General features: G+C 41.2%; 1 protein-coding gene across 1 annotated transcript; it reads right to left on the reverse strand.

Annotated features, from left to right (window-relative positions):
* Positions 1 to 10,422: 10,422 nt before the first annotated feature.
* On the reverse strand, positions 10,423 to 103,599 carry epas1b (endothelial PAS domain protein 1b; the record flags this gene model as incomplete). Its single annotated transcript, XM_083897939.1, has 16 exons — positions 10,423 to 10,741; positions 12,511 to 12,669; positions 12,771 to 12,864; positions 13,468 to 13,555; positions 13,652 to 14,223; positions 14,788 to 14,904; positions 15,738 to 15,946; positions 16,072 to 16,280; positions 16,690 to 16,837; positions 24,224 to 24,330; positions 32,160 to 32,362; positions 40,986 to 41,100; positions 42,171 to 42,262; positions 45,837 to 45,988; positions 53,418 to 53,608; positions 103,574 to 103,599. The coding sequence occupies 16 exons, from the start codon at positions 103,597 to 103,599 to the stop codon at positions 10,590 to 10,592; spliced, it is 2,634 nt and encodes an 877-aa protein (XP_083754065.1). The 3' UTR covers positions 10,423 to 10,589.
* Between the last annotated feature and the right edge of the window lie 40,580 nt (positions 103,600 to 144,179).

Consider the following 144,179-nt stretch of genomic DNA (forward strand, 5'->3'; position numbering starts at 1 on the left):
TTGCACCAAGTCACCAGATGATCAACCTCCCACCTGTAGGCGGACTCGTCACCATCAGAGATGAGTACGATGAGAGTGGTGTCGTCTGCGAACTTCAGAAGCTTGACGGACTGGTGACTGGAAGTGCTGCTGTTTGTGTACAGGGAGAAGAGCAGAGGAGATAGAACGCAGCCCTGGGGGGTTCCGGTGCTGATGATCTGTGAGACGTGTTTTCCCAGCTTCACGTACTGCTAATACAATGAGATATAACTACTTGTATAGGTAGTTTATTTAAGTATAAACATATTTCACAACAAATTACCTACCGACACAAAAATAAGTAAATGAACTAATGGCCAAGACCACAGACCTCATTCGCTTGCACTCGCTCACTCGCTCTCTCACGCTCTCTGAGCATACAGGTTTAAATGAACAACAAACAAATGCTGAGTGCTGATTGGAATATTAATTTTCACCTCTAAATATCTGATAAAGATCTATTTTAAAGAGATATTTTCTCATAATTACAAGATCTTTATGTCATAATTTTTTTTCATTATGTGAATGCAATGCGCCACCATAGTGAACAGCAAGTGTTTCTTTTTAAAGTAAACAGTATTCATGAGGACAACGTAGCCTGGAGATGGAAGGATTAGGGCCACCAGTTGTTTATCTTCACAAACAAACTCCAAACAGCAAAATCATTGTGTTTCCTCCTGTGGGGATTGTTAATATCGTTCTCTGGGTTGTGTTGGACGAACGCCTGGTAAAGTAATTTTTAACTTCTTTACGGGATGATGGTTGGTTGCGCGCATGACTCACTGATTTCCATGTCCATCAAGTAAAAAACACAGTAAATTTATTACCCTAAGATTAAACTGTGTCCCTGACCCAAACATGGGAAACTTGGTGGTGTGTTTACAGTGAGGTATCAGCTGCCTTGGGGGGGGGGGGGGGCTCAGCATCTTGGGATTGGTCATGAAGCTAAATAAACTGTCCCTGGATCAGTTTATTGGACAACTGTCTTGAGAGATGCTCAGGTCCCACAGGATGGGCAGAAGGATGCATGGGTGAACAGACCAGACTTTTGTTTTTTGTTGTTGATTCTGTGTCTCAGAAGGGCGGTTGTTCTGAAAAATATAAAGTAAGTTATAAATAAGTAATAAACTGACAATTTAGAAAGTGGAAGCTGGAGAAAAAGAGAAAGCTGTTCAACCTGAGACGCTGGTTCCTTCCATTTATCCCCCACCCCCTCACATGTTTTCCTGACTCCCGACATGAAGGAAACAAAAGGCTCTGAATCAGTCGGAAAATGAGAGATGCAAGATGTGTGTTTTAAAGTTTTGGGTTCCTGTCTTCCTATAAAGGAAGGAAGACAAACAAATAAGTTTAAAGTTTAATTTGTTGGCAAAACATTCTCCAGCATCCTCAGTCAGCCATTTCAAAGAGTTGCCTTCTCCCACACACATTCTTCTACATGCTGCTTTTCCTCCTTCACTCATGCACAAATACAAAAACAGTTGTCAGGAGATCAAATATGAACTCTTAATAAAGCCAAATACATACCATACAATACAATACAATACAATACAAATATTCGGTGACTAATGTACATGATAATAATAATATGGTTTATTTTTATAGCAGTAACACCATTTAAAGCAAGGTTAAAATAACGAATAATTGTTTCTTTAGGCCATAACCTAAAACTTATATATATATGCAGAAAACTTCAAAATTTTGCTAGGATTTTTTGAGTTATTTTTCTCACAGTCAGATTCTAGACTGTATTTAAAAAATTGTTGTAGTCTTCTGGTTTCCTCACTGAAGCCAACCTGGAGGTCACAGCATATTGAAGAACCACTAGGGGTCTACTTCACAGGTTGCAAAAATAACTCTGTTTAAATGGAAATCTACTGCTTTATCCTCCACAGAAGGGTTGCGGGGGAGCTGGAGCCAATTCCAGTTGACATGCAGTAAAAGGTGGTGACCAACCTGTCCTGGTATACTATACACCCCACCAAATACACCACAATCAACACATGAGTGAGAGGTCTAAGACCCCGATTGTCCACCTTTTGTCTTGTTGTGTGTGCCACGTTTGACCTGTTTTTCTGGTCAAAATGTGCAAGGATGTGCGTCACAATTTTAAGTATCAAACACAAAAACAAAGGTGGAGTTCAGGCTTTGAAACATGACGCAGAGTAATAAATCATCAAAAAGCTACTTAGTCACAGAGTTAAAAAAACAAAAACACATTTCTTTGTCTATTCCTAAAAAACAATGCCCCAACTCCTCCACTCCCGTTGTCACGTTTCCCCCAATAGAAAACATAAAAAATGCTGAAAATGTCCTCTTTAAGGACACCATGAGAAACTCATGAATTAAAGCTCACATAGAGTGGTCCTGTTGCACATATATATTAGTTATGGAGGTCTACTTACATACATTAACTTGTTTTATGGTCAAAAACCTCCTAGTTGCTGTAAACCAGCCGATAGAAATCCTCTTTTCCGACAGTGTTTCCCAGCCGCGAGATTTGAGACTCAAATCTCTCACCCAGAAGACAGAGTCTTGTGATTGGCCAGTACCTGGAAGTACACCCGCTCTCAGAAGTGCAGCTCCCCCTCTGGAACGGTGGATGCACTGCTACTCATTATCAAAACATTGTTTTAACAATGTTTAAAAATAGCTTCTTCACGACTCCCAGCCGCAGTCCCTTTTATGACTTTGACCCAGAGTCAGACCCAGAGTCAGAAGAAACTGTTGCTCGTGAAACACCTCCTTACAAGGTAAGGACGCAGATACACACTAAAAAACAGCGTTAATTGGAACTTCCGGTCTAGGTCCACTTTAATGAAATCTGCGTTAAATTGAGTTCTGTTTCCTGATGTCATGCAATCCTGCTGTGCAATATTCAGACTCAAAACCAAGGCCATTTTGGCAGAAAAGCATATTTATATGTTCACCAGCTATATTATCACATTAAAATTAGGGGAACAGGGTTTTAAACCAACAGCAGTAATTAAAACCACCACTTAACAAAGGAGTTCTACAGGGCTTTGTAATAGTTCCACTGTTATTTGTTTCTAATGAGTGACCTACATAATTGAAATTGCATATTGCAAATCTTCATCTTATGCTGAAGGTTTATTTAATGTATTTGTATTAGAGCTGGTTGAGTCCTGAGTCAATCGGATCTTTCACCCATGTCTTTAAATTAACCCATGAGTCGCAAGTCTCTATCATTAACCCGGATCAGATGAGTCATACTACAATTTAATTTATAATGATAAACAGCCACACGCAAACATCGTGCAACATTAGCTACTAGTCATAGCCATCTTAGCTGCCAAAAGTTGTATAACTTACAATTTCGAAGGCAACCACAACTCCACAAGTCAACTCAAGTCCGAGATAGGAACTTCCTGCAGAGCCGGAAAGAGCGCTTTTCAGTCATTTGAGTCACGTGAATCAGCCGGCTACGTTGTCACGATTGGATCTGTAGCTGAATCAGCCGGCTACGTTGTCATGAGTGGATCTGTTTCCTAGCAGACCAGAGTAGTAGGCTATTTCTCCACGAGTCAGTTTGAACAGAAAATCCACAACAAAAGCCATACTTTCACTTCTGAAATAGCATGCTTATAGGTTATAAGGTTATAGGTTTGGTGTATACAAAGTCATAAAAGGGACTGCGAGGGCAGTCGTGAAGAAGCTATTTTTAAACATTGTTAAATCAATGTTTTGATAATGAGTAGCAGTGCATCCACCGTTCCAGAGGGGGGAGCTGCACTTCTGAGAGTGGGTGTGCTGAATATGTCACTTCCGGGTATTGGCCAATCACAAGACAGTTGGGAAGGCTCTACACTGGCTGGCCAATCACAACACACTCTGTCTTCTGGATGTGAGATTTATGTCTGAAATAGCGCGGCTCAGCACAGCGTCAGAAAAGACAGATTTCCATCGTCTCGTTTACAGCATCTAGGAGGTTTTTGACCATAAAAATAAGTTAATGTATGTATGTAGACCTCCATAACTAACATATATGTGCAACAGGACCACTCTATGTGAGCTTTAAATAGCCTAATAATAATAATAATAATAGGCTTATAATAATAATCATAATAATAATAATAGCTGGTTCGATCCCCGACCAATCCGTGGCTGAAGTGCCCCTTAGCAAGGCACCTAACCCCCTCACTGCTCTCCGAGCGCCGCTGAATGCAGGCAGCTCACTGCTCCGGGTTAGCGTGTACTTCACCTCACTGTGTGCTGTGTGTGTTCACTAATTCGCGGTTAAATGCAGTAATTGGAAATTTCTCCACTGCGGGACTAATAAGGGACTAATCTTAATCTTAATAATAGGTCATTAATAATAATAATAATAATAATAATAATAATAGGCTAATAATAATAGCCTAATAATTTATTTACTCTGGGCAGTTCTCCGTTCCTGTTTCTATGTCTACAATGAAAGCCTATACATTGTTCATGCTAGTGTTCTTGGCGATTTAGCAATACTGACTCAAGTGACTCGCATAACCCGGATCAGTTGAGTGAGTGACTCAGAATAACCCGAATCCTTAAAAATAATCGAGTTTGCCAGGCCTAATTTGTATAGCTTTAAAGATTTTTTTTTTATCAATAATGAGCATTTAAAAGGATACAAAAGATTATTTCACTGGTATTTTATTTTATACCAAAAAGTAGGAAAGACTTTGAATAATTTCTCTGGAATAATGTGAGTATATATTTTATCACGTAAATGACCAAAAAAGAAAGAAAAAGAAAAATGATTTGCTACTTGTGCCTACTTTTGATCTATCTAGAAACATGTTTCTACAATATTTCTACGTTTCTACATGTTTTTCTACTGTTTTTACAATAATGTAAAATTGGCAATAATTAATCAATTCCACCACACTTCTGTTTTTTCATATCACATACAAATGTTAACATGATCATAAAAAGGAAAATAGGCTACAACAAACATGAAGCTGACAATGGATGTAAGATCGGTATGCTTTAATAAGATATCAGTGCAGAAACACAAAACATTTTATTGGGTCAAATTACCCTGTAATAACAATAATGACAATATATGATAATAATAATAGGAATACAAATAAGATCAATAGAATTTATTTTAGCACATTACAAAATGTAGAATCAGCTAATATAACTGTACTGTATGACAAAAACAAGTAGTAGTAGCTCAACATGGATCCCAGAAAAACAACAACAACAAAATGTACACAAGAAGACAGAAGATGCTGAAATTGTCTTTAAAGAGGACCTTCAGTTATGAACGAGTGAATTCAGTCACACCTTATGTTTTACTTGGGGAAACTCCAAAATTCCAAAACCCTTCAAACAGTACAAAGTGATTTGCACCGGGACCAGTTAGCATGTAGCATTCACTAGTGATTTACTTCCCTTTGAGATACGTGTTGTTATTTCTGCACCTTTTCTTTGTTTTTTCTAGAAACAGTTGTTTCAATACAAGGCACTCATGTTTGACATAAAAGTGAACAAAATGTTTTAAAACATAATAGTTTCAATTTAGCTCATGTCTTGTTCAAGCTAGCATGCTAACATATACAATGTAAGCAGAACTTCTCTGTTTATATTAATTTGAAATTCCACTTTCATTAAAAAAATTACTTTCTGCATACATTAACACTATTTAGGTCAAATCTCTCTCTCTGGTTAAACTCTCACTCACTCTTACGATGATTGTGTGCTCATACCAAACACAACAGAGATATTTTTAGACATTAAAATTGCATAAAGTCAATGCAAAGATCTGTGTAGGCAAGGATTTCCAGTTATGTCTTGTGCAATTCCTTGAAGGAGCTTGATTTTAAATATATGAATTCAAACAAATATGATTGGAGAATGTTGTGAAAATAGCCGCTCAGATTCTTCCAACATCCCTGAAATATTATTTTTGCAATAATCCCCCTCCCCCATTGTTGACAGATGGTTGCAGAAAACAAACTGTGCCTCTGAAGGGTGAAAACACGTTTTATATTTAGACAACCACAGGTTCATAATAAGGCACATTACACATATTAAAATCTAAACTTTTAAAGAAGATTTCAGCATAAACAGAACATTAAGCATAATATAGAGTTTGTGGATCCATGTGGTAAAAGTTCTACAAATGACATATTTGGACTATGAAGCACGATACTTGTAAATATAGACTATGTGTATGCATATGTATGTATATATATGTGTGTGTGTGTATATATATCATATATATACACATACATACATATTTATGTTTGTGTGTGTGTATATATATATGTATATATATACATACACATACATACATATGTATATATATACATAAACATACATGTAAATGTATATGCACCTGGAAAAGTATGATTTAATTATGTGGCCTAACCTCCTTAAATATTCAAAATGCTACATATCTGAAAAGTGGAAAAAAACACCTTTAAATCTGATTTTTTTCTTTGAATCTTCTTAAAGCAGAACACAAAGAGTACTGGCCAGCAAACAGATTCAATAGATATTATTTTACGATAAAACTCTCAGCAGGGGTATAATAATAATAATAATAATAATAATAATAATAAACAGCACTGTGAGGGATCTACATCTAGGGCAAGTCGAGGACAAAGTACCAGGACAAATAAATCATCTTCAACGTTAGTTTTAGCTTCTTTTCTTTTTAAAATACATATGGTAAATGTGTACAAAGCTCAATAATTCATAGTCATAAGTGGTCACCACAAAAGGACAGTTCAGAAAAACTACACGACGAGAGAGAGAGAGAGAGAGAGAGAGAGAGAGAGAGAGAGAGAGAGAGAGAGAGAGAGAGAGAGAGAGAAACTGGTGAGAACTTTTTCACTAAAGACAGAACTCAATGCTGTGACTTTTTATTTCTATAACGAAGCTGTCTGGTAACGGCAGCCACTCATGAACATGTCATGAATTCAAAGGGGAAAAAAATAAAACTGGCTTTGTCCTAATCGTGAAGAATAACACATACACTCCATTTCACAGGCTGCTGCTGCTAACGCTGCTGCTACTACATACTGTATATACAGAGTGTACAAGTAAGTGATAATGCTGCTGTAATACGACTTCACACCTCCGTCTACTGTGCAGCCATTCACACAGAAGTGACCTCTCCTCAAGTGGCCTTTTATTTAATACCAAACTGGAGCACTTCAAACTCTGATTGACTCTAGTGTCTCCATCAGTGGCTTTAATGCCTGAAGAAAATCCTCCGGCTGATTCAGCACATTATTTTTTCTATAAATCTCACACACAGAGCCAAAACTACTCCACAAACGCAGCAGGCAGACATTTGTTTAGACTCATTTCTGTGGAAATCAGAGAGTTACATGATCATTTTTATAATTTATTATAATAATTATAATAATAACAACAACAATTATAATAATAATACTAATAACAATAATAATAATAATGATAAACTATAAATAGGTTTCCCAGTAATTTGTAGCTGTAAAATGTAAATTAAACTGAATTGATGCTGTACATCTTTAAATTGTTGGACTATCAGCAAGTTTAGTCTGACATTTTATTTCAAATTATTAAATTCCAGTTAGAAAAAGTCTAATTTTTTTTAATTAAAAGGTAATAACTTTTGCATTTTTGTACTTGGTGCGCTCAGTGGTTACATAATCAGCAAATATTATGTCGTCCTTGCTCATTTGTTCACGTTTAACGGATCAAAACATGCACACACACAAGCATCTGAACTTGAGTCCAACTGCAAATCATCTCAGACTTTGAAAATCCAATTCATTTAGCACGAAAAGGTAAAATATAATGAATAAATCAATACAATTTAGCAGTTAAAATGGTATTAGCACACAGGCTATGCAATTTTGTTAAATTATATTTTATTAATTAGATGTAATAATTTCCAGACACATAATTTAATATTAAAAAAAAAATGTCTGCCTGGATCAGTGGAGGGAGAAAAAGGTTAAAAGGAAACGGCTAAAATGAAGTGAGGCTCTTCCCCCTTTCTGTGCAAACACCTATTGTGTTGTTGATGATGATGATGATGATGATGATAATGGCTGCTGCCTGCAACATTTCCTCACATAAACTCACAGTGTATTATAGGCCACATTGCTTTTGTACAAGCATTCAGTTTGGTGAATGAGGCCATATAGCTTTGCTGCTGACTGCGTATACTGAAGGTGTGAGAATATATATCTATATATCTACATATATATATCTGTAATCTCAATGTAATAACTGCACAATAATAAACAAAAAAAAACAACAACCCTGTAGTTGTGAGCTACTTACCCAACGGTTAAGAGTGAGAGAAACAATATAGGAGAAAAAATACAAATATTCAGGAGAAGAAAAAATACAAATATTCAAATTACAGTCAGACTACACGCTAAGAAATCACAGTACAAGACTGTACCTAAAAAGGTACAAATGCTTTGTCGCTCTAGTTGTACCCTATCAGGGTACAAGCAATGTACCTTTAAAATTAGTACATGCTTGTTTGTACCTCTTAAGAAACATTTCTACACCCGTAGTGACAAAAATGTTCCTTTATGTCCTGGTACAAAAATTTACTGATTGGTACACACTGAGAAAGGTACAGTGCTTGTACCCTGAAAGGGTACAACTGGAGTGACAGCATTTGTACCTTTTTAGGTACAGTCTCATACTTTGATTTCTTGGTGTGTACATGTATTGCAATATAGGCTTATTAGTGTATCATTCAACTTGACACAGACAATAAAATGCTCTGATAGGTCGAGTAAGAAAGTGGAAAAAAGATGAGTGGAGGAAACAGCGCTGTGTTAATGTGGTCAAGTGTCCCGTCGACATGGATTAAATAATGTGGGTGGCTGATGGGATCAAAGTCAAAAACGACCACACAGACTGATTAAAATAATATAATGTCTTTAAAACTGACCCAAACTATTGCAAAAGAGTCGTCAAAATATTTTTTTTTGTTTTTTTTAAAACAGATGATAATGTTGAGATGATTCAGTCTGTTTGTAAATGTGACAACGCAGCCATTTTGATTGTGCTTATTGATTCCAGCTTCGAGTAAGATTCTTTATAATAGTCTTTAAAGTGTAATTCAACCCCTAAACCACCAACCACCAGTGAATCTGCTTATCTCGTTCATATTATTTGCTGATCCAGGCACAAATCTCCACAGTTTAGTGGAAATTTTACATGGTGTGTCTACTGCCCTCCCTGGTCAAACACCAGCTAATGCACTCCTCCCCTTTTTATAAACACCGGAGCTGTCGCTTCATCGTCTCTCTCTGCACCGCTTGAAAAGTGACGTAAGAGATTGTGAGGCTGAAATCACGGAGCTGCAGGAGTTAGCCTCAGAAGAGTCACCCTTTAATTTGATTTTTTTTTTACCCCAAACATTTTTCTGCCCGCATGATGTACGTGCACCAAACCTAACAGTTTATGGTCCATTGATGTTTCATGGTTTAGACCTTGAAGATGTCGCTGCTTAAGATTCTGAGGTTCTTCAGATAGAGGGTGAAAAACTACTAACAATGAAAAGGTGGATCATAAAATGAGACTTCAAACTGTAGAAAAGGTCAGTTTAGACATTTTAACATAGCTTTTTATACATTCTACACATTTAATTTGAAAATGTTAACATGATAACTACTTGTGTGTAGAAAAAAGTTCATAAATAAAATAAGTTCAATCTTATGCTACAGTTACGGTAACTGCTGTTACAACTGTCAAAAACGGCACCTCCCTTTGAATAGCTATTGATCGATCGCAATCAAGAAGCAGAATCAAAAAGCATTATTTGTCAAGAATCATTGGTTCATTAGAACCAGTTCATGATACCATACTGTTTGACTGCTGGTCAGACACTGAGCGTTATAGAACACAGTGCTTCTGTTAATGTGTCTGTAGAGTAAGAGCATCTTCTCATTAGAGCAGAGCTGATGAAGAGAAGGTAAGGATGGGACTGAGCTGCATAGAGTTCACATCACAGGAGACAGGCTCTGGATAAGACACAAGTTTGCATCCCTCGTCTTTGAGATTGTAGAGATTGTGTCTGAATCCCACACCTCTAAAATACCCTGTTCAAACCAAAGACCCAAGTTCAGCCTTGCGTGTCTGAATGTATAACCAGTGATCAGAGAGATCCCAGTATCCAGACTGAACACAGGACCTGGGTCGGGCTCATTAAACTGTCTCACATTTATCTTTTCTTACCAAGTGACTGGGGTTTTCATTTGTGTAGGTCCTCGATGGGTTTGGCTCAATGCAGGGACACTTTTGTACACTGGTCAACCTGCACATGATCTGAGAAGAAAGAGGGGGTTCTAAAGAGGCTTGACTCCGACATCTCAGCTAGTAGAAAGCATCAGGGTACAGAACTACAGAGAAGGCAGAGTGTAGGGTGGAGTCAGATAAGCCAAATAAAGTAGAAGCTGTGGTGAATACTACTCCCTAAAAATAGCTTAGCCTCTGGGCTGTCGAAGGCTCAGAGGCATGAAGGTGATAAACAGATCTCAGGCTGCAGGTTGAGGTTCGGGGCTGGGGTTAGGTCCGGGTCTTTGGTGGGGTTTGAACTTGGGGGACTAGGTGGCCTGGTCCAGGGCTCTCAGCAGGTCACAGCCCTGGAGGAGGTGCAGGTTTCCCTGCAGTGGGACGTTGACCTCGCAGTCGTAACGGGTCAACTCCGGCAGAAAGGAGGGCTCAAATGAGGGGCCCAGCAAACGACTAGCTATACCTGCAAAACCACAGAGAATCTGCATGTCAGTAATTCCACTAACAATTTGCTATGAAAAAGAAAACGCATCCAAAATGTAACCATCCATGAGTAAAATGGACAATGCTGATGACATTAATATTTTCACATTTTGTTATTTGACAATCACCAAGTTGATTTCCATTGGCGACAAGATTTCTCATACAAATTTAATGACTAAATTACAGACTAAATTTATTTGATATGGAGGTATTTTTCAGAAAAAAGTAGCCCCTTTTCCACAGACAGGAATGCCGTGCATTTGTTCTGCCTTGCTGTGTTGTATTAATCAAGGTAACAACAGGTACTTAAGTTTGGTGAAAAGTTTCAGTGTAAAGGCTTGAACAAATGGACTAATGGTTAGTGTAGGTGGGCCTCATTGCGTCCTGCACATTGGCCCTTTTTGCTTGACCATCGACAGCTTTTTAGCCAAGCCAATTCAGCCCATGGCAGAGGTGTTCAATGACAGAAATGCCTCTGACTGACTGTCCACTGAGAGAATAAGTGCCTACAAAGATAAGCTACTGTCACCTGCTTGCCAGGACAGTTACTGTATCTCACACTTTACATTAGTCCGCAGGAAGTTTTCTCATTTACTAGGGATTCTGAAAAACTTTGGTGCATTTCCACCAAAACAACCCAGTGGGGAAAAAAAACCAAACTTTCCATGAAAGTAGTACCTCCATTCAACTAGGGACTCTTTTGCAACACTCTGATTGTGGCAAGAAGTTTCCCCACTAGGGATGCGATAACTGTACTGTTTCGATATCTTAATATAAAACTGCTCAGACTAGCAAAGGCAATAATATTGCAATATTATATAGATATAGATATAATCAAACCACAACATTTATAATAGTGCACTATCAGATCAAATTAAACGGCAAACATAAAACCATTCAAATTAAAAATATACAAAGTTTAGTGATATCCAATAAAAATAAAGAACATTTTAACCCACTCACAGAAACTACAAACTGCACCATGCTGCTCCAAGTGAAAGAGACGGGTGATGACGCTGTAAATGAGAGGCTTGCTCTGGGTGGCGCTGTAGAGCGAGTGTTTGTTGAATATCCAACTTCAAACCAACTTCACTGCGCTGCATAACAGATGCTTGCACACCATGGTTTGTTTGTTGATATTAATTTTCTCATTCTCATCGTAGTCTACGCTGAATCCTACATGATCTCACACAGCGGACTTAAATGAAGACGGTGCCGCTTCAAACTTCCTTTTTTCAGAGTCTCGTTCACTTGCCATTGTTTCTGCACAATTCAGACAGCAGCGCTCAACATCTGCATGCGTAGTGCTGATTGGCTATGAAGGTGGAAAGAGTAGAGCAGTGCTGAGTGCGCAGCGCTCATGTCTCTGCTCCTGAGTGGATCTAATCACACAGCACTGTGTATTTTAATACATTTTGATGGGCTGTAACGTACCAAAATACCGTTGTTTGCCGTTGCACATTGAACCGAACAGGGTGTAATGAACGGTTCGGTAAAATACAGAATATTGTTGTATCCCTACAAACCACACAGATTACCGGAAGTTATTTTCCCCGGCTAATTAATTTCCTGGTCATAAAAGTTCCCTGAATTGTTGGTGGAAAGGGGGCTACAGAGGGGCTCAAGTTTGCTTGGTTTCATCTGGATAGTAATTTTTGAGTTGTTGGTTTAATTTCTTTGGTTGGTTAACTGTAGTTTATTCAGTGGGTTTTATTGGTGTTGTTTTAGTTAAGTATATTTGCAGCTCACCCTCCATCCTGTGAGATGGTGCAATGTTATAATCAAAGTAGTTGCAGGTCTTCAGTGGAAAGCCTTTCTCACTTGCAGCGTGTGTCCCGTTTCCTGGGTATTGAGACTTCCTGTGTTGTTGCAGGGAGCTGAGGTGTGATATTCTGCTCACTGCAGTCTCTGAGAGAGGACAGCGAGATGACACAGGTATATCTGTCAAACATGTGTGTGTGTGTTTATTACATATAACTTAATAATATAAGCATAAAAAATACAGCTACCTGTCAGTGATCCAGCACTGAGGGAGCGATCCATGGCCATGAAGCTCTCTCTCCTCATCTTCTTCCACATGATATCTGACAGCTTATTTTCACCCTGAAGACATTGTTGGGTAATACACCAATATAGGATTTTACTTTATTTTCACATGCATTCATCTTCTCATGACTTTGTGTATGAAAATGATTGTTATTTCTATGGGAACCTCTGTCATCTCTGATGTGTTGCCACACCTGTTGTATTTGTACATGTAGATTAAGAGAAATAGACCTTTGCAGTGGATTCCGGACACCATAATTCGTGTCACAGAAAGTTTAATCACAGGGTTTAATTGTCCATCATCAAACTATGTTAATGTATGATTATAAAAATTGGTCAGGTGATGGGTTGGAACAGGTGAGGGGTTGGGCAGGTGAGGGGTTGGAACAGGTGAGGGGGTTGATAAGGACAGGGGTTCATACAGGTGAGGCGTTGAACCAGGTGAGGGGTTGGACCAGGTGAGGGGTTGGAACAGGTGAGGTATTGGAACAAGTGAGAGGTTTCAACAGGTGAGGGGTTGGAACAGGTGAGGGGTTGGACCAGGTGAGGGGAGTCACCCACTCATTCAAACCCATGCAAAATAGAGTAGGAAGCGGACAGGAGAATCTCCAGAGAACCTTAGCTTCACTTAGACTTGGTCTTCAATGAGATAAAACTCACCATGGCCATCTGGTTGAAGGAGCGCTTGATACTGTTGTTCATGGCTGGACTCATTTCTCTGTAGACTTGTGCAAAGTTGTCAACAGACCTGCACGCACATGAACACATTTAACATTCACACTGTTTACATTTGTTGTTGGATGTAATGATCAACCCTCTTAACTTCTGCATCATGTAACATCACCTCTGCTTCTGCATGACATGCGCCATGTCCTGTTGGCAGGATGGATGCATCTCTCTTGACAAAGTGTCCATCAGGTAAGATTTGGTTACTGGTTGCTGTTGTTGGTAGGTTAACAGAGGGTCCGGGGGCCACTGCAAATTCTGCCTGCCACCCATAGAGGAGAGGGGAGTGCTTTCTGGGGCCCGGTATGGTGAGTTCTGCATGTGCCCCATCATGTAAGAAGCTGTATGGGGATTTGTGGGCCCCTGGTTGGAGCCTCTCTTCTCCCCTGTGGCCCAGGATGAAGATGCAGCTGGCTGGGGCTGGTAGTGACCCTGGGGTTGAGGAGGGGAGGACAAGGGCTGGAAGAGGCTGGTGATATTGCTGAGGGTCTGCTGGGAAGCCTGGTTTGTTTGTGGAGGGCTGCTGTTACTGCTGCTGCTGTTGATACTGCTGCTGCTTCCCCTAAATGATCCTGCTGGACTCCCCTCCAGAGACTCAGACTCTGGGATGATGGGGTTCAGCTGGAAGTCCTCTCCGTCCATGGGGATGTAAGGAGCTAAAGTCTCCAGGTCCAAGTCACTAAAGTCCATCTAGAAAGTAAAGGACAACAGTTAAAATAAAACAAATGATTCGGTCAGGAACACTTGTATTAAGTTAGACTGCATGCAATGGCTATGCTGTTCAGATGGTCCCAGGACTGGCCAGTCAGGAAAGTGTGAACCACACCCCCACAATACACTGGTTGTGGAAAGGTTGCATTGCATCTCCAATCCAGTGTGGGAGCTGATACATATCTAGCAAAATGCACACGTCTGTGTGTCGGGCCAGTTTCAGAAGGTCAGAGTGGATACACAGCAAATTCAGCAGAATTCAGCACGAGCAGAGAGGAAGTAGGAAAATAAAACATCCAGTTTACTTTTTCAGGACAAAACATCCCATGTTGACACCACATCGTATTTCACTGAAATACATCAAAGAAAATAAGAAAATATGACCTACTTTGGTAAAAATACAAACAATACTAAAAGGACAGTAACAGATGAGGAAAAGTAAGTTTTCAATCAAATCCCCAAAATAAGTCAGATAAATGAACTGACAGCATAAAAAAGATTTTTGACAAACTTGATGTTGATGCTAGGAGGAACAAGACATACCTCAGTATTTGCAGAAGTGCTGTTGCCCTCTGTTGTGTCCAGAGCAAACAGCTTCTCAGTCAGTTCCACCCTCAGGTCACCCTCATCTGTGCGGTAGTAATCGTCTGGGCTGCTGGGCTGCAGGAGGAAGATATAGACAGAGGAGAGAATAAAAATGAGAGAAAATGTAGTTTTGACAAAGGAACCATTCACTCTCTGGGAGCCTTTTCCTTCCAAACATCCATCTCTGTTATTCCCATGCACAATACCCACTGTTAGTGACCTCTGAACTCTCACTGAAACACTGAAAGTGTGAACAAATAATGAAAAGAGCAGCAGCAGTTGCCCAATCGCGAAAACTTCTTTCACAATCCATACCAAAGATATTGAAACACATGTTATTCACAGTAGGGCTGCAACTTACAAATATTTTCATAGTAAATTAATCTGTCAATTATTTTTGTTGATTAATCAGTTAGTTCATAAAATCTCAAAAAATATATATAACAGTTCCCAAACCTTAATGTTCCCAAATGCTTTGTTTTGCCCACAAACCAAAATTATGCAGTTTTAATGTTTTTATTATATCGAGCAAAGAAACCAGAAAATAAAAGTAAATAGTAATAATTAAAAAAATAAAAATAAAAAAAATAAAAATGTGACTCATGAGCACGTTACAAATGGAACAAGTTTACCTCCTCCATCCCTTATTCAGACTCGTCCCCAGGTGAATGATTTAAAGTTTTTCATAAAATGAAGTAAGATGAAATAAAAAACTGTTCCAGACTGTAAGAAATAAGGTTTGCTAGCGTGTTCATCTGGGTTTTGTGTTCACACAAGTGAAGCTGATAAAAAACACAAATGCATTGAAGAGTGAATTACTCTAACCAAAACCAAGGGTGTATTGTGTTTTTTGACCAGTGGGATTGGGTTTTAACTAATAACTCTTATAAATCTAAGTGCGTTCTCACCGTGGAGCAGCTGCTGAGGCTTGGAATAGCACTGGCTGGTGGTGGATTCTGCTGTACTGTTGTGAAAGCAGTCATGTTGGATCTGTCTGCTGAAGTCAGAGCTGAGGATTTGCCCGACGTGAGATTGACAGGTTTGAGGCACTCATTGGCCCAGGATGGGGGTCCTAGTGGGAGCTTAGCTTCCGCAGACACATCACACTGAGAGCGGCCTGAACAAAGAAATGGAAATCAGTGCTGAACTGTTCCTGAAGCTGTCACAGAAAATGTGGATCCTTAAGGATTTTCACTGACATTAAATGTATGTAACAAAGTAATAACAGTGGTGACTACAGACCAAAGTCGAGGGAGATGATCGTGTCTCCAGGTGTTGGAGCCAGCTGTGTCAAGTCCTCTGGCTCCTCCTTCAGTTTGGTGAAAAGGGCATCTCCTGGCTCTTCGGTCACACCTGCACCTCCAGCAGTGAAGAAGTTGCTCATGTGTCGTGGCTTGAACAGAGACTCGGTCTGCTTCAGGGAGAAAATCATCGACTTCTCCTCAACGTCACTGCAGGAGTAGAGGACAAAAAGAAAAGTTCACTCCCAAACCCTCATCCACTTAATCTGAAAGAGCATTTTGGAGCTAGTCATGGCAAAGGTATACTAACAGAGTTGGATTAGGCACCAAAATGTAATGAAAAATCATAAGGAGACAAAAACGTCACAAAAAATATTAACTTAGTAAGGTGTCAAACACTGTGCACATGGGTTTACTAGGGTGACACAGCAATCTGTGGACCCTACATTGATTCAGTACAGTAAGCCTACCGAGTGAAGGTACTGTTCACAGTCGAAACGCAAGCCTGGTCCAGGGCTTTACCGTTCCAAACTGTACTGTACTGTACCAAACCGAACTGTACCATGAAGAAAACAGGATTGATGTCTAAAAATCCACAGAGTTGGAGGTGAGGACTTACCTGAGGACATAGTTGATGCACACGATGCACTGAGGCTGCGAGTTGCGGCTGTTATAGATCACAGTTCCCTGGGTTTCCACCCAGATGTAGCCTCCAGTCTTGGCGAGCATACGGTACTGACCACTCACTGCCTGACCCTTGGTACACACTGTAGAGAGGGAGAGGGAGACAAACTATGAACTGGGCCAGTTGACAAGATGATATTGAGGTTGGAGGCCCACCAGAAAATACAGTGTATTGTTGTATTATTGACAAAGACAGTTAATGTTATGGCTATGGCAGATTAAATAGACTGATGATAGATGTGTTTTATGGCTGTAATAAGGGCCAAACTTCTTGTACCAGTGGTGGTGACTAAGCACAAACCTTATCACATCATATTGCATCATATCTACCCTAGCTTCAGCGCCAATTAGGTTTTGTGACATCACGATACAAATAATTTAATCAGGTTGAAATATTTGAATTACAAACATGCAAATTACACATCTTTACGTCATTCATGTTTCCTGGCAGCAGATAGTCTACGGGTATTAACTTTGTATAGTATGTCATTTGAATTGTGTTCCAACCACTGACCCCTTTTATGCTTTTGAACTGTTGACGATACAAGCTCCTTTGACTGTTTGAACAAACAGATTCATGGGAGCTGTAGTTTTTCCAACAGGAAGAGAACTAACCTTGTGTGACCTGGTGTAAATTTAGAGGATAATTATTTTACTGTAGATTGCTGCAGTACTTAAGCTCATAAATTCAGTCATTAATGTCAGCAACTAAATCACCTCAAGACAGTTGTGTGTTGTGTCTGTGGTTAAATGTCTATTTAGTTTTAATTATTAAATAAACTGCCATGCATTTTATTTATGGATGTAAATTTAACTAAGCAGAAAAAAGTGGGATATTTGACTTCGAGCAGAGAAGGATATGAGCTGGCTTGAGTCCAAAGTTCAGTGCTGCCGTGGGAAAGGAGCAGGACTGTGGTGAGCGAGTGCACATAGTGTTGCATAAGCTGATGTCACGTTACATGTTACACAGAAAGCTGTTGCATGTGTGGATTGAGAGGCGCTGATGAGCAGAGTTCTGCTCAAAAAATATTTATTTAATGTAGAAGTTACTCCTAAATAATGTTGCTGGCACAACAATCAGACATTAAAATCAAATCGTCTTTTTTTTTTATTATTCAGGAAAATACAAGGAAAACTAATTTGAAACCAATATTCTGAGAGAAAAAATACAGAAAACATAAGGTCTTAACACTTTTAAAATATTTAAATAAACTTGCCAATGCATAGTGTGTGTGTGAATGTAATGTTAAGATAGAGGTCAGAGGAAGCAAGGGAAATAACTTGAAAAAATGACTTGTGTGTCATCCAGCATAGAGAAGTCAGCGACTGAGTCCAAAGAGGTCACAGAGGAACCAGCTTCTGTCAGCAAATAAACAATAACAATACAAATGATACTAATAATAATAGGAAGAGGAAGAAGAAGAGTACATTTTATTTGTAAGCTCCTTTCAAACACTTCAAACAGACAAAAGTTAAGACACACAAACGGTCAAATTAAAGTTAGAGTTAAAGGGACACTGTGTAGTATTTATGGGTTTATATGACCCAAAATCCACTTTTTTATACATATTATGTGCTCCTGCATTGTCTAGTCGCTGTATAATAGTTTTTGTTTCATTTTCGTAGTGTTTCAAAAAGTCATGTAAAATAATATGGTCACGGGCCACTGTTGCATTGCCACTGTTAGCAGCGAGACTCCATGTTTCTACTGGAGCCTGTAAGGACAAACGCGAGAGAACAAATCAAGCGTCGCTTTACTTGTAGCGGAAGTCCCGCCTCCACTCTCCCCCCTTCGTCAGCCACGGCCGCGGTAGCTCGCCCTCTCCCTCTCCTCACAAACCTCATCTGCTGACACGGAGAAAGACGACGAGGACGACATTTGACTTTCTGAGGATACCGTAGAGCTCAGGGAAGAGAGGGGGTGAGCAGAGGAGCAGTTCTTTGTTGTAAATTTCAGCCTCTCCTCTAGATGTCACTATAAACTACTTACTTCACCTTTAAAGATAGAAAAGTTAAGATAAAATAAAACAGAGTTTAAAAATTAATACCAGAGTTTTAATTGCAGAATACCAAAAAAGATGGCTGAGATGATCGTGGCAGAATGGCCATGTTGGGTAAGCTAGTCTGAATAACTGAGTTTTGAGTTGGGATTTGAAGGTGGACAGTGACGTTTGCTGTGTTGTGGGAGTGTGTTCCAGAGTGTGTGTGTGTGTGTGTGGGGGGGGGGTAGGATGGCTGAATGACCTGAGTTTCATTGTGGACAGACGGGTAGATGGTATGGAGAGGAGGGAGGCTGAGGAGGAACGGAGAAGGGCAGGTCAGTGAGATATGGAGGAGCTCAGTTATGGAGGGCTTTGAACGTTAAAAGAAGAATTTGGAATTCGTGTGGAAACGGATGGGGAGCCAGTAAAGTTGTTTCAAGAGCAGAATGTGTTCTTGTGATGATACGAACGGCTGAGTTCTGAACCAGATGAAGTTTATGGAGGGGTTTGTGAGGTAAACCATTTAGGAGTGCATTGCAGTAGTCGAGACGTGATGTGACATGAGCATTGACCAGGATGGCGGTGGTATTTTTTCTTTAGTGTCTAGGTTTCCAGGCCATAATAACACTCAATTTACTTTGCAGTTTTTTTCTTAGTCACTCCAAAAACTTAATTATTTCCACATGTATTTTTTCTAAATGAATCTTAACTTTTTTGTTTTTCTGATTTCACTTCCTGCTCAGGTAAAAAAAAATCAGATGCAGATGCACTTCTTTGAGATGCATTGGTACCAGAACAGACCAAACTGCTTTGAAATTGTCAGGATCAAGACTGATCTTTTCCAGAGACAATGAGTCTGATTTCCTTTGGGCAGAATTTCTTGAGATTGAATGTCAGATTGGGTTTATGCAGTCTTACCATGACAGTCAACAGCCACTCAAAATGTTGAGTTGACGATGACGAGTAAACTATTATGTCATTGATATAGACTAGACAGATGTGAAGGCTAGGGATGTAACGATGCATCGTGACATGATTAAAAATCGGTAAAAATGCGTGACAATTCGCACCGGTTGACAGAAAAATTAATCGTGAATGCGAGAGAAGTAGGATATGTTCTTTTTCTTCTTTCTTTTTTTTATAAATAGGTTACGTTATCTTTTAAAAAGTCACTGGTTGGTGACTTACGTCACTATGTAGGTACGGGGCACAGAACGAGGGAAGACATGGCGACGGTAGGCGACGACTTTGAGATAGAAGATGCACCGAGCTGTTTAAAATAACCTGTGTGGCGGCATTTTGGATTCCCTATATACACAACTACAACCAGTGAGAAATGGACAGACAAAACCAAAACAGCATGTATATATTGCAAGAGACTGCTCACATATATCGGCAACACAAGCAACATGCAGCAGCATATTAACCGCCACCACAGTGAGAAGCAAAGTAACGTTACGCCACCTTGTGAGCTGCCAAACTATAATACGTCATATCTTAACACACACAGCACATGTTTAGACTCTAAATGACCGATTTCTCGCCTCAAATTATCTTAAAACTGCGTTCCGTGACACAGAAAAGTGAGAAACGGCCACCGTTTCAATGTTATTCCGCTTCCACAGTCTTTCTCTCTCGGACGCCATTGCTCACTGTAGCTAAAAGCACAACAACCTTGCGTAGCGACCCCTACTGATGGGGTCTCCGTGGTTACGCAGTCGGATAACGCATTACGCATTCGGAGAAGTATAATGTGGCCTTTACTTGTGTGAGTGTTTCTAAAGAAAGGCGATATTTTTCATACTATTTTGTTGTTTAAGATGACCATGTAAGTTGCACATTTTTACTGCAATTTGTCTGTAGCTCATTTTGATGAAAAAAAAAAAAAAGTGAGAAAATCGTATCGTGAACAAAAAATCGTGAACTGTATCGAGTCGTGAGTTGAGTGTATCGTTACATCCCTAGTGAAGGCCAATCAGGATGCTATCCAGGGGTTCTCAAAGTTTTGATAACTGAGGGCCAGTTTAGGAACCCAACGTTGGACTGAGGGCTGCCAAAGGAAAAAAAACAGAACGAAATCCCATTTGTAATCATTTTAATGACCAGATTGCACTTGTACAGTTGGTCTGTATCCAGTAATGTCAAATAAACATTTCACAAGCTTAGTACCTCCTGGATTAAAACTATCAACTGTAATTCATTGCGGGCCGCCAGAAATGTTTCTGCGGGCCACCATTGGCTCCCAGGCCGCACTTTGAGAACCAATGCCTTCAAAGGTTGCAGGCACATTCTTGGAACGAAAGACTCGGACAATGAACTGGTACAATCAGTCAATTGCAGTTTTTCCTTTGCCGTCAGGGTCAATGAGCACTTGCCAGTATCCACTGTTTGAATGGAGAAAAGGAAGGCTCCAGAAAGCTACTCAATGTCATTGATGTTTTACAGCAGTGGAATTCCAGTCCTCAGTCTTTCATTGGCAGTAGCATTACAGGAGACACCTACTCAGAGTTTGACTCCACAAGCAGCTTCTTTTCTTCATCTTGTAAGTGATCAGTGACAGCAATGTTGATTTAATCTTTCACTTCCATTTGCACTGGCTCCATAGAATAGAAGGTGGAATGGAGCTTATTAGTGAGAGATTCCTAATTGAATTGTGTTTAGTCAGTAGCATTTTATTTTTTTTGGCCGATTCGAATAGTAACTTTTCCAGAAATGTGTTGCCTAGGCCAGCTTTAAACCAGTTTAGTTTCTTGTTGTGTATTTAGTCAGTTGCATGTTTTTTGGCTGATTCCTGTTTTGTAGGAGATGTGTACTGCCTGGCTGAAGTGAATAAGTTACGGAGGAAATGGGTACAAGAAGTTGCTAGGGACTAGCGTTGTTACCATGTGGATTATTATATTTGAATTGCCAGGTGAACTTTAAAGTGGGCAAGAACCAGGAGGATGGTCTTCTCTCTATCTCTGAGGTTGCAAGGTTTCCCATGGGGACACAACGAACCCTGATGATTGATTAACAAGGGGAGGAAAATATGTGCCAAATGTCCCTGCTTGAAATTGATTTGATGTTGGGAAATAAGTCTGTTAGTGTGCACTAAATGTGCATTATCAGTGACTGCAGGGAAGAGATGTTAATGAATGTATTTTCTTACTGAACCCTTTTTGATGTATTAAACTGAATTGAATGTTAATTTGCCATTTGTGAATGAACAGACAGTCCGAGCACATTCTTGTCAGTGATTTGTAAGACAACAAGAACAAGGCAATAATGATCTGGGTGGAAATCACCATACAAAATATAAGTGTATGTGTATGAAAAAACATAAGTACAGTATACAAAACCTATGACGTTCAATATGCAGTCTCAAAGGAAACTATTTACTGCTCGGATATTATACTTTACTATAACTATACATTGTCCAAAGGAATATTGCACTGTTTTCACTTTTATTGACCAAATGTGACACAAGGAAAATAAATATTGAGAACATTAAATACGATAATGTTTACGACCTAATTACAATGACAGATTTATGTAAATTTCTGTGTTGATTTATTTTATCAAAATTTCTTTTAGACTCTATTGAATTTTTCTAGTTGTTTTGGAGCATAGGCAGTTCAAATAGTGACTTTTCCAGAAATGTGTTGCCTAGGTCAGCTTTAAACCAATTTAGTTATTGTGTGTGAGTCGTGATTGATCTCGTTATCAATCCAGTTTTACTGATTATTCTGGTTAAGAGACAAAGTTGATCAGACCGACTTGGTAGAGTCACACACACACACACACACACACACACACACACACACACACACACACACACACACACACACACACACACACACACACACACACACACACACACACACACACACACACACACACACACTCACTCTATGTCACTGGCCCTTTTTTGTGAAAATAAATGACCACGTTTTTTCTTGTTATGTCACTGTTCATAGCTTCTAATGATCAGTTGCTGTCAGTGGAGATTAAAGCCTTGAGACACACAAACACACACGCACGCACACACACACACAGTGTCATTAGATATATTAGTAATAGAGGCCACCTGGTTCCCTGTCCACTGTGCAAACCTTATCAGACCATCAGTGGCTGGGCTTAATTTAATGAGTCATCTTTTTACTATGATCCTGCTACATACACTCACGCACGCACGCACGCTATCAGGGGCATTTTATGCAAGCACACTACACTAAAATGCTTTAACCACGTGGCTTACTTCTGCATAAAGACTGAAAAACGCATGTGATACACATGCATACAGGCACGCGTACAGCGAGTACACCAAATAATGAAGGGTGACATGTGATAAGTGTTATGCCACGTAGGAATGCAGCGGACACCTGTGTGTAAATTCTTCTTAGTGTACTGACACCCAACTTTTATTTAAATGATAATTGTACATGCACACTGTCCTGAAAAACAAAAATAAAATAAAAAAGGTGGTAGTATCAAGACAGCTTCAGCTGCTTATGCTTCAAATTCAACCACCTTAACTAACCCTTTCAAGATTGATGACGTGGTATTCATTTATGATCATCTACTACCTCTGCAATTCTGGAAAATAGGACGAGTTCAGGAAATATTTTCCAGACAAGACAGGAGAGTCCTCTCATGGCGCTATTCAGCTGCCAAACCATTCTTTGACAAGAAGACCCATACAGTTTACTTTATATGTCATTATAATTATATAACCTTGAACTGAATTGTTCTGCTGAAGTTTATTTCAGGCCCAAGGCCCGTTTTGAGGATCCAGCACTCTACCTGCACCGCACCCCATTCCACGCCGTCTGCTGCTGTGGAAAGCGTCTGTGGAAGTAGTTGCGCTCATACCTCCATGCGCTCTTAAATTTGTTTCTCCTCTTTTTCATAGCTCATGAAATCATGGTTTCAAATTTTTTTTAAATGACACGGAACGGGATGAACAGGGGAATCCCGAGTGACGTCATGTGCTCCCAGGAAATCCTTCCGCCCGACTGCCCCCATCCACTCACATACCTTTTTGATTAAATGTTCTAGTTATGACATTTAGACATTGTTGGCTTTGATTCTTGTGATGGACGATGTGCTCATGACTCTTCAGTGACAACACTCTCTGACCAATCAGAGGCCAGCAGTCTGTCAACGTCACATTTTAGTATCGGCTCAGCTGAACCTTGTCAGAGCAGGAACTTAAAAAAACCAGCAGGTACCAGGTTCTATCACTGATGGAGAAGCTAAGAAAACCAGTAGAGATGTGTTGTGCTATAAAAAGAAAAGCACCCACAATTTTGATCTGTTGAACTGTTAATCTCAGCAATTTAAGAGAGAGAGAGAGAGGGGGAGCGAGAGAGAGAGGTACAACATACGCGCTGTTGATGTTTCAGCTGTAAAATATTGTAACAGAGCAGATTTTTACATGGAATCATAGCATGTGTGTGTGTGTGTGTGTGTGTGTGTGTGTGTGTGTGTGTGTGTGTGTGTGCTTACAGTTGTGGTGGCTCTTGGTGATGCTGTCAGAGTCCAGGGCATGGTAAAAGTCGTAGATAGAACGACCAAGAAGATCCTCAGGAGTATAACCCATCAGGTCTGTTACCCTGCAAAATGCACACACATCACACACACACACATTTAGCAACACAAGACAGAATGTTTTTATTCCAAACTCCTTGCAGCCAACCTTGTTAGGCTTGCTCTGCACCTTGAAGAGACTTTTGCATGTGATTTGGAAAGCAAACAGAGAAGTGCAGCCGTCGTCCAAAAATAAGAAGCATTTTCATTCTCCACATGTTTTCTGGGAATGGTTAATCTCTTTCTCTCTCTCTAATTGCAAGCCCACTATGTTGCTTGCTTCAGTTACCTCGTTAAAATACCCCACTTGTTTCAGTGGGTTAAATACAGGATCCTAGTCATGTGAAATTCAGGTCCAGATTTAGTTACATGTACGTAAACACCAAACACACAAGGTTTGTTCATGCTCTATGCTTGGTGTTAATTATAACTGTGAGGGAGAGTCTCATCTCTGTTGTCAGAACATGTTACAAAACCAACCGACAGGAAATTACTATTGTAAACAGCTGTAAAGTTTACAGAGTCTAGCTCTTCTGAAATACCAACAATAATGGAACCAACAAGTTATTTTATTTTAAATATGATTTAAAGTGAAATTAGATCAAATCAAAAACACAGCATAGACCAGAGGTCTCAAATGCTGTAGTTTCCAGTTTAGCTGACAGCTAGGTGTAGCATGTCAATCACCGTTCTGAGTCTTCCTATCATGGATCTTCTTCTGTGTACTGGATTTCTCCACTCTTTAAGGGTCAGAGGCCGGAAGCATGAACTGCTGAACTGTGGAATAGTAATTTGTAATTCAACTCCCGATTGCATTATCCTGGTGTGCTGGTCCAATTTTGAGGAATTTTGTGTGTGTGTGTGAGAGAGAGAGACCTCAGCACAGGTCGTGTGCCTCACCCATGTTTGCAGGTCATGTTTTACTGATTTCTATTGTTTTTTGTATTGTTGTTGTTTATGCAAAATGTTTGTCGTTATAATCAAGAACTTGTTCTTTCCCTGTATAACGAATACGGCTGGCTAATAATTCATTAACTGCTTTCTGACTATTGTGATTATCAATAGCAATTGGTTTAAGAGCTTTTTTTCAAATCAAAATATTGTTTTTGGTCCTATTGGTGTCAAATGTCATATGTCTTGCTCTTATTTTGAAAGGCTCTGGCTGAATTGTTTTTTTTTCCACGCACACAAAAACTCTGTGGCTCTGTGCTGTACAGATTGTTTCAGATCATCTGTCACTGATGACGAGAGTTCACATTCCCACACCAGAATTCCTAGAATTCGATATTTTCATGAACCCATGTAAAATGAAGAAAAAACAGAAGTCACAGTAGGTTTAAGATTAATAATCTGCACATGATGAGTGCATGAGGGGGAGAGGGAGGCCTGGAAGTGTAAAGACCTGAGATCACACAACTGTCAGCTGCAGGCCCAAGACAGAGCGAGGGAGGGATAACAAAGATCAAGGAGAGGTACCTGTTAATGAAAACTGGAAAGACTTGGATGGAAACGCAGAAATTAAAATGAGACACTGAGGGAGAACTTGACTTAAGGAAAGGAAAAGTGGCAAAATGGAAAACAGAATAAAAGAAAGACAAGGGAGGGATTAAAGAAAAAAAATCTCAAAATACAGTTTTTCTCAGTCGCTTTGGTGCTTTTCTCAGATCAGAATGAAATTCTTCATAACAATTCATTCAACCTCCAAGTAGTATTATAACCAATCAGAGGTAGAAAAAGTACTAAAATATTGTACTCAAGTAAGAAGACCAATACTTTGATGAAATATTACTCAAGTAGAAGTAAAAGTAGTCATCTGAAAATGTACTCTGGTAGAAGTAAAAAGTAGTTCATTTGAAATGTACTTTAAGTAAAAGTTACTTAGTTACTTTGCGTGGGGTGTGAGGGTAGTAGAAATATGACAACGGGTCAGAAATCCAAAACTATTTTGGAGCTCACGCCCGGCGCGACACGGGATATGACGTCTCTTTTGGCCACGCCCTCTATGTTCACGCGCCAGTGCTGGTGCTAATCACATCATCATTTGTCTGGTTCTGGTGTATATTTTCCCCCTGTAGGTCTTCATTGTGCTGAATTTTTTATTTTTACTCTATTATAATCTATAATTTAGAAAGTAACTAAGTACAATACTTGAGTCAATACGTACTCAAGTAAAATACAAAATCCTAATTTTAAATTGTATTTAAAAAAATACAAAATACACAAAAAAAGTATTCAATACAATAACTTGAGTAAATGTATTTAGTTACTTTCCACCTCTGTAAACAATGACAAGCCACTAGTTCACAGTCACTCAGGAATGAATCCCATGAACCCTCACTTGGCAAGCATATGTGAACCAAGCAGGACATAGTGTGTACCATTTCTACAATTATGTGACACAGAATTGGAAGGTCAGCATCGTGGAAGAGGGGTGAGGATGCGTGGAGGAAGGGGAAAGGGGATAAAACAGGGGAAGAAGGAGAAGATACCAAACACATAGGCAGATTCCTAATGAAATTAGAGCTACAGTTGTGGACCATGTTGTCAATCATGGCCTCACAATGGCTGAGGCTGGTCGGAGGGTGCAACCAAATGTTGAAAGAACCACTGTGAATTCAAGCATTCAAACATTTCGTAGGGGGAGAACAGGTATGTATAGTATTGGACAGTAATCTGACATCTCATAATATATCACTTACTCCCCAACAGCAATGTGAAACTTTACTGTAGTTTTAAATGGCTGTACAAGTAGTGTATAGTGGTGTCTTAAGCATGTCTTGAGGTAGTGTTTCCAAATTCTGACCTTATATGTTGCATTGGAAAACACTGAGAGAATAAACTGTCATAATGAAAACATGACAAAGCCATTTGATCTTGTTGATAAACGATGGTGTCAAGACTTCTCATTTTGATGACACTGGCAGTTTCATTGACATGAATACTTGCTTTTGACGAATGGACAATACATTTTGAGTAAGTGACATGCTTTTGCAGGTTATCCACTAGGTTTTGCAGTTTGCACTAATTGTTTTGAGAAATGCACTAACTGCCGTGCAAATGTTAATAGTGGTGTGAGAAAAGCACCAAAGCGACTGAGAAAATCTGTAACATCACAAGGATGATGATAATGATTTTTTGTTGAAGACCTGCAATAAAACACACTGTCCTCCACTGCTTTGTTATTCATTGCATCACTAAAAAATAATCTAAAAACAAAACAAAAATATTTTTGATTGTGATTTATACACATTAATTAGTGACAGAATTAAATATATTATTTGTGGTCAATATTGACAGCTATTTGGGAGAATACTGTCTGGGCCCGGTTTACTTTTGAAAAACCGGGCACAGGGGTTTGGTGAGTTGCTGTGTTCTCAGCACTGGGAGCAATCACAGCATATTTCTTTTTAAGTTAAACACAGATCCATATAAATATGCAGTTCATACAGTATGTTAACTAGTGTGTATGTATGTGGGTACAAAGTACCATATCCTCACTACTGCAGTCAGTTCATAAATCTAACTAAACCCACTGATAAACTTTAATTTTTACTTGTCTTTATAGTTTTATTACATGTTATTCCAAAAGTTTATGATGGTAGTACAGGCTTTTATCATACCTCACTAACACAATGTCCATGTGGTAAAACGTAACGTAAAGGATGGTTGTCAATGATATTTTGTAAAAACCCCACTATCATTTTCTTTAATTATTTTCATTTGATATTTGGCAAGAAAATTGTTCTTTTAAATGCATCTTATCTTTGACTTATAGAAAATAATAATTAACTATAAATAACTGCAAATAAATTCAGTTTATGCCTTTAAAATACTTAATATGTCAGATTTATATTTTATGAAGGTCACTTAAGGTTAGAAAAAGTTATAATACTATATAATATTCACATTTGCTGACGGAGTTGTCCATTCTTTCATAATCCTTCCTTTCCTCCCTTCAGCAGCTCACACTGCCCAACATGAGCTCAATGGAACTTTCTGTCCCGTCGCTAATGAGTCTAAGTCCCAGCTGAGCCGTGCGGGCAACCCACCTATACTAAACTCATTTGCGTAATTGGAGAGAAGATTTTTTTTGCTTGGTTTTTACATTTTACATGGGACCTTGTTTGTAGCACGGCTCTCACATAAAGCACACTTTATCCAGGGGGAACCTTTGTTTTCCATGAGCAGCTTGATACGATTACAGCTATGCGTGCATGTGCTTGTGAAATTCAAATCTATGTGTGTGTGAGTGTGTGTGTGTGGTCGTCAATACCTTTTTGTGCAAGTGAGCTTGAAATCTTAGGTGCAAAGATGGACAATTTACTTGGACATGTGTGTGTGTGTGTGTGTGTGTGTGTGTGTGTGTGGCTTTGGCCCGATGGGTCAGTGTTGTGACAGCCTCTTATTTAAGTATTAATGTTTCATCCTTGGCTTCCATGTTCCACTGGTGTTTCTGCCAAATCAAACTGATTTCACTCTGCACACTGCAATCAGTGAAAAACACTCCTCTTTGTGTGTGTGTGTGTCTACAGAGTGCACACACCATCTTACTTTATTTTGAATGTTAGTTCTGAGGCTTCAGTGAGTGATTATTTGTTTATTAAGAATTAAGAATTAAGAACCCTTTAAGTCCCGCAAGGGGAAATTTAATTCTGCAGTGAGTTAGTGAACACACACAGCACACAGTGAGGTGGAGAACATGCTAACCCAGCGCAGTGAGCTGCCATGCCAGTGAGCGGGGTTAGGTGCCTTGCTCAACAGCACTTCAGCTGTGATTGACAAGCTCGAAGCCCTAACCACTAGGCCACAGCTGCCCTTATATTATTTGTATTGTTAAATTGATTGAGTACTTGTTTGTAATGAAATGTACAGTATGTAAGTATTAGTGACATCTAAAAGTGAGACTGCAGACTGCAACAAATGATGACTTTTCACTGCTCACTCCTTTCTATTCCAAGTGGGTCAGGGAACCACGGTGGCCTTCACAGTCCACAAAGGATGTAAACACGCTTCTGCTTGAATCCTCTTTTGATACTGTTGGGGGAACTAACGTGATTGGTTGTTAAGAAATTCAGTCAAACTCGGAGCAGGGAACCACCACATTTTTTTTTTTTTAATGAAGTGAAAAAAAGTTTTTAAGTCGTTTTTTTATTGAATCATTTTGACACAAATATCCCCTAGTGGGCGGGTGCTTCCCCATTGGTCAGATATGTTTGAGTGACAAGTGTCTGCACCAACGTCTTTCTGACAAGCAAGTCATGGTCAGAGTCTGACGCCTCCATCTGCGCAATATCATAGCTTGTGATATCCGAAAATGATGTACTGTCAACTAGTAATATCAGCACAATAACTGTTGAGGAATACAGAGCGAGACTGGACATACGAGCTCAGCTTCGCGGCTGAGACACAAATAGACCGTGGGACGCTGTATAAAACCAATCAACGATTATTAGACTAAAATATTGAAATATGCTAATAATTCTGATATGTTCATACTCAAAATGGACAGAGCAACTTTAGCTTAGTGTTTTTTGGTGATATGCCATGTTTGTAGTAGAGCTATGAAAAGTAAACTATTGCTTGCAAAGTTTGCATTCCACTTTTTTACCGTCATCTGCTTTAGAAAAATGCTGCCACACTGCTGATGTCTTTGACATGGATGCGACAGGAGGACTGACTGTAGCCTAACATGAAAAGCTCAAAATTCACGTGTAATTAATGGCAATGCTAATCTGTCTGTCTCTCATTAGCCACAGAGCGACAACAACCCACTGGGCTGGACTAAACCAAAATAGTGGAAAGCAAGAGGGGTGTTCTCTGAAGTAGGGATCGACCGATATGGATTTTTCAGGGCCGATACCGATTATTAATAACCAAGCGAAACCGATAGCTGATATGTAGAACCGATATTTATTTGCAGTAAAAATTTACATGTTGGTGTCAAAATTTAGAGAAACACACCTGGGATTAAATTGAATACAGTAAACGGTTTGTTTACACTGACAAAATGGCCTTAACTTTTTGTAAAATAACATGAATACATAATTAACATAATAACATAATCACATAATCATTAATGTCTTTGCAGGTATTACACACTGGCCTTCCTGGGGTTGGCTGTGTGAAATACTGCCATAGTGTACTTTTCACCCGCTTCTTGGATCCATCCATCTGTAATGAGGATTTAGATAAAGAGAGACAAAAAGAAAGAGTGAGAATTAAAAGAGAAAATATATATTCATTTATTAGAGCAAAACTGTCTGTAAAACTTCCACTACATAATATTCTTATGATAGCCAACATGAAAAAACATTTAATAAATGATGTCTTATGTTCTCTCAGGTAGGCTACATCTGATTCTGCCTGATTAAGAGCAAACCAATAAAGAGGGTGGCCAGAACCTTGGCTACATTGGTTTTATAGATTTAATAGTTATTTATGAACAAATTTACATCAAACAGCATAATGAGTAAATAAAGACACAACTTTCAGTGCTTAACAGAGTTTTTCACTTATAGTTCCTTATTTATTATTATATTTATTTATATATTTAGAGAAATTAAGTCATATTTGGAATCTCAGAACATTAAATGTACACTCTTGTACTTAGAACTGTATGTCATATTACACAAATAAGAATAAGGCACTTGGCAATTGGAAATTAAAACAACAAAGTCTACTTTACACACGTGAGCTGTAGATGCGACGGTTAATTTATTGATTGAAAAAAGAGAGCGCTGAGGGAGAGGCGATTGAAAACAAACAAGGACACGTTAGCGTGTGCTGTTAAACTTATAGGCTATAATCACCGCGGGTGTTTATTGACACACGTTAGGAAATAAATTATTCCCACAAAGTAATGATAACTGTAAGGGTCTCCTATTATTATTGTGCGTCTGTCCCCAGCTCTAAATCGGTCGCGGCAATTATAATGTAGCAGTACACTGTGTTGAAGTAGTTTAATCTCCAGAGCCAAAGCTCAGGTTTTCCTCCCTTATACTAGAGGATAAGGCTGTGGTATTTTTTAAAACTTCCAACATCCTAGAGGGCTTTGAAACATGGACTCTCACTGCCTTACCTTTTCTTCTGGCTCAGCGGAGCAGTCCTCCGCTTCTCCTCCGTGTCTGTGGCGCTGCATGTAGAGGCTCCAGTGTGGACTGATTGGCTGTCACTGACTCACTTGCGCCAAGTAGCCAATCAGTGAGGGTTGTGGGCGGGACATTGTTACACAACCAAGAGAGTGGTGACTTCAGGCAGAGACGGTGCATCAGAGCCAAAGGAGCGCGTTTTAAAATACATGAATTAATTATATCGGTTATCGGTGAAAAAAACGGCCGATTATCGCAAAAATGCCGAATATCGGCCGATATTATCGGCCAGGCCGATAATTGGTCGATCCCTACTCTGAAGACACGCTGTTACCTGTGAAACATGGGTGCTCTAATACACCCCCATTCCTCCTAATGAAATTCACCATGAAAAATAATAATAATAATAATTAAAAACCGACCAATCACAATTTTGGTCGAGCCAGAGCGTGTCGACCAATTAGTCGACTTTACAGCCCTAAATATTTAACACAGTAGTCTGGACCGCGACTGGCATCACACTGTCACATTTTAGTGTGTGCTAAGGTCATGGAGGACGTATTTGAAATATTTTGATTAACTGACACTGAAACACTGTGTATGTGTGTAAAATGTCATGCATTTACACATAGTTCATCATATGAATATTTTTTTTGTCTTAAATTAAAAAAAAAAATCGATTTTTTTGTAAATAAATCAGGGATTTTATTTTCAGGCCATATCGCCCAGCCCTAATTGTGTGTGTGTATGAGTTTGTTGCAGCGCACCTCTCGTCACAGTAGGTGAACTTCATGTCCATGCTGTGTCTGCTCATGAAGGTCTTGCTGTCCAGAGGTGTCTCGATGTTGGACGGGTGTGGGATTGGCTCGCACATCAGAACAGCGCAGGTCAGCGGAGGCTCTTTGAAGCCGCACAGCACTCTGGGAGGACAGCTGTTGTAAATCCTCAGGTGTCCAGTGCAGTGTAGCACCTAGAGGAAAACACAGTGATTAAAAGTCCAAAGAATGGGTGGTCTTTTCTGTGTCACAGCCATATTCACCACTTTTGAACGGTGGAGAGAGTTGAAAGCTGAGAGGAATTTCAAAACGGACACAGAATTGGCTACTCTTCTCCTAGACAGGTAAGTTAAGCTGGGCTAATTAAATCAGCATCATAGCTCGACGGGGATTTATTTTATTTTGAACTGTTGAGTTCTATTTTGAACTATGTTGATTACAGTGGTAATTCTCCATCTTCTGTCACTTTCAAAAACTTCAACCTCATCGTCGACCTCGTAGTCTTCAAACATAATTATGTCTTAACCATAAATCCTGGTCGATTGGTTCAGCGCGTTCAAAGTCATCAAAGTCCTCAGCAATAATGCCATTGAAGCCGAGAAACTCCTCAAAATCACTGCCTTCGGAAGTCCTCCATATTTGCTCGGAGAAATGTGACCCGCCACGGACCAAGCAGGAACAAGTCGGCAAATCGCAAAACGAGAAAAAACAGGAAAAAGTTTTTTTTTTCAAAATTAGGGATTTCCGTTTTTTTCAAAATTACACAAGTTGAAGTTTTGAAGAAGCCACTACCTGCTTCAAATCACAGTATTGTGGGTCTTAAAACCATAAACTTTGTGTTTGAATTAAGGTTGTTTTATCGCTGTGAATCGCTCCTAGTTTGGGTGTGGCGATCTCACATTCCAGAGCCTTTGTTGCTTTTTCAGCCAATCAGCTGACGATCACGGAGAATACACATGGCTAATTAATATGCACGCTCTCACTCAGAGAGAGCGAGGGAGGGGAGGGGGAGAGATAGGCCTGGAACTTTCCAGCTTATGTGTGCAGTGTGTGTGTGTGTGCAAAATGAAAGCGTGATTATCATCAAAGCAGTCATCATCAAAGCTTTGTTTGACAAAGGAAGGCAAAGAGAACAGGACAATAAGTCAGCTGTGGCTGAGCTTCTTCACAAGGACAGCGAAAGCACAGCGTCTGCTGGTGTATGGACTGTTAGCATTTTAAGCTAGCGATCTTTATTCTAACGTGTTAGCAGACTTTTATCGTCACAAAAACAACAAACAGATGGATTATTCAGCGGCTGAAAGAGAGCAGGAAACACACGGTAGTTGTCTGAGATGATGACATGATGCCAGCACCGCTCTATCGCCTATCTAATTGGACATTTGGAGGCGAACAGACTTAAAACTGCGACGAAAAGGAAGCACGCCCGGACCTCTTATCTGATCGGAGGCACTGAAGTCTGCTGGAATACCTTTCAGTTTCTTATGGGGTGAGTTTTCATTAACGTTGTTAATCTATGTTAGGTTAGTGTTCATTCAAAGTCACATACAGACAAACATAGGGACGCTGTCTTTTAATAATCCACTGTGCGTTTCATAACGCCGTTTGGCTACATTGTTATTAGCTATGCTTGCTAGCTCGCTTGCTCGGCACTGTATTATTACAATGAGAATGATGCGCACATCGAAATTTTGTTCGGTCAGATGAGCATATTATAAGTCGTAAGAGGAGCATGTCACCACCCACTTTGAGATTTTGTACACCCGCAGGTTCAGTTTGATAATTCAAATGCTTTGAGATGAAACTCCCGTGTTCGAAACCTAACATTGCATTGAATGATGTGTGAATGCCACACCTTTGCATGCATGAATCACACATGTGATTAACAGACGTGATTAACACAATGTGTGATGAACGTGTTAATTACACGTGCGATTCATGCACATAAAGGTGTGGCATTCACACATAATTCAAGCAATACTACTGTATTAAATACTACTGTGTAAATGTGATTTTTTGGTAAAAGTAAAATAATTATTTGTCATTGTGGTTCTTGCTGTCAACAGGTAGTGGAACAAAGCTCTCCTGAAAGTCGCCTCAATATTCCGCAGCTTGTTGGAACGGCAGATGGCAGAGTGATAGTAAAGACTATCGACTGGCAGACACATCTGAGTCCCTACTTTCGAAAGCTCCCACAGATCAAGAGTTATCAGCAATTTAGGTATTTATATTCAAAATTCTGCATTTTATGAATAAAAAAATCACGAATGGACATAATAGTGTTCCATGTGAACAGTGAGCCATGTTTTAAATATCCTGTTGTGTGCTTCTATTCTGTCACAGCTTTGTTGCCAACAGACCAGATGTGGTGCTTGCTCAAACTCACAGTGACGCAGAGCCTATCGAGTTTCAGCAACTGCGCAACCCAGGAGTTCTGCCCCCTGTTGACAGTCTTCCTGTCCTGGCCCCACCTGGACTGACCATGGACAGGCAGACGTATCTTTTTGAAAAAATCAGGCCTATCTGTTCTGATGAGGCAAAAGACTTCACATGCCCAGAACCAAAGGTTACAGCACAGAAGAGTAAGCAGAAGAGGGTGCGCTTGTGATGTCACCATTTAGCCCGCATATCAACTGTGATGGACAGAGTTGGTACAGTCACATTGTGGGGGAGGAACTGGTATTGAAGATGATAATATAGTCCATGGTCCTTCACACACTTAGATATATTTTATTTGATATTTGAAGTATGTATCTATCTGTCACCTTTCTTGTTTCTCATTTTTATTCAAGTGCTTTTTGTAACAGAAGAATTTCCCTCTGGGGATCAATAAAGTAAATTCTGATTCTTATCAGTCCACTGAAGTACTTACAGCAAATAACACTACATTGACATGAACTACATTAATTCCTTTGTTTTCAAACTGCTACACTGTTTCTGTCCTGTGGGCTAACAGAAATCAGATGTCACTGACAGCTAGACTGGGTGCGGGGTTGTGACCATGTTAATGTGATGCAAATGAGCAGCTATTGGCCTGGCTCCTCATGTTGGTCAAGATCTTTCAGGCTGAATTTCTCCCTAAAGCAGTTTGAGGAGTGCCTACATTCAAATGGCCACATCTTCTTCAGAAATTATCAGATGGACATGTGTTTGACATTGTTGGAAAGCTTAGAAATCACACTTTCGGAATCTGTAACTGTAACAAATGTCCCTAAGTAGACTTGTGAACGCTTTTGCCATGGCTGGACACAAATGTCAAAACAAGATGAAAATTCGCTAACACGAGGAGGGACGCTGCTCTTGGCAGTTCCAGGGTTTCCGTTCCCTCGTCTCTGCCTCGGGAACCTTTCATCCCCATCCCGGAACGATTCCCTGGGGAAATAGGTAGATGTACGGGCTTCTTATTTCAGTGTTCCCTGGTTTTTGACTTACAGCCACTTACGTACCCCACAGATAGCGCTAAAATCGCTTTTATTGTCAACTTGCTGTCAGGACGGGCAGCTCAATGGGCGAAAGCCACGCTCTGTAGCGCTGCTCCGTCATCCGTCACCTATGCCTCTTTCACCTCCGAGCTCCGTAAGGTTTTCGATCATTCTCTTCAGGACTCCGACATAGCCACACGCTTAATTAACACCACCCAGGGTAACTCATCGGTCGCTGATTTTTCCATTAGTTTCCGGATTCATGCCGCCGAGAGCGGTTGGAATGATTCTGCTCTTAGAGCAATGTTCATTAGAAATTTTAACGGGGAACTCAGGGACGAGCTAGCTACACAAAATAATTCCTCTGATCTCGACTCTCTCGTCGCTTTAACTATTCAGATAGATAATAGCCTACATGAGAGACGCTGCGAGAAAGCTAACCTTTCACGCTACGTAACTAGCGCGGTACCTTTAACCCCAACCACTTCGTCGACTCCTCCTCTCTCTCCCTCGTCTCTCTCTTTACCTCTCTCTGTCCCTCATGAGCCCATGCAGCTGGGTCGGGCACGACTCACTTCCACCGAGAGGACCAGAAGATTAAAGAGCGGAGCATGCTTGTACTGTGGGGGGCCGAATCATCAGCGGGTTTCCTGTCCACTTCGACCAAAAGATTGAGTCCGTCAGCACACGCAGGAGTGTTGGCGGGCGGAGCTAGTTCCTGCCCAGCGCCAAGACGAGTCTCTCTCTCTGGCAAGTTCTGGTGGTCACAGCAGTCCGTCTCCCTCTCCTGTCTGGTCGATTCTGGTGCCAATGACTGCGTCATCGACCTGCAAGTCACGAACCAGGCCGGGATTCCTACTGTTCCTCTCCACAAACCTAAGGAGATCCTCGACCTCGACGGAAGTTGCCTGGCTACAGTGACTCACCACACTCAACCCATCACCCTCATCCTTTCCGGCAACCACCATGAACTCATCCAACTCTTCCTCATCCCTTCGTCTTCTTCACCTGTCGTACTGGGTCTCCCGTGGCTGGCTCTCCACAATCCCCAATTTGATTGGTCTACGGGTCAACTCTCTGGCTGGAGCGTCACCTGTCATTCCTGCTGTCTCCACTCTGCCATGCCCTCCTCTACCACGGTTACTCCCAACCCACCGAAACCTCTTCCATCCCGATGAACTACCACGATCTCGGTGAGGTCTTTTCAAAAGAACTGGCTCTGTCTCTTCCACCTCACCGGCCGTACGACTGTGGAATTGACCTTCTTCCTGGTGCTTCGCTTCCCGCCAGTCGGATGTACAATCTGTCCCGAACTGAACGTAGCAGCATGGAGGAATAAGTGAACCAGTCGCTGGCTGCGGGCCTCATCCGTCCTTCCTCCTCCCCCATCGATGCAGGGTACAGAAGAAAGATGGAACTCTGAGACCCTGCATCGACTACCGCGGCCTCAACGACATCACCATACACAACAAGTACGCTCTTCCCCTCCTGGACGCTGCATTCAGTCCACTCTGCAAGGCCCAGATCTTCACCAAGCTCGACCTTCGCAACACCTATCACCTGGTTCGCATAAAAGAAGGCGACGAGTGGAAGACTGCTTTCAACACCCCGTTGGGACACTTCGAGTACTTGGTGATGCCCTTCGGACTGACCAACGCCCCCGCAGTCTTCCAACACCTGGTTAACGACGTGCTTCGAGACATGCTGGACAAGTTCCTCTTCGTCTACCTCGATGACATCCTGATCTTTTCAGAGTCCGAAGAGGAGCATGTCCAGCATGTCCGTCTTGTTCTGCAGAGACTGCTGGAAAATAAACTCTACGCTAAAGCAGAGAAATGTACTTTTCACGCCTCTTTCGTTCCCTTCTTGGGATTTATTGTGGACCAGGGGAAACTATCACCAGACCCAGCCAAGATCAGCGCGGAGAAGGACTGGCCCACACCTTCCACAAGAAAGCAGCTACAGCGGTTCCTGGGACTCTCCAACCTTTACAGGCGCTTTATCAGGAACTATAGCAAGGTGGCTGAACCCCTCACTCGACTCACCTCGCCCCTACGAACATTCTCCTGGTCTGATGAAGCCGATGCAGCATTCAACCACCTCAAAAAACTGTTCACCTCTGCTCCCATCCTCTCCCACCCTGATCCCAGCCTCCAGTTCATTGTGGAGGTGGACGCATCCGATACTGGGGTAGGGGCTGTCCTTTCTCAGCGCTCCCCTTCTGACCAGAAATTACACTCCTGCGCCTTCTTCAGCCGTCGACTGTCTCCAGCAGAAATCAATTACGACGTGGGCAATCGAGAACTTTTGGCCATCATCATGGCGTTGCAGGAGTGGAGGCACTGGTTGGAGGTGGCCTCCCATCTGTTCATCGTCTGGACTGACCACAAAGACCTCTCTTACCTCCGTAACGCCAAAAGACTCAACTCCTGACAAGCACGCTGGGCTCTCTTCCTGGGCCGTTTCTCCTTCACTCTCTCCTTCCGTCCTGGTTCCCGTAACGTAAAACCCGACACATTATCACGCCAGTTCTCAACTGACCCACCTACCACTTCCTCCAACCCTATTGTGTCCGCCTCCTGCATCGTTGGAGCAGCATCATGGCCGGTGGAGGAGGCGGTCCGACGAGCGCAGCAGGAGGAACCTGATCCTGGGAATGGACCTCCCAATCGCCTATTCGTTCCCAACTCGGCTCGGTAGGAGGTTGTGCAGTGGGCACACAGTTCCAAGCTCACATGTCATCCCGGAACGGCTCGTACCCTCCGCTTCCTTCGACAACGGTTTTGGTGGCCCTCCATGCTGCAAGACACAACCACTTTCATCTACGCCTGTCCCACCTGTGACATCCAATCGACCACCTGCTGTACTCCTGAACCCCCTTTCCATTCCTCGTCGTCAATGGTCGCATATCGCTGTGGACTTACCGGCCTTCCTCCCTCCTGTGTCAACACTACGGTCCTGACGGTGGTAGAATGTTTTTCCAAGGCAGTTCACTACATCCCCCTTCTTAAGCTGCCAACCGCCACCGAGACTGGAGACCTGCTGGTCAATCACGTGTTTCGCCTCCACGGCTTCCCCATTGACATTGTTTCCAAACGAGGTCCCCAATTCACCTCCCAAGTCTGGAAGGCGTTCTGTTCTGCTCTGGGCGCATCCGTCAGTCTCTCCTTCGGATACCAGCCCCAATCGAACGGCCAGACGGAGCGGGCTAACCAGAGCATGGAGAGCGCTCTTCGCTGTGTAGCTGCATGTCACCCAGCCTCTTGGAGTTCTATGCTCCCCTGGGTCGAATACGCCCACAACTCCCTCACATCCGCTTCTACAGGCATCTCCCCTTTCATGGCGTCTCTCGGATAACAACCTTCCCTCTTCGAGTTCCAGGAGGAAGATATTGCCGTCCCCTCTGTCCAGGCCAACCTTCGTCGCTGCCACGCAGTCTGGAGACAGGTCCGTTCATCCCTGGAACGATCTTCCCTACAGTCCCAGAAGCAAGCTAACCGCTACCGAATCCCGGCCCCAGACTACCAACCTGGCCAGAAGGTCTGGCTCTCCTCCAAGGCCCTTCCCCTACAGGTCGAATCCAAGAAGTTGGCTCCTCGCTTCATCCGTCCCTTCCCCATCGATCGCATAATCAACCAATCCTCTGTTCGCCTCAAACTCCCCAGCTCCTTAAAGATACACCCGACCTTCCATGTGTCACTCCTGAAGCCCGTGGTGGAGTCAGAGTTGGTCCCTCCCTCCAACCCTCCTCCTCCAGGCGTATCTTGGACTGTCGTCGTCGGGGCAGGGGTCACCAATACCTGGTCAACTGGGATGGGTACGGCCCAGAGGAGAGGTCATGGGTTCCTCGCCATTTCATCCTGGACAAGGACTTGCTGCGGGACTTCCACCGGGACCATCCCGATAAGCCTGGCATCACCTGCACCTTCCACATTATTTTTATTATTATTGTTATTTTTGTCTGTCGCTGCTGCTGCTGCTGTGTGCTCACTCCTTCTCTCTCAGGGGGCGTGGTTGACCTACTTTCTCTCAAGACGCCAGTGATCGACTACACCTGCGCGGCCCCGCCTCACCTGCCCCTGATCTGCAATCAGGAGGACTTATAGGCGGAGCCGTTCCTCTTCACCGGCGTCAGATCGTTGTTCACAGTCAGTTGGTAAAGTCATGCTCCTAGTTGTCTCTTTAAAGTTACCTGCTCGCTGGATACTTACCCGTCTCTCCTCGCTCCAGGTCGCCACGTCTCCTGCACCTTTGAGAGCCTCTGGTCCTTGCCTGCATTCCCTATGCTCCTGGGAATCTCTCCTACTCACACCAACTACTCCGTGAGTCTGTTCCTTAAAGGAACGCCACCAAATCGCCGAGCCAAACCTGTCACAGCTGCACTTCTCTCTCTCCCTCTCCCTCTATCTTTCGTTCGCTTCCGCTTTTGTGAAGTCGCTTTATGTTATTGTTTTATGTAAATAAATATTATTGTTTATCATTTTACAACCATCTCAGTCTGCTTTCGGGTCCACCGCCATTGTATTCATAACATTTCCGGCCTAAAAGGGTTTATTCAGTAGTTAAAATTTGGTTGTGAAGAGGATTTTAAGCAATACAGTCAAAAATGATCTCCCACCCACCACAACCGCTCTTGACCTTTCACTTTCAAACACCAAAGCCTGATTGAGTCCAAATGAATGTATAAAGTAGCAAATTTTACTATTCTGCATTAAAAGGTTTACAACACATTTGTAAGGTTTTGATGACCTTGACCATGTCAGGATGGTCCCAATCAAGGCAAGGATCCAAATGCAATGAAACGGAGTCAGAGGCATAAAATAAATAGAGTATTTATTCCTCTCAAAAAACATGAACAAAAAAGAATGCGCAAGGCAAGAGCAAAAGGCACCAAACTAAACTGACAAAAAAAAATCTTAATCTTCTAGAGTGACAATCTAGGCATGAAAACAGGACATATAAAATTTGTGAAGCCATACATCGCACTGACAAAGAACACGAGGAGAAGGGAAGAGGGAACCTGGACCAGGTGCTGACAATCAGGGAAATTAGACAGGACCAAGGTAAAGACAGCGACAGTGCAGACAACTTGGAAGGGGAACCCTGACCAAAATAAAACAGGAAATGACAAAAACATGACACCCAAAACACAACTAACAAATTTGCCGATGTGCGACAGACCATCAAATTCTAACCCGTTCATTTTTTAGTCCAGTTGTATTACATTGTATTGCATAGTCTTGACATATTGTGTTTATAATTAATTATAGGAGGAACATGAAAACCAGGTGGGCAGGCATAAAAATTTATAAATTTATAGTTAAATAATAGTTAATAGTTAATAGTTAAATAATATATTTATATATATATATATATATAAAAGTGGCTCTCTCACCTTCCAGCTGGCCGACTTGAGATTGACAGTGCGTCCCCTGTTGGTCACAGTGCATTTCATCCTCATGAAGAAATCTCGCTCGGTGGTGAGCTCTTTGCCTTTTTTGCCAAAGCCACTGCCTGAAAAACACAGGTGTAAAAACATGACGTGGTTTAATGTGTTCATTTATGGATGTTTGTGTTATTTATGATGTCAGGTTGTTGGACATAAAACAAAAGTTTTCAATATTTATTTAAATTGCAGTTTAACTCATTAGTTTCCCAACTTTACACTTAAATGACTGACTAACCAGTTAATGTCTAACCTTAAACCTTAACCTAACTTAGGACCAGGTTTCGGTCAGTATGTAGACTACTGGTCCTGACAAGGTCAGTGTTTGTGACAGAAAACACATACAGACAGGCACACACAAACGACAGACATGTGATGATGTGTGTCTTTTGTCAAATGTCCACACTCACATTCGGAAAGGATTAGTAACTGCAATTTGTGTGTTTGTGTTGAGAACAGTGTGTCCAACTAGGGAAAAAAAGTGTCCTCATTTGGGAACAGTCTGTTTCTTGGGATATGTGGAAACAGGTTAGGTTAAAGGGGCAGTTCAATGATTTAGGAACTGAAAAATAACACAGTCACTGCTGACTGCAATGTACTCACCATGCGCTTCATTTATTTTACATTGCTGCTGTCAGACAGCCTTTTTCAACAGGCAACTGAAGTGTGTACTGCTTGGTATACCAAACATACATCACTGCGTGCACCAAAGTTCATAGAGAAAACCACTGATTTTACACAATGGCACACAAATGTTGTGGATCCTCTGCCTCCTCCAACAAGTAGTGAAAATGTGACTTTTTTTACAGAGCCTTCGACATCAGAAACGTTATATTTGGATTTACCCAAGTGATGCAAATCCACAGCTGTCAGCTCTGACTCATTACTACAACCACAGTTCAAAACCTAAAGCTACGTTATAGCTAGGTCTGTGATTTGTTTTTTGGACACCCTTTTTATCTTCTTTGTTGAAATGTTCTTCATAGCTCATAACACGACTAATCAGAGATCATTTTATTCAGACATTCAAGTCTGAAGCTCATTTTCCCATAGACCCAGACCATAGCCCCCCCCCCCCCCAGTGGCAGATCAAATGTCTTTGTAAGTGAGATGCATGTGGATGAGGCTGTGGACTGACCAGCTGTCTTCAGGCAGAGATTTTCTCTGATCTCCTCGTGGTCACATGGATGTGTGAAATCAAAGATGCTGTGACCAGTGAGCTCCACCTGAAAAATAGTAAAGTGTCATTATTAAATCTGGAATGGGCAAGTTTTTGTCTTATAGGCCCAGATATTGATCAGATATTGATCAGATAGCGATTCACCACATACATGTCTCCGGTGTCCATATCAAGAACTGACTGCTAGCCAAACACAGTCATGCCCCCCTTATGTGACCTCCCCCTCTGTGCACTGCCATATCAACAATGTTAGCCACACGTGAAGTCCCAATATACTATAGACTGCTCTTTGAACACTGATGAAAGCAGAGACTGCAGTTTCATTCGTTAGCTGTGCACGGACCAACCAACGTATTTTCGCTGACGGACTTGTTGTGTGTGTTGTGACTCGTTGCAGTCACAATTCTGTTCAATGAGTTCACAATGATTCTCTCACCATCTACTGAAGTGGTTTGGCATATCAGATAACAATCTGCCCTCAGGTGTATTTACACCTGTTCTTACAAATGATCATGCGCTATCTGATTGCAATCTGATCAGAAAATAAACGTTCTAATGCCAGGTGTAAAATCATGATTTTAAAGTGCTCACATGTAATGGTGTTAAACAATTGTGAAGAGGACCCTGATTATAAAGATCAGGGTTTACCCTGCCTGTCTAAGGCATAGGCGGGCCGTCTGGGTGATTGTCGCCACCGCCTTAGTTGAAAAAAGGATAGAAAAAGATGTATCCAATGATCTTGACACAATAGAAATATGAGCATTGTAATGCCTCTATAGCAGTGGAACTAGGCAAACTAGTTAGAAAGAGGGATCGAAACTGTACAAAAGGTCATCCCTCTGTGCATGTTTCTTTCATTGTTTATAATTGCCACACAATTCCCGCCCTGTATATATACAGTATACCACTCAGCTCAGAGCTAACATCGGTTCCTACAGTCACTCCTGAACGGTGGACGGACCCCCGCTACTTTGAGGGTTTATGTGGCGGCCATTTCCTCAAGTTGATGACAACACTGTGGGGTGCCACAGATTTGTGTCACTTTTCCTAAAGGGAGCCTTGAGGCTACAACCCCAAGTAAGGATGAAATAGAAAGTTATGTACGTAACTATGGTTCTATGAATCCTGGATGACCGCCAGAGCGTTCCGTCACTCAGAATCCTTGTGGTTTCACAAGAAGATTCTGCAGGAACAGATCCTCTGATGTCACTGGAAGATATAAGCTAGCCCGTATCATCAGGGGTCACAGGTGACTTTGTTAGTATAAACACTCGACCTGCGCATGCGCAAGATGGAGACATTCAGTGCTAAAGAATCCAGGATTCATAGAACTGTAGTTACATAGGTAACTTTCATTTACCAGTTTTTTTAAGGAAGTAATTTTTCTGTTGCCCTGTACCCAAGGGAAACAGAAAAATAAACTGTTTCTCTGAAATTCCATTGCCCCCAGCTGTTTCTTGGCAGACTGATTATGTACATAACTAATTTTTCATGCCAAACTAGACTGAAATTTAAATGTCAAGTATGTAAAAATAAAGGTTTCTTGAAGAAAAAAAAAGAAATTCAATAAACGACCCAGGATTATGTTTATATGATTGCTTTAAAATAAAAATGATTTGGTTTTAATAGCTAGTCATTAAGCCTTTTATATGTATGTTTGGTAAGAGCCATGCTTTAACAAAGTCCACCATTTTGTGCCGCCGTGTTTCTAGGCTACAACATCCTTTTTTGGAACGCAAAGGCCACCATACTTGTACTTGGGGGGAGGTGAAGGCTCATAAAATCATGTATTTGAGCTCTGTTACCAAATACTTACTGTTGCTGTACCTTAACTCTGCTTTGTGGCAAACTTGTCATCTTACTGCTGCCCCACACTGGAGCTGCACTTTTAAACCCTCTTCCCTTCAACCCAGGAGAGCCAGAGGCGGTTTAATGAACTGTGTCCTGTTTGGGCCATCTACATCTATTTGAACAGAACTAAGAAGTTTAGAGGGAACAAGCAGCTCTTTGTATCCTGAGCCTCTTTGCCTAACAGAGGGAAGCCTTTTTCTCTTGTAATAGTGGCAAACATAATCTGACATGCTAGAGTTGTGAACGACAGCCTTTAGAGAACATGTGGGCTGTAGGCCACACACCTCATAACTAGGGCTGTCAAAATTAATGTGTTAACGCAGGATGATTTATTTGTGGAATGAACGCATTCATTTTTTTAACGCATTAACGCACTTTCTCACTTTCATTGCGCTACGGGCAGACGTGCAGTTTATGAACAGGCAAGGAAAAAGAAAGAAAGAAACAGTTGTAAGTGGCGCTGCTGGCGCAGATAATGATATAATCATAACATTAACAGTCACCGTCTAACTAACGGGGACACAGACAGCAGCTAACATTAGCGTCAGAATGCTAGCTAACGCTAACCCTGGATTTCCACTGGACGCGGAACGGCCACGGAACAGCAGCGGCGCGGTTCTGCCTGGCGTCAATCCCCACCGGGCGCGTTACGGCAGCGGCGCGGTGCCTTGGGAGCCAGCGGTAATCGCGCGATAATCTTGAACGGATGCGAGTTCGCAAACTATTTAACTTCTATACTTTATATTTTGTTTATAATGTGAGTTATTTACAGTGCAATGTTTAACTTTATTATTTGTAATTATTTACAGTATTTTATTTTTTCTATTTATTTATATTGTCTTATAATGTGGGTTCTTTACAATGTAATGTTTATTTTTTTACTAAGTTTGTATAGGTTTTTAAAAAAAAGTTATTTACAGTATTTTATTGTTCTTTACATTTATATTTTCACATACTTTATTTATCTCTCCGTTCCTACAACAATATAAAGAGAAAATTCTAATTTTTCTGGCATATTTACGAATGGTAATTAATCATGATTAATCGTAATCCACAGCTACACTGTGATTAATCTGATAAAAATTTTTTATCTTTTGACAGCCCTACTCATAACACTTAAAATGGTCCAGTGAGTAAGTGAGTGAGTGAGTTTAGGGTTGATCCTCTGTGTCTGAGCTGGACAAGTATTTCACACCAGCCGACTGACTGTTTACACCCAAGTCTCTCTAAGTCTGTCTAAAATAATGCGTTTTCAAAATATATCACTTTAAAATGATAAAAAAAACAACTAAAAATAAGTGAGTTCTACCATCTTGATTTGTAAACGGTCATTTAGAACGTTTGAAGTTTTGTCCAGCAAAATATTGCTGCTATGGTGCAAATGACAGTGGACCTGTCAGTCGCACCATAGCTTAACGTTGTTGTCACGGCAACACTAACAAGACCGAGCTAAGTGTGTACCAAAAGGAACTAAGGAGTGAAACACAGTCAAGGCCCGACCTTGGTCTTGTTTATGTTTCACAAACATTGGGTCAGGACCCACAGATGAGTCATCTTTTTGTTCCCCAAACAAATTAGCTAAAACTACTATAATTTCTTGTCTTGATTAATGTTAAATGTGACTCATAAGGTGAAGCACTGTGACTATGCCACTGCACTGCAGTCAGATCATCAATCCAGATTGGAGACTTGTGTTTCATCGCCTTTATTAAAAAAGCCTCTCACGTTGTAGTTCAGACTTGATGTCCATGTGGTGTGTGGTTGTGTACCTGTGTGAGCCCCATGAATTTGTTGATGTTCTCAGACAGGAATATCATGTCGCCATCTGATGTTACCACGGTGATAAAGCCCTCCAGTGACTTCAGGTACAGACTGTCCATCTGTCCGTCCTCATTGCTGTCACTGCTCCTGCTTCTGCGCCCTGAGGGAGACATTGGAAAACACTGGAATCATTTATCTTATTCAGTGATTAGAAATGAATACCACTTTAAATGTGTGTGTGTGTGTGTGTGTGTGTGTGTGTGTGTGTGTGTGTGTGTGTGTGTGTGTGTGTGTGTGTGGGTGTGTGTGTGTGTGTGTGTGTGTGTGTGCAGATCTGTGCTTATGCTCAGACATGTTTTCCTTCTAGGAGCTTTGGCTCTGGGCCAAAACAAACCAGTGCAGCTTCTTCCTGTGTCTCAGGCTGCTCCTGATCCACAGCACTGACAAATTACACCCAAACTACACAACATAGCATTATGCAATTACGGTCAAACTCCACACACAGCCTCCAAACATGTATACACAGAGACTCCAGTGCGTCCACCAAGTCTGAAAAACTGATACAAGAAACAGTCGCAAAGTGCCTAACGTGTGTGTGTGTGCGTGTGTGTGTGTCTGTGTGTGTGTGCGTGTGTGTGTGGTGGCTTCACGCTGAACAAAGCCCAGTCATCGATGGGGGTGGAGGGTGGGCCTCCAATTCCTCCAGTGTGCTTCCCTGAGATAAGAAATGTCAGTTTCTCAAGGCTCTGGATGAGGCTGAGGGCTCGAGTTTGAAGCCAGGCCCAGATTGTGTTCACCCCCGGTGGGGTCTGGAGCTTTCTCATGGGCCTCAGGGAGCTGGGGAGGACTCTAGGGGCCTACTCCAAAAGCCAGCATCACCTTTGGCCTAAATACTTAGCTGTGATTACCGGTCATTTGGAGCAAGTTGTACTTTTCTTCTCTCTCTCTTGTTCTCTTGGTTGTGTAACTGTCACCAGGACAGCAGCAACGGCACCCCATTATTTTTGTAACCAGTACAAAAATAATGGGGTGCCGGAAAGACAGCTGCTGTTCTGATAATCGTTTCCTCTCTGTTTTTTTTTCCTAATGGTTGTTCTGTTGAACTGCACTGAATGCAGTGAGAGCAGGGTCATATGAGATGGTATGTGACTAATTCTGATGGGATTTTTTTTCTTGTTTGTTTTCCCTGTATTTATTTGAAACAAATACATATCAGGGTGTGTAACATGAAACAGGAGCAACAGAGGAAACCTGGCTAACGTCATGTAGCCTCTGATCTGGGAGCTACAATCAACGAGGTCCCAGTTTCATGTTTTTATTTCACATCTTAGAATTTCAAAACAATGGATGAGGAAAATGAAAAGGCAGATTTAGACAAAACAATGTGGGGAAAAACTGTGAGCTACTAAAATTAAATTTAAGTGCTGAACTGGGAGGTTAATAAGGCACTGATTCTTGAAACTTTGGCAAAAACATGTCCCACTAAAAAAAGTGCTAATTCTGTTGGAAATTAATAACATTTTCATGAATAAAAAGAATCAACATCATAATCAGGCAGTCCTTTGCACATATGTAAGGTTCTTTTATAGGTTTATTTAAATTTTTTATTAATTTAATGATTATATGCTAGCCCACTGCCTGCATAATCAGTTGTCCTCATAATCCTCATAATCATTTCAACTTGATTAAAAAATACAAAAAGTAATAATTGAGTTGAATAATATCTTTACAACATTAAAGAGTCCATTGTAATATGTATAAAAACAACAAACAGTGAGTTTTGAACGATATTGACTATTATTTTGTGGTTGCTCAAAATGTGTCCCTCATATTCGACCTAAAAGGTCAACTACATTCCTGAGGACCCCATTTTCAAACCTTCAGCTCTACTGCATTCTTCAAGGTCACTCAAGCTCCTGTAGGTTTGCTATTTTCTCTTAAACTTGTTCATATTTTTGGACACTGCTACTGTCACAACCATAACATGTCAACACCGTCTCTGTTGTATAAAAATGTTAAATTAGATAATGACATAAATGTAAACTTTTTAAAAAGAGGTCTGAAGTATCTAGCAACATAGGGGAAACAAGATGGCTAATGTGAACAACTCATGCTAATAATGTGAAAGAGTAGGTTTTTGTCACCACCGTCAGGTTTTCTTAACCTGACGGTGGTGACAAAAACCAAATGGTCCTCAAAGGAGGCTAGAACATAATTGTTAAATGAAGAGGTTGCACTGGTACATTGCTGAACAGCCAAGACCTTGGTCTATAATGAGATACCTCCACATTTTGAAATATAAGTAAAACATTTTTTTCAAAATTAAAACCTGTTTTAGCTAAATTCCCAAGAATCAGTGAAGGAATCACAAAATACGATATTTTCTACAATAAAGTGAAAAAGCACATGGCATTATCTCACTTACTTACTCACGTACCTCTGTAAATTTATCTAGAATGCAAGTTTGATCCTATAAACTTCAAAATACTTGTGTTTGTCTTTTGAGAAGTTTCCTAAGGTACTTTTTCTTCCCACGTCATGGAAAACCACTCATTTTGTGCTTATATGATCTATATAACATGACCTTAAAATACACTTATGATTACCTTTCATTTCAGATAAAACCTGCTCCATTTCTTTAAATGATGGGCATTTTCATGCGTTGCAAACAATGAAATAGTCCAATTCTGGTATAACACAAATAATTAGGCTTAAAATAAAAGAAATGTTATTATAGGGCCATCCCCTCCATACAGTATACGAAACAGCCCATAATAAGAACATGTTAAGGTTGGCTAACAACATCGTCTCTAACAGTAGCCACGTCTTAAACAAAGAATATGAACTATTACCATCACAGTGCAGATTCAGAGTACCAAGGTTTAACAAGAACAAACTGAAACAATCTTTTGTGCATCAATCAATCCTCATGCTTAACACCGAAGCAAGTTTTAGATCAAGGAGAAGGTCTATCTATTACATCGTGATTCCATATATTTTCAATCACTATACAGTACATATAATATTGAGTGTATTTCAATTTATTAAAAATAATAAATATGATGCTTATTAATGCAACAGTCTTTAAATCCAGGAAAAGTCATCACAGATACTATACTAATATACTAATAATATATATACACTAATACACCATATGCAAACATAATATCCATATATTGCCCTGTCCACGCTGCATTTGAAGTATTTTGTTTTTGATTGTTGTTTAATTCCAATTTAAAATGCAATAATTGAAATACTTTAACTTGTAATCCTTGCATTATATACCAGTGTTTCCCAAACTTTCTCTATGGGAACATCTTTTTGAAGATGGCAAACTATCGTCGCCCAAATCCCAATACAGTCATATCTGTACGACCTGTAAAACCTAATATAATTTTAAATGAGCAATTTTAATTGTTCATTATTTTTTTCTATATTTTTCATTATTCAACACACAATTTCCAATATATATAGTCATATAGTATACACACAATATTTCATGTTCTGATGGTATCTCCATTGATCTTGCACCATCTTTGAAATTATATGCAGCACATATTGTTTATGATTTAAACAATTTAAAAATGTTTCTTTATGTTCAGAAAATTGTAATGAGATATTTTACCAAAATCATTCTGTGGACTCTGCTCGTCTACATGCCAGCAACTGTGTCCTGTGAATGTGTGTATGTGAGCTCACACTATAGATGCACTATATTAATATGCGAGTGAATGTGCATGGATGGCAAAAACACTAGTGGTCATCATGACTAGAAAAGCATAATATTAATACACAACATTTAATATTTATTTTACAGCAAGCATCTAGAAACAGACGTGGGATGAAAAGCAATAAAATAATATACTATTATTTGGGGCTGGGCAATATATATATGGATATTATATCTATATGGTGACATACATATTTATTATTTTGAATACATTTGTGAAATACACTAAATACTATACATGAATACTGATTAAAAACACATGGAAGTTTCAAAATTATATTTTAAAAGTTACTTAATCAAAGTCATTGTCTCTAACACGTAAATATATTATATATCTAATAATAAAAAGATGAAAGGTAATAAGTGTATTTTGAGATCATGTAATACAGACCATAACAAATAGATTGTATTTTCGAGTGTATTTACAGTGTATTGAATCTATGTATCTGAAACTTTTTCCAGTCCAATATCCACATATACTGTATATCATATGTATGATATGATAAAGCCTCAAAATATCCAGATATTATTCATAATTCATATCACCCAGACTTACAGAAATATTGATTTGATCTATACTGTGACATTTAAATGAATGCTCAGGCTTTGACAGAGGCTGTTATGAGTTGATGTAACATCATTATTTGAAATCCTACAAGCTCCCCAAAACATATTGAGACATTATTTTTGGTCCATATTGCTCACTCCCCTGAGGGACCTCAAACAAGTCAAACTCGGATGGAATCTGACGTCACTAATAACAGTGAAGCAGTGAAGTAATCAGTGAGGGAAAAAAAAGAAAAGTGCAGCACAATCACAGCCTCCTAATCTGCACATCAGCGTTCAAGAGCTGCTGTTGTATAACTGAGGTGGTTCCCTACAGCGGCTTGCATACTCTGTGTGACCTCTGGTGCATATGCGGCGTGTTTGTGTGTGCGACGCCGGCATGTGTGGCGCCACGGCAGCCGTGTGTTATGGCTAGTGGGGGTAATGCCAGCACCCGTCCAATGATGGGCAGAGCTCTTTGCTTCCTCTCCAATCACTGCTGCCATCGTAGAGCAATCAGACCAGGCCTGATAACACTATCTGCTGTTGCATCACACGGATCTCCCCTCCTCCTCCCCTCCTCCTCCCTCACCCACTGCTTTCCTACCCTCATTAGATTTACCCCTCTTCCTCCTCCTCCTGAAGCATTCTCTCTTCCTCGTGTTTTCTCCTCCTTCCTTCCCTAGTCTGCTCCTCTTTTATCTTTGTGCAGTAATCTTTGATTACTGTAACGGAATCTTGAGGACCTCCGCACTTTCCAATATAGACTTTTTTTTTAAAGGCCCACTTCTCGCAAAATACAACATCAGGGCAGAGGGAAGAGTGATTTTTGTTTAAATACCTTAACTACCAAAAACACTTTAATTTACCTTTACGCTGGTTGGAGGTAGCAGCTGAGGCTTTCAAGGTTTTCATATCTCAAAGATCTTGAGCTGAACTGAAACTATCTCCATAACCTGAATACCACAAGGTTTCAACATGAATCTGAACATGTTTTTAACCCATTCATTTCCTATATAAAAACAGTAACAGCTGATAGCACACACTGATTTATCTATTTAGATACAAACATGAAACATAACCATCTTTGTGAAATGCAATGCAAAGTTAACATCTAGCCACACTCGATGATATTCAAATCTGATTTTATTTTAAAAACCTTGGAGACAATGAACTTTGTAACTGATTGTCAATGTTTTAATCCTGAGCACAGACTACATGATCCAGTCCAGCTGTTGCGTATGCAATGTTTTGTGCTGAGAAACCTAAAAAGTGGGTTCTAAACAAAAGTACACAACATCCCTTTCCCAGCAAACTTGCTCTCATTGGTTAGAGTTCTGAGTTCACGCCCCAAATCACTGTCCAGTAATAAATATCATAGATAATACCTTGTCTATATTTTATACTTACAATTTGAAATTTTGACGACTCTCTTAAAATCAGAGCCGGACAGTAACCAAGTACATTTACTTGAGTTCTGTACTTAAGAAAATTTTGAGGGATCTGCACTTACTCGAGTATCATTTTTGGGGAGCACTCATGACTTAACTCAAGTATATTTGAGAGGCAAATATTGTACTCTTTACTCCACTACGTTTCTATCCATAACCGTGAGTACCCGTTACTTCTTCTAAAAACAAAACAAACAAAAAAAACAACTCCATGGTCAGATTTAGTTGAGAGACAAAACCATGATAGTGTTTGCTGTGTTAACCAAAACAAAACTTCACCGCAAGTGTTATTACACATTTATGTAAGCTGAGCATTTGTTTTTATGTTCTTGAGTATGCTGTGTGTTTAACACAGTCAGGTTCAAATGTGGGTGCAAAAAATCCATTTAAACTCTAGCAGAGGTCTGTCAGTGCATTGCCATTGTGCTATTGTGAGAAATGTTAAATAAAGCAACATGGTAAAAAGATGAAAATTACTTGATTTTACTTTCAATTCCTTTTACATTCTTTAATGTATTAACATTAAAATTTTTCATAACTCCATGTCGGACGTTTTTATACATAAATGTAAGCACTGTGGCAGTAGTAATGCAATGTTTAGAAAATGTACTCTTGTACTCTTAAAAACAAGTACTTCAGTACTTTTACTTAAGTAGACATCTGACTGTAGTACTTTTACTTGTAAAATTTTATCAAGCGGTATCTGTACTATTACTCAAGTACATAACCCTTGCTCAACTTACTCAACTATAATCCAAGTGATTTATAATGTTACATTTGTATCAATAAAAGTCAAAGTAGTGGTGGTGGGGGGGGGGGGGGGGGACAGCAGAAGTGAAAAAGTAATGTCAATCATTTCTTTGTTCAGGTGCCGCATTTCATGAGCTTCCATCCACAAAAGTTGAACAACAACATTTCATATTTGAAAGCATTATAATTATAAGCTGTGATATTTGATGACTAGTTTTGCTCGGGCTGTTTAATTTGATTGCGCTCTGATCTCATGTTGGAACACTGAAGGATTTCCAGAACAATAGGTAGGTCTGCGTCTTTGTCAAACTTCCTTAGCTTCTAAATTTAAAGACCAAGACAGAGAGGAAGGGGGGAGACAGGGAAAATAAAATAAAAAAAAGGTCTGACAAATATTTTCCCACACACACACACGCACACACACACACACACAAACACACACACACACACACCATCATCACACACGTACACTAATCTGCCCAGATTTCAGGTCAGTGGGTTCCCTGCAGCGTCATCTCATTGTTTGCCTTTTTTGAAGCCTCAAATCAATTTTTGTATTTGTTTGTTTTTTTAAACAAAAGGATGCTTTGGAAACGGTGTGTTGAGTTTTAACCAAAGACACTTTCTCTAGACTCTAGTGAGGGAACAATATACCATATCATCACTCATCGTTATAAAGGCACAAGTTTATCATGGTGAATTTCTATTATGTTGTGAAAGTACACGCTTAGAAATAAAGGGTTTTAAAAGGGTTCCAGGTGGAACCTTAATAAAAAGGTTCTACCTGGAGCCAAAAAGGGTTCTCCTATGAGGACAAGCCGAAGGTTCTACTTAGCAGTTTTATTTCTAAGAGTGTATGTTCATTATGTCTCCTGATTGAATTTAGTTTTTTGGTTTGTGGTCAAGGAAAACGTCCTAAAACTAAGTGAATTTCTATTATGGTGATAAAAGATAATAGCCCTTGTCATTTATTTTTAATGTGCCACACCCTCCTCATGACTTATCTGCAATGTTTGTAACCACCAACAGAAGGCTGCGCCCATTTCATTTTAAGAATCTAAAAAAAAAATGTGTGCGTGCGTGTGCATGCGTTCATGTATCTGTGTCCATACCTGTGGCGAGCAGATTGCGTGTGCGCAGGAAGCTGATAGTTAGCCTCATTATCGAGGCCTTGTCAAGGTGAGCGCTGATGCTGTGGGGGAGGGGCAGTTGGTGAGCCAGCTCATAGAAAACCTCCGTCTCTTTGCTGCGTCTACAACGGGCAGCGTCCCGGGACTTCTCCTTCCGACGCTCTGAGCTGCTCCTGCAACAAGACGATCGCACATTAGCTTTGTTCCATTAAATTCCACTCTGTTCTCATAGAAAACATTTTGATATGAACCAGATTAAGACATTAATCTGAAGACAACACTGCCATGGAAACAGATTAACAACCAAGCATTCACCAAACCGACCAATCACTCAAGTACCTTCCTTAGAGCATCCAATTAGAAGTTTTCAAAACAGTGTCATGGAATAATCTGTTAGCATTCCCTCTGTCTTCAGATTTTATTCTGCAGAGATTTTTACACAAGGTGCAATCCTCCTATTTTTTCCAGGATTGTGAGAATTTAGAGTTTCTAATCAACCAAATCAATTGTGAGCAATGGGGATCCCAGACCTGTCCACAAGACAAGTTCCCTTTCTACCAGACCATGGAGGCCCCAGATGAACTAAATTCTATAGATAATGATTGATTATTAAACTTCATTTAACTATATCAGAGAAACTGATATTAATTATCATGAAACGTTTTTCATGGACTTTTTACTTATATGTTTAGGTAACATGGAGGACACCTTCATTTTTAGTTTTTTCCGACTTGGCATATGGCTGTTTATTGTAATGCTATCTATATTTCACACACAGAAGTGATGATTATCTTTTAACAAATCACTGAATTGATGTGTGTCCAGCTCCATCCTTGGTGCAAGATGTGTGTTTATAAAAAAAAAAAAAAACTCAACAAAGGTTTTTCCTGAGCGTATTTTACACAGATACACAAAAGCAGAGGCATGTGAACATAATTACACAGCCTTATTGATGCAAAGCACACATGCCTGTTCAGTGTTCTAAGCCCAGATAGATAGATATACATATACATATATATAAATATATACACCTGCATATATTTTCATACCATTTTTATGTGGTGTCATGCCTGAAGGCAAAAATTTAATCCTGACTTTCAGGGGACACAAAGTGTCTCAGAGAACTCTTAAAACTGTAACATGCAATCAACTACTATTGTGAAAATAAAAACACAAAACCAAAAGATTTAGCTAAAGCTCGTCCTAAGGAGGATCTTCCTGTATTGATGCCTGTGTTATTAAGGTAAATTTCAATAAAAAAACAAACAATGCAAAGATGAAGATTCAGATCTGCTAAGATCTACTTCTATGTTTTCTTAGACCTCCACAAACAAAAGGAGGATGTGATGCAAAATGTGTGGACATATATCAATAACACCAGATGTAAATGTAATCAGTTTAAAATATGTATTAAAAAGCCAATATTAAACCCTATTACCCCAAGTTAAACTAGTTCCTGGTGCCCTAATGAACATGTCTGTGACATGCTTTAGTCAAAATATCCTAAGGCTGAAGCACAATAGCAGTTCAATCATCATAAAAACATTCGAATCAAAGAAAAACGATTAATGCGCAGCACGGCGTGGCGTGTATGTAAATTCCTATGCTAAAAAAACACCTTGAATGCACCTGTGTTACTGCAGCTGCAAGTGACGTATGTGGATCAATAATGAGGAGAGAACGTGGAAACAAGACAGAAAGGCACCCTTTGGTTGAGAAGAAATGTAGGACAACATCTACATCTTTCTGCAGTGCCTTCAAACGCGTGCTCTTCATATTATTGATCCACACATGTCACTCGCTAACTGCAGGCGCGTAACTGGTGCGTTCAAGGTGTTTTTCTAGTATAGGAATTTACATACACGATCAACAACAAAGGGCTTGTGAAGCTTGTGAACATTTTTTTCATAAATAAAATATATCCACTGGACACACAAGTCCTCTGAGGCTAGAAGTTTGTGTAAAACACTGTGCTCCGCTGTGCAGCCACTCTTCCTCCCTCGCCTGCACTCTCGTATTTCACAGGGACAAGGAGGAGCGGTGGAGCTCTGAAGTACTCTGCATGGCGGGGTGCCAACATTCACGGTGAAATGCTCGCTATGTCGTAATTCCGTGGGAGGTTGAAACATTGTGTGTTTTATCGCCTATACTTACACTAAGTGGAACCACTAAAACATGACTGAGTCTTGTTTTTTCACATTTGTGTCCAGCCATGGCAAAAGGGTTCACAAGTCTACTTTGGGACATTTGGAGTTATTTACATATTCTGAAAGTGTGATTTCTAAGCTTTCCAACAATGTCAAACACATGTCCATCTGATCATTTTTGAAGAAGATGTGGCCATTTGAATGTAGGCACTCCTCAAACTGCTTTAGGGAGAAATTCAGCCTGAAAGATTTCGACCTTCTTGAGGACCCAGGCCAATAGCTGCTCATTTGCATCACATTAACATGGTCACAACCCCCCACCCAGTCTAGCTGTCAGTGACATCTGATGTCTGTTAGCCCACAGGACAGAAACAGTGTAGCAGTTTGAAAACAAAGGAATGAATGTAGTTCATGTCAATGTAGTGTTATTTGCTGTAAGTACTTCAGTGGACTGATAAGAATCGGAATTTACTTTATTGATCCCCAGAGGGAAATTCTTCTGTTACAAAAAGCACTTGAACAAAAATGAGAAACAAGAAAGGTGAAAGATAGATACATAATTCAAATATCAAATAAAATATATCTAAGTGTGTGAAGGAGATTTCAATATTTTCCAGTAGTGACTGTACCCACTCTGTCCATCACAGTTGATATGCGGGCTAAATGATGACATCACAAACGCACCCTCTTCTGCTTACTCTTCTGTGCTGTAACCTTTGGTGCTGGGCATGTGAAGTCTTTTGCCTCATCAGAACAAAGGCCTGATTTTTTCAAAAAGATACGTCTGCCTGTCCATGGTCAGTCCAGGTGGGGCCAGGACGGGAAGACTGTCAACAGGGGGCAGAACTCCTGGGTTGCGCAGTAGCTAAAACTCGATAGGCTCTGCATCACTGTGAGTTTGAGCAAGCACCACACCTGGTCTGTTGGCATCAAAGCTGTGACAGAATAGAAGCACACAACAGGATATTTAAAACATGGCTCACTGTTCACATGGAACACTATCATGTCCATTCGTGATTGTTTTATTCATAAAATGCAGAATTTTGAATATAAATACCTAAAGTTCTGATAACTCTTGATCTGTGGGAGCTTTCGAAAGTAAGGACTCAGATGTGTCTGCCAGTCGATGGTCTTTACTATCACTCTGCCATCTGCCGTTCCAACAAGCTGCGGAATATTGAGGCGACTTTCAGGAGAGCTGTGTTCCACTACCTGTTGACAGCAAGAACCACAATGAAAATAATTATTTTACTTTTCCAAAAAAATCACATTTTACACATTACATATTGCAGTCTATATAAGCATTTGGCTATTGTATAGAAATCAATTTATACACATACCAAGAGCCTTAGCCGAACTCATGTATTGACGCTACACTGAGGCCTTGGACACATGGGTTGGCAGCAACTTCACATGCCAATCCTTATGCCCAGGATTCTGAAAAAAAATTAAAAAATACTTGTTTCAGATCATGGTTCATGTTAACAGGCACTTTATCACTGAATCAGTATAGATTGATCAGTAGTATTGCTTGCATTATGTGTGAATGCCACACCTTTATGTGCATGAATTGCACGTGTAATTAACACGTTCATCACACATTGTGTTAATCATGTGTGATTCATGCATGCAAAGGTGTGGCATTCACACATCATTCAATGCAATGTTAGGTTTCGAACACGGGAGTTTCGTCTCAAAGCATTTGAATCATCAAACTGAACCTGCGGGTGTACAAAATCTCAAAGAGGGCCGTGACATGCTCCCCTTACGACTTATAATACGCTCATCTGACCGAACAAAAGTTTCGATGTGCACGTCATTCTCATTGTAATAATACAGTACCGAGCTAGCGAGCTAAGCAAGCATAGCTAATAACAATGTAGCCAAACGGCGTTATGAAACGCACAGTGGATTATTAAAGACAGCGTCCCTATGTGCGTCTGTATGTGACTTTGAATGAACACTAACATAACATAGATTAACAACGTTAATGAAAACTCACCCCATAAGAAACTGAAAGGTATTCCGGCAGACTTCAGTGCCTCCGATCAGATAAGAGGTCCGGGAGTGCTTCCTTTTCGTCGCAGTTTTACGTCTGTTCGCCTCCAAAAGTCCAATTAGATAGGAGATAGGGCGGTGCTGGCGTCATGTCATCATCTCAGACAACTACCGTGTGTGTCCTGCTCTCTTTCAGCAGCGGTATAATCCATCTGTTTGTTGTTTTGTGACGATGAAGTCTGCTAACACGTTAGCATAAAGATCGCTAGCTTAAAATGCTAACAGTCCACACACAGCCGTCTCTCTGCTTTCGCTGTCCTGTGAAGAAGCTGCTCGGCCAGGCGAGGGGCATAATGGACTGTCTGAGGGGGGGAAAGAGGGGAAAGGAAGGGGGAAGGAGGGGGAAAGAGGAAGAAGGGAAAAAAGGAGGAAAAAAATGGGAAAAAGTCCACGTTTTCTCTCCTTTGAATGTTTTTGCATAAACTAAGTCATATAAAAGAGTTTAATCTATATTATTATTCACATTTATCTAGTTTATTCCTATGTCAATTAAAAATAATGGGGAAAAAAACCATGTTTTCTTCCCTATGGTTGTATTTACATCAGCTAAATCAAATAAAATAGTATAATTTGACTATTTATCTAGTTTATTCCTATGTCCATTAAAAATAAAGGGGAAAAAATCCATGCTTTCTTCCCTATGGTTGTATTTACATCAGCTAAGTCATATAAAAGAGTGTAATGAACTAATTAATTAATCGTGTTATATCATAATGTTATATCACAATAGATGTTTTTTTGTTTGTTTTTAAAAGAGAACACAAACGCCTCAAATTATTTACAAATGAATTTTTTTACTGTTTTTTTAGAAAAGTACAAAAAAATCCAAACAGCAAAAACAAAAATTATATACAAAAAACACAATTTAAACCTAAATTACACATCAAACCACACACTGCAAACTATTTGACTAAATAAATAAACGAACATTCACTATACTATATATTTTTAAAGAGTTTTTGTCCACTCTTCAATGGTCTGTCCAGATGCTGGACAGTACCATTTCCCACGCACCTGGGAATGGCCAGTGCTTTTGTTTTTCCCTTGGCCACAGGTTTTGCATAAATATTGGTAGGGTTGGGCTTTGCGTCGCTTTTTGGGGGGCTGCCCTTGTGCAAGCCTCTCTGCATCCTCATCAGCTGCTCTTCTTAAGCGCCAGTCACGGTAGCGGTTTGGAGTAAGTGGTGGTGTCACCGCTGGTGGTGGTGTCACCGCTGGTGGTGGTGCCACCGCTGGTGGAGGTAGTCGTGGTGGTGGTGTCACCGCTGGTGGTGTCCCTGCTGGTGGTGTCACCGCTGGTGGTGTCACAGCTGCTGGCGGCACCGCTGCTGGCGGAGGTAGTCGTGGTGGTGGTGTCACCGCTGGTAGTGGTGTCACCGCTGGTGGAGGTAATCGTGGTGGTGGTGTCACAGTTGGTGGTGGAGTCACTGCTGGTGGTGTCACCACTGGTGGAGGTAGTCGTGGTCGTGGTGTCACCGCTGGTGGAGGTAGTCGTGGTGGTGGTGTTACAGTTGGTGGAGGTAGTCGTGGTGGTGGTGTCACCGCTGGTGGAGGTAGTCGTGGTGGTGGTGTCACAGTTGGTGGTGTCACAGTTTGTGGTGGTGTCACTGCTGGTGGTGGAGCTGTTGATGGCTGGTGAGGAGCACCCTGAGAGTGAGTCACTTCAGTCACTCTGGCACAGCGACGTTGGCGAATCACTGCCTCACCCTCACGGTTTTCAGGGTCCAGGAACTCCATAACCTCATGCCCGTGTGTCACTGGTGTGGTTGGAAGGTCCCTGGCCTCCAGGAGGGGATCCTCTGCTAGGTGGATCTGCTGAGGTAGCTGCACCCCCTGAAGAAGCGTATCTCGGTCAGCTCTCTTCTGTCGATGGAGCAGCCTTGAGAAAAATATCAGAAGAGCACATTGATTGTCAGTCATTATCTGTTTGGATTTATTGCATTAATGCATCTAAATAAATGAATAAAGCCAGTAACTATAAATTAACTCACCAGGTGGACACTGTGGTATTATTAATAGTTACCAGTACAAGGTTACTATTTTGCAGTATCCTTGTGCAATCCTCAATCAACTGTTTAATATGACTGTATGTCATAACAATTGACTGAAGAATGGCAAAGGTTTTGCCTCTGTTGTCCTTGGGCCGATTCCTGGCTTCCCTGTACTCTTTGTGGAGTAGCAGGGCAACACACTCTGACACCCTGTTCACATCTGGCCGGTGGGCAGCCTGGCCGTGAACCATGAACAGTCTGCAAATTGATAATATGATAGATATATAAATTGTTTTATACATTACATCTTACACACACCAATGCATATACATCCATAGACAAACATTAATATTACATGCATAAATTACCTTTCAGCAGCTTGCTGACCAGGTGCAGAGCCGCTACGCTTCCGAGAGGCTCTCCATGGCCCTGGCAAGGTCTTCTTTTTACTTTTTTGGGAGTATTTTGTTTTGGCCTTGTCGGTGGCATCCAGACGGGCGTACAGTCTCAATATTTCCGTTATTTCAGAGTTTGAGAGCGCTGTAATTGTGCGGTTGAGCTTGACCAGGTACTCTGCCAAGTCCTCAACCGCCCCCCACCCGGTAACTCCTCGCACATCACACCGAGTTTCCTGTCAAATGAAATGCAAAAAAAACAACAAATCAGCACAAACAAAACTGTTTGTAGAATATAAAAAAATAAATGTAATTACACTGTTAACACATTACCTGGGCTGTAAAACCAAATGCGATGTCAGTCGCCTGAGATACTGTGACATCATGGCATTCTTCCTCCTGGACATCTTGCATCTCTGGCAAAGGGTCACAAATCCCACCCTGTGGGGTCAGCAGGTCTCCTCTGTTAGACTGTGCCAGCAAGTATTCCACAGCTATGCGCTCACCTGCAAAAAACAGTAAACGGGGAAAAATAAAGATAGAGGTAGAATTAGAGGCAAATAAGAAGTGTTATCACTGAATGTAATGTCACATTCAAATGTGTATTGACGAGCACAGGCTCTTTTTTCTTGAGAATCTTACCAGTAGGTTTCCCAGGTGGTACAAACTCTGGCAAGAGAGAACATCCCAGAACTCTGGTGCCAAGGGCATTCAGAGAGGACATCAAATGTACATCATACAATTTTGTTTGTGATTTTCCACTGCCAAGACTTTGTTGTGTGCGGTTGATGTTCCACCTGGATGCCCCCTCCAGCATATACATCTGCGTATGCAGAGCATTGCATCTCCATCCTTGAAAGACAAAAGCAATTATGTTTTTTTTATATAATTTTTCTACAATGACTAGACTGTATTCATAAAAGAAATGCCCCAATCTTTCAACTTACCTGGGATGAAACAACACTGGTGACCATGGAAACTCTCCAGTGATGAGGATCCCCTGCCACACCTCAGCACATTGAGTGTTCTGCCACCCTTTTCAAGCCCCGGCCCTACATTTGTGTACAGCTGTACACCTGGTGGATCTTGTATGCAGGGCAAGTGCTTCTGCTGCACCTCCCACACATGAGTCATACTTTCCTGGTTGAAAAAATGCAGACCAGTGGTGTCTGTAAGTTCCCACATGGAGTCCAGCAGCTGCTGTATCAAAGTGCGAGTCTCTTCGACCCCCCTGGTTCTCCTGCGGCAGTGCTTGGCCAGCTCAGCAGAGGTGATGCTGGACAGAACCTGAGCATCTGTGGGAACATGACCCGGTTTCTTCAGCTCTGCTCTCTTGGCCTCTTTAAGTTCCGCAAAGTCATCTTTGTCCCATTCGAATATGCAGCTGGACAACTTTGAACAGAACGTCCCATATAGTGGATGGTGCTCTGTTGTGAGGCCTTTGGTGAAGCGCCTCATGAAATGGAAAATGTCCAGTCTCACTGTTGACGTCCACGGCCGAAACCAAGTGAGAACTGGGCTCTCTCCTGTAAAAAAAAACCAAAACAAAGATAAATGCATTTGCCTTTGTTTCTCATTAGGACATTATGAACAGCATAGCTTTCTTGTCAAAACAGTGGATAAAATGTGTCAAATCAACAACAATAACACACCTGCCTCATTGCAGCAGTCCCTGTCCACATAAATGGCATCTGGCTGTTCCTCCCCAGCATCCGCATAGCGCTTGACAATGCCATGACACAGCTCATCAAGGCCAGCCCCCTCTCCAGTGGTCAGAACACAGTTCAGAACATGGCCATGTTCATTGCCAATGTTCGTCATCCACGTGGATGTGTGCTCAATGCCCCCAGCGAGCTTTTTTGTGACCTGTAAAAAGAGAAATGAGAATGAGAATTAATGAAATAATGACATAATAAACAAATTATTATATGATCATATATTTAGAAGTTCACATTTACCCTCTTAGTGGAATCCAACTTCAAGATCCTGCCAAATGTTGAAGTGACAACACCCTTGAGTTCATCAAGATGACCGAGAATGTCATTGGCATGAACAGTTTCAAACCACTGTGCAAGAGGAAGGGGGCTAAAGGGTGGTGGCTGTTGGTAAACAACTTCAGACCCTGTGAAGACGGAGGACTTTTTGTGGACTTCACAATCAGTCAGGTATTCAATTGTGCACCTTGCCCACTCCTCACTGTGTATTTCCTGCAGGGCTTGCTGTGTTTGACTTGAGCTGTTCCCTGCAGTTCTGGGCTTCAACAGCGTTATACACTTTCTGTCCAGTGCCAGACGGGTTGTCAGTACAGCCGGAAATGTGTTTCTGTGGGAGGGATCCAACTGCTGTAGGATGTCTGTGCTCCAAGGGCAGACAGGAAGCTTGCATTTACTGCACTTGGGATAGTCCCCTCCCACCAGGTAATACCTAGTGTCAATGTCAATGACCTCCCTGACTTTTGGGTATATCCCTGAATGGTGCATTTTCACGTTGCACTGGGTGCATTTCAATGGGATGCCCCACATTCTCATGGGAGCCCAGACAAACATTCGCTGCCTGAAGTAATTTAGTGGATCCGGAGGTGATGACACTGGTCTGCAAGGGCTTGGTGGATAAAACCAGTTTTGTTTCAGGTTTTGTTTAAATTGTCCTGTTCTGTCATAGAGACACTGAGCAATCCAGTCTTGGTCACCTGGTTTGATTATTTTGCTGAACTGCTTTGGAAGGAAATTCCGCCAGTTCACTGCAGGAGGCTGTAGATGAATGTGTGGTTCTTGTGCTGGTAATGTGGCTGTAGAAGGAGCAGGGTGGGAGGAAGATGCATGAGGAGTAATAGGAGGATCCAAGTGGACAGCAGACGCCAAACTGCTTTTGTCTGCGACCGGCAAATGGACAGCCTCAATGTGCTGAAGCAGACCGATAGTCCCCCAAGCTTCTGCACCACACTGCTCACAATGTTCTTTAGTATGAAAGTCAGACAAATGCTGAGTATACTCATCAGTGCTAATCTCCTTGTTGCAAAGAGAGCATGTCATTTTTGAAACAACGCTGGGACATGGGACATGGCGAAAAGTGTGGGGTGCTGGCTGGATGCTGGGAGCAGTGCTGGGACCCGGCTGGATGCTCGTCCTCTGGAAAATGCGGGGAGCTGGCTGGATGCTCGTCCGAGGGAAAGTGCGGCGCGCTGCCAGGATGCGGTGGGCAGTGCTGGGCCATGGCCGGATGCTCGTCCGAGGGAAAGTGCGTTGCGCTGTCTGGATGCTGTGGGCAGTGCTGGGACCTGGCTGGATGCTCGTCCTAGGGAAAGTGCGGCGCGCTGGCTGGATGCTGTGGGCACTGCTGGGACCTGGCTGGGTGCTTGCACTGGTGCTTGCACAGGTGCTTGGCCAGGTGCTTGCACTGGTACTTGCACTGGTGCTTGGCCGGGTGCTTGCACTGGTGCTTGGCTGACTAGCTGCTGGTGACTCCGGCTGGTGAAATGAAAAAGGGGTTTTATTAACATTTTATCAAAACTATCCAATTAATATTATACACAGATTTAATGATTCAGTGAAATCACTTACCCCATGGTATCCACATTTGCATTCAATCCTTCGGCCAAAGAGATCTACATTTGTGGCAGTCCGGTTTGGCAGTGGCGTCAAAGGACATGCTTCTATCCTCTGGAGTACAGCCCTCCATCTCCTAGACCCAGGCCTCTGGCCTGTTTTAAACGTGTACTGCCCCTTGGCATACAGGGCCATAACCCCAGACCAATGTTGATCAGACTGACCTTTCTTTGGCATTCCTGTGGATATTAGGGATACGATATGAGAAACAAATGTGATTTTTGTATATAAAAAAAACTGACTGTTATAACTGGCTTGGGTTCTCTCCAGGTACTCTGTTATGGTGCAAGTAAATATTAAGTTACCGTCGAGTAGTAGAAAAGCCAAAAACAGCAGAAATAGTAACAGTAAGTAAGAGAAATGTTTGTCTTTATGTCTTTTAAGTCTTTAAAGTCTTTTGGCACCAGGGCTTTTGTAGGTATTCAAAGCATGGCGTAAAAGCTACAAATCCAAATGTATTTATAAAGCACATTATAAAACACATTTAAAAACTTAAAAAATGACCAAAGTGCTCTACAGACAACATATAAACACACAAAAAAACACAAAATACAAAAAAAGGAAGGTGTACTTACTGAAAACAAGCCGTTCATTTGGTAGCAGAGTCGGATTGTACTGTGGCAGGCGTAGTTGGAGTCTGTTGCAACTGTAGAACTCGCTGAAAACTCTCGTCCATATGATAACAGGTCAATCAATGAGCGTGACCTTTTATTATGCATTGTGGTGTGGGCGTGGCTGGGTGGTCGGTCATTTGAATGAGGACGTGTTTGAATGAATGAGGACGTGTTTGAACAAACGCGGACGTGTTTGAATGAATGATTGGCGATCGAGAGAGAAAAAATGCTAATGCAGCACTCTGGTGTGCACGAAGCACTGTTGTTATTGCAAACGAGCACACACAACGGCTCAGAGAGGTGTTTGTCGCGCCGGCGACATCTTACGTTCCCCATAACGATGGACGGGAGGACAGATTTGTACCGTCTCATCCCGGTACGGCGTCGAGGGTCCGCCGTCTCCTCCGCCTCAGTTTACAGGGGACACCGGGTGTCTCTTGGGGTAACACAGCTGTGTTACGGAGCGCGAACAGCTGATCCCGAATGTAAACAAAAGAGCCGCGGCTGCTCGCGGGGTCCGCGGACACAGAAAGTGAAAAAAACGAGAGGAAATGCAAACGCGGCGACTCCGGTCTCCGTAAAGCACTGTTATTAATTCAAAAAGTACATAAAAACACATTAAATGGTAAAATAAGGTACTCGTTTTCGCGCCGGCACGGCGGAGCGGTAAACAAAGATGGCGGTGCCGGCATCGGCACACCGCGATGTGATTGGACGGCCGGCCCCGGGCCGTCTCGCGATCCGATTGGCTGTTTTACACCTTGGGCGGGACTTGTTAGGATTGCTGTTAGGATATGTTAGGATTACGGTTAGGACTTGTTAGGATTAAAAGAAGGCGGGCGCCGATTGGACGTTGGTCCCAGCGTCCCACGCTGCGATTGGCCGACGGGCGGACCTGTTAGGATTGTTAGGACAGTGTTAGGACTTGTTTACCGTCCGATCGGCGGCGGGTGCGGCCACAGCTGACTTATTGTCCTGTTCTCTTTGTCTTCCTTTATCAAAAAAAGCTTTGATGATGACTGCTTTGATGATAATCATGCTTTAATTTCGCACTGCACACACACACACACTGCACACACACACACAGCCATACAGCTGCTGGAACTTTCCAGACTCCCTCTCTCTCTCCCCTCCTCGCTCGCTCTCTGAGTGAGAGCTGCATATTAATTAGCCATGTGTATTCTCCGTGATCATCAGCTGATTGGCTGAAAAAGCAACAAAGGCTCTGGAATGTGAGATCGCCACACCCAAACTAGGAGCGATTCACAGCGATAAAACTACCTTAATTCAAACACAAAGTTTATGGTTTTAAGACCCACAATACTGTGATTTGAAGCAGGTAGTGGCTTCTTCAAAACTTCAACTTGTGTAATTTTGGAAAAAACGGAAATCCATTATTTTGAAAAAAAAAAAGTTTTCCTGTTTTTCTCGTTTTGCGCTCGGCCGACTTGTTCCCGCTTGGTCCGTGGCGGGTCACTTTTTGGGGACTGGTATGGCCCCCTGAGTCCCAAATATAAGTACTAAAATGATTAAAAAGTTGATTTTGCACAATATGGGCCCTTTAAATCATATATTAAAATGAGATGTCACAGTTGCACACATGGAGTCTAAATTACCAGTTTTAAAACATATAATAAAACCTGATGATGCTAAAATGTTTCTTTCATAAAGTCACATGAAACACTTTTATATTATTATTATTATTATTATCATTCATAGTGCTGCAACTAACAATTCATTCCATTCTCGATTAATATCTTGAATATTTTATTGACTTATATTTAGTTATTTGGTCCATGAAAGGTCACAAATGGCAATATCATCAACTTTTTTTGTAGAGAAGAGATTCCGTTTTTCTGGTTAAAACAGAAAATATTCACATTTAAATGGCTGAAAAAAATCCTTAGTGATTAACGTAGTAATCAATTAGATGATAAATACACACGTGTTTATTTAAAGTCCACTTTCATGTGTTTGTTCAGCATGTTTATTTTGATTGAAAAGGGCTTATTCAGTGTGAACTTTGGAATCGGTTTATTAATGAGACACGAGACTGTCTTTGACGTCTCGGCAGCTCCCAAGGCGAGTGACAGCAGCTGGATAACCTGTGTTACCAAAGCCAAGCGAATTAGGTCATTATGATAACCACAACGATTGTAGGACTCCGTCTGTAGTGAACATGGCACTTTATTTGGTTCTGCAGGTGATGCACAGCCTACTGGGTGCAATGTGACTCTCGTAACGAGGGGATAAACATAGCCGAGGAACCGTATTCAACATGACATGCTCTCTCTGCTGCTCTTCAACATTAACCACTTCTTCCCTGACCCTCTTTTTGGAGTCCCTGCTCGAAAATGACATGCCTAAATTAAATAGAGTAAACCTCTGCAGTTACAAGCTCTATGTGGATTATCTTCGTATCAAAATGAAGATAACACTTGTGAGATTCCCCCAGAGGTGTAAGTTTCACTGTAGATGCCACTGTGTCAAGAGTAAATGCACTTGGAACACAGCATAACTTAAGGATTCTTTTCTCTCGCCTAAAAAATATTGCATTTTTTCTTCTTTTTTTTATTAAACTTTTTATTGTTTAAAGAAGAAAAGCCATACATGCCACTCTCAAATGTGTATACATGCCATCCTTCAAGAGTAAAAAAATAAAAAAGCAGGAAAAGAAACCTGTTCACATCATTGCAAAATCACCCACACTCCTTCCCATCACCTTACTCCTATACAATTTTTGATGCCAATTAAGGAAAAGGAAGTGATACTAACGGATGTAAAATGAAAAACATGTCTGCTCCAAATGAACCTGTTCTCATACACAATTTTTCCTGCAGACTGCATCTTATAATAGGATTATAATAACCGCAATGGCAAAAACAACACATATGACAAGTTACAGAATATGTAAGATAATTTACAGTATGCATATATAACTCTGAAAAAAGAAAAGAAAAGAAAGAAAAACCAGGTGAGTGGAGTCAGAAACAGGAGGGATTTAGCACATTACCCAGTATCTTGTCCTAACATTGTCATAAAGTTAACCCAGGTTTTCCAGTATCTCCCAAATGTATCTTGTTCAAGCCTGAGACTGAATGTTAGCTTCTCCATTATAAAAATATCCTGAACCACTTTGATTCAGTCACATTTCCATCTGGATCACGATGTTACTCTCCTTCTCCCATTACTTCTTTATATATACAGTGTCATTCCCTTCTACCTCTTGTAATACCTTATATATCTTTGATATGTTTCCACGTCCAGGGTCTGTATCCGAGTAGAAATATCTTCACTATAACTAAATTAGCTTGTTGCAATTCTCCCTTTCTTATTATTTTCTCTTGGTAATGTATAATAAATATAAAATAAAGTTGCAAGAATCTATCAAAATCCTGATTGGTTAAACCAAATCTGTCCTTAAGATCCTGGAAGTGTCACAGCGTGCCCCCCTCATAGAGATCACAATGTCTTATTAACCCTTTATCTGCCCACTGTTTAAATCTTGCATCCATCCTGTTTGGTAAAAAGTCATATCCTATCCATCTTAAGATCCAGTATGGTTCTTTGGCCTTGTGTTCGTTAACTACCTTGTGCCAAACTTTGATTGACATTTTTATCAACGGATTCATGTCTTTTAGAGAGGCAACCAACCCGCTGTCCCCGATAATTGCTTGTAATGGGATATCACTAGATATCAGACATTCCATGTCTTTCCACTTCGCTTTGAAAGAGGGGTTACACATATTTACTAAAAGTTTTATCTGCACCGCTTAGAAGTACATTTTAATATTTGGGAGAGAGAGGCGTCCTTTGTCTTTTGGTAGTTGAAAAGTCTTATAGCGAATTCTTGGCCTCTTCCCCTGCCAGATAAATTGGGATATTAATTTGTCTAATTCCTGAAATTTCAAAATATTGCATTTTAAAGCAAATATCACCTTTAAAATATGGAGCTTGAAAACACATGGAGGTCATGTAACAACATGTGGATATTAAACCTCTAAACCGGTAGAATCAGACCCGGTCTCCAAATGCGTGTGAATCACTTCATTCGCGAGTCAAAAGGACATGAATGCATATGACGAATTTGTGCGGACATTCGCCTTTCTCTAATCAGAACGATCTAATGTTGCTCTGTAATGAGAAATCAGACCGGGATTTGTTCCCAAAGCATGCTGGAAGGTGTAGTTCTTCATTAGAAGTGGTTTTGTTTTGGTGGACATAACTTGTTTTGATAAACAGCAAAGGTAAGACGACATTTCTGCTTGTATTTCTTGAAAGTCAGTTGTTGTTTTGCTCTTATTTTGGGGCTGGATCTGTGAATCTTGGTCGTAGAGTGATAAAAATGGTACCACTAGAATCTGTAGATTCTCCGTTGTCCAGCCGACACATGTTTTTTTGTTTACATAATCAAGCTGACGCTCCTGTGCCGCTTTTCTACGTGTGAGCTCTATCGTTTTTTTTTCGCTCCTGCTGGTTTGATCCGTCGGTGTTTTAACTGTGTTTCCTGAACATAAGAATGGTTTATATGAGCTTTTAGCTGAGTTCCTGACCTTTCTGCGTCTGACGCTGCAACCGTGAAGAAGAGGTTAAACAACACGGCAACCACACTACCTGATTCACTCTCTGATGTCACACGCATGCACACACAGTACACTAACTTCCACACACCCTACACCACACACACATACACAGCTCCGCACACACCAGGCTTAGCCTGTAACAGCTGCCTACAGCAGCTGACTGACAGACGTTTACTAAACCATGTATAAAACACATAAACAGCGGGAGGATTTGTGTACACATGAGTCACAAAATGCAGCTCCATTTTGAAAATGAAGAAGCATTTCTGTTAATGCATTTTAATTTGGATAATGGCACACCCACACACACGCGCGCACAAACACACACACTGAGAGATCTATCAGGAGTAATTGTGTAATTAAGTGTGTTAAAGGACACATTGGTAAAAAGTCTGATAGGGGGATCAAATCATGAAGTACATTTACATGGTATTATTCAGTCATTTGAATATTGTCACTCTGTTAAAATGATTGCCTCACTAATTTTTGAAAGTTTTTCAGGAAACAAAAAACTTCACAGCTCAAGTCACACACTTAACACCGGCCATTATCTTAAAGGGGTAAAATCACATGATCTTATCAACCGAGGATGTAGGCGAAAGACAGTGGCCAATTTAATTAATGACTGAAAATGTTTTTTAATGATTTGCTTATCTTTACAAAAATGACAAATCCATGCAGAATTCAGCATCTTTTATTTAAAGAGCGGTTTAAGGACTTTAAGATTTTCATAGATGTGACATTTGTATACAAGATTATTAAGGTTAATGGTCTAGTTTAGAAGAAAGAGGGTTAGTAAAAAAGAAATGGCCCTGAGCTAAATATACTAATCTGTTAATTTAATGTGAATATGTTTACCTTCTTAAATTATGAATATTTTTCTGGCTCATATCTTTGTAAACTGCATCTACATTTTAATTTGTGGTCAAAGTTGGTTGCAACCCTAATATCTATGTCCACTAAATAAAAACATCTAAACATGATTTATTTATTGTTTTATTATTATCTTTAAAAGAAAATCTTAAACAATATTATTTTCCCTTCTTGATAAAAACAGCAATGTCTCAATTGTACTATTTCTGACAACTTTATATTCTTACTTAATCTACGTCCTATAGGATCATACACCTGTATAACACACAATACAGTAGCATCTCATAATTTCATGTATTCAGATATTTCTTCATTTAATGCTTGTTAATTCAAAGTAGGATATATTTAATGCCAATAACTTATAGCACGTTTTTCTATTATAGAGTAGCAATACAATTAATAATTGAAAAAAAAATAAAAAAAAATTAACAGAAGAGACCGTCACACACACACAAACAAACGCACACAAGCTCGGTCCAGGTCCAGTTTCTGGTATTTATTTATTTATTCCTGCATCTAAAAGCAAACTGCTTTTAAGCATTTTATCTGAAATTCAAGCACTTTCAAACCTTCAAAATCTCGAAAAAGTCCCATCACAGGGACAGGGAACACGATCAAAGCTTCAGTCACACTATTGGGGCTTTTCCATTTTACAGTTCTGGACTGGACTTGGAGTGATATAAAGTAGAACTGCTGGCCACTGATTGGTCAGAGTGTTGTCACTGGAAGAGTCATGAGTGCGACGACCCACACAATTAGCCTTTTTTTAAAACTGACAGCGAGTGTTACAGCGAGAAAACACTTTAATTACATAACGATACCTTCTTTTAAAATCTTTTCTCAAGTTTTCAAAGGTGAAGTGTAGTTTATAGTGCCATCTAGAGGAGAGGCTGAAATTTACAACAAAGAACTGCTGCTCTGCTCACCCCCTCCCTTCCCTGAGCGCTACGGTATCCGCAGCTGGTCAAATGTCATCCTCGTCGTCTTTCTCTGTGTCAGCAGATGAGGTTCGTGAGGCGAGGGAGAGGGCGAGCTACCGCGGCCGTAGCAGACGAAGCGGAGAGAGTGGAGGTGGGACTTCCGCTACAAGTAAAGAGACGCTTGATTTGATGTCCTTACAGGCTCCGGTAGAAACATGGCGTCTTGCTGCTAACAGTGGCTATGCAACCGCGGCCCGCGACCATGTTATTTTACATGACTTTTTGAAACACTACGAAAATGAAACAATAACTATTATACAGTGACTAGACAATGCAGGAGCACATAATATGTATGAAAAAGTGGATTTTGGGTTATATAAACCCATAAATACTACACATTGTCCCTTTAAGTTACTTTGCAGCACAGGAAATGTCAAAAATGCTGGAATTGTGACCTTTATGATATGGACTGTAAGGACAGGCAGGAGCACATATGCAACTTTTTCCTCTTTCATTTTTTTCACTCAAAAAGACACAAATAAATTGTTTTTATTTGGTTTTAACTGTATGGATTATGCAAATTTATGTGTCATTAAATTCAAGCTAATAAAAACTAAATACAAAGCATAAGCTTATTAAATTATTCAATATTATTAAATGCATAAATTTGTATAATTATTCAAATGAAGAGAAGATGACTTACTACATAGATAGACATAGATTTTAAAGTTTACAAATTGGTGAATAGGTCCAGAATACATGAATGACATGTTAGTAGAATATAAACCCAGTAGGCTCTGAGATCTCCTGACTCAGGTCAGATAGTGGAGCCCAGAGTTCACACTTATGGTGAGGCAGCTTTCAGCTGTTACACTGCACACAATTGGAACAAGCAGCAGAACTGAAATCAGCCCCAACTGTGAACATGTTTAAATCCAGGATAAAAAACACTTCTCTTCTCCTGTGCTTACGATTGAGCTATTTCAAAGCACTTTAAAATGTAATCTTTAATTTTCATTTGCACTGTATATCCTTTTAATGATTTTGAAGCAAATCATTATTTTATGCTCTATTTCTATTTTTATGTACTTTGCTTTTATTATTATTATTATTATTATTATTATTATTTATTTATTTATTTGTGTGTGAGGGGCTGTCACCTTGACAGCAAGGTGTATTTTCATTGATTATAAAAAATTGAATACAGTAAAATTCATGTTTTACTGTACTCCACTTAATATCGAAACAGGTGACACTCACTCTCTTTACCTATAAAGAAAAGTGTTCCCTAAATTAAAACTGAATAATGAATGAACTCCATGAATTCTCTGAACTCTGTGTCTCTGTGACAAGCCTTTATCAAAATCTCAATCAGACATGGGAAAGTTTAAAGCTGCCAAAAATAAAACATCCCCTGAATCGCAGCGCTGATTTCTGGTCTCACCGCAAGAACAGATAACATTTTTGGTTTTGCTCCGCATCTAGATTGGCACAATCTAGATGCTGCTTTTAGAGCGACCTCAGACTGAGGACAATGCGGGTTTCCATCGGCCTGCACTTACGCAAACACTGCATGTGCACAAGTCCTATCAGTCCCTGTCGTCTTTGTTATTGTCCGCACTTTCTTATACATTAAGGCTTTTTTTGCCCTCTTCTAAAATGACACTTACTTTAGAAAAAGAAACAACTTAATTGAGCCTTTCTTTCCATTAGTAACAGCAAAACTGATGCATAAAAAAAAAAGTTTGATGATTCATTTGATTCCTTTAAACTACAGGGGAGCAGTTATACACATATGATTGTTCTGTGAATTACACACTGACAAATTGAAAACAATCAAAAGATTATTCAATATTAAAACATAACAATTGCATAAATAGTTGCAGTTATGTAAAATTAACTTTTAGCACACACTTAGTCAAATTTTAACCCTGCATCAAATTACATACAACTACTACTACTACTAATAACAATAGTAATAATAATAATAATAATAATAATGGAAAGAAAACAAATATAATACTAAAAATAATAAATAAAATAATAAAAGTGTTTTTATATCTTGATCAATCAATCATCAATATGTTTTTAATACTTTTTTAATGTATTACAGTAACTGATAATCAAACAACTGAATACTCATGACCAACCCTAACACTAATGCCAGTCATTTATATGCTCAACCAACAAGGCTGTCTCTTAAGGCTTTTCACAATCTTCAACAGCACATCGGCTGTACAGAGCATGGAACTATATCAATGCGGTAAATAAACATAAACCTAAACAGCAGATGATGTGTTAACTAACATGAGATACATCAGACAACAGGAGCTGTCCAATGGTACTGAATGACTGTAATAAAGGCAAAAAGCGCAGACTCAGCCTTTTACAGTCACATACATTGGCAGGGTTTATGCAGCTTGCCCTTATCCCCTAAACACACCAGACTCCTCAGTTAAATATTGAGATTTTAGACATTTCCCTGGTAGTTGTTGGAGATTAACCCACGATGTTTGGATTGTAAAGTAGTTCTATTTCATCCTTACTGACCGCCAGAGGCGGTGCTTAAAGCACTGGATATCTCCAACTCGCGCATGCGCATTTCGTGTACCTAATATCAACATTGTCACTTGTGACCCTCCCCGTGACACCGGGAAGGCTATAACTTCTGGTGTCATCGGAGGCTCGGTTCCTTTCATCTTCTCGCTGCGCATGTACCGTCTTGCACTTTGTGCTGAGAGAAAAGAATAACTTCGTTTACAGCTGGCTTTCGTGCAGCTTCGTGACGACAGTCGGAGCCGCGGGGAACCCGTCCTCCAGAGGCTGTGGCCAGCTGATCATCTGAAACCAGACGACAGAAGAGAGTAGCAGGTCTGTGTCGGTGTTTGTTGGCGAAGGCAGCGTGTTCGCTCCCTCTCCCAGCGTTCGCTGTCCTCCTTGCTCTCAATGTTTGGTGTGTTTATCGTTAGTGTGTTAGCCGTTAGCTTTGCTCGGTTCTAAAACACCGCTCTGTGTATCTTACTGGGACGGTAGTGTTCTCGCTCCCGCCTCCAGTAACGCTATCATTTATTGTTTCTATTGGCAGCAGCGCTTACGCTCGGCCTGATTGATATGCTTTATCGCCGTAGTTATTGGTGACGGCGGTGTATTCGCTAGCCCGCTCCCAGCGCTCATAGCATTTTGATTTTGGTTTAATACTACCGCTTCAATTATTTAATTGGTCTTTACCTTACCGGTGATAGTAGTGTTTTCGCTCCCGCTCCCGGTAACGCTATAATTTGTTATTTCTGCTGGCGACAGCGTTTGCGCTCCGCCTGGTTTCTATACTTTGTCACCTCCGATTGCTGGTGAAGGCAGTGTTTTCGCTCCCGCTCCCAGCGCTCGTAGCGTTATTGATTTTGCAGAAGATTAGCGGTTTAAGACTACCGCTTTGATTATTTATTTGTTCTGTACCTTACCGGTGATAGTAGTGTTTTCGCTCCCGCTCCCGGTAACGCTATAATCTGTCATTTCTGTTTGCGGCAGCGTGTGCGCTCCGCCTGGTTACTGTACTTGTCACCTCCGATTGCTGGTGAAGGCAGTGTGTTCGCTCCCGCTCCCAGTGCTCGTTGCAGATATTGATTTGCGTTAGCGGTGCAAGGCTACCGCGTTATTTATTTATTTGACCTTACCGGTGACGGTAGTGTTTTCGTTCCCGCTCCCGGTAACGCTATAATCTAGTTATATTCTGTTGGCGACAGCGTTTGCGTGTCTCCTCCGATTGCTGGTGAAGGCAGTGTTTTCGCTCCCGCTCCCAGCGCTCGCTGCCTCATTGCCGTTGTTAAAAAAAACAAAAAAAAAAAACAACGCAGGCTTCCTTATATCTGTTCATTGTTGCTAGGCAGTGTGTTCGCTCCCATTCCCAGCAACGCTGCTTCGGCTGCCTTCTTGATGGCCCATCCTTGTGTCGCCTGTGCGGCTCCTCTTGTTCCCGAGGACGGTCATGACCACTGCCCTCCTTGCCTCGGTCTCGAGCATTTGAGGGAGGGCCTCACTGAAAGCGCCTGCATGAACTGTGGCCTCCTGCCCTGGGGGCTCAGGGTGGCGGAGATGGAGCGGGCGATGGCTGACGACCCTTCCACCTTAACCCGTCTCCCCGCACATCAGCCCGACCGTTCTCGGCGTCGGCGTGAGGGAGCTGCGGTGGTAGGTGCCCCCCCCAAGAAAAAGGGGAGGGGCGGGCTGTCCTCCAAGGTGGACGGTTTGGCAGCTGAGATGGAGCAGATGAAGTCGCTCCTCCTGGCCCTTCAGCCTGGGACTACTGGGGTGCTGGCTGGGCTACAGCCTGGCCCTCCCTCGGAGAATGTGCCTATGCTTGATGATGCCTTATCACTGGCCGCTTCATCCGGTCTCTTCCATGAGGCTGTTACCGAGGACGATGCCTCCCGCACATTGGGGGAGGCCTCTTGCTCTTCTGTTCAGAGCTCTCTGCAGGGGACAGCAGACACTTCCATGGGGGCCATCATGCGTAAGGCTCTTGCTCGCCTACAGCTTGACGTTCCGCAGACTGACTCGACGCAGGCTAGCGCCTTCTTCAGGCGCAACCCTGCCCCGACCACTTTCACTGTTCCTCCTTCAGGGGAATACCTGAAGGAGCTTCATGCCTGTTGGAGGGACACGAGGGCACTTTCTCATTTAACCTCAGATGCCCGAACCTTAGCCACCATGCAGGATGCAGCACAGGTTGGGCTGGGGCTTATGCCATCCGTTGAGCCAGCCATTGCCTCCCTCATTTTGGCTCCTGATGAGGCCTTGAGGCCGGATGCCAGATGTCCCCGACCACAGTGCAGGGTCACAGACGACCTTCTTTCGAAGGCCTATGATGCGGCAGCACGTATGGGTCGTATTGGGAACTCCCTCTCCCATCTACTGCTGAGCCTGTCAACCTCTCTGCAGCAGGCTCAAGTGGATCCTTCACTGCAGAGTCTAAGCGATGCCTCTTTACAGGCATTCGCTTTCATGTCGAGATAGTTAGGACGGACAATGTCCACTCTTGTCCAGACTCGCCGCCAGGTTTGGCTTGCTCAGTCGCCCCTGTCTGAGTCATGTAGGAAGGTTCTCCGTGCTGTGCCAGTGGAACCAGGGGAGCTTTTTGGTCCAGCTGCTTTGGAAGCACTGGAGAGGGCGGCCCAGGCCACGCAGACCAGGCAGCGGCTTTCTGGCCTTCGCAGAAGAGTCTCCACTCCTAGCAGGTCTAGGGGCCCCGCTGCTGTTCCCCGGCAGCACTCTCGGCCACCTGCTGGTGGCCTACGGAGGTCTGCTCAGCGGCCTGCTCAGCAACCGGCTGACGGGTTTCGGGCCCCTGAGCGCCTGCCGTCTTGGCAGCCTCGTGCGCCGCAGCCTATCCGCCGTCCCCCCAGAGCCTCCGGATGCCGGGGGGGCAGGCGCTAGGGGTGCGGGGCCGGCCGTCGGATGTTTTTCCCATCAACAGCTCAGTTACTGGGCTGCCTGTACTTCAGACCCGTGGGTGGTTTCCACCTTGACCCGGGGGTACGAATTGCAGTTCCGACGCCGGCCCCTATTGACCATATTGAGTCATATTGACCCTTCGGCCGGGTCAATATGACTGTCGTCAGCGACCCGGCGAAGGCCTTAGCTCTAAGTCAAGAGATGTCTGCCCTCCTGGCCAAGGGCGCAATCGAACCAGTGGACCCTCTGCTACGTCCGGGGGGGTTCTACTCGAGGTACTTTCTTGTGTATTCCGTCCCATTCTCGACCTGAGGGGACTCAACAGGTTCCTGAAGGTTCTGCCTTTTCATATGCTGACTGTGTCAGACACGCTTCGTGTGGTTGCCAGGGGAGAGTGGTTCACCACTGTCGACCTGATGCATACTTCCATGTCCCAATTGCATTGCACCACCGGCACTTCCTCAGGTTTGCCTTCCGCGGACAGCATTTTCAGTTCAGGGTACTTCCCTTTGGTCTCTCCCTTTCCCCGAGAGTTTTCACCAGGGTTGTAGCAGCAGCTCTGGCACCCCTGCAGAAGCAGGGCATGAAGGTCCTGCCGTATTTGGACGACTGGCTGGTATGCGCACCGTCCCGACCCCAGGTGGCCCAGGATACAGCCCGGCTAGTTATGCAACGTGGGCCGGCTGGGCCTGAACGTGAATTTTCAAAAAAGCGGCCTGGACCCATCCCAACGGGTCATATACTTGGGGATGGTTCTGGACTCGGTAGCCATGATGGCCTCTCTGGCACCTCGGCGTGTGGACGATATCCTCCTCCGCTTCCCCTCTTCAGGATTGGCAGGATGGTGCCATTTATTCAGTTCCTCCGGCTCTTGGGAAAGCTGACCGCTGCTTCGTCTGTCGTTCCCTTGGGCTTGCCGTCTCTGCGCCCTCTTCAAATGTGGCTGAACAACCTCCACTTGGACCCCAAGTGGCACGGTTACCGGAAGGTCAGGGTGTCTTGCCGCTGCCTTCCCAGCGTACCGATGGGAACTATTCCATCCCGCGGGGAGGTGGTCACAACCGACGCCTGCCTCTCGGGTTGGGGCGCGGTGTGGCAGTGCAGGATTGTCCAGGGTCGGTGGCCGGCCCAGCACCACGTGCACATCAATGCGCTGGAGCTCCAAGCTGTGCAACTGGCACTCGCTCACTTTCTGCCTCAACTGGAAGGCAAACATGTGCTTGTTCGATCGGACAACAGGTCCACAGTTGCCCAGATCAACCACCAGGGGGGCACCCGGTCTGCACAACTACTCCGGCTATCTCGGAGCCTGTTGACTTGGGCATATCCCCGCCTGGCCAGTTTGCGAGCAGTCTTCATTCCGGGGGAACAGAACCAGGTCGCAGATTTTCTGTCGCGACAAAAGCTCCCCCCGGGGGAGTGGCAGCTCCACCCGGAGGTGGTGGAGATGATATGGGGTCTTTTCGGCAGGGCGGAAGTGGACCTCTTCGCCTCGGCGGAGTCGGCACATTGCCCCCTCTGGTTCTCCTGGATGGAGGTGACCAGCCCCCTCGGCCAGGACGCTTTGGCTCACGATTGGCCGCAGAGACCTCTGTATGCCCCTGATTCTTCCTACGCTCCAGCGGGTGCTTTTGCAGGGCCACAGACTCCTTCTGGTGGCCCCCTTTTGGCCAGGGAGACTCTGGTTTCCACTGCTACGCAGCCTCTGCTGCAGCTCCCCATGGCGCCTCCCCTGCAGGAAGGACCTCCTTTCGCAGCGGCGGGGTCAGGTTTGGCATCCGGATCCCGGTCGCCTCCAGCTCTGGGTTTGGCCGCTTCAGGGCCCGACCCTCTACTGAGGGAATGTACTGCGGGAGTCAGGGGTACTATTCTGAACGCCAGGGCCCCATCTACCCGGGTTCAGTATGAAAACAGGTGGAAGCTGTTCTCTGACTGGTGCAGGGATAAGACAGAAGACCCAGTGCGTTGCTCTGTGGCGACTGTTCTTGAGTTTCTGCAGTCTCTGCTGGATCGTGGTCGTTCTCATTCCACTTTGAGAGTCTATACAGCTGCTATTTCTTCCAGACATGAAATGGTCGAGGGTTCTACAGTAGGGTGCCACAGATTGGTGTCCCTCTTCCTTAAGGGGACACTGAGGCTGCGTCCTCCAAGGACCCTGAGGGCTCCAGCATGGGACTTGCCCGTGGTGCTGGAGGCCATGGGGTCACCTCCCTTTGAGCCTCTGACCCAAGTGGAGCTGAAATGGCTTTCTATGAAGGCTGCTTTTCTGCTCGCCATTACCTCCGCGAAGAGGGTCGGGGAGTTACATGCCCTGTCAGTGGCTGATACCTGCCTGCGATGGAACCCTGATGGCTCAGGTGTGGTCCTGTGGCCGAATGTGGCATTCCTGCCCAAGGTGCTTTCACGTACGCATCTCAACCAGCCTATTCAGCTCGCACGCTTTGGCTCCCTGTCTGAGGAGGGTAGGTCGGAGCTGCTATGCCCGGTCCGGGCACTAGAAGCTTATGTTGCTGCTACGGCCGGTATACGGCGGTCGGAGCAGCTGTTTGTGTGTCATAGTGGCCCTAACAGAGGTTGTGCACTTTCCAAACAGAGGCTGTCCCACTGGGTTGTCGATGCCATCATGCAAGCCTATAAGGCCAGTGGCTGCCCCCCGCCATCCGGGGTGAGGTGCCACTCCACCAGAAGTGTCTCTACATCATGGGCGGCGCTGAGAGGGGTGCCCTTGGAGTCAATCTGTGCTGCGGCATCATGGACGTCGCCTGGCACATTTGCACGGTTTTATCATGTCAACGTCGCTGCTCCCCATCCGATGGATGTGATCCTACGTCCGAGCTCTACTGTCTCTGATGAGTGAGGTGGGTGTCAGATTCTTTGTGACCTTGTTGGTATGAGTCATCCAGTGCTTTAAGCACCGCCTCTGGCGGTCAGTAAGGATGAAATAGAACGAAAGTTACGAATGTAACTACGGTTCTATGAATCCTGGATGACCGCCAGAGCGTCCAGTCACTCAGAATCCTTGTGTTCTCGCGAGAAGATTCTGGGAACTGAGCCTCCGGGAGGGTCACAAGTGACTATGTTGATATTAGGTACTCGAAATGCGCATGCGCGAGGTGGAGATATCCAGTGCTTTAAGCACCGCCTCTGGCGGTCATCCAGGATTCATAGAACCGTAGTTACATTCGTAACTTTCGTTTTAACTGATCTACAGTTCGGCACTGTTCGGCTTGATCCTTGTGTCTTGTGTTGATATTATCAGATAACCAAATGTGGGGGGGAATGGAGCGGCGGGGACCGGAGCTGAGAGAGAGCAGTAGACTACCGTTCCGAAAATGTATTTTAATCGTCCAAACAAATAAATCCGATTTCGATTTAAAACCAATTAATCGCCCAGCCCTACTCTAAAGCCAGGTGTCCGACCACTCATTTTAATTAAGTTAATAAATCATGCTTATATTTATCTCTTTCAAACATTTCATTTTTGTAACTAAATATTTCTTTGTCTAGAGAGAGCTGGGTGGCCCATTGGCAAATGGCTATGTTGACCTGAGTCACTTGACCGGGGAAAGAATGCCAATTTAATACATTCACATTCACACATTCATACTGGTCATAAATCTGTCAAAACGCACTTAAACTGAGGAACTGGGGACTGAGGAAAAACTGTGTGTTTCACACTTCTTCGTTTACACTTCTTCATTTACACTTCTTCGTTTACACTGTCTTGGTGAATGATTCGATTGTCAAATGACCACTGACGGACGGCCAGAGAAAGACGGGGAGTGTCAGACAAAGGCCGACAGCACATACTGAAGCCTCTGTGGCAGAAGTAACAGTGTCACTCTAAACCACAGACGCATGCACGCACACACAGACTGAATATGGAGTAGTGAATATGGAGCAGCGGTGACAGCTGCACTAACCTGGGCTGATGAATTATTCTGTAGCATGTTCAAACCTCCAAATAATAGCAATAGCAAAAATAATAAATGTTAATTAAAGGTGCCTTTCAGGACACTCAAGGTCACAGAACAAAGTATAAAAAAACAGCACAAAATGTCAAATAAAATACAAATAAAAACAACACAAATTGCTACAGTTTTTGTCTTGAAGTGTCACAAAGTGATGGCACCGCCACTAGATCGCAGTGTATCATATGCATCATGCGACTAGTGAAATTGAATAAGTAATAAATGCAGAAAGTTATTTAGTAATATGTTACGGAGAAGTTACCTTTAGTTTACATTATATTTGGTTACATTTAGTTACATTTATTCTGTATGACAGTTACATCTGGCCCTTTGAGGGTAACCATTATGCTGATGTGGAGTTTGACACCCCTGTTCTATGTGCTTCATTCACTTGCACTTTGAACAACTCAGTTTCATGAAGAGTGCAGTAGCTTTCTTTTTTCCTTCTTTTTGTCGTGTGTAGTGATAGATAGATAGATAGATAGATAGATAGATAGATAGATAGATAGATAGATAGATAGATAGATAGATAGATAGATAGATAGATAGAACAAAAAACCACAGCGCAAAGAACAAGTGAGAGAAAAGTGTTGTTTGCAAATACTGACACAAATCTCCAGATGACCTGATCAAAGTGGACAGTAGATTTCAAGGTATCACTTCATGCTGTATAATATATTCCAATAAAGGTTTAAACAGATTTCACCAACTTAAAGAAACTTTCAACTTGGAGAAAATAGACTTTTTCAGATATCTTCAATTTAGGGACTATTTTGACAAAACCTAGAACCACTACAGAGGAGGGACTGAATCCAGTAAAAAACTAATTTCCAGGATCTATTCACCCCTGCAACGGGAAAGGGGCTTTTCTAAGATGTGCGTTAAATCAAGATGGGAAAAAGAAGTGAACATACAATTATCTGTAGATGATCAGTTGAATATATTAAGTTGAATATATGCATATAATATATGCAAGAGGCAAGCTACCACTTCAAGCTCAGATATTTGGAGGGATTTTGCCACACAAAGTCACAAACCAACAAACCTGAACATGGTCAGTGCTGGAGATTTTCATATATTTTGGGAATGTGCTAATATATATTCTTTCTGGATAAATGTTGGAACTGCCATTGGATCAGTAATCAAACCAAAGCTTGATTTTAATTTCTGTGTCATGCACCTGTGGAATTTGCCAATTGGTCTGGAAAAGCGGGATAGATATTTGTTACAAATATTAACAGCAATCAGCAAAAAAGCCATAACTAGAAAATGGCTGAACAAGGAGCCTCCAACAATCCTTGATTGGATAGAAATAGTACAGGAAATTTACACAACGGAAAGATTGACCTTTTTCCCTGAGACATGCAGCTAAGAAGTGGGAATTGTCTTTTCATGTTGTAAAACAATACTAATAAAGTATAAAAGTTTCAGAATACTGTAGAAGAAAAACACCAGTAGATACAGTGTGTATGTCCTGAAAGAATAGAAGACCAAAACCTTCATCCCTGAGCTACAAGCAAGGACCGTGAAGAGGATTAAACACTGGAGTGAGGACACACATGGACCAGGTGACCACCATTTATGTGAGAGTATTGAAATGAATACAGCACATACATCTGTTCATCTTTTATTATTTATTTCCTCTACAGTTTGAACCAGAGAAAATAAAACAAGTACATATATAATATTATAAATAGAAGTAAATGAGTGTAAAATTATTTTTAAATACAGAACAATTGTAAACATGCAAGAATATTTAAAACTGAAGTGTATTGCCCTGATATGAATATTCTGATGTTTGAATACTTTTTTGTGAAACTGTCAGGGACTTGGAAGGAAACTCAGAGGTCAGATATGAAACCAGTGTGAAAAGTCAGTCCAAAGTCAGTTTTTAAAGTGTATTGATAATGTATGTTATGAATTGGTGCTATATAAATAAAATTGAACTGAAATAAAATTATGAAATATCTACAGGCAGGATAAGATCCTCTCAGTGTCTGTGAATGTACACAAACCTTTAAGTCAGTACTGGGAGCAGTGTGGTTGTAGTTTTACATGGTTGGAATCTGGCCTCAGATTTTCCTCTCCTGGTCCATAGGCATGTCATTACAGTTGGCACAAAAGCACCATCCCTGCAACGATGCATCATAAAAGCACCAACAACTAGACCTGGTTTTTCTTCATAGATCTCTGTGCTCCTCCAGAGTTGTCTTCACCACAAGTCTATGAACATGGAGAGAAAAATAAAGTGCTTGTTTGAATGATGTTTGACCAATAAAATGGCAGTGAACCAGAATAACAATAACAAAGTATTGAACATAATTTAGTCTATGCATAAATATTGGTCATAATTCTCCCTCCTGGATTTCATATGATCAACAAATATGTAAATAATATAATAAATTTTTCATTTAAACAACACATCAAATTTATTTCATTAGATTACAGTCATTTACAGCATAATGTGACATACAGAGATGCTAACATTATATGAATACATATTGTATTTCTGTTGTTGTTACTGAACAGATCAGGTAAGGAAATCAAACAATATTATCAGTACAAACCTTTGTCTTCAGTGTGTGAGGAGCTTCTCTTCTTCAATGTTTTTATGATTACTTTGATGTATTATTATTATTATTATTATTATTATTATAATAACAGCTAGCAGGCAGTTAGTGATTAAATGCACATCAGTTGTCAACATGTCTTCATGTGGGAAATTCATCTGTCGTAGAGACGACAGCGTTGACATGGGTGAGGTGAGCAGAGGAGCATTAGTTTGTTGAAATTTTAAGCTTATCCTATAGATGTCGTAGAATTCACAAACTTCACCCTTAAAAAAACGAGTTAATTCAAAGTTGACAAATCATGCAACATAATTGAGATGCTTGAATGAACTTAAATCATTTGCATTGCCCGAGGACATCGTTTGTGATTTGAAAATAGGTTTAAAAAGTTATTTGTCTCCATTTCGTAATTTCAGAATTTAGATGGCGTGACAGCAACTCTCACCTCTGCCATCACCACATGTTCATTCCGACTTTCTCTGCTCACCCTCTCAGCTTTTTTACAATCACTTGTGTTTCGCTGTCTGTGATTAACTTGTCAGTCAGTGCTTAAACACAGAAGCCTGAGGGGATTTGAGACAAAATGCAAACACTCAGAGAGGACAGAGCCGCTGCTGCTTCTGCTGCCACCGCCGCTGGAGATCTTGTGTCCGCTCATCTTGTGTCCTTCTGTTTATCTGCTGGCAGTAACGGTTAAGAGATGGTTAATAACCCTTTTTACCCCTGCAGCCTCTGTCTCCATCTGCACGGCACAATGCTTCATCTGTTTGTGTCCGCCTGCAGACATGAGGAGATCGAGATGTGTGTTGTTCGGAATTATCACAAACTGCATCAGGGCTGGTGTAATGAAAGAAAATGAGCTACATGTGCTTCCATATAACTGTGAGGTGGCCCTTTAAAAGTGCTTTTAGTAGTAGAGTGCTTTTACTCCGGGTGCAAACAAACTCCTGATTTTATATTTGGAACATTACGACAAAAGCATGAAAAGCTAAATCAATTATTGTTGACTCACATTATATAAAGGTGCATGCACTAAAAAAGGAGGAACACTATCAAAGTAAAATCATTATAAGATGTTGTAACAAACTGAGTTAAAAACGTTTACAGCTAAATTTTATTAAATTTCGACTCATTATAGAGAAAATACAATCTGTAAACTGCTGATCTTGATGTTTTCAGTAGATTAGTCTCATTTAATATATTCTAATTAAAATTAGACCATGAACAAAAATAGACTAAAAAATGGGTTCTATATTGTGAAAAGCAAAGAGTTGTATATTTTTTTCAAATAAATTGACAACTGAAATGCTAGCATTACATTTACAAACACACGAGATTCCAATGTTCTAAAGTCCAGCACATGAGAACTAGTGACAGTAGTGTTGTCCACATGTTAAACTAACATTAGCAGCTAACCTGCTAGATGTAATCAAAGACATTGGGAAATGTCATCCCACCTCTGTGGGATCTACAGTGTGTTAAGATGAGAGGAACAGCTTCAAGATGCATTCAAGAAACCTCAAAGTGGACTTTTCAGAATTAGAGGAATAATTGAATATTCAATCCCATGTCTAGTGGCAGTTACAAGTTAACAGACACCTTTTTTTCTGTGCAAATTATTCACACGTTGGAAGTGTCAACACAGCATTCATCGACTGCATAATTTACCATTCCAAACTGCCACTCTTATTATATTGGCTCATGGATGATTTCCCCTGAGCTTCCTCTTCCAACAAATTCACAGCTAACCAATCAGTCTGAGTGTTGTCGATGGCGTACAGTCCAAACATTAAAACCTTATATTCCCAAGGCACCCGATGAGCAAAGACCTTTAGTTGGAAAAAAACCAATGAGAATTACCTTTTTCAAAAGTTTTGATTGGGCAGTGTTTGAGTTAAAATCAATGCATGTTTTATTTTCTACATTGTAAACCTAACTAGGGCTGGAAAGATTATCAATCAACTCATTATTCAATCACTAAATTAATTGACAACTATTTTCATGATCAATTGATGGATATTGTGAAAAAAACAAAGACATCATTATTGTTGAGCTGTTTTCTGCATTTCATGGCCAAAAAAAAAACAATCAATTCATGGGAAAACAGTGACAGTGAATGAATGACACTGCTCTGGAGAAGCTCTCTTCCATTGGTAGTGCAGTCAACATGTTGACACTTAAAACTTCAAAAGTGCAGGTGTCAATGAATCAGTAAGAGACAACCAAAACGCTCTCAGAGCTCTCGCCGTCTCCAGTCTGGGTACAAGTGTGTGTGCTGAACCTCTGTGTACACACAGAGAGAGAGACTCCTAGAGTGTGTGTGATGGTTGTGATAACAAGCCAAGAGGTGCTTATAGGAAACAGGTCAGGCAACAAGAGCAGGTGTCACACTGACTGAGTGTGTATAAGTACATGAGCTCTCCATGGATCACTTGCTTGTTTTTTTTTTTTCTTCTCCTTCGGTAACATGTTCCACTTGGCTTCTCTTCTGATTTTCATTTTCATCGCAATCTCAATGAGGACAGATGTTGAGCCTGAACATCTGACCGCACATTCACCTTCACCTGAAGGAAACTACCCGAACTACTATTGTTTGAATATCAGTATCTCTACTGTCTCATAAAGAGAGAGCAAGAGAGAAGACATGTTTTGGCTATTGTAGCACAAAAACTGGAACTCCAGATTACTTCCACTAATCATCCACAGAAGATGAAATGGGAATAAAGTTGTGGCTCATCTGTTATGAAAAGAGCTCATTGTGAACTGTCAATCATGTGATTTTAACCTCATGTTTAGTTACTATTCATATCTTTGTGGTTGGGGAATTAAATAATAATAATAACAATAATAATGATGATTATTTTAGGTACCTTTCGAAGTCACTCAATGTCACCTTACAGAGTTTCAGAAATGTAAAAGGTATTGTAACTGTACAGTAAAATGAACTCCAAAAACAAGGAGAAAATAATATGTGAATTTGTCTGCAGAAGAAGCTGAAGCTACGCCGCATTTAAATTTTGTATGGATATATTGAAATGTATATGCATTTGTATGAACAAAAGGTGGAATGAAGATGTTGACATGGACATGAATTTTAAAAGGTAATAAGTAGTTAAAAAGTAGTTAAACGAGTATTAATACACTAACACGTACATGAAGTAGAGTAACAGTGAATCAATACTTTGAGTGCTTAGTATTTTTGTGGAATCAACATTTAAAACTATAAGTACTGAGACAAAGTAATATTTGGGTGGAATGCACCTTTAAAATGTTTTGTGCCTTGCTCCTTTATCTAGTTGACTTTATTCTTTAATCTTTCATTTTCACTCTGAATAAAATATATAAGATTTTTCAATATAAAGATGTTTAGGGTCAAAAGAGGCCAAACAGTTGGCCCACACCCTAAACACACACACACCCTAAACATACACATACACACAGACATAGACACACACACAACTTTCCTTGCTTACAGTGCGTCTTCCTGTAGTTGTGGCGCCTGGCCGAACACAAACACAGAGCAACAATACAGCGCTGGCTAATCTGTGATCCTGCGGAACATGGAGTTCTGGAAACACAGCCAACCCCCCCCCCCCCCCCCCCACACACACACAGCAGAACAAACAGCTAGCCCAGTATCCCAGACAGGGGCCCCGACTTCAGCTTAATCAAGGGAAGAACGATGTTGGAGATTGCTGATGATCCTGATAGTCCATGAAAGCGAGGCACACACACACACACACACACACACACACACACACACACACACACACACACACACACACACACACACACACACACACACACACACACACACACACACACACACACACACACACACACAAACTAATTCTGGCACAAACAAACGAAACCCGCCCACACAACGCTGATGGTCGGGATAGACAGACTGATTCAAAGAGGCACTGAGAGAGAGAGAGAGAGAGAAAGAGAGAGAGAGAGCACAGGTAGTGTGACTCAAACCTCCATCAGTAAAGTGAATGAACTCTGTGGCCCAAGTTTAAAGTGGCTCAGATCAGATGTACGCAGCAGTGAGTCACTATCAGTGTTGCGTGTCACATTATATAGTAACACAGTAACAAAACTAGTTTTTTCGGGTAAAAAGTACTGTACCCAAACAGGATTATTACGCAACCAATAAATACAGTTGTCTGAATTTTGAAAATTTGTCAGCAGCCTCACAACACATTTTATTTGGACCACATAGAATGAGTGAGTACTTTGTACAGTCCAATAAAGTGCAGCCAAAAAAAATCACAGTTCAAGTACAGACTATGAGTTCCTGTGTTTTGAGGGCGGAGCTTTGAAGACATGGCAGAATGTAACGGTTGCTAATGATCATTTATATGGCTTCCTCTTCTTGTTTTCATCCAGATTCTTCAAGTTTAATTCATGTCACAACCTGATGAAAAGCGTTATTAAAGCTGTACTTCAAGAGAGGTTTGATCAAATAGCCGTGCTTTTGTGTTTTATGGACCGTGATAACAGAGGTGATAACCTCTGGACATGAGAAAACCATGTCCTGAAATGCAAAGTGAACACAGGACTGGCTGTGTGTAATATCTAGAAAAGGATTACTGAGACTTAAGAAGAAAGGAATGCAATTTTTTGTCCCACTTATTCTTCTCATTTACCAGTTTACATAGCAGTACTCACTCTTTAGTGTGTGTGTGTGTGTGTGTGTGTGTGTGTGTGTGTGTGTGTGTGTGTGTGTGTGTGTGTGTGTGTGCAACATTTACTGATCTGTTTTTACAATCAATGTCAGTGTTTATCTGCAAGAATCTTTGGAGACATTCATTATCTGAAGGTTTAAAACTTGTTTTTCATAGAGGGAGGGTGGGGGAGGGAAGGGAAGCTCATCTGAAGGTAGAAAACAAGCCCAAATGCACGGTTGTGGAGTATCTGTGCTTCAGCTGAGCACTGCGCCATTTTCACATTGTGTTAGAACCAAACAAAAATCTTTTCACAACTTTCCATGACCACAATTCAGTTGTTTCTTTACTGTACAGTCTTACAAGCAGAATGTTGCATTTGTGTGAATAGATGGACAACCACATTACAGCTCAGCTTAAAAACACACATATATAACAGCAGCAAAGCATGACTTTGACCCACAACCACAACCAACACCAAGAACTTTTCTTGGCTGTTGAGACAGAGGAGACCCAAAAATTAGAGCTGCACGAAAATTCGGCCACCATAAATCATCGGCCGAAAATTGCCAAAAAAAGCAATTTTTGGTTTTGTCCAAAAGACTTTTATCCCTAAACCAAAACGATGTTGTAATGATTTGTGCTCTACAATATAATATACTATCATTGCAATGCCTTGACTTTAGTGAGGTAAGTGCACACAGTCCCAGCAATATCAACAAAATGAGATTAAGAAAAAAAAAAAAAAAAAACGGTACAAAATTGGCATAATAATATCTTTCGGATGTAGCCAGGTGTTAACTGATTTTCGGTTTCAATCAACAATTTTCATTTTGGTGCATCCCTAATTTAAATTAACTAGCGCTGCAATGAGTATTCGATTATTAATCAATGACCAATTTTCAACTATTTTGATCTATTAATCAGTTTGACTCTTTTTTCTTGTTACTTTGACTTTTAAGCTTCTTAAATGTGAATATTCTCTGGTTTATTTTCTCCATAATACAAAGAAATTATTAAAATTCAATCATTTTGGACATTTGAGACAAACACTGATCAACATTGTCTGACATTTTCTGATGGACGAAACAAACAAACTCAATGAATCGAGAAAATAATAAAACAGATTAGATTATAAGAATAATCATTATTTGCAGACCTAAAAGGAACCATGTTGAACCAGCCTCAATTAGATCAGTGATTCCCAAACTGGACCCACGTTGTATAGGTGGGAAACTGTCGTAATCCAAATCACAATATAAATCCTGACAAAAGCAAATGTGTGCATAATGTAGAGACAAGGGCTGCACAATAAATTGTTGAAAAAACGTGATCTCAATTCACAATTACATGTGATCTCATTTCTAAATTAGGGCCCTATGATTTCCGTGTTAACGGAATCGCGGACGGAATCGTGGAATTGGCCAATAAAAACGGAATCTAATGTTAAACGCGGAATATCGCGGAAATTGACATAATGTGACTGAAATGCTGTCTTAGTGAGCAGAAGGAACGTTTGTCTGGAGAAATGTTCCGGGGAACGCTCATTCGTGGCACCACCCGTGCATCTCCTCACAAACACTCACCCGGCCAGGGTTTCCCCCAGTGCGTGTTGCTTGTTTATTTACTTTATATACTCTTTTTTTTCTAAACCGCGGCACAAGTGCGCTGCAAACCGGTAATGTAACCGGCGAGCGTCCCCTTGTCCAGGTGCCGATTGAAACTCAAGTCACACCATCAAATACGCGATTATTACGGTTATATTTTTATTGTCAATAAAGATGTTATATTTAGGAATGCGCCGATAATTCGGCGGCCGAACCACGGCGAGTAAACTGTGGAACATTGCCTGTTAAATGCTGGAAAGTCTCTGCGCAAAAGTGAAACTTATGAACTCCCCGCGACTTTCACTTCACAGCAGAGAACATTCTCTCTCTTTGAACAGTTAACTAAAGTCATCTGCTCATCTGATGCATCTGTTATTCCCTTAATTGCAGAGTTGTAGGGGTAATATTGCGTGTAGAGAAATGATCCAGTCGGATACGGAGAAGCGGACGGCGCAGGAGAGGGAGAAGAGTACAGCGCAGGGGCGGTGCGCAGAAATCCGTCTGCACCAGATGAGGGGGCTCTACCACTTTTTTATTTATGTTAATTATTTTACTTTTAAATGTGACCAGCATTGCATGGCTTGTTTTAAGATTCACTGGCATTTACTAAATTAGGATTTAACTTAAGTGAAAACAATTGATCAATTGAGAAGTCAGTGGATTCAAGAAGAATTTCAGTGGACATTTTATTCACTGACACAAAAAGCACACATTCTATGGTGGTAAAGTAAGTATAAAAGGTAAAAAATTGAATAAAAAAAATTTTAGACGAAAAAAATGGAATTCTAAAAAATTAAAACGGAAAAAACGGAATTTGGAAAAAAATAAAACGGATTTCATAGGGCCCTACTAAATGTCAAAAATTCTTCTGCCTTTTACTACTTTACAAGATGCATCACAGATAAAAAAACAACAGAGCTGGTGGTGCCTGAAACTTCTGCACAGTACTGTATATACAGTACATACTGTATATTTACTAGGGATGAGAATTTCACACATTTTTAGAGTCGATTGTCGAGGTCCACGTGCCGAAATTTTTTTTTTTTTACAGCAGCAGCAACAGCAGCAACGCGGGAGTGTAAACTATTCTACACTGTACTACTTCATTTTAGGCTAAAAACATGGCTGTAATGTCCATTATTGACCATCAGAACAGCGATAATTAAAATGAGGGGCAAAAGAAATGAAAAAAAGCGGACTCTCCGCTGGAACGCGCGTCGCCACTCGCCAGACGGCTCAGGTTTTTGAACCTGCGCTCGTTAGGTGTCCACCAGAGTGAAGTACAGTGATCCTGACTGGGTGAGATGCAGTCTTCATTTGTGTAGCGCTTGTGTTATGTCCCACACCTCACCACATATTACCCCACCCCCGTCCTAAACTTAAGTGCAATCTCGTTCGCACTGCACGCACACACACACGCTTGGACGGGCACAGCCACTCGAGAGAACGAGCCGGTGACGCTGGTGCGCTCCAGGGAGCCTGGCCAGCAGGATCACCTTTTCGTGCACAGCTTATTTAACCTCCATGGTCGTGAACTTTACGTGTTTGTGACACTTCGACTTTTTTTACTTTTCAATTTTTTGTCGAGGTGCGCGCGTGTCGATTGTCGATCGATTTGTCGACAAAAAATCCCATCCCTAATATTTACATTTTTGTTTCTGACTTCTCAACTGGAAGGCGGTGTACTCGGGGGTGACGTCACTCCCAGTTTCGACTTCCGAGGTAAAAGGAAAACAGTATGCCCGGGATAAAGCACAATTTTTATTTCTACGAGATCAATAGGTACCAGAACTTGACATCAACAGATGTTTCACTTAGTTTTTGAGGTCAGAGTTTCTGGATGGAAGTGAGATTTTTGCAGTTGCTTATAAAACTGCAACTGAGCCTTTTTGATTCATAGGTAAAAGACCTCCTTGGTCAACCTGAGCGTCAGAGGAGGGGAGTCTGGTGGGTCCTGGACCTGAGCCAGGTGAAACACAGTGGATTGAGGAGCCTGCCCATTTTGGTAGCAGAGGAAGAGGAAGAGTGGGAGCTGGTGGACAGGAAATAGGAAATGGCAGGGAGACAGAGTTCTGAAGACGCAGAGAGGGGAACATATAGGTTTGGTCGGATGACCTCAAACATGGAGGAACGCAACAGGGGGCAACAACAACAAAATGAGCAGGGAAGAGGCAAAGCCCACAGCTGGGAGTCTGGGATAAATATGAGAGAAAATGGTGCAAGCAAAAAGATACGGGGGTGGGGGGCTGAGAATTGAAAGAGATAAAAATAACAGGGGGAAGATGCTGAAAGGTTTCCCAGACCACCCCCTCCCCCCCGTGCTGAGCTGCAACTGATCAGAGACCTCCAGGTTTCACGGTTCTTCACTGTGATGTTTTTCTTTCCTTTAGTTCCACCAAATAAAACTTCACGGTGCTGCCACACCTCGTCCACCAACACGCCCATCTCCTCCGCGGTAAACGACGGTGCCCGCTTGGTTTTTTTGCTGCCGATTTCTTACATTCTCACGTGTGTGCCAATATTCACGGGGGTATATATGCGCTAATGGGCTTGATTACTACTTGGATACACCTGATGGCACACACACACGTTATCAAAATGAACTTAATGCTATATCCACGTGCAAACACTTTGTTTGAGCGGGAGAGATGCGAGTAGACGCGCAACTAGGCTACTTGTTGTTTTCTTTTTTATTATTTTTTCTTTTCTTTTCTTTTCTTTTTATTTTATATATATATATATGGTTATAAGCACATAATGTGAAGCTAATCCACTAACTCAGTACTCATCATGGATATCGCAAGTTCTTATAAACAACGACAATAGAAAGGATGGAGGATGGACACAGTAAAGCTAGAGGAGTTATTCCAGATGGGCAATAACAAGGTAGACTACTGGTGTACTTGTCAAAACGCCATACGTTAACGGCACGCTAGAGCAAATCTAAAGGTAACTTAGCCTTTATAGGGCTGTGTAACGTTGATGGGCGTGCGTACCATAGCATTAATTCCTGCAGGCGCCCCTGAGCCTAATTGCACCTGTGTGGGGGGACCACGGGGCGATGTGTGTGACTTATGCGCTGATAAATCGGTGGGTGATCAATTTGCCTGGCATCGATTGATTCAGTTTCAGCACCACCGTGGTGAACAGCTCTCGTTAAGAGCTTCTTAAGAAGCTTCTTTGGCTTGATCTTACGGTTCTCCTAAGAAGGCAATTAAGAACGCGTCTGGGAAACACCCGTATCTTAGCGCTCCTTCTTAGCCATTCCTTCTTAAGAGCCTTCTTAAGTCCTTAAGAAAGATCGTATCTGGGAAACGCGGCCAATGTCAGTTACTTTGCTTAGTAACTAATTAGTTTTACAATGTGGTAACTGAGTTACTAACTCAATTACTTTTTGGGAGAAGTAATTTGTAACTATTACTAACTAGCCTACGCTGTCGAGGGCCGACAGCAAGGGGTATACCTGCGAACTTGTCCAATCCTCAACTTTCCAATATACCCAAAGTATACGCACTCGCACCTGCCACTAACTGTTTTAATTAATTATTAATAAATTCAACAAAATAACTTAAATATTATGATATAATGCTGACTACACTTTATACATGTTCAAAGTATCCATATAAACTCGATATTTAACACAGAATACCTGAACTCATAAATTTCTCTCTAGTTTTTAATAAAACGAGTTAACCTATTATACCTTGTTAAATATTATGAATATTAAAATGCTAACCACACCTTCAAAGTGTCCAAATTTCATGAAAAAGAATACACTATGTTTATTAAATTTCATGAAAAAGCATACAATATGTTCAAACTTTCCATTCAATGCATTAATAAAGAAATTGAGGCTTAACTATTTTTTATATGATAATTAATATATTTATATTATAATGTAATAAATATTATGAATAAGTGCTAAATAAACCCATGATATCCTCAATGTGTCCAAATGAGCTCAATAATAAAGAAAAAATGCCTTAACAATTTTTTCTGTGTTCACTAATAAGTTAACCAGTTAACTTATTATGTAACTATTACCAATCATAGCCAAAGTAATAATGATTGTACTTGTAGATAGTTGTTACATGAATCATTGTACAAAATTTGATGGCAATATCTCCATCAGTCTGGAAGATAAAGCCGAAAACGTGTTTTTAGCATAATAAATTAATTAATTTGCTAATTAATAATAAAGCTACAAAGATAGGGATAATTCTCAGGTGGTATGTGATGCCCATGCAAAATTTGAAGCCAATACCTGCAATACTTTGGAAGATACAGGCGAAAATATGTTTTTTATATCATTAATTAATTCATTAATTAACTAATTAATAATAATGGTAGACAGCTCAAAATCAATAGGGATCATCTACAGGGGGTATGTGACCCATAAAAAAATAAGAAAATTTAATCTCAAACGCCTTTCCAGTTATCGCGTTAACAGCTAAAATCTGCGGACACGGACGACGACGCGCAAGACCGATTCCATAATATTTGCGCGCGTTTCTCGCGGATATAATTACTTTTTTAAAGTAAGATGCCCACAACCGTTCAGAACCCGATTGTTCTCCTTTGATTGAGAGGAGTGGTGCCCCGATTCAAGACTCAATTTCTTAATAAGCAATAAATTATTCCATAAATAATTAATTAAATAATTCAAAATTCTTAATCTTGGTCCCCCCAACACTAGTAAGTCACATTACCAAAACTGTTCAGCAGTAGGGCTGTAATGATATGCGTATCGAAATCAAATCGAGCACCCCCCACAGAATGCCACGAGGGACACAGTCAAAAGCCTTCTCCAAGTCCACAAAACACGTGTGGACTGGTTGAGCAAACTCCCATGAACACTCGAACACCCTGCGAAGGGTATAGAGCTGGTCCAGTGTTCCACGGCCAGTACGAAAACCGCATTGTTCCTCTTGAATCCGAGGTTCGACTATCGGCCGAACTCTCCTCTCCAGTACCCTGGAATAGACTTTCCCCGGGAGGCTGAGGAGTGTGATCCCCCGATAGTTGGAACACACTCTCCAGTCCCCCTTTTTAAAAAGAAGGACCACCACCCCGGTCATGTGGCCATCTTAAATGCTCCAAATGCAAAAAGTTTTCAGTGATGAGGCTGAAGTTATGAAGTTTTACTCGAAATGTCAACTCTGGTCAGTATAATAGGGGATCTTTTTTGATCTAACACCATAGATATATTTAAAAATATACAATTTAGTTATGTTATCTAGTCATTAACATATGTACAGCCAAGTGTACTGCCATCTACTGGCTGTGTGTAGGTTCACAGCGCCTTGAAATTAGTTGAAAATAACAATAACATTAAACTCAAGTTTCCACAGAAACTCAAAGGATAATAACAATGGCTAACATGAGTGCCACAGCCATGTTTGCTAACTAGCAATAATCTATTGTTAATTGTTAAGCTAATCTAGTCTATTTAAAAAAAAAAAAAAAAAAAAAAATAAAGTGGGCAATATTGTGTGAAAAAATTATTGAATTGTAAAGTTCGTGTATGAGGAATTTGAATTGAAATTTCTGAGTACAAAGAGGAGGTTTCACAAAGATAGTTTCACAACAAAACACATTTCTCTGAAAAACTCAACTTTAGCACAACAGAAGACGCGTCAAAAGAACTTTAACACCATTAAGACATAACTACATATATTCCAGAATTTACATTTTAACAGAATTTTTTAAAGGTCACATAGAGTGGTCCTGTTGCACATATATGTTAGTTATGGAGGTCTACTTACATATATTAAGTTGTTTTTATGGTCAAAATCCTCCTAGTTGATGTAAACGAGCCGATTGAAATCTGTCCTTTTCGAAGCGCTTGTCAGTCGGGCTATTTTTAGCCATAAATCTCGCCCGAGAAGACAGAGTGTGTTGTGATTGGCCAGCCAGCGTAGAGCCTTCCCACCTATGTTGTGATTGGCCAGGTATCTGGAAGTGACGTAATCTATCACGTCAGCTCTCAGAAGCGCAGCTCCCTCTCTGGAGCGGTGGATGCATTGCTACTCATTATCAAAACATTGTTTTAACAGTGTTTAAAAATAGCTTTGTCACGACTCCCCGTCGCAGTCCCTTTATGACTTTAAACCGGAGTCAGACCCAGAGTCAGAAGACACTGTTGCTCGTGAAACACCTCCACAACGGACGTTATTCTTCTTCTGCGGTTCAATGTACGCAACCGGATGTGCCCGGACTACCGCCCGGAGCAGGACGATCGGTTGTTCAGGAGAACCGCTGCTTACGTAACGTTTACGGGATTTTCAGTGATCTCGTTGAGCCCCGAGGTTACAATAAAACACAACGTTCTCAGCAATGGCTGAACTGTTTGTTTCGAACCGTCAGGCTTCATAAACAAGGTAATGACGCAGATACACACCAAAAAAAACAGCGATAATAGGAACTTCCGGTCTAGTTCCGCTTTAACGCCTAAAATGTATTATGGCTGAGTTAAAGAACTATCAAAACTCTGGGATGCGCACATTTAAGATAAATTAAATGTGTCTAAAAAAGAAAAAAGAAAAGCTTCCATGTAAGAAATTATTACTTAATTGAGTCTTCCCTGATTTGACTGAGCAGACTTTCAAAAACTCATAGCCTAGAATGTCCTGTACTTGCACACGCACGCATGCACGCACAAATTCTGTATTTAACACATATTCTTAATACACACAACCCAGGAGCTATTGAGTCAAAGTTGAATATTTTTTCTTAAAATTTGATATTATTTCTAGTGCAGACATTTCCCAGAAACAATTATTTTACTTTATTGAAAATCCGTTGCTGCAGTGTATTTTTGCACTGATGCAGGACAATGGATGTGGACTTAACTGTAAGAGTTTTAATGACGGGGAAATGAGGACTACTTAATCTGCACAATAACAATTTATATCTTTGCTTAAGTTTAAATTAGGGGTCTATTTGTTGTTGCCAGTTTCTGACCACATAATGTAGCAGAATAAACTGTTAAACACCTGCTATGATAATTGTGAGTCGTCCCAAGACACAGAATACATCACATTGGATCAATCTCTCCACACCGCTGTAATTTATATGTGCCTGGCAGCTGCCCTGGACTCTGACCTTTGAACATTGTTTCCAGTGGAATCACATGTTGAAAGGAACGAGTGGATTTCCACACTGGCCCCCGCAACTTATTTCTGGTGAGGTTCAGGCCAGAATTTAAATTATTCAATACAGTCACATGGACATTTACAGACGTGTTACAGCGCCGACAGGAGGTGTGTGTTTTCACAGGGTTTGACTGTGTAAACTATAAAACAAAACCAAAAACTTTAAAATTTAAACTAAAGCAGATAACATCTAAATAAGGTATTCATCCCACACACTGTGACCATTCATTGTTCAGGCTCTGTATTTACCATGATTGTTATTATGAATGTATCAAGTCAGTCTTCAGTTCATTTCAAACATGGCTCAGATGATTTCATATCGACAAACATCACTGGTAAAGACCAAATTCAAGGTATCACCGTCTTGATCCGTGTCTGACGTTTGTGACAGCTGCGAGAGTTCACACGTTCAGTAGGGCACCCCTGTAAATGTTCATGATTTGAGAAGTGAAATGAAGTGTATATGATTTAAAGAAAGTGTGCAATAATTATTTAAACAAAATTAGGCATTTGCTAAGTTTAGGCACCACAAAAGAAACATTGTGTGCATCCTCCTTTTGCAGAAATAACAGCCTCTAAACGCTTCCTATAGCTTCCAATTAGAGTCTGGATTCTGGCGGTATTTTGGACCATTCTTCTTTACAATACATTTCCAGTTCAGTCAGGTTTGATGGTTTCTGAGCATGGACAGCCGGCTTTAAATCACACCAGAAATGTTCAATAATATTCAGGTCTGGGGACTGAGATGGTCATTCCAGAATGTTGTATTTGTTCCTCTGCATGAATGCCTTAATATATTTTGAGCAGTGTTTAGGTTCGTTGTCTTATTGAAAGATCCAGCCCCGGCACAACTTCAACTTTGTCACTGATTCCTGGACATTGTTCTCCAGAATCTGCTGATATTGAGTGGAATCCATGTGATCATGATAATCATTGATTTCACTGGACATTTTGGCCAGCCAAATTCACGTGACAACAGCCAAAAACCAGCATATCGTGAACCCTGGCTTGGAGGAGTGTGATTTTGTTTTTATGCCGCTGTCAGTACTGTTCTCCTCAGCGAGCAGGCGTTTTAAAACAGTGACGGCTGGGATAACATCGGCTGCAGGTTGCGGAGCTGAACTTCCTGGTTAACTCCTGGTCAATCATGCTCACCTACTAGCTGGCTGTAAACTGTGGAATGGATTTCCTGAAGGAGTCGTGCATCATTACTCCGCGTCTCACAGAGACACGCGTCAGTTCAGGAAACCCATTCCACTTTTTGCAGCCAGCTAGCAGAGCAGTCAGGGAATCACTTGTAGAGACATTTCAGCAGACACACACACACAGATGGATCGGAAATCTCCGATCCGTCAATTACGTCTGTATTGGAACCCGATACCGATACTGGATCGGATAGGCCCCATCCCTAGCTAGAGGTATTGAAATCTTAAAATGTCAAGGTGCCTACATTTATGCACATGCCTAAGTTTGTTTGATCTGTTTGTTTCCCAAACATTTAGGATGGCTAATTGACAGGGTAGCTCGTTTCAAACTTCACAGAGAGGACAGGTGTGTGTCTACAGTAAACATAGGAGTCTCTCTCTGTGTGTGTGTGTGTGTGTGTGTGTGTGTGTGTGTGTGTGTGTGTGTGTGTGTGTGTGTGTGTGTGTGTGTGTGCGTGCGTGTGTCAAAGCACATACTTTGTAGTATGATTGGATTTAACATTAATTTAAACTACCACCAAATACAGTAGTAGCTGATAAACACACACACACACATTCTCTATAACACAAGTTCAACCTCTTTTTTAAACTCAAATTCACTTTAATGAATCCTGAAGGTATTTTATTAAGACAGAAGTACTGAGCTCAAATTTAATTGTTTATGCTTAAAATAAGCAACTTAATATACTTGAAGTCAACATTAGATTCATTTTTATAACAGGTTTGTCCTTAAAAAAAACTTATATGAATATGATAATGAGCCATTTTTTGAATAAAAGACCAAAAATATACTGAAGGTTTTAGTCAATTTAAACTATTCTACACTGTACTACTTCATTTTAGGCTCAAAAACATGGCTGTAATGTCCATTATTGACCATCAGAACAGCGATAATAAAAATGAGGGGCAAAAAAAAGTGGACTCTCCGCTGGAACGCGTGTGTCGCCACTCGCCAGACGGCTCAGGTTTTTGAACCTGTGCTCGTTAGGTGTCCACCAGAGTGAAGTACAGTGATCCTGACTGGGTGAGATGCCGTCTTCATTTGTGTAGCGCTTGCGTTATGTCCCCCACATCACCACATATTACCCCACCCCCGTCCTAAACTTAAGCGCAATCTCGTTCGCACTGCACGCACACACACACGCTTGGACGCGCACAGCCACTCAAAAGAACGAGCCGTTGACGCTGGTGCGCGCCAGGGAGCCTGGACAGCAGGATCGCCTTTTCGTGCACAGCTTCTTTAACCTCCGTGGTTGTGAACTTTACGTGTTTGTGACACTGACTTTTTTTACTTTTCATTTTTTTGTTGAGGTGCGCAGTCCCTCGACTCCCCGCCGCAGTCCCTTTTATGACTTTGACCCGGAGTCAGACCCAGAGTCAGAAGACACTGTCGCTCATGAAACACCTCCACAACGGACGTTATTCTTCTTCTGCAGTTCAATGTACGCAACCGGATGTGCCCGGACTAGTGCCCGGACCAGGAGGATCTGCTGTTCAGGAGAACTGCTGTTTACGTAACCAGGAGGGTTTTTTTCAGAAATCTCACGAGATTACCCGAGATTACAATACAACACAGCGTTCTCAGCAATGGCTGAACTGTTTATTTCGAAACTTCAGGGCTTCATAAACGAGGTGGTTAGGGCTTCAAGCTTGAGACCGGAGGGTAGCCGGTTCGAACCCCGACCTGTCCGCAACTGAAGTGCCCTTGAGCAAGGCACCTGACCCCCTCACTGCTCCCCGAGCGCCGCTGAATGCAGGCAGCATTCTGGGTTAGCATGTACTTCACTTCACTGTGTGGGTGTTCACTAACTCACAGATGGGTTAAAATGCAGAGATTGGAAATTTCCCCACTGCGGGACTAATAAGGGAATCTTAATCTTAAAATGACTATAAACAGTAAAGGTTATATACAAATCAATAAATGCAAGAAAAGGATGAATGAATGAATGAAATAAATAGTCCAGTTCATGTGCAGTGAACTGTCCTGTTTCTAATTCCTGGCTGTAATGGACATTACAGCCATGTTTTTGAGCCTAAAATGAAGTAGTACAGTGTAGAATTGTTTACAGATGTCGAAAAACTGAGTGTGGTAAAGCCACATATTTTTTATAAATATGTATGTATATATATGTATATATGTATATATATATATATATATATATATGTATCTGCAATCTGCACTTTGTGTGACTTGTGACTGAATTTCATTTTAATGTTTACACCAGGGTTCCTTGTCAGCACTTTATGTTCAGATGTTTGTAAGTTCCAAATATACTATTGTGATTGAAGTAGTTAAATAAAAATATAAATTATTAATTAATGCATCACCTCATGTCATCATAACAGAGGTCTGTCTTCCAGGAAAGAACAGTTTATTTTTAATGTAATATAGTATTGGCCATACTTGTGATGTATTGCATGTCTTTGTTTAATAATACAGAAGATTAAGACCTTAAAAAAATAATCGCATCGCAATCGCAATATTGGCACGAAAAATCGCAATTAGATTTTTTCCATAATCGTTCAGCCCTAATAATGAGTCGACCAAACTGATACTGTACAATTAACATAACATTTCTGAAAAATAGTATTGTTTCATTGTAAAAGTAAAGTGCTTTAAGTAAAATTTAGATTTTTTATGCACCTTTGTTTGTCGTGTATTCCAGGAAATGTCAAAACTGAAAGCAAAAAAGCTGAGAAAGTCGAGTTTCACATTTGTTTTCTGGGCGGCAGCGGTGACAGTAAGTGGACACTTACATGTAAACATTCCGGCAAGTACATCCTCTCGTGTCAGCATGAGTTATATTCATGAAGTATAATCCAAAAATAAATAGAATATAAATAAACACGGCATGTGTGTGCCACGCAAGATCCACCTAATGAATCATGCTACTTTATCAGCACGGTTATGACTTCCCGACTGCAACAGCAGCAGTGACATAACAGCAGCAGCAGTAGCAGTGACGACAGCAGCAGTTTGCGCTACTGGATAACATACACACGCAACACATTAACAAGGGGAGCAAAAAAACACGAGTGACCTCTCACATACTTTCAGGACACGTTCTCTAAAATGGCTGATGGAGACTCTTAATGTGAAAACCTGCTCTGCCCATGTTAATGCCTGAGCTACCTACCACTCCTTTAAAAAGAAACTATATAATACTGTACGTATTACTTGGTATCAAACAAGTTGCCTGATCTATGACTGAATTTCATTTTAAATACAAATACAATACTTGTACAATAACTTATTTTTTAATCTGATTTGTTGGATTAAAAATTACCATGAAAATGCGGAATTGCAAAAATGAAAAATCTGTCTCTCTTCCAAATGTCACCGTTTATTTTCATTATGGCAACACCAACTAAACTTAATGATGTCACAAAGCATTTACATCAAAAATAATAGTAATAATAATAAAGCAGTCTGTACACACTTTTTAGCACATGTTCCTTCCTGAAGCCAAACACTTACAAGGAGATAATGCACCTTTAATGTATACTTCATTATGTAATAAATCTAAAGCAACTGGTCATAAAATCCTCCTAATATGTCACAGAGACTCAGGAATAATGTTCATATAACAAACTGAACTCACCAACAACAATAGTACAGCCAAAATATTTGCATTAAAAAAAATATTTTGCAGACTGCAAATCATGTTTATGTTTTGAAATCATGTTTTGGCATGTGGCGCTACCTACCGCCATCTACTAATTATTGCAGTCACTAGAGTCTCAGCTGCCGAGCAACCACGGGTTGCCAGTTACATCAGAAAATGAAACATAAAAGACCTCGGTATTTTGAATTTGAATGTAGTAACCGTTTTTGGCCACATTCTTACATATGGCACCTTTAATTTAAGTAATATTTTCAGCATATTCCTTATGAGCGCAATAAGGACCATCATATATTGGTGGTTATTACTCTGTTGTAAATGTTACACTATTAGGCATCATATTACAGTAATATATTAGTGAGTAGTGCATTCCTGCCCAACAATGAGGATGGAGTCACCAGGGTTGACAGGATAAATAAGGAGGCTTCAGAGAAAGAAAATGTATCCCTGCTGATTAAAACAATTTTGTCCTCCTGCTGCTGCTGCCACTGTAAAGGTCACCAAAAGCTTTGTTTAAATGGTTTTAGCTGATTTTAATGTCTCACACTAAACATTTGTCTGTGATGTGACTGTAAAAAGAAACGAGAGGAAATGTTGTTCCACAGCAGAGCAGTCACTTAGTTAAAGGTGAAGTAAGTAGTTTATAGTGACATCTAGGGGAGAGTCTGAAATTTACAACAAAGAACTGCTCCTCTGCTCACCCCCTCCCTTCCCTGAGCGCTACGGTATCCGCAGCCGGTCAAATGTCGTCCTCGTCGTCTTTTTCTGTGTCAGCAGATGAGGTTCGTGAGGCGAGGGAGAGGGCGAGCTACCGCGGCCGTAGCAGACGAAGCGGAGAGAGAGGAGGCGGGACTTCTGCTACAAGTAAAGAAGCAGGATTTGTTCTCTCGCGTTTGTCCTTACAGGCTAGAAACATGGCGCTTCGCTGATAACAGTGGCAATGCAACCACGGCCCGTGACCATGTTATTTTACATGACTTTTTGAAACACTACGAAAATGAAACAAAAACTATTATACAGCGACTAGACAATGCAGGAGCACATAATATGTATAAAAAAGTGGATTTTGGGTCATATAAACACATAAATACTACACCATGTCCCTTTAAAGCTATACTTACCCTTCTTGCACGTCTCACAGCACTTAATAAAAATTTGAACATGAACACCTCAGCCTCCGAATATTTTAATTGGTCATACTTTTATCATAATTATATGAGAATTAAATAATGATGAGTTTCAAAACCTGGTGGGTTTATCTTAGTTTTAGAGTGCCATACGCTTATTAGGAGCTATTTAAGATTACAAAAGAAAAGTGTAAAAATGCAAGAAAGGTAAGTATAGCTTTAAATAACCCTCAGTAATAGAGACAAAAAGCGGGACAAACTGGAAACTGGTACAAGCGTCATTATGCAAGATTGGGCCCATGACCTCATCACCACTCATGGACATTTAACAGCAGAACACTACATACATTTTAAATATACTAATCCATTCATTCATAAACATATATATACACATGTGTGTGTACACTGTATGCATATAGAAGAGGAATGCAAAGTGGTCAAAAGTACTCTCCACTACAGGAATGCAGAGTTACAGGTCAAACAAGATATTTTTTTCAAATGTCTCTGATAGGAAGCTGGAGACCTTCAGCACTGATTGATTATTGATTGTTGCCTTGGAGACACATGTCTTTCCACAAGTTTCTGTCTTCAGTGACTTAAAGAAAAAATATGTTTTCTTGTTCTGAACTGCATTAAAACTGCACTGTGGTTTTACTAAAATATATCATGATTTTATTTATCATGTTCAATATGATGAACAATCACCACATGAGTCATGTTACCAGGATGACCACTTGAACATAAAGCACCAAATATAAAGTACAATCTGAGACATGAAGTGTCTGCAAAGCATCCTGTTTGCAGAAGCAGGAGTTCCACTGAGGCCAATAAATCAACAACAATGTCTTTCACAATGTAACGTTGTTCAATAGAAATATTGTACATTGATATGTTTATAATGTTTATGTACAGACACACTGAGACACAACACATGTTTCTCTGTGGAAGAGTTAACTGCTTTGACTTAACTGGTTTCCTCAATTTTCACTCAGGAGTAAACATTAATGTTTAATAATTTTCCAAATTAATTAATTACCACCATTATGACCATTTAAAAATATTATTGTTGTTCATTTGTTGGCTGTATAATGCAGTTGTGTGTAGAAGCATAACTACCAGTGAAAAAAGTGAAAAAGTCAGTGTTTTTTGCTTAAAGCCATCTACATTGTGAAGAAACACACGTAAAAGTGGAGTAACTTCGAGATGGTTGGTTGTTTTTGTCAATGATAAGCTAATTTATAGGCCTTTTAAATGCTGCGTTATATTTAAAAATGACGCGATTTTTAGCGCTGCTGGAAACCCCCGCACTTACCTATGATGAGGCGAATTGCAGCCACTCTGTCATCATAGGTGCTTTTAAGAACTCATTTACATTATCACAAAGCTTTTCTTCTTCTTAAGCCAAATTAAACACACACTCTCTCTCTCTCTCTCACACACACACACAAACACACACAGAGTCACATGCTGCTCTGCTGCAGAAGCAACAGGTCTCCCTCTGTATCTCTAACACACACACGCGCGCGCTGAAGAAACTGAATAAATCAATAAAACACTGAGATAAAAACGTTTCTTACCTCTTCTTCTCCTTTTCTGCTGTCATTTTTGATCTTCTAACGATATAATTCCCCGACAGTCAAAGTCAAGCCCAGGTTTAAAGAGGGAAAAAATATAAAACTGAGAAGGAAAAAAATATGCGTGTTTGTCACATGAAATGGCCAGAGTTCAGCGACAGATAATGTCGTTAATAAACCTGCAAGTTAGTCCACGAAGCGCTGATGGTGCTGGTTCTGGTGGTGGGGCCGCACAGTCTCAGAACACTGCCGAGGATTGTACAGCCTCTCACCCGCACAGAGAAGAAGGTAAAAAACAACACCTCCACACACACACACACACACACACAGGCCGAGGCTTGGACGCTTGTTAAACCCGCTGAATCGCTGCTGTGCCGCCGCCTGACGCCGCCGCAGGTCCTGCTGCTTGCTCCGTGGCTTTTCTCCCGCTGCCGTCACAGATGCAACAAACTCACAGAGTCGCCGCTACTCGGTCTTTGACCTGCGGTTCAGCTGGCACAGTGACAGTCACCGCCCTCTGCCATTGGTTTGAGGCTCAGAGCCCGGAACCGCGCCTCCCTTCACGGCAACTTAGCGAGCCCCGCCCCCTTCGGTCAGCCCTTCACGTCTACCTGATCTGCAACAGGTGAAGGGAGAGTAGAAGATGTATGAGGCGCCGATTGTAAAGTTGCGCATTGTAAAATAAACAGCAACTTTTTGCCACATTTAGCATCAAAAGACATATATAAAAAAACATGGTGTTTTTTTTATGTTTTAACCAGATTTACAGCAATATTTGAGAACTTTGTGATATTTACTTCTCTTGTGAAAATATAATTTCAATGTTTAGTCTGAATAAAACATTTAAATCTAAATGTTAAATGTTGGCCCTGCGATGGACTGGCGAGCTGTCCAGGGAATACCCCGTCTATCGCCTATGTCAGCTGAGATGGGCACAGCAAAACATTGTTTCAAAGAACACAGCAGTTTATTTTTAATAAACTTGTAAATGTGTGAACTCAGCAGAACTGAAAACTGTGCAACAGTTGCATGTACATACTTTCAAAAGTACTCTTAAATGTTGCAAAACAAAAAATGAAGTTTTATCATGCTACTTAAGGACTGCAACAGTTAAAAAGTGAAGCCTCTTGCCAACATGTATGTTTGAAAATTACATAACAGCACATATTAAAAAGGCTACACATTTCAAAAGTTATCCACCAAACTTGCTGAAGTGAAATACAAGAGAAGTCCCATTTCTAGAAAGAACAGTTTAGATACGTTTTAGGGCTCTATTGTGCTATTCAGTTACACAGGTACAACATTTTGAATATTATTGTCTAATACCGTATTCTGCTTTAACCATATAACAAGTTGGGGTTAAGGGTATGGAACTTGAACATTTTCTTTTCTTTTCACATGACTAATATTTGAAGAAAATTAAATATAAAGTTGTAGTCTGATTAATTTCATAAGATGCAAATATGCCATCTTTAACAGGCACACTGCAAATGTACTGTACATGTGTGCAATGGGAAGACGTTTGTTTTCATCATGAATAAATGCTAATCTAGCAGACACGCAAACTGAAGTTCTCTCTCAGGAGCGATAAAACCTGGATGGAAATTCAACACCATTAAAATTAGCAGCTTTGGTGTAATATTGCAATGTGACAAACAGTTTTTCTCAAACGTTCCATAAAAACTGAGGACTGTAAATGCGGTTTATTAGTTATATGTATGTAGTCCTTGAATTGCATTTGTAATGTTATAATTAGATAATAAGAAGCAGTAGAACTGATGTAAATCTTACTCCATAGCAGGACAAGCCATCAGTTAGTTGATCAAGAGAGCTCTGGCATTGAAGAATGGCATGTTATAGAGCTGTATTTTTCACAAACACATCTCTCTCTTCTGCAAATCATCCTGAGTGGTTGCATGTTTAACCTAAAAATTATAGATCAAATCTTTGATCAAACATTTTTCTCTTCAATGTACTGCACATGCACACACTATATTAAATTTAAGTAAATAGTGAATTTTTGTTACCTTTTTGTTACCTAAATTAATTTGATAATGCATTCCACCATTTTATGTACAGTCAGGACCATAAACATTGGGACATCTACAATTCTCTTCTTTTTGGCTCTATATGCAACTCTGTTACAATATAAAGGTGACACAGAAAGAGGTATTCCAGTTGACTGGGCAATGTTTATTAAATAATCAATTAAATCAAAAGAACATTCAATAAAACACATTTTATTATAATGAAGCGCGGTTAAAATAACACATATCAGCCATGCGGGGTACCAGCTGTCCTGTAGATCCCTTGGCAACCTACGTCACGCGCGTGTCACCTTTTCTCTACTGTACATGTCGGTTGCAGAAAGCGCCATTGTGAGCAACACAACATGTCTTATTGTGCTGTCGGTTGCACTAATCTTGGGGTGTCCAAACTTTTTGCAAAGAGGGCCAGATTTGGTAAGGTGAAAACGTGTGGGGGCCAACCATTCAGCCTGACATTCTTTGAACCAATAACATTAAATACAAATGATCTATTTTATGAAATTTTTATTGCAAATGACAGCCTTCATTTTTTTCTATTTTTCAAGCTTTTACCAAAATCACTCTGCCTTTTGTATTTGAAGAACACATAAAATGAAGAAAAATCTGTCTGGAAAGAAACACTTAAGGGAATATTAAACATATCGCAGTTCATTTTAAAAATGACATATTATTATTCACTATTAATTGCTCACTGTAAACTTCTACATTCAAAACGGTGGTTTTGATCATCAATCAATTAATTAAGATTTTAGAAATGATTCACCTCAAAGGACTAAACAAATCATGTCTGCACTAATGTGAAGCGTGATACTGAGATCTTGATCGCAATATTTAGTCCAGTTCTGGCTCAAAAACAGTGGTTTTAATGCAAAGACGTCACACGGGAGAGTCACTTAGGGCGCTTTCACACCTATAGTTTGATTGCTTTGGTCCGCACCGGTCTGAAAATGTTACAATGTAGCAAACAGACGTGGGTACGGTTTGCTTTTTGCAAATTGACCGCGAAGACCATCGGCACCGGAACCAGACTAATACTGGATTTCCACAGGACGCGTTACAGCCGCGGCACGTCAGCGGCACGGTCAGCGTTGCAAATAGCTTCCATTCTAATCAATGAGAGCATTTCGACTGCCCGTGCTGCGGCACGTCTCAGCAGCGTCCCAGAAGCGGCTCGCCACGCCACAGTGCTATTGATAGGTAGCAGTTCTATATTTGCCGGTGTCGCTGCTGAGTCGCGTCAAGCTCAACAGAGCAGATCGCACCAGACAGCAAGTCCGACACAGACACAAAGTAAAACACTTCCGCCCCCCTTTCAAAAGAAAACACAATACGCAGGGCATATAGCCTGTCACAACTACACATCAACATTACGTCGTGACCGGTGCTACCAGGTCAACAGTCAATTAATCAGAGCGTCTCGGAGAGTCATAATGTTATGGAAGCAAATTTGTGCCATTATCCAAATTAAAATGCATTTACAGAAATGCTTTTTCATTTTCAAAATGGAGCTGCATTTTGTGACTCATAAATAAAATGAATAATCAATCTTTCAAAATCCATTTTCATTTTCAAATTCAAGACTGCTCATTCTGTGACTTAATTAAAATGATAAAGAAAATTACATTTAAGATTTAATTTTCAAAACATCCTCCAGCAAAAAGGTAACAAAATTCAATTTGAAATGTCAATTTTGAAAATTAAAATGCATTAACAGAAAAGCTTTTTCATTTTCAAAATGTAGCTGCATTTTTTGACTCATAAATAAAATTAATAATCAATATTCCAAACTGGAATTTCCGTGGCATTTCTGTTAATGCATTTTAATTTTCAAATTTGAAAATTACAAGCTTTTCAAAGTATTGAAACAAAGAATTGACAAAGTCAATAGTAAATATAATCTCAGGCCCCTGACTCATTTAGCTACGGCCCTGCATCAAACGTGCAGTGCTCTGTTCACAGTCTGCCTCACACACAGCGAGTCTGCTGCGGTGACTCTGCATCCCAGCACAGAGAGGAGCGACTGAACTGCACCCCGACCATTTGAAGGTGAAGTCAGTTTCCCCAGGTGAAGTTTCAACACACCAACTTAACTTAAAGTTACATTTATAATGAATGTAATCTAAGGTTATTCAGCGTCATCGATAACAGCGCGGCCATTAATTAAATGTGAAATCGCTCGCTCGTGATTTGTAAGAGCGTTTTGCTCTTTGTATAGTTTTGATTTCAGTAAATACAACAACAGCTTCATACAATATATTAAAACCTGTCATGTTTTAAAGGCGCCATCTGTAACAATGTGGCCAAAAACGGTTATTACACTCAAAATGAAAACACTAAAGGCGAGTCGTATCCGCGTTTATCTTGGCGTTTTTGACATTCATACCGAGGTCTTTTAGGTTTCATTTCGTTTCATTTCAATTGTAGCTATGTAACTGGCAACCTGTGGCTGCTCAACCGCTGAGACTCTACTGACTGCTATGATTGGTAGACGGCGGTAGATGGCTCGTCATGCCAAAACATAATTTCAAACCATGAACATACTTTGCGGTGAGAAAAATATGTTTTTTAATGCAAATATTTTTGTTGTACTATTTTTGTTGGTGAGTTCAGTATGTTATATGAACATTATTCCTGGTCCTCTGTGAAATATTAGGTGGATTTTATGGCCTGTTGTAGAAAGTGTTGTTCAGAGGCGTGTCGTTCCAGCTGCTCTCTGCCACGAGCGTCCGAAAATTAGTGGAGTGGTCGATCACTCTCAGCTTGCCTTGGGTCAGGTTGAAGAGTCCCCGTGCAGCCTCTCGACCAGGAGTGGCAGGGTCAAAAACCTTCTTTAGCCCCTCAGAAAATGCCGCTACTGAGGAGACCATAGTCGATTAATTACGTCAGAAATAACATCAGAAATGATCGACAGGTACCTGGAGAAGCGTTCCGGAGCACTGAGGCGAGGTTCGAAACCAGCACCGGCAGAACAGGCGGGTGGACTGGTGTCGGAACCTTCTGTGGTGGCTGGACCTGAACGAGCTGTTGGAGCTGCCCGCTCATAATCGCCAGCTGCCGACTGTGTCGCTCTGATGACAACTGGAGAGTCACAGCCATGGCGGCGAATTGTTGCTCTTGATGGTGAATAGCTGCGGCTTGCGATATCACCTCGCACTGTAGCTTCTACAAATCAGTACATTTCATGTACTGGGAAAATCAGTACATTTCCCATTGTTTGTTTCATGCCAGTCACTAACTCTCCTGTCAACTAACTCTCCTGTCCTGACTATCCCGTTATCAACGTATTACATCTGACCTGATCTGTCTCCTTCGATTTGTCATGCTATTGAGTTCACGTCTGCCAGTTTTGTTAAAGCCTGACAGAACAATCTGGCCAAAAAATGAACCCAGCCATTAGGGAGAAGCTACAGTGCGAGGTGATATCGCAAGCCGCAGCTATTCACCATCAAGAGCAACAATTCGCCGCCATGGCTGTGACTCTCCAGTTGTCATCAGAGCGACACAGTCGGCAGCTGGCGATTCTGAGCGGGCAGCTCCAACAGCTCGTTCAGGTCCAGCCACCACAGAAGGTTCCGACACCAGTCCACCCGCCTGTTCTGCCGGTGCTGGTTTCGAACCTCGCCTCAGTGCTCCGGAACGCTTCTCCAGGTACCTGTCGATCATTTCTGATGTTATTTCTGAAGTAATTAATCGACTATGGTCTCCTCAGTAGCGGCATTTTCTGAGGGGCTAAAGAAGGTTTTTGACCCTGCCACTCCTGGTCGAGAGGCTGCACGGGGACTCTTCAACCTGACCCAAGGCAAGCTGAGAGTGATCGACCACTCCACTAATTTTCGGACGCTCGTGGCAGAGAGCAGCTGGAACGACACGCCTCTGAACAACACTTTCTACAACAGACTGGCAGATGACTTCAAGGACGAATTGGCGGCTCGAGATCCTCCGGCAGGGCTAGACGCTCTCATCACCACTGCTATTTGGATTGGCACTACGTATCTTCCTGTCCGTTAAAAGACAGGGCTCACCAGGGATTCAGAGGGCACTGGTGATATTATGTATTATGTAATATTACGTATTATTACGTATTATGAATCTTGAACTGCCCTCTCGCCCACTACTACATTTCCACCTGATTGATGCTCCACAGCAACCCGTTGTACTTGGTTTCCCTTGGCTTAACAGACACAACCCACACATAGACTTGGAGATGGGAGCTATAAAACAGTGGAGTGAACAATGTCATGCGGTGTGTCTGAGATCAGCTGTACTCCCTACCTGCAACTCATCTGTTCCCGAACAGTTTCCAGACTTGTCTGGCGTTCCACACGGGTACAGTGATCTCAAGCAGGTGTTTATGGTTCGGGCCACGTCGCTGCGGCCACACCGGCCTTACGACTGCGCCACTAATCTCCTTTCTGGTTTAGCCTTTCTAGACTATTCTCCCTATCCGCACCTGAGACGAAGGTTATGGACGAATACATTAACAACTCGTTGGCAGCAGGAATTATTCGTTCCACTTCGTCCCCAGCCGGAGCAGGTTTCTTCTTCGTCGGCAAGAAGGATGGCACTCTTCATCCATGCATTGATTACCATGGCCTTAATGACATCACAACTAAGAACAGGTTCCCGCTTCCACTTATCTCCTCGGCGTTTGAACTTTTACATGGCGCTTCTATTTACACCAAGCTTGATCTCAGATACGCTTACCATCTGGTTCGCATAAGGGAGGGGGACGAGTGGAAGACGGCGTTTAACTCCTCTAGGGGTCACTACGAGTACCTGGTCATGCCTTTCGGACTTACCAATGCCCCAGCAGTGTTTTAGGCCCTAGTTAATGACGTTAATGACATACTGATCTTTTCATGCAAGAACATGTGCTACACGTACGTAGTGTCCTCCAGAGACTCTTAGAGAATCAGCTGTTTGTAAAGGCCGAGAAGTCCGAGTTTCATATGTCTGAAGTTACCTTCCTAGGTTACATCATCTCGGTAAACAGCATTCGGATGGATCCAGCCAAGGTTAAAGCTGCGGAGGAGTGGCCAGTCCCCACCACTCGTAAGAAGTTACAACAATTCCTGGGATTTGCCAACTTCTACCGGTGGTTCATCAGAAACTACAGCTCCGTGGCAGCCCCGTTAACAGCCCTCTCCTCACTCAAGATCGCCTTCCACTGGTCACCGGCAGCAGAAAAGGTATTTCATGAACTGAAATCATGATTCTCTGTTGCTCCTATACTTACCATTCCAGATCCAGAATCCCAGTTCATTGTGGAATTCGATGCTTCAGACTCAGGGGTGGGGTCAACGTTCACCAGAGGACCAGAAGGTCCACCCCTGCGTCTTCTTCTCGAGAAAGCTATCACCTGCAGAGAGAAACTACGATGTCGGGAATCGGGAGCTGCTGGCGGTGAAGCTGGCGCTTGAAGAATGGAGGCACTGGCTGGAGGGGCCAAGCAACCATTTCTGGTATAGACCGACCACAAGAACCTTGAATACATCTGATGAGAGACTAAACTCCCGACAAGCCAGATGGGCGCTGTTCATCAACTGATTCGAGTTTACTCTGTCATATTGCCCTGGGTCCAGAAACACCAAGCCAGACGCCCTCTCCCGCTAGTTCCAGTCCGACAGCAGCTTTGCTTCACCCGAGGAGATCGTCCCCTCCAACATGGTCATCGGTGCCGTTACCTGGGACATTGAGGAGAAGCTTAAACAAGCCCTGGTCAATCAGCCTTTCAAATGAGTAAAATCAATGTTTGTGAAAAAGTTGAGGAAATGTATTTATTATTTATATATTTTATTTTGGGGGGCTCACCTCAGGTGGGATGTAATCTGGTGTCTCCATTGAAGATCCCCTCCTTGCACATCCCAAAGTCCACCAGCTTACAGTGATCTTCTGTGTCCAACAGTATGTTGTCTAACTTCAAGTCTCTGCAGAGTAGGAGTATTTTACAGGTAAATAATTACTAAAATAAGGATGAAAAGCGTTATGCAAAGATAATGCTCACCCATATTTGTGATTATTCGATGTAACAGAATGTTTTACAAAATTACTTTGATAAAATGAACTATGTTATGCACATTATCAAGGGTGACCTTGTCTTATTACTATGTTAACCCAACTTTAACTACTAATTAGTGACACCATTCATCACAGTTCCACAGGGTTTCAGCCACTACAAACACATTGGTCTGGGCTTTTATCTGCACCAAAAGATAGTATAGGGGTGCAGGCAAATCAGGTAGTTGAGAGAAAGTTGAAGGTACATGACTAAATCAACAAGGAGATAGAGAGATCGAGAGAGAGAAAGAGAGAGAGAAAGCTGCAGCAGTGTTGAGAGATGACAGGGTTGGTCATGAATACATGCCGTTCTGGCTTTGATGGTTGATTGCCACAAAAATGTCAACATCTCCTTGATGCTTCTCGACCATTCAGAGTGGGATCTTTTCAAAACTACACTCGCTCCAACAAGCCAGGGAGGAGATGGAGCGTGTTTGTGTGTGTGTGTACTTCTTAAGTCAAGATCTTACATAACCCGTTCTGTATTTGTAATACCCAAAAATAAAACAGCTAAACAATTTGTTCAAGAGCTGTTGCTAACTTGTTATTTGTCCCATCATGCCCACGCAGACAAGTTATTGACTGCACTAAATACACTGGTGCTTATTTTGGAGCATCCCTCAGGCTGAAGGTGTTTATTTTTCCAATACAAAGAGTTAAGAATTTATTTTTTCCCAGAAAACATCAAATGATGAAAAACTTTAAAGGTGACATTAAACATTCCTACCAATGATTTCTTTAACTGAATCCATAACTAATGCCTCGACTTTGTTTGTTGAATATAAACTTAAAAAAATTGAAACTTAAAAAAAAAAAAAAAAATTTATATATATATATATATATATATATATATATATATATATGTATATATATTATTTTATTTTTAGTTTCAATTTTTTAAAATCCATTGTCCCTTAAAATTGTGTAAGCACAATGTGTAAGTCAAAATGTTTAGATGTTTTGTCACTATGGCAGAGGACCATTGAAATATCCCTCATGTCCACCTCTCAGTCTTAGCCCAGTTCTTCATTGACAATGGTAACTGTACTTAGCAAGCTGCGTGTCATCAGCATAACAATGGTAGCCGAGGCTGTATTTTCTGATGATGCTACCCAGTGGAAACATGTAGATCAACGCGCAGAAGAGCAACGGCCCTAGGACCGAGCCTTGTGGAACACCTTGACGAATCACCATGCTTTCTGATATGCTGGAACCAATGGTGACATGATGGGAGCGACCAGAGAGGTAGGAGCGAAACCATTCATGAGCAGATCCAGTTAGGCCAAGGAGGTTCTTCATACGGTCCAGGAGGATGTTGTGGTTGACCGTATCAAATGCTGCACTCAGGTCCTGGAGGATCAGGATGGAGTTAGCACCAGAGTCAGCAGACAGCAGCAGGTCATTGGTGACCCTCACTAGGGCCGTCTCAGTGCTGTGTCTTGCTCTGAAGCCAGACCGGAAGGGTTCTAGAAGGTCTTGGTCAGTCAGGTGCTTTTGTAGTTGGCTGGAGACAACGTGTTCTAGGACCTTGGCCAGGAAGGGGAGGTTGGAAATGGGCCTGAAGTTAGACAGCTCGGATGGGTTAGCACCTACTTTCCTGAGAACAGGAGTGACAGCTGCATGTTTGAGTTCATCAGGAACGATCCCGGTGCTGAGGGGTGTATTGATGATGGCTTTGATGGAAGGCACCAACGCAGGTAGGCAGATCTTGAACAGAGGTGTCGGGAGATGGTCAAGAGAGCAGGTGGTGTTCCTCATCTGGTTGGCCAATTCAGTCACAGTAGCTGTGTTGGTAGGAGCAAAGGTGGAGAGACCAGTGACTGGAAGGACCGGCGGTGGCAGCTCCACAGCAGTGGGTGGCATGGAGAGAATTGTGTTATTAATGGAGTCAATTTTGTCCTGGTAATAATGAAGAAAGTTGTTGCACTGCTCAGTGGAGGAACCGGTTCACTGTAGAGAACATGACACGTACTCGCGTGTCCTGTTCACGTGTTGTAGGGACTCCCCTACTACTATTGATGAGGGTTGAGTAGTAAGATGACTGGGCAGTGATTAAAGCTGTTTTGTAGTCCTTTTGATGCTGCTCAAACATCTGGACATGGACTGATAGACCGGTGTTCTTGTACTGGCGTTCAAGTTTTCTGCCTTTTATCTTGAGTGAGTGGAGCTCTTCATTATACCAAGGAGAGGATTTGAAAAAGGACCCTGTGCGTTTCTTTAAAGGGGCTACTTCATCTAAAACAGAGACCAGGTATGAATTGAAGGTGGCAACAGAGTCGGTGGTGGGGAGGTTTCTCATGGTATTGGAGAGCAGGGTCCACAGATTTCAGATTCCTGAATTGAATTGTGCATTTCATAGGGGTGTAGGGGCGGGGCATTTCCAGGTCACAGGTGATGAGGATGTGGTCACAACAGTGCCCTCAATGCTGGAGGGCGCCACCCCGGAAGTGCATATGAGGTCAAGCGTATGTCCTTTATTTTGGGTAGCAAAGTCAATGTGCTGCTTGAGGCCAAAGTTCTCAAGCAGAGAGGCCAGACTAACAGAGGAACTGCATTCAGGACGGTCAACATGGATGTTTAGATCTCCAAGGACAACCATGGCAGGACAGGTTGAGCTCAGAAGGGTCAGGAGCTCAGACAGCTCAGCAAAAAAAGCACTATTGGGCATGGGAGGAGGGCGATAGATCAGCACTACCATGACTGTAATATGTCCAGATAGGATAAACGCCATGCATTCAAAGGAAGTGAGAGCTGGTATATCTGTGATTTTCACACTACAAACAGTATAACATACAACAGCAATTCCTCCACCTGTTCCAGTAGTGCGGGGGCAGGCAAGGTAGCTATAACCAGGGGCCTCATGTACAACGACTTGCATGGATTTCCTACTAAATCTTGGCGTACGCCAAAACCCAGAAACTGTCGTACGCACAAATAAATTCAGATGTATCAAAGTGGGCGTACGCATGGATCCAAGCACGTTTCCTTTGTACATCTCAAATCAACGTGGAATTGAGCGCACATGCAGAGGTGCCAAACTCCTCCCTGTCCACGCCCCATTTACATATGCAAATCAATTTAAATAGGCCCTGCGATCAGAGCAGCGCACACACACGCACGCACACACGCACGCACACACACACACACACACTCACAATACACATCGCTCGTGCGTAAAGATGGCAGGACATTAAACACTTTGACTCATGTTTAATTTTTTATTTTTTATTTCTCACAATTAAAGAATGCAGAAGTGCGCCGCGGCTGACATTTGCAACTTCACGCCCACTTTTACTGACATGAATACTGAACACAGAGAGACAATCAGGGACTTGTTAGAAAGCTCTGTAGCTCTAATTTCACCAGCAGAAAAAAGCAAAGTAAACCAAAAACATGATAAGTGAATGCGCACATGCCCAAATGTGCATGGCGCTGGTTTTCATCATACGGGACAATTAAAATAATAAACTATTTACTCACCCAGAAGCCACCCATCGTGCACTGTTCCAGCCTCCAGCCTGTTCAATTTGCGCATCACATATGATTTGAACATTGATGGAATGAAAATGTTTCCTATTAACGTAAACACATTCTGTGACAGTGCTTTTATAGCAATGTGTGTGCAGTCAATAGCTCCGATAACATTAGGGAAACCGGCTCTCGCTGAAAATTGCGCTTTAATGTTGGCCTGTTCAACAGCATTGTATGGGAGTGTGATGTACCTGGATGACATTCGGATGATTCCATCCCACACAGCTGGCATGGCTCGGCTCAGGGTTGACTGGCTCACTCCTGACCGCATCGGCTTATGAGCCAATTACCATTGTTTGCAAGTAAATCCTCGCGTTCACTAAATACTCGCTCACGTCGGATTGTTCATAAGTGTGTCTCTGATGTGCACATCACTCTGATGACTACATGTTTTCACATTATTAACAGTTTCCCAGCATCACCACTAAGTGTCGCCAAAGGAACAATAGCTGTAGAAACGGGCGTACGCCAGCCATGAAGTTGGCGTGAGCACCACACATTTCCACGGTCATTTCACGTTTCATACATCTGAACGTGAGCGTGGAAAAGGACGTACGCCACGTTCTTGTGCGTACGCAACCTTCGTACATGAGGCCCCAGGTGGAGCACACTGGTTAAGAGCCAGGTATTCATTTGGTTTCTGGAATGTTTCAGTGAGGCAGAGAAAATCTAATTTTTTGTCGGAAATGGTTTGGCCAAGTAGTAAGGATTTATTATTAATGGATCTGGCATTAAAAAGGCCCAATTTTATTAGTTTCATTGCAGGAGAGGTGGGGGTGATAACTGGAAAGGAACGCAGAAAGGCTGGTGTTAAGCCACGCTGGGTTTATTTGCGTGAATGCTTTCTACTGTCACGCTGCTTTGTGCAGATAGAAGAAATGCCGTTGTTATCTGTAGCACAGAGGCGCCAGCGCGAGCTTCTATGTATGTATCTGTGATCGTGAGGTCTCCGGTAGAAAATGCCAGCCTCGCAACATTGTTACAAAGCCTTCTCATTAAGTGAATCGGTTAGACCTGCAGGCATAGCTTGTCTAACACACATAAGTTAAGTGAATTTATATCTCAGCATATCAAGAGGAGAGGACACAGCGGCAGCCAGAAGCCAGCAGAGAAAAACTCCTCAATAGGATTGAGGAAAGGAGAGTAAGGTGGTAGGAACACCATGACCATCCTTGGATGAGTAGTGAACCAGGCCCTGATGAGCGGGCCATGGAGGAAATTCATTGCCACACGATTGCATACTCTGATAGGTGAGGCCCTACCAGACCTCTCATTTTCAGAGATAACAGTTACAAAACAAGGCAATCAGAGATGGCTTTACCCCATTCACACAACAAGCCTCTGGCGGTCTCTGTTGGTCATATTGGCCAATGCAAGCATGGAAGCACAAACAAACAAACAAACAGACAGACAGACACACAGAGCCACTGAAAACAATACTTCTCTCCCACTCTGTGGGGTGAAGTGACAAACATTGAAAAACAAAAGTGCAAGTAAATAGACAAGAAAAGTGCAGGAATTATGGTTGCAGTGACAATTTAAGACCTGCACTGCATCAACGGCGGACTGCAACAATTTGCATGTTTGTGCAATGTATGAACAGCAGTAAATTACTGAATCCTCAGGCTAACAATGATATGAGGCATTTGACAAGTTTGCACACAGATCGTTAATGTAGATTGTAAACAAGATGGGTTAAATATGCAGTAATACTTTTCTATCTTTCTGGGGTGAAAGCATGAATGCTATGCTGAGGTGCCTTAGATCATGGACAAATGAATCGTGTGATGTCTGATGTCATGGAGTTCAATAGTGTAGTTCACATTTGGGTTAGGCTCAGGTAAGAAAATAAATAAATACTTTAAGATACAGTAGGTGAATTTTTTTGTGCTACTCATTGACAATTCTATAATAATCTTTAAACATAATGTCAATTAAATTAAACTTTAGACTGGGATGGACTAATTCTATAAGCCAACTGTCACTATCCATCATCTGTGCAATAACAAAATACAAAATATTACAATAATGTATGTGTAATGTATCATCTGCAATACTTTTCATACACACATTCTGTTTATTATACAGTTATATTTATTTTCATAGAACGTGAAAGTCGTCGTAACTCTTACAAAGCACATTTCTTGTAGGGTTTACAGTACATTCCAAGGTCGAGCGACCTTGAGTGACTTGAAAGGCGCCTTCAAATATAATGCATTATTATTATTATTATTATTATTATTATTATTATTATTAATAATAATAGTAATAATAATAATAATAATGTATATATTTTATCTGTTGCTAAAAGAATCAGAATCAATCAGAATCATCCTCATATAATTCCCAGTGGGAATTACACTTTCGGGAAAAACATTCCAGTTCCAGTACAGCAAAGTGTCGATTTCATTCAAGGATTGAAGTCTGCGGCATATTCTCATGTTTGATGGTACACGTTTGTGTCTGTTCTTCTGAAGTCTTTGAAATCCCAAATCTTTCATCACCACAGCAACCCAGTGTGTCTTGTGCTTAGCTGCAATAGCTGCACGTTCGATTGCCTCATGTTGTGGAAGCAGAAGAGCAGCACAGTGTGACAACCGGTGTGACAACTCGCCCGATAAAATCATATCATCTCATGGTGTTTTTTTGTTGTTTTTTTTAGCTCTGCACATATATCACTGTCTGGTCACAGATGGTCAAAAAATCTGCAGAATGCATGGATGTTTTCATTTAAGTGTAAGATAATTTTAGCTCTAAAATACTGCCAAACTACTGTATGCAAGGTTTCTATCAACTCTTACCTAATCAACCTTTGAAGAGGAAAGTGGACATGGAAGGGGAGAGAAAAGGGGTTTCTAGACATCAATAGCACCTTTTATTCTCAATAAGGAATAGTGAGGGCTGATAAAATTGGACATAAACACTATATGGACAACAGTATTGGATTTAGGAGTTTCAATCAGGCTTTGGACTCTTAAAAAGACATGGTTTGACTTTGAGTTTGGTGTGGAAGAACTTGACTACCCCACACCTCAACACCGTTTTTTGGGATGAACTGGAACAGAGATTGCGAGCCAGACCTTCTCGTCAGACATCAATGCCTGACCTCATCAATGCTCTACAGAATCAATGGACATTAATTCCCATAGAAACACTTCAACTGTGATGCCTCACTTGGTCAGACAGTCATTTCCTCTTCCTCACTTCCTCCAACAACAGCTTTCTCTGTTTCTTTTTCTCCGGCTCTGTCATGATGAACATTTACATAACACTATCACATTACCTGGCTAAGTTGTGTGTGTGTGTAGTGCCAAGAAGCCATTCATGTTACTCGCAAGATCCAAGAGACCTCGGGATTCTGAGGACTCTGGGTTGGCGGCCTAATCGTGCAAGGCTGGGTTTCCACTAACAGACAGAGGGGGGCAGTGGAGACAGACACCAATCTCTCCTAAACAAGACATGTAACAATAACAATGACTCTGAAGCTGTTAAATTAGGGTACAAAACATTGAATGACCTCTATCTGTATCTATGAATAAAATGTCACTTTTCTCATGTTAGAAAGATTCAACAGATGCTCCTGGGTTGGAATTACATGGAAATCATTGACACAGCTGCTTTCGGAGGGATATCACCTTCATGTGTTGTTTTAGAGGAGCTTCAATATCACTCCAGAAATCCTGTCAATAAACAGTAGCTGCTATACCAGGACACACACACACACACACACACACACACACACACACACACACACACACACACACACACACACATTTAAATGCTTTTATTTGGATCCCAATTTTACAAAAAGCAGAACAAGATCCAAACATTTTGGGAAGAAATATTTTTGTAACCATTTTGTCTTTTGTAACCAGGTCAACCAAACGGTAATGCCTGGCCACATACAATCCTTTGTAGTGATTACATCCATTCGGAATGTGCGCAACTGTTTCGTTCTCCTGTTGATTTTGATACAATGCAATATGGGTTGTGTTTTGACGGGTACCATATTGCGAGGTTGTATTTTGTTGGGAGACATGGCAGTCACGCTTTAACCATAAAAATTGAAATATCCTCTGGAATGGAATAATTAGTCATTACAGAATGGGAAACAGAATGATCTGCGTAAGACACACACACACACACACACACACACACACACACACACACACACACACACACACACACACACACACACACACACACACACACACACACTCACACACTAACACCCCCCCCCCCCCACACACACACCAATCAGCCCCAATTCAGAGCATTTCCTGTTTCATGTTAATCTTGAGTGATTTTTCCATTACGTCCTCCACAGCAACCTCTGTGCACTGTGACAGCTAACCCCTCTTTCTTTCTCTCTCTCTGTGAACTCCATCCCTCTATCCTTTCTTTTACATATTGCCCACACACATCTGCTCTCAGTACACATTGGATTAGGGCTGCACGATTCTGGAAAAAATGTGAATCCCAACTTTTTTTTGCTTAGAATTGAGATTCTCTGGCATGTTTATTGCACTTGTAACCCTGTAAGAACACTTAGATGACAATTGTACTCTTATTCAACTCAAGGAGTGAGGAATGATTAGTATAGTAAACACAGATGTATTTATTTCAGAACAACAAAGAGTGGAATCAGTTCAGGGCCCATATTTATCAAGCGTCTTAGAATTACTCCTAAGAACCCTGCTAAGAGTAGACTTTTGAGTAAAAAAAAAAATCTTCGCTAAATGTTGCAGTTAAAAGTTAGTTATCAAGTGTCTTACTCACACTTTCAGCAAAGTGTAGAACTGAATCTTAAGTGTCATATTCTGCCCTCCCTCAATGTTGGTGTTTAGTTTGGCAGGTAGATAAACAGTTCTCCAAGTAAGAGACAAAGACTTCCAGGTTCAGCTGGTTTATTTGCTGCCTCTCAAAAGAAGGTACACATTAAAATCACATTAAAATCACACACAATAAGATACAAAGGCATCTACAGCATTTACAGTATAATGTCTAAACCTTGTAAAACATAGCTAACACAGCTTATATAGCCCTGTGAACAACAATTCACAGTAACTCCGTTAGCTTGATGCTAACGCATAATGGAAAACGCCATTGACGGGCGAACAAAATTAGCATTGCCATCACGGTAAATTTAAACGAAACAAACGATAGTTTAAATTTTACTTAACATAAAACAATATGTGACAACATGCAAACACGTACTTACAGGCATATATGTCCTAAAATCTGTGGGAACGAAGTTGTGACCGCAAATTTCACTGCTAGTCCAGTCTGCTGCACTGCTGCTTCAGCACTCACATCAATCAAATCAGAATCCTCTGTGTTGAAGTTGAGTTCTTTACAAGCTCCAATGAAGTTTGTACCTTGATCCGATCTGAGTGTTTTGATAGGTCCTCTGATTGCAGTGAATCATCTGAGGCCATTGATGAAGCTTGCAGTGGTCATGGTCTCTATGACCTCAATATGCACCACCCTGGTGCTAAGGCAGGTAAATATAGCTGCCCACCGTTTACTTTCTGCATGGCCTCCTCTGGTCCTCTGAGAAGTCACTGTCCATGGGCCGAAAACATCAACACCAACATGTCTGAAAGGTGGTTCCAATGATAGTCTGTCAGCTGGCAAGTCTGACATTTTCTGTTCTTCCCATTTTCCTCTTAGTTTCGTGCAAAGTATGCACTTGTGTATTACACTAGAAACAAGTTTCTTACCCACCCGTTAGCCATAGTCCAGCTGATCTCACAGCCCCCTCTGTGAAATGACGTCCTGAATGCGCAACTTATTCGTGATAATGTCTCTCTAACAGTACAGCAACATGTCCCTTGGGAATGATCAAAGGATGTTTTTCATCAAACAGCAGGTCTGTTGAAGATATACGGCCACCAACTCTCAGCAATCCATCTCTATCCAGAAATGGAGCCAATTTCCAAAGAGGGCTTGGTCTTGGGATTTTTTCTCCTTTGATGAGACATTGGACTTCATTCTTGAAGACGTTTTGCTGTGCAGCCTTGATAATTATTGTTGTCGCTTGTGCACTCTCATCTCTACCACTGCTGTCAATGCTGGGTGTTTTTGTGACACTTTTGACTTTCTTGATTAGTCTGGAGACTGCTCGAGTCAATGACTTCCAGGTGGAGAACCTCTCAAACCTTTGAGATCCAAGCTGACCTCCTGTCACCTTTGTACTGATGGTCTTCACCTCAGGACGTATTTCTTGGTCCATGTCTGGAAGTATTAACTCAAAGTTGTCAGTCTCAGTGTCATGCTCTTGCTGAGGTTTTGATAGAAATGATGGCCCAGGAAACCAGTTGGTGCTTTTGAGAGCTGCTGCAGTCACTGGTCGGACTCCATGATCTGCAGGATTTGCAGTGTTGACAAAACTCCACTGATGTGGATGAGATGACTTCCTTATCCGTGTGACTCTGTTGGAAACATAGACATAAAATCACCATGATGTGTTTTGCTGTCTGTGTAGAATTTCACTGAATGAATGTCAATGTCCATTTCATCTTTGATGAAGTCTGCCATCTCGACCACTAAGACAGCGGCACAAAGTTCGAAACGAGGAACTGTATGAGCTGGGCATGGAGCTAGCTTGGATTTTCCCATGACGAATCCAATATGGCAATCGCTTATTGTTGAGACAGTTTTCAAGTAGACTACAGCAAAGCTGTCTGTACTGTGTCTGTGTTGCCAGAGAAACAGTGATATATGATCTTGGGATCTCAAGCTCTTCCAATCCTTTCATGGAAGCTCTCCAGAACTTCCACTGTTCTTGTCTTACTGTTGAAAGTCGAGCATCCCAGTCATACTGTTCAACAGAGAGTTCTCTCATAATGCTCCTTCCTCCTACTGTGACTGGTGCCACGAAACCCAAGGGGTCAAACAGACTGTTCACAGTCGAGAAAATGCCTCTTTTGGTCACAGAAGGTGTCTGTCTCAAGGTTCCAACTGAGACCTAGACTCCTTTGAGGAGGCAGTGGCTCTGCTCCCAAATCTAAGTCCTTCATATCTTTAGCCCGGTCTTCTGGGGGGAAAGCCTGCATGATGATGCTGCAGTTGAATGCTATTTTGCGCAACCTGATATTTGACTCAGCTAGCATGTCTTGGGTTGTTTGTAAGGTGTTGATGGCATTTGCGTTGCTGGAAAATGATGCAAGTCCATCGTCCACATAGAAATTGGCCATGACAAACTCTTTTGCTTCAGGACTGGAGTCAGCTGCTTCCAAAGCAGCCCGTCTGAGACCGAAAATGGCAACTGCTGGTGATGGACTGTTGCCAAATACATGCACTGTCATGCGGAATTCTTTCACTGGTTTTTATGGTTTTGTTATTGAGAGAAACCCCTTCATGTTTGGCACTTGAGTCAAACACTACTCTTATATGATCCGGCTTGCGCTGATGGTAAACACCGAACAAGGGAAGATACCAACACTCCTGTCCTTCCTTCAGTGGCGGAGCTGGCTCTGCTTGCTTGGTATCAAACATATTTTGCATAAAGTTGATGAAATCTGTTCTCATCTGTGGCTTTTTGTTTAGGGTACGCCGTAAGGATGAGAGGCGATTTGCCGCTTGAGGTCTGTTATTTGGTAAATGGCTCCGTGGGGACCGAAAGGGTAAGGGGGCAACCCATGTGTTTGAACTGTCCATTTACACTTGTTAGTCCAGTGTCTCCAGGAAGAGCTCATCTTCAATTGACAGAGCGGGTTTGTCATCGTGCTGTGTTCTCTGAAACACTTTACTACCAAGGTCATCTGTTTTTCTCTCCAGGTGATGCATGGAGTTTTGAGGACTTGTGTCTGTAGTGTGACAGCTGAGACTTTCTTTGACCTGAATGCTACTCTTGCATGGCCTCAAAAGAGAAGCTTGTCCATTTCGTAAGATGTTGGTCTTGTAAACACTAATATTGGTTGACTTATGTGCTGCTCCAAGGCACACGTCTCCAACAATGACCCAGCCGAGGTCAAGACGTTGAGCATATGGTTCATTGTGGACTCCATTGTACTGTTCCCTAACTTTGTGCACACAGAGAATGTCCCTGCCAAGGAGGAGGAGAACTTCGGCATTTGGATCGATTTCTGTGATCTTGCCGACTATCATCTTAAGGTGGGGATAGTGATGAGCAACTTCAGGAGATGGGATTTCTGCTCTGTCGTCGGGTATCATGTCGCACTCGATGAGAGTTGGAAGAGAAAGCTGACTCGTACCATCAATTGACTCAATTACAAAGTTGTTGGCACGTCGTCCTGATACAGCCATAACACCTGAGCATGTTTTTAATGTATATGGTTCCAAGTGTCCATCAATGTGGAAAAGGTCAAAAAAGTCAGACTTTGCTAGTGAGCGATTACTTTGTTCATCTAGAATGGCATACATTTTGACTGCTCTTTCTGATTGACCGTCAGGATACACATTAACCAAACATATCTAAGTGCATGATCTGGAGCTACCATGATTTCCACATATCTCAGTGCACTTTGAAATTACGGCAGTGGCATTTGGCTCCTTTTGCTCCCCGCCGTGCTCTTCTGTGGTAGCAGAGCTTACTTGCTTTAGTGAAAGAGGTTCTGGATGTGGTGCCGCAGTATGAGTTGCACTACCACACTCTGTGCACTGTACCATCTTATTACAGTCTTTGTCCATGTGGTAAATGGAGGAACAGCACTTAAAACAAATGCATTTGTCTTTCAGAAGAGCTTTTCTTTCTTCCAAAGTCTAAACAGGCGACATTTTCTCAGCGGATGTGGTTTACAATGCAGTGGACACTGTTTATCTGGGTCCATGTCACTCTAATTTGCAGGAGTAATTGTTGGGCCCAGCCATTGTCATCTGTTGAGGCCTACTGGAAGTCATAAAGCCTGGTGAAAAGTTTGGGGTCATAAAAGGCCTCATGGTTGAGAACAAAGGAACAGACCACCCCACCAGGGGTCCAGTCTGTGAGGGACCCCTCCCCACTAGCCAGGGCGGCAGATGACGTCCTTGGCAGGCATCCGTTCACCCATTGGTGGACACCACAGGATGCCCCGCCCCCGAGGCAAAGGTATCAAAACTGAACGAACCCCCAGAGTTCGAACTCTTCACCATAGCTCTCAGCGAGAGAGGACATGTGTTTAAGAAGAGGAAAACATCAAGAAAATCTACATCCTTGCTGGCCAAGTTTTGAAGATTCTTCTTTGCTCACTCCTACCCCATTTTTGTTTTTTTTCCCTTTTTGCTTTCTTTGTTTTGATCAGAGACTAAGCGAATAACTCCCTGCCAGTTATTCCTTATCATTCCTGCAGAAGAGGAGATCGTGGTTGCTATACACACTCCTAACCCACCGTCGGCCCGCTGTTTCCTACCGTGAGTCGGTTGACCACGCGTAACACAGCTCTAGAGGCGCCCTCTCATCTCTCCCATTCCGGCATTTCGCTCCGCGTGCAGCGCCAGCGGCGATCGCAATAGAAGCTTAATTTGACCGGTAAGAAGACAGGCTCACGAGATAAACTCTCGCTAATCTGTGTGGTCAAATTCGGTTTCTATTTCTCCTCACGTGTCTCTCCTTTTGTGCTGTGACTTGTCCCCGTGTATCGCGATCCTGTGTCCTTGTTAATAGGTAGTTTGTCGAGGGTCTTAAGGGTAGGCACAAATGACGTTGGTCAGGCAGAAATGTCTTCAGTGATGATTTTTATTTGTATCATCACAAGATGTTGATCAACCAGCGCACATCGTTTAGAAAAAAATCAATACAAAAAAAAAGGAAAACTCTAGAAATGAAATAAAATAACAAAAAAACTAGGACTATATTCAGTCAAAGTAAATAGAGCACTTGGTAAAGCAAGGCTTTACTAAGGTATAACCACAATACCTTTTTAGTGATATAGGGACTAGCGAATCTGGCATCACTTCCATTCCCTCTGAGAGCCCCCCTCCAAATATAGCTCTGCTGTATTTATCCCCTTAGGAAACCCACCCTTAATTGGTACCTACCACTAGGTTTCAGACAGCCAGGGGTGTTTACATTATATTTTACAAATGCACACTTAACTCAGTTAAAATGGTACCGGATCACTATAAACTACACATTAGGTCTAATATATAACCTCACTGCGTGTACACATATCATAACATACAGAGTACATGGTTAAACAACACTTATTGATTAAATGCTGACGCAAGTGCGTCATTCGCGAACGTGCCCGTCCATATAGCCCTCCCGTGTCGGGAGCGCGCTTTCTAGACGCACACGGAAATATTCGGTGAGAGCGGTAAGAAGTTTTAACTTAACACCTAAACAGTTATGATTCTTTAATCAGGACAATACGTTGAGGCTCCGCGGTTTCCGCTGCAATCATTATCTTACTACTAAACTACCAAACTATGTTTTGCCGCGAGTGAGTGAATTGAAAATGAATGAATGAAATGCGTGTGAATGCGTGGGAGAATGTTTGGTGTGCTTCAACGTCATGTATGCATCCATCAGTTAACCGCACCCAAACTAAACCTAACGCCTAACACAGTCAACAACGATACATGTTAACGGTGTGAACACATGCACCTTGTGAATGCAAATCCCTTGTTTATCTATTGAGGGATCGTTAGTGCGGCCATTATACGGACCCGTGAGGACGCGCTGTAGCCGCGGCGTCACAGTCCTCAACACTCCCCACGATCACTCATTGAGATGAAACTTCCGTGATCTGTAAGAACCACAGTTTAAGTCGGACAAGCCGAATAAACTGTGGGATTACAGATGTTTTCTGATCAGACTCGTTCCTTTGTCTATTTCACTTCCGCCGCCATTCCCTTTAAATTTTCCACGTCACTGCTGACTTCATTTCCTCCTTCAACTCTCCTCTTTTACTCAGCGCTTCCGCTGGTGAAAGACGGAAGAGCGGAGTGAAGAAATCAGAGCACGAGCGCCATCTCGCGTCGCCTCACGGTAACAGCGAGTTTTCACGTGACGTACCTTTTGGTAACCCGGAAGTGGGAGGCATGTCGCCGTGACAACCGTCACGTTAGAGACCCCTCCTTCTTTTACCTTTTGGCTTTGTTTGTTGCTTCCTGTTTTACTTTGGCTTTGTTTTGTTCACTTCCTGTTACCTGCTGCCAAAGTGACACGCCCCCTTTTCACACACACACACACACACACACATTCTTGCACTCAGATCCATACCCCTTTTTATTTTACTTTCTTTCTTTTATATTGAAACGTTTTTACCAGCAGTTATTTTAGATTAAGGGATTGATGTTTGTTGCTGTTATTGATTAATTTTAATGCTTTAATAAATGTTGAACCTTTACTTTAAAAGTACCGTTTCTGTCTTTTGTGCTTGCTTGTTTGTAACAAAGGGTAATTGAAAGAAGCCAGTGTACGATCTCACACCTTCTTTGTTATTTATTAATTAATATTAATATACTTATTATTAATTAGTTATAACTGATAGTCAAGAGACACTTGAAGGTTGTAAAGTGACAGTTTCTCTGTCATTCTCCTCACGCTAAGAGGAGTGGTGCCCCGTTTTTAAGAAATTAATAACAAAATTAATTATTAAAAATAATTAATCATTTGTATTAATATTTTCCCACCAATTACTAAGTTGAATCACAACAGTAATGTAACTCAATTCTGCTGATTATGAAACATCTGTTTTCCTGACAGAGATTGGAGTTTGGTATTTTGGCTTTAAGCCTACTGATTTTCTGTCCTAGGCCCAATGGTTGTGACACAGGCAAAGCTGGGGTCATTGCGGGGCATTGGCCTCTTCAACGATGAAGCTGACAAAAAATGTAAATGGAGGGTAAGACACACGATTGTCCTTCTTGAATCTTGAGGCAACTGTAACACATATCTCTTGAAGGTTGTATGGGAGTTTTGCCAAGACAGGATTTACTCCGTGTGCTGTATCCAGATGGGAAAGACCATCAACTTTGCTGCTTGCAGTTCCAACAGAAGGTCTCCTAGCTCTCTCAGGCGCTGGTTTTCTCTGTTTGACATCTTTGGGAAGTCCCCAGTTTTCCTTAACAGAGCATGCTCTATGACCTCTGGTGCTCCAAAGCAATCTTCTAGTCCCTGCCATACCATCTAGAGACCTGCACTGGGGTTGTTGATATAGGCAGCTCTGATTCTCTTTGCCTGGGCAGCTGACTGTGGTCCAAGCCATTTGGAAAGCAGGTCAAGCTCTTATTGATGTGACAGATTCAATTCCGAAACTGCACTTAGGAAGGATGTTTTCCATGCCCAGTAATTTTCAGGTTGGTCATTGTCAGGATAATTTGGTAAAAGATGGATGTTGGAGCCAGCTCAGGAATCAAACAAGAGTTTATTTCTGTACAGAAAGAGCAATCACGAAGCAACTTGCAGATTCAGTCACCCCGCGAAGACTGCTGGCACTATCGAAAATCTCTCTAGTTAACCTGTCTGGTGGGTGTGTCAAACCCCCCCACACAGACAGAGCAGAACAAAAGGTTTCCTCCCTCCCACGGGAAGAGAGGGAATCAGGTAGACCCCCATAGGGAAAGAGGAAGATAGGGTGTTATGACTCAAACCCCTGTGTCTCCAACTGTTAGCAAATGATCTTGATCTTAGGTCACTACAGTTCATACTTTTACATTTATACAATATCAATACAAAATTTCCGTAACATATCCCTCCTGTTTATGCTGATTTTAAGCATAATTATAGCATAAATTTTGTAGAGTGTGAGAGCGAAAACCCTTTCGAGCAGTTCAAAACATTCTATTTATCCATTATCCTTTCAGAAAGGGAAACTCTCTCACGGTTCCGCTGCCCCGGCAACCACACACAGGTACTCCCATGTTACAAGAAACAGTAATCATCCACAAAATAAACATCATTTAAAAAATCAAACAAACATATGATGACATTGTTTCCATCAAAACAAAACATAAAACATCCTTACAATCTAACATTCCCTTTGAACATAAACACACAATTAAAAACATTCACACATGTCATCCGGTAAATTTGAATGTTAAAACTTCAGCCGTGTTGTCTCCTGAAATGTCCAGACTACGTTGAATCAGTTTTCCTGTTACTGACGTTCAGGGCCCACAGTCCATTTTCTGCTGTATGAGCTGTTGCTTTCATACAGTCAACGTTTTCCCTGTATTTTTGCATCACTTTCAGACCAAATCCTGCTCATGATCTTGTCGTACACTTCCTTGTACTTGCGCAGTTGACACAATGCCATGCTCCTTCAGACTAAACTGCTAATGATGTTGTTATCATCACAGTTCAAGCTCCTCCTCTCATTGGCTCTTCCACTTCCTTTGCAACCCCCTCGGGTACACTGGTTCACAGCAGCCGCAGCCACTCAACTTCCTTGTCTCAAGCTGAGCTTCCACCATCTTTTCTGAAAGTAAAGCAAACCTATGGACTAGCCTATGGAGGGCAGTCATCTAATATGGGTTATTTGATATTCAGTACATTGCAATCTTTCAAACAGTGAGTCCTTTCTGCAGCTGTGTTAAGCATAAGTTCACCTGTTAGCATTCCATGCAGTGTTAGTACTGTGATTTAAACATGCAGTTATCCAAACATAATCAGTTTAGTGTTTTGGTAGTACACTTTTCATTTAATTTTGTTATTAAATCACTGTTGCATTAATTATATCAACCAAATCTTAACTTTAAAATTATCAACGGTAATGACAACCAACCACTCACTTCCATATTCACACCTCAATTTCCAACATTCAATATACATAATTCCCTGGCTAGGAGTTTAAACTTCCACTCTTTCCAAATTCCAAAAACATCTTTCTCAATTTGTTTTACCAACTGCTCTCTCTCTCTCTCTAGGTTATCCAATGGTGCTATTACAATCCAATGACAGACTATCAGTTATTACTTTATTTTTACTAATGACTACACGATTCATAACTAAATATTTCAACTCTCGATCTGGTAATGGAATTCTCAGTGGAGTATTAAACTACCAACAAAGATTACAAATGTATTATATTATTGCATACACAATTTTAAATTATTTCCTCATTACAAATGTATAATTTATCAAATCTTCCATTACATTTATTTTATCTTTCCAAAAATTTCAAATTTGAATTTTATTGTTTCAATATGTATTTCCATTATTGTTCTCCCCCCTTGCACAGATTTACTCTGTGCACATTATTACAAATTCTAAGTCTCCTTATTTTCGTTATTTTACCTTTACTTTTATCCTGTGCTTTGTAATCTTTATGATGTCCTTCATGAAGTCAGCATGTTCCTTAAAAAAAAAAATCTTAAGATTTATTTCTTTAAACGTTTAAATTAAATACCTAATTTTGTTCAAACCAGGCATTAGTTAATCTGCTAAAAATGTTTAAATTTCTATATCCAAATCTTTTTAGTAAATCTCCACATTTGAATTGTATGTGTAGCTACTTACAGTGACTTTAATCCTGTTTTTTCCTTTTCAAAGTTTTTGAGAGTGTGAAGTTTCACACCACTCAGGGGGAGTGAGCAAATGTCAGAGAAACATGATAATAGAGTAACATATGGATAACCACTCCTACTTCACAGAGTCTTCAAGTTTCATTTCTCACTAAGCCAGTGAAAAGTACACTGCTCCAAATCACAACAAAAACAACCATTCTCACTGCACATTGATTTCCCAATTGCCACTTACATCATTATAAATCACTAAAATAACAACATTTACAAAAACTTGCATCACCAACAATTGATATACTGTTAATCTTTCCTTTGATTTTAACCTAATCAAATTCAATCAAACCAATATGTCACCACCTTGAAGCAGAAAACCATTTCCAAATAAGCACATTTGACCTTGTACTAAGTTTAAATATCAACATACTTCAGACAACCTTCAAACTCTCTAAAACACTCCTCACATTATTTACAGAGACACATTCACACATACACTCAAAGTTATTTCTGCAGAGTCAGTTTCCTATAAGTCAGTCAGATCTGTTAGTGGATTCACGGATTAAATCAGGTAGTCATCCACTATACCTATATCAAGTGTATGTAATTATTCTTTAATAATGTCCAAAATTATCAAAATATATTTATTTGGTCAATATGAGTTCACCCAAGGCTTTGAGAAGAAAAAGAGCGTCCCCGATTTCTCCTCTCTTGGCGATTCATTAGAAACAACATAGCGTCCTATGTCATTCCTCATGACCCTTTATTATCTCCTAGCCTAATTGTAGATTACTTTAATTATTATACATTTTTTATTCTTAATTAATTATTATTTTAACCTTATAGTGACTGTATTGTATATTTCAGATGTTAGTTGGTAACCACAAGTCATTTTCACATCACATCAACAACATACACCAACACACATCTCTTATCTACAATGAGACAAAGCCATTTGCAAATCAAACAAAATCTTGTCACACCTTCAACTTAAAAACTATTTCCATTTGTCCACTGGGCCTTTCAAAGCACTCTTGCACAGCTTGAATTCTCCCATTCATTCACATTCATGCTCTACATCAGAGGTGTCAAACTTATTCTCACTGTAGGCCACATCAGCATACTGGTTGCCCTCAAAGGGCCAGATGTAACTGTACGACAGAATAAATATAACTAAAAATGCAAATGCAACCTCAGACTTTGAAGCACGGGTGATTCTTCAGCCACAATTTGACCATTTGTTGTTTTCCTTGAGTTTGACACGTACTCTACATAAACCACCCTTATCAGGAGCCATTAAGGACTTATGTCTTGATCGGGGACACTTCATCCTAGACAATCTTCCTCTCATTAACCATCTCATGCATCATATAAAACACAGGAACAAATTAAGCTGAGCTAACTCAGCCCCAGCCACACATCATCACCTCCATAGTGACAAGAAATATATAGTTCTTATAACAAAAAACACAGTTCCTATTATTTATTTATTTATTTAATTAATTAATGTGTTAATTTATTGTTACTGTTGTTTTTACTTTTTTTTATTTGTATGTATTTTATTCAACATTTTAATCATATCTCAACTTCAACTTTAACTTATTCTTTCCGCTTTCACTACTTTCCACAGTATTTCCAATCAACTTTTCCTTGCTTCTCAAACAACTTCATCATTTTATAACAGTCTATTCAACATCCAAAAAAACCTCCAAAAGCACATGATTACCATGCACAATAAAACACTAAAAAACTTCCTCATCTTCTAGGTTCTGGTGTGTACGTGTGTGTGTAGGTGCATAACCTGTTTATTGTCAAGTCATTCTGATGAATCCTCAACTCATCTGGGTCTCCTTTCTCCTTCCCCCCTCCAGCCTCCTTGACCTCTGCCCTTTTGAGCCTTACATTGTCGAGCCCAATGTCCAAATTTGCCACAATTGTAGCAGCTCTCATCTCCATCAATTCTCCATCCTCCTCGTCCTCCTCCTCTTCCTCCTCCTCTCCTGCCTCCACGATTGATGTTGTCTCGGAAATACACATCAGAAAATGCATTAGCATACTTTTCCACTTTTCATACCACTAACCTTTCCTTGTTGCTTTCAGACTTCCTGTGACACTTCCGGTATGTGCAGGAACAGAGGGAGGAGGTGCAGAGTGAGAAGGAGGGGGAGAGATTGGAGCAGAGGCCTTGGCTGGAGGTGTTGAGTGCTGATGCACGGGGGATGGAGACCCAGAGGCGTCATTCTCCTGTCTATCTCAGTTGGAGTTAAAAAACAGAATTAAATTTATAACATCCTGCATCTCTTCTTCCTGTCTTTTCTCAATTCCCTTAGACTTAGCCTCAATCTTTTCTACCAATTCTTTGCATTCTTCTAGCAGTAGTTTTCCTCTAAAACCATACTTCTTTTCCCACTTTTTCACATATTTCACATTGTTTAACGCTTTCTGGCTCATCCGTTTCTCATCTCCTTTAAATTGAACCTCATCAGGTTCACAACATTTATATATGTTACAGTTTCCCATTTTTTATACTTTTTTATTTTTATTTAATTTTTTTTTTTTAACTGCTTTTTTTTTATTTTACCGGTTTTACTTACCATTCATCGAATGGGTGTGATATCACTTACAATGGGCTATCTTCTTCGGTTTTCAACTTCCTTTTTCTTAACTTTGTTTTTTTTCTTACACTAACTTTGGATAATCTTTTCAGCCAGGTGGTTTGTACGACACATTCGTTCCGAGCAACGCACCCTTGTAACATCCACAGAGGATATTTAAGACACTGAATAAGTCACCACTAGAGCTAAAACTAACGATTATTTTGGTAATCGATTAATCTGTCGATTATTTTCTCTATTAATCAATGAATCGTTCAGTTCATAAAATGTCAGAAAAAAACGTTGATCAATGTCTGTCAAACCTGAAAATGATGATGTTTCTCGAATGTCTTGTTTTGTCCACAAACCAAAATGATTCAGTTTTAAAAATGTCTTTGTTTATGTGGAGCAAAGAAGCAAAGAAAATATTCACATTTAAGAAGCTAAAACATCAGAAATCTTGTTTTAATCATGAGTTGACGATTAATTTAATAATCGTTTTATCGATTAATCGTTTCAGCTCTAGTCACCACAAAGTTTTATTCTCGTTACCACAAGGTTTTATCTTCTTCTTAACCTCATCCATTGTATAGAGTCCCTGACTCTTTCCTTCTCTTTTTATTTTGACGCAGTCGACTTCGGGATTAGTTTGACTATGCTGTCCTTCCAAATAACAGACCACCCGTTCTTGAAGCCAAACGAGAGTTTTTTTCAACCCCCTCAAATTAAGTTTCCAATGATTTGGCTTCTCACGTATATCTTCAATCTTGGTGCCAAACAAGGGTTCTTGTTTCAAACCCCCCCGAAATTAAGTTTCCAATGATTTGGTCCTCATGAGATATTTCTAATCTTGGTACCAGACGAGGGTTATTTTTCAAACCCCCCCGAGACTAATTCTCCAATGATCTGGCCCTCACTATGTTTGATCTTGAAGCCAAATGAACCGGTTTCTGTTTCACCCAATCCAAAATTAAATTTCCAACGATTTGGCTCCTCACAAGACATACGACACGTGTCTTACCTTTTTGATTGTTTGACTCCCTGGCTGGTCCGTCTCCCCTCTCTGGTTGGTCACCGTCACTGTCCCACTCTTCAGGGGACCTGGCCTCCCTGACCAAACGAAGCTTTAAGAGCCCCGAGGTGGAGGTCTTTTCTGGAGAAATGTTTCTTTTCTCCGCCTTGCAAGGTCTTCAGGTCCACCGTTGTGAAGAGAGGGACAGGTATTGGGGTCCCATCTGGGGTGCCAAAATGTCAGGATAATTTGGTAAAAGATGGATGTTGGAGCCAGCTCAGGAATCAAACAAGAGTTTATTTCTGTACAGAAAGAGCAATCACGAAGCAACTTGCAGATTCAGTCACCCCGCGAAGACTGCTGGCACTATCGAAAATCTCTCTAGTTAACCTGTCTGGTGGTTGTGTCAAACCCCCCCACACAGACAGAGCAGAACAAAAGGTCTCCTCCCTCCCACGGGAAGAGAGGGAATCAGGTAGACACCCCATAGGGAAAGAGGAAGATAGGGTGTTATGACTCAAACCCCTGTGTCTCCAACTGTTAGCAAATGGTCCCTTGATCTTAGGTCACTACAGTTCATACTTTTACATTTATACAATATCAATACAAAATTTCCGTAACAGTCATCACATTTCAGCAACCCAGAACTGACCATTTCTCGTCGCATCAGATATTTTGCTAGGTCCGTATTATCTGTAAGATGACGGTCTGGAAGTCTAGGTGACACATTGGGCTGGGGATAGTAAAACTTACTATCATTGATGGACTTTTCTCCATAGGGCCCATAACTCTGTTCAGCAGGCTCTCTCTTTGTGCTTAAAGCATGGCTGAATTGTGGTGTGATCTTTCTTGCCATGTGTGTTTGGCTAGCTGAAACATATGGCAAGGAAACTCCTTACTGTTGTGCTCATTTGGTTCCTGGTTGGTTATCGCTACTTTATTTGTGTTCTTAGCTGGCTGTAGCATTGATGAAAGCTTGGGCTCGGGAGGATCGTCCTCATCCACTTGGAGCTGCTTTGTTGACTTTTGATCACGTTCCACCACAACAAATTGGATTTCAGATGGGTTTGTCACTTCATGACACTGAGTCTCACTTGTGGGACTTGTAAGCACAGTGTACTTTTTAACTGTACCTGAATAATTTGGTTTGGGTGTCATAATAGTTGTGAGTTGTGGGAGGGGCTTAGCCTGTTCAGAGTTCTTCTTGCTTCTCCTTAGTAGAGGTGTGGTGCTGTGGTTTGAGTGAGCACTATTTTCAGAGTCACTGCAACTACTGGAGTCAGTGGATGATGTAAGTGTTGGAACATGATCTACCTGCCACTTTACACTGGAATTGGTCACATTCTCTACTTCCATAGGGAGAAGAGGCTCAATATTGGCTCTTGTAGCTCCTGACTTGAATTCAACAATAACTGTTTCTCCATCTGATCCTCTTGTGTTTCACATTCTCCTTAGTCCAGCTACTGGCCCATATTCCTCAAGGGAATCAATGATGTCCTCATCTGCATCACTTCTGGTAACCAGACACACACACAAACAGTTTATCATTAATTAATCTGCCATTGTCTTCAATTTAAGTCAAGGATAAAAACAAACAATAATAATGGGGATATTCTGAAAAATGAATAGCAACTTCCTGTGTTCAAAATGACAGCTCGTACTGTACAGTTAACCTATATTACCCTCTCTCCTGGCTAGCTCGCCAAAAAGAACTCTGTGTAACCCAGTGAGAACACTTAGATGACAATTGTAGTCTTATTATCTTATAACTGTTAATTAATGTTTTAACTAAGCATGTAATGAGGTCATTCAGGTTAATTAAGGTACAACCTAGTAAACATTTGTACCTTACAATAATGGTCAAAAAGGGTAATAATGGTTAACAACTGCTTAATTAGTAATGAAGTAATGCTTCAACAGTACTCCCATATATTTCTGAAGTCATAGCTAAGGGATGAACTTTACAAGGAGCATTTATAAAGGTGAAATAAGTGTAGTAATGCCTACCAGAGTTATTAATGATTATTTAGTGCAATTAAACAGATATGAAGTGTTACAAGCCCCTTTTCTAACTTTTTCTAACTAGTTGTTAACTCAAGAAAGACATGTACTGTTACCTAAAGCTATTAATTTCTGTTACAGTGACTACTGACATTAACATATGACATTATAGACCCCTGAATAATAACCTCATTAACCTGATTAACATTTTAAAAAAGAAGAAAAAAAGAGGTTAGTGAAAACTTTTATTAACTGTTAATTAAGGTATTAAACGTTGCTAATTAATGTACCCTTATTGAAAAATGGTACAGAAAAACAGATCATGTCAACTTTATCTCTGTGAAGAGTGTTGCACAGGCGCTGTTTCAAGTTATCTCCCGAGTGGGGATCCTGAAAGAGATCCTCATTGATCAGGGCACATCGTTTATGTCACGCACACTACATGAGCTATACAAATTTCTGGGCATTTGCTCAATTCGGACTAGCGTCTACCATCCTCAGACGGGTGGCCTGATGGAGCGGTTTAAGAAGACACTGAAGAACATGATTAGCAATTTTGTGCATAAGGAGAGCCGTAATTGGGATAAATGGGTGGACCCTTTGTTGTTTGCAGTGCGGTAGGTTCCTCCATGATATTTTCGCCCTTTGAACTCCTATTCGGCAGGAAACCTTAGGGTGTCTTGAACCTGGTCAGGGAAAACTGGGAAGCGGGTCCAAGCACCAGCAAAAACGAGGTACAGCAGGTCCTAGACCTGCAAGCAAAACTTTATTCACTGGGTCAGTTATCACGGGATAATTTGCTCCAGGCCCAGGAACGTCAACAGCGGTTGTACAACAGAGGGGCAAAACTTAGACAGTTTTCACAGAGAGATAAAGTGCTTGTATTGCTACCATTATCTAGCTCCAAATTGCTCACCAAGTGGCAAGGGCCCTTTGTGGTCACACGGCAAGTGGGGGATGTTGACTATGAGGTTGTGCATTCTGAGAGGCGGAGCAACACAGATTTACCACCTCAACCTCCTCAAAGCCTGAAGGGAGGTGACGGCTGTTTCTCTGGCCACCACGGTGATTGAGAGAGATGAGTTGGGACCGTAGGTGACTAAGGCTAGCTTTACACGACAACGATCTGAACACAAACCGCAAAAGTGGCGTTGCGTTCCCACTTTTTATTTCGCGTTTACACGAGCGTCTTTGGGTGGAATTCATCATGCACGCGGTGACGCAAAAGTGTGTGACATTTGATGTAGTATGCATGCCAGGTGGCTAGGTGGCACTGTGAAGCACTGCCATACAACAACACCAGGAGCGTGCGCATGCGCTGAAGCTTCCTTCTACTTCTCTCGAGTACCGCGAAGAAGCCCACAAACAAACATGGCGAAGAAGCGAAGTAAGACGAACAAATTTGTCTGGACAGACGAGGAGGTCCAGCTATTGCTGCAGACAACATTGGATCACAAGGCTACGAATGCACACGAGGGAGTGGACTGGGAGTCCTGTCAGTCGAAATATGTGGATATATGGACCGAATTTTTGCGTCAGTATCCTGTACCTGGAGGGACGGCATATCCACGAGAAGGAGACTATATGCAAAATGCAGATAGCATCAAAACTGAAAGGAGTCCGGGAAAAGTATAGGCAGGCTGTCGATACTCAACCGCGGAGTGGCCATGGGAGGGTGATCTCTCTTTTTTTTTATTTATGCAATGACATATGGGGTGGGTCGCCAGCCACCACAACAATAGAGGCCGGTGTTGAGACATCGGAAGTGAACGAAACCGTCAATAGTACTGCTAGCAAGTCGTCTGATCCGCCAGAAGGGTCAATAGTCAGCCCCCGGACCTCAGTCCAGTCCAGTAGAGATCTACTTCAGGTATGTTTACAAGACAATACAAAAGTTTATTTGTCACATATTAGAAATACTGATATATTACATGTAGTATATATAATGTATTTATTAGGGCTGTCAAATTTTAATCACATTAATCACAGGGTAGCTGTGGATTAATCACGATTAATCACGATTAATTACCATTCATAAATATGCCAGAAAAATTCAAATTTTCTCTTTATATTGTTGTAGGAAAGGAGAGATAAATAAAGTATGTGAAAATATAAATATAAAGAAGAATAAAATACTGTAAATAACTTATACAAACTTAGTAAAAAAGAAACATTACATTGTAAAGAACCCACATTATAAGACAATATAAATAAATAGAAAAAATAAAATACTGTAAATAACTTTGAAAAAACTACACATTGCACTGTAAATAACTCACATTATAAACAAAATATAAAGTATTGAAGTTAAATAGTTTTCTTGTGGTACTAATCCCACAGCAGGAAATTCCTCATCAGCACCTGCTTCTGCTAGTTAGCGTTAGCGTCAGCTAGCATTCTGACGCTAATAGCGTCTGTCTGTGTCCCCGTTAGTTAGACAATGACTGTTAATGTTATGGTTATCAATATCTGCACCCAGCAGCGCCACTTACAACTGTGTGTCTTTCTTTCTTTTTTCTTCATCCTTTTTTTTTCTTCCTTTTCTAACTACCTGATTGATAACTCCTCTTCATTTTCCTTCAGCTTCATTTACAACTTGCAGAACGATAACTTCACACAGGTTAACGTGAGGTGACGTGGGGCCCCTTTAGGGGCGTTTCCGACTGCGATGTCATTGTTGTTTAAGGGGGACGGGGATGCAGTTGGTCACTGATGCATTTAGGCTCCGAGTGTCGGGAGCCCCCCATCGGCTCGGGGCAGTTGCCTGTCTTGCCTGTTCATAAACTGCACGTCTACCCGCAGCGCGATGAAAGTGAGAAAGTGCATTAAAAAAATTAACGCGTAAATTTCACAAATTAATCATCCTGCGTTAAAGCGTTAATTTTGACAGCCCTAGTATTTATGTATATATACATATACATATATATATTAGTGCTGTCAAAAGATTAAAATTTTTAATCAGATTAATCACAGGGTAGCTGTGGATTAATCACGATTAATTACCATTCGTAAATATGCCCAAAAAATTCTAATTTTCTCTTAATATTGTTGTAGGAACGGAGAGATAAATAGAGTATGTGAAAATATAAATGTAAAGAACAATAATACTGTTAATAACTTGTAAAATCTAAACAAACTTAGTAAAAAATAATCATTGCATTGTAAAAAAACCCACATTATAAGACAATATAAATAAATAGAAAAAATTAAATACTGTAAATAACTTTGAAAAACTTTTTAAAAAACTACACATTGCACTGTAAATAACTCACATTATAAACAAAATATAAAGTATAGAAGTTAAATAGTTTTCTTGGGGGAACTAAACCCACAGCAGGAGAAGCACTGCTTCTACTAGTTAGCGTTAGCGTCAGCTTGCATTCTGACGCTAATGTTAGCTGCTGTCTGTGTCCCCGTTAGTTAGACAGTGACTGTTAATGTTATGATTATATCATTATCTGCGCCAGCATGCAGCGCCACTTACAACTGTGTGTCTTTCTTTCTTTTTTCTTCATCCTTTTTTTTCTTCCTTTTCTTACTACCTTATTGATAACTCCTCTTCATTTTCCTTCAGCTTCATTTACAACTTGCAGAACGATAACTTCACACAGGTTAACGTGAGGTGACGTGGGGCCCCATTAGGGGCGTTTCCGACCGAGATGTCATTGCAAATCAACCATTGTTGTTTAAGGGGGACGGGGATGCGGCTGCTCACTGATGCATTAAGGTCCGATTGTCGGGAGCCCCTCTTATCGACTCGGGCCCCAAGCAGTTGCCTGTCTTGCCTGTTCATAAACTGCACGTCTACTCGTATCGCGATGAAAGTGAGAAAGTGCGTTAATGCGTTAAAAAAATGAATGTGTTAATTCCACAAATTAATCATCTTGCGTTAACGCGTTAATTTTGACAGCCCTAATATATATATATATATATATGTATGTACATATATACACACATATATATATATATATATATATATATATATATATATATATATATGTATATACATGTATATGTATATACATATATGTGTACATACATGTACATACATACATATATAAATATGTATATATATATATATGCACATGTATATATATATTATATTGTATATAGTACTGCGTCCCGATTCTGGTCAGATGCCCACGCTCTGTTCTGTTAGATGTTTTCCCTAGAGTGAAAAAAGTGTCTTGAATAAGACACTTTATGAATATGGCACTTTATTATTCATTGCATCATTTTTTATTGAATTATTATTGCTGTTTTCTATTGCAATAAATAACAAAATAAAGAACAAGTTTGCAGCATAAACAAGCTGATGTTGAAACACGCACAATATTATACACTGATCATGTGGACTAATCAAGTGGACGAATAACTAACGGTAAATAAGTGGCTTGTTAGTTCAATCAAAGAAGTCCTTTTAACAATGCTGTTCTGAATACACAATATGTATACTGATCTGTAAATCACGTCCTCATGGATCCAGTTCTCCAATTGCTGTAGAGAACGTACAGCCAGTAGCCACCTTGGTCACTGTCCACACGTGCAGTCTAGTCCATAGGCCATTAATGGTCAAGGTATTTGGTGAGGCTTCTCCTCACTCTCTTTCCTCTCACCTCATTACAGTCAGATAGATAGTTGTTTGCCTGGGTGGGAGGCTGCAGATTCCTGTCACACTGTATGGCTTCCTGCTCAACTTGGTGATCCACAGTGTCGTTACAGGCCTCACAGTAGTTGTGGAGGACAAAGCAGGCATAAATAACATTAGGCAGATTGTGGAGGTTTATGTCCATGGGACGCCTCAGGGCTGCAAACCTGGCCTTGAGCCGACCAAATGAACATTCAATTACCATATGGGCCCTACACAAACTGAGTCCAAAGTATTGTTCTGATGGGGTAGAGCCTCCACCTGAGTACTCTTTCATAAGGTAAGGGAGTAGGGGGTAGGCAGGGTCCCCCAAGAGAAAGATAGAAATTGGCTCCTCTTCATCCACAATCTGCTTTTCAAGTGAAGGTATCTTCCCAGTCTTGAAGTATGTGTTCACGTTTGAATTTGCAAAGACACGGGCATCGTGGACACTTCCAGGCCATTTTATGACCACATCCATGAATCTGTAAGGCAAGCAAACAACATATTTTAACTCAAAGTGCTTTACCATCTTACCATCTTTAAAACTAATAAATTACAATAGTGGAACATACATGGGATAGCCTTTATCTAGAAAGAGAACAAGAGAGCTCAAAAACTTTGATTAGGCTGTATATTACATTTTATTTATTTATTTATTTTATATTATTAACAGTTAGGCCCATAAATATTTGGACATCGGCACAGTTCTCTTTATTTTGTCTCTATGCACCACTACAATGGATTTGAAATGAAACGAACAAGATGTTCTCTAACGGTACACTTTCAGCTTTAATTTGAGGGGATTTACATCCAAATCAAGTGAACGGTGTAGGAATTACAACACTTTCTATAAGTGCCTCCCACTTTTTAGGGGACCAAAAGTAATTGGACAAACTAAACAATCATAAATCAAACTTTCATTGTTTAATACTTGGTTACAAATCCTTTGCAGTCAATTCCATCCTGAAGTCTGGAAGGCATAGACATCACCAGACACTGGGTTTCATCCCTGGTGATGCTCTGTGAGGCCTCTACTGACACGGTCTTCAGTTCCTGCTTGTTCTTGGGGCATTTTCCCTTCATTTTGGACTCCAGCAAGTGAAATGCATGCTCAATCAGATTCAGGTCAGGTGATTGACTGATAACATTCCATATTTGCCTTAAAAAACTCTTTGGTTGCTTTTGCAGTATGCTTTGGGTCATTGTCCATCTGCACTGTGAAGCGTCGTCCAATGAGTTCTGAAGCATTTGGCTGAATATGAGCAGATAATATTGTTGGAAACACTTCAGAATTCATCCTGCTGCATTTGTCAGCAGTTACATCATCAATAAACACAAGGGAACCAGTTCCATTGGCAGCCATACATGCCCACGCCATGACACTACCACCACCATGCTTCACTGATGAGGTGGTATGTTGTGGATCATGAGTTAGTTCATCAGTTCCTTTCCTTCTCCACACTCTTCTCTTCCCATCACTGTGGTACAAGTTGATCTTGGTCTCATCTGTCCAGAGGATGTTCTTCCAGAATTATAACGGCTTTTTTAGGTGTTGTTTGGCAAATTCTAATCTTGTCTTCCTGTTTACGAGGCTCACCAATGGTTTCCATCTTGTGGTGAACCCTCTGTATTCACTCTGGTGAAGTCTTCTTTTGATTGTTGACTTTGAAACACATACACCCACCTCCTGGAGAGTGTTTTTGACCTGGCCAACTGTTGTGAAGGGCTTTTTCTTCACCAGGGAAATAATTCTTCTGTTGTCCACCACAGTGGTTTTCTGTGCTCTTCTAGGTCCTTTGGTGTTGCTGAGCTCACTGGTGCGTTCTTTCTTTTTAAGAATGTTCCAAACTGTTGATTCGGCCACACCTAATGTTTTTGCTATTTCTCTGATGGGTTTGTTTTGATTTTTCAGCCTAATGATGGCTTCTTCACTGACAGTGACAGCTCCTTGGATCTCATATAGAAAGTTAACAGCAACATATTCAAAATGCAAATGTCACTCCTGGAATCAACTCCAGAACTTTTACCTGTGTCATTGAAGATGAAATAATCAAGGAATAGCCCACAATTGTCCATGAAATAGCTTTTCAGTCAATTGTCCAATTACTTTTGGTCCCCTAAAAAGTGGGAGGCACATAAAGAAAGTGTTGTAGTTCCTACACCGTTCACTTGATTTGGATGTAAATACTCTCAAATTAAAGCTGAAAGTGTGCAGTTAAAGCACATCTTGTTGTCAGTTGTGCATAGGCAGCGCAATTTCAATTTCAAAGAGAGAGAGAGAGAGGGCGACCCTTCCCGCTGCTGATTGAGTAATATGAACTTTTACAGTCATTAAAGACTGGCCCATTCATCTTCATGTTTATAAACATCAGCCTGTTTTTGCTTTCTGTAAATAAGTGGGCACATTGAACTCACATTGAAATATGGAATTAAGTGTCTTGCACCTCTCATTCTGTTTGACTGACAGTTTGCTCTGTTGAAAATCCCATGTTTTTTGAAAATTTGGGTCCTAATTGGAGTTTCTCCCAGATTTACAGTTACTGAGAGCAGCCTTTTCCTTTTTGTTTTTAAATGTCCTAAAATGGTGACAAATTCAACAAATCAGTTTTTTACTTCTTTATCATCATCTATAATTGTTTATTAGTGGCAGTACAAAGACATATTCTGAAAATCATACAATAACACTAAACAGCAGTGGAAAGGTTCTCTCTAAAGATTTGAATTGCTGCCTGTGATACCTGTAAACGTTTCCATGGTGAACTGTGCCCTGGCAACAGTCTCATATGTATGCACTTTGAAGCCCTCGCCATGTGAAACCACTTTTCTCTGACTGCTGCACAGCTCTGATCTCAGCTGCCCTGAAGCCAAGACTCACTGCTGCAGAGATCAACACCTTGCTTGTTTACTGAAACTTTTAAAAAAGTGTCACCAAATCATGAAGCAACTGCACTTTCTTTGAGTCCCCACACGTTGGACTTAAATGAGCCTGGAAGGACCTGCTGTCCGAGGTTGATTATCCATTTGGAGCTAATTAAACAATTGACTGACCACCTACACTGACCAATGCATATTGAGTCTACACACATAAAAAACATGCATTGTAGCTGATTTAAGAATAAATGAATGTTCAAAGGGCCAAAATCTTGTTTTGCAAAGCAATATTTGCCATCGTTTTAGAAGAATAAGAAGCTTTTTATTATTCAGAAAGTAAATACTGTGTGTGGGTGCACATGGTGGAATACTGTTGCCTAACAGCAAAAAGACCCGGGTTAGCGACAACTGCTGGTCCAACTGCTGGTCCAACTGCTGGTCCAACTGCTGACCTGTCCAGGGTGTACCCCGCTTTATGTCCTACATTTCGTGTTCACACCAAATGAATTTTTCTCATTTGGTGTGAACACGAAATGTAGGACTAGCCAGAACTAGGAATCGCCACTCTTGCTCTCTTTTTTTGAAAAATGCGGGCTTCTGGAAATCACTTCACACATGCAACAGACGTGACTTGAACAAAAATTATTTTGTAGCCTATTGCTTGACAAAATTTCATGTGAACACAGTACATGTTGGTGGCAGCTGGTGATTACCAAAGTTCTGTCAACTTTCTAACATGACACTGTTAATGTTTTAGTGCTGGTTTCAGAATTGTTACACAATGCCCATAAAAAAAACCTGACAGGGTGATGCATATTACACAACTTCTCACTAAAAAATGTAAGTAAAAAAAGTAGGTAACTTGACACAAAATATTGATGTGAATTTATTTTTAATGGTTTAGAAGTGATTGAATCGCTTCAGCTAAATGAAATATTCTGACAGGCTCTACTGATCTAGAAGTGCTTCCATAGCAACCTATTTCTCTCTTGACCAGCTCTTTAAACTCCCATTCTTCTTGTGTCTTTTGTCTTCTTAACCTGTTCATCTTTTCTTCATGGAGGAAATGTCAGCCATTAGAGTGATAGGTCAGGTTTATTAAAGTGGGGTTGTATTTCAGCTAGTTATACAAGGTTACCACTGTGCGGGTGGTTGAAATCCATTATTCTTTTTGTGTTCTGTTGCCTTGAATTTTAAGGGGGGAAGTGTTCTTCTCGTCAAAATGGTAAACCATCCCACCCTCGTTACATCCATAGAGGGTCCGGTCGAAAATTCATCTTCTACAATCAACCAAGCTGCTCCACTACAAACATTCCATCTCAATGGACATCCAGCGCACGTTTGACGCGCCATCAGAGAATGGCAAATCCAGCTGCCATCAACACGGGGAACGCCGCGAGATCTCGGCACTCCAGCTTTGGAAAAACCACGAGATCCCTGCAGTCTCAGCTGGCTTGAT

The sequence above is a fragment of the Microchirus variegatus genome (assembly GCF_963457635.1).
Source record: "Microchirus variegatus genome assembly, chromosome: 11".
Taxonomy (NCBI): domain Eukaryota; kingdom Metazoa; phylum Chordata; class Actinopteri; order Pleuronectiformes; family Soleidae; genus Microchirus; species Microchirus variegatus.